Source organism: Cervus elaphus, chromosome 9, assembly GCF_910594005.1.
Source record: "Cervus elaphus chromosome 9, mCerEla1.1, whole genome shotgun sequence".
Classification (NCBI taxonomy): domain Eukaryota; kingdom Metazoa; phylum Chordata; class Mammalia; order Artiodactyla; family Cervidae; genus Cervus; species Cervus elaphus.
The window spans coordinates 4,951,414-5,095,592 of record NC_057823.1 but is presented as its reverse complement, the minus strand read 5'-3'; the positions used below and the strand labels follow the sequence as shown (position 1 = coordinate 5,095,592).

The 144,179-nt window shown below is 45.3% G+C and overlaps 1 protein-coding gene and 1 pseudogene across 5 annotated transcripts; both read right to left on the bottom strand.

The window, feature by feature from the left end:
• Positions 1–34,961: 34,961 nt before the first annotated feature.
• RASGEF1C (RasGEF domain family member 1C) lies at positions 34,962–129,215 on the bottom strand. 5 transcript variants are annotated; one of them, XM_043910676.1, is made up of 15 exons: positions 128,163–128,316; positions 126,632–126,783; positions 71,934–72,116; positions 71,643–71,765; positions 70,369–70,506; positions 63,897–64,097; positions 62,918–62,992; positions 53,507–53,596; positions 51,844–51,946; positions 51,223–51,302; positions 51,046–51,141; positions 47,512–47,607; positions 45,469–45,592; positions 38,851–38,923; positions 34,962–38,352 (listed from the first exon to the last, which is right to left on the bottom strand). In XM_043910676.1, the coding sequence occupies exons 3-15, from the start codon at positions 72,108–72,110 to the stop codon at positions 38,328–38,330; spliced, it is 1,401 nt and encodes a 466-aa protein (XP_043766611.1). In that variant the 5' UTR covers positions 72,111–72,116; positions 126,632–126,783; positions 128,163–128,316; the 3' UTR covers positions 34,962–38,327. The 5 variants fall into 5 exon arrangements, 4 of the variants coding, with proteins under 4 accessions (XP_043766611.1, XP_043766612.1, XP_043766609.1 ...); XM_043910677.1 differs by lacking the exons at positions 126,632–126,783; positions 128,163–128,316 and adding an exon at positions 128,643–129,215; XM_043910674.1 differs by lacking the exons at positions 126,632–126,783; positions 128,163–128,316 and adding an exon at positions 128,450–128,636.
• On the bottom strand, positions 98,608–99,336 carry LOC122699126 (annotated as a pseudogene).
• Positions 129,216–144,179: the final 14,964 nt, after the last annotated feature.

Here is a 144,179-nt window from a genome sequence, read left to right as displayed (position 1 = left end):
ACCGACTCAATGAATATGAATCTGAGCAAACTCCAGGAGATAGTGAAGGACAGGGAAGCCTGGTGTGTTTCAGTCCATGGGCTCCCAAAGAGTCACACACAACTTAGCAACTGAACAACAACAACAAATTAAGCAGCTAGGTCACAATCCTAGGCCCTGTATTTAAGGAGACTCTCTCACAGCTGGACCCCTCTCAGGGCAAGGAGTCCTTGGACTCAAAGTACCCTTGCTCAGGCACTGAGAGCCAGGATTCCCTTTCCAAACAGCCCTGGACCACTTAGGGCCTACATGGTAGGCTCTTCCCTAGTGAGGGTTTTCTTACTCTGCTCTTGTCTCTTAACTTGCCCTGCCCTGCCCCTGCTTGAGAAACTCATGCCCCCTACTCACTTGTCCTTAAAAAGGTCTTTCAAAGTGTAAGGTGCCTATGCCTCCTGGCACGAGAGATCTTTATAGAGACCCAGAAACACCACCCTATTAAATCAGTTGGAGAGAAAGTGCATCTCTTTAAAGCTTTCTTTGGGCCCTTCCTTCTGAATCTGTCAAGAAGAAAATTAGATCTAAAGTGCTTTTAACACTTCTCTGGAACTTGATAATCCCTCTTTCAAACAAAGTGGGATTAGGTCTTTGCACACAACCATAGCAGGCACCAGCACCTAGAACAATATTAAAAATAACCTGCATGTGGGGTGTAATTGTGTTTAATTTAATGGAAACATTTCTGTTAGGGCAAGATGTTTTTCATTTTTAAAAAACTTAATTTATTTTAACTGGAGGCTAATTACAATATTGCAGTGGTTTTTGCCATACATTGACATGAATCAGCTATGGGTGTACATGTGTCCCCCATCCTGAACGCCCCTCCCCCCTCCTTCCCCATCCCATCCCTCAGGGTCATCCAAGTGCACCAGCCCTGAGCACCCTGTCTCATGCATCGAACCTGCACTGGCGATCTATTTCATATACGGTAATGTACATGTTTAAATACTATTCTCTCAAATCATCCCACTCTCGCTTTCTCCCACGGAGTCCAAAAGTCTGTTCTTTGTCTCTGTGTCACTTTTGCTGTCTCTTTTATTGGGTCATTGTGATAATCTTTCTAAATTCCATATATATGCATTAATATACTGTATTGGCATTTTTCTTTCTGACTTACTTCACTCTATATAATACACTCCAGTTTCATCCACCTCATTAGAACTGATTCAAATGCCTTCTTTTTAATAGCTGAGTAATATTCCATTATGTATATGTACCACAGCTTTCTGATTCACTTGTCTGCAGATGGACATCTAGGTTTCTTCCGTGTCCTGGCTATTGTAAAGAGTGCTGTGATGAACATTGGGGTACACATGTCTCTTTCAATTCTGGTTTCCTCAGTGTGTATGCCCAGCAGTGGGACTGCTGGGTCATATGGCAGTTCTATTTCCAGTTTTTTTAAGGAATCTCCACACTGTTCTCCATAGTGGCTGTACTAGTTTGCATTCCCATGAACAGTGTAAGAAGGTTCCCTTTTTGCCACACCCTCTCCAGCAGTTACTGTTTGTAGATGTTTTGATAGCAGCCATTCTGACCAGCATGAGATGGTACCTCATTGTGGTTTTGATTTGCATTTCTCTGATAATGAGTGATGTTGAGCATCTTTTCATGTGTTTGTTAGCCATCTGTATGTCTTCTTTGGAGAAATGTCTGTTCAGTTCTTTGGCCCATTTTTTGATTGGGTTATTTGTTTTTCTGGAATTGAGCTACGTGAGCTGCTTGTATATTTTTGAGATTTAATTCTTTGTAATTTGCTTTATTTGCAATTGTTTTCTCCCATCCTAAAGGCTGTCTTTTCACCTTGATCATAGTTTCCTTCGTAGTGCAAAAACTTTTAAGTTTCATTAGGTCCCATTTATTTATTTTTGCTTTTATTTCCATTACTCTGGGAGGTGGGTCATAGAGGATCCTGCTGTGATTTATGTCAGAGAGTGTTTTGCCTACGTTTTCCTCTAGAAGTTTTATAGTTTCTGGCCTTACATGTAGAACTTTAATCCATTTTGAGTTTATTTTTTGTGTATGGTGTTAGAAAGTGTTCTAGTTTCATTCTTTTACAAGTGATTGACCAGTTTTCCCAGCACCACTTGTTAAAGAGATTGACCAGTTTTCCCAGCACCACTTGTTAAAGAGATTGTCTTTTCTCCATTGTATATTCTTGCCTCCTTTGTCAAAGATAAGGTGTCCATAGGTGCATGGATTTATCTCTGAGCTTTCTATTTTGTTCCATTGATCTGTATTTTTGTCTTTCTGCCAGTACCATACTGTCTTGATGACTGTAGCTTTGTAGTATAGTCTGAAGTCAGTCAGGTTGATTCTTCCAGTTCCAGTCTTCTTTCTCAAGATTGCTTTGGCTATTCAAGGTTTTTTGTAATTCCATACAAATTGTGAAATTATTTGTTTTAGTTCTGTGAAAAATACTGTTGGTAGTTTGATAGGGATTGCATTGAATCTATAGATTGCGTTGGGGTAGTATACTTATTTTCACTACACTGATTCTTCTGATACATGAACATGGTATATTTCTCCATCTATTTGTGTCCTTTTTGATTTCTTTCATCAGTGTTTTATAGTTTCCTATATATAGTTATTTTGTTTCTTTAGGTAGATTTATTCCTAAGTATTTTATTCTTTTTCTTGCAATGGTGAATGGAGTTGTTTCCTTAATTTCTCTTTCTGTTTTCTCATTGTTAGTGTATAGGAATGCAAGGGATTTCTGTGTGTTAATTTTATATCCTGCAACTTTACTATATTCATTGATTAGCTCTAGTAATTTTCTGGTGGTATCTTTAGGGTTTTCTATATAGAGGATCATCTCATCTGGAAACAGTGAGAGGTTTACTTCTTCTTTTCCAATCTGGATTCATTTTATTCCTTTTTCTTCTCTGATTGCTGTGGCTAAAACTTCCAAAACTATGTTGAATAGTAGTGGTGAGAGTGAGCCCCCTTGTCTTGTTCCTGACTTTAGGGAAAATGCTTTCAATTTTTCACCATTGAGGATAATGTTTGCTGTGGGTTTATTATATATGACTTTTATTATGTTGAGATGTGTTCCTTCTATGCCTGCTTTCTGGAGGGCTTTTTTTTTATTATCATAAATCAATGTTGAATTTTATATAATATAATATATAATGAATTAATTAGTAGTTATACAAGAGAATAAATACCTCTTTTGCATGGTACAAGTGACTTTAGCCACTTCTACTACAACAAGGGGTTTACACTCACATTATTGTGCAACCATTTTTACCATCCACCTCCAGTCTCTTATCACCTTGTAAAACTGAGACCCTGTACCCATTAAACAATAACATCCTCCTCCCCCAGGCCCTGGGACCACCGTTCTATTTTCTGTGTCTACCAATTTCACTATTCCACTCATATAAGTGGAACAAATACAGTATTTGTCCTTCTGTGACTAGCTTATATCACTTAGCATAATGTCTTTTAGCATCACAGTAATCCAAGTCTGTGCCCAAACCACTAATGTCAAAAAAGCTGAAGTTGACTGGTTCTATGAACACCTACAAGACCTGGAACTAACACCCCCAAAGTATGTCCTTTTCATCATAGAGGATTGGAATGCAAAAGTAGGAAGTCAAGAGATAGCTGGAGTAACAGGCAAGTTGGTCTTGGAGTACAAAATGAAGAAGGCAAAGGCTAATACAGTTTTGTCAAGAGAACACACTGGTCATAGCAAACAGTCTCTTCCATCAAAACAAGAGACAACTCTACACATGGACATCACCAGATGGTCAATACCAAAATCAAATTGATTCTATTCTTTGCAGCCAAAGATGGAGAAGCTCTATACAGTCAGCAAAAACAAGACCTGAAGGTGACTGTGGCTCATGATCAGCTCCTCATTTCAAAATTCAGGCTTAAATTCAAGAAAGTAGGGAAAACCAGTTGGCCTTTCAGGTATGACCTAAATCAAATCCCTTATGATTATGCAATTAAGGTGATGAATAGATTCAAGGGATGAGGTCAAGATTCAGGCATTCAAGAGAGTGCCTGAAGAACTATGGACAGAGGTTCATAACACTGTACAAGAGGTGCTGACCAAAACCATCCCAAAGAAAAGGAAATGTAGTGCAAAAGCTTTTAAGTTTCATTAGATCCCATTTGTTTAGTTTTGCTTTTATTTCCAATATTCTGGGAGGTGGGTCATAGAGGATCTTGCTGTGATTTATGTCAGAGAGTGTTTTGCCTATGTTCTCCTCTAGGAGTTTTATAGTTTCTGGTCTTACATTTAGATCTTTAATCCATTTTGAGTTTATTTTTGTGTATGGTGTTAGAAAGTGTTCTAGTTTCATTCTTTTGCAAGTGGTTGACCAGTTTTCCCAGCACCACTTGTTAAAGAGGTTGTCTTTTTTCCATTGTATATCCTTGCCTCCTTTGTCAAAGATAAGGTGTCCATAGGTTCGTGGATTTATCTCTGGGCTTTCTATTCTGTTCCATTGGTCTATATTTCTGTCTTTGTGCCAGTACCACACTGTCTTGATGACTGTGGCTTTGTAGTAGAGTCTGAAGTCAGGCAGGTTGATTCCTCCAGTTCCATTCTTCTTTCTCAAGATTACTTTGGCTATTCGAGGTTTTTTGTATTTCCATACAAATTGTGAAATTATTTGTCCAGAATATTGGAAATAAAAGCAAAACTAAACAAATGGGATCTAATGAAACTTAAAAGCTTTTGCACTACAAAGGAAACTATAAGTAAGGTGAAAAGACAGCCGTCAGATTGGGAGAAAATAATAGCAAATGAAGAAACAGACAAAGGATTAATCTCAAAAATATACAAGCAACTCCTGCAGCTCAATTCCAGAAAAATAAATGACCCAATCAAAAAATGGGCCAGAGAACTAAACAGACATTTCTCCAAAGAAGACATACAGATGGCTAACAAACACATGAAAAGGTGCTCAACATCACTCATTATTAGAGAAATGCAAATCAAAACCACAATGAGGTACCATTACACGCCAGTCAGGATGGCTGCTATCCAAAAGTCTACAAGCAAGAAATGCTGGAGAGGGTGTGGAGAAAAGGGAACCCTCTTACACTGTTGGTGGGAATGCAAACTAGTACAGCCACTATGGAAAACAGTGTGGAGATTCCTTAAAAAACTGGAAATAGAACTGCCATATGACCCAGCAATACCACTTCTGGGCATACACACTGAGGAAACCAGATCTGAAAGAGACACATGCACCCCAATGTTCATCGCAGCACTGTTTATAATAGCCAGGACATGGAAGCAACCTAGATGCCCATCAGCAGATGAATGGATAAGGAAGCTGTGGTACATATACACCATGGAATATTACTCAGCTGTCAAAAAGAATTCATTTGAACCAGTCCTAATGAGATGGATGAAACTGGAGCCCCTTATACAGAGTGAAGTAAGCCAGAAAGATAAAGAACATTACAGCATACTAACACATATATATGGAATTTAGAAAGATGGTAACGATAACCCTATATGCAAAACAGAAAAAGAGACACAGAAATACAGAACAGACTTTTGAACTCTGTGGGAGAATGTGAGGGTGGGATATTTCAAAAGAACAGCATGTATACTATCTATGGTGAAACTGATCACCAGCCCAGGTGGGATGCATGAGACAAGTGCTCGGGCCTGGTACACTGGGAAGACCCAGAGGAATCGGGTGGAGAGGGAGGTGGGAGGGGGGATCGGGATGGGGAATAAGTGTAAATCTATGGCTGATTCATATCAATGTATGACAAAACCCACTGAAATGTTGTGAAGTAATTAGCCTCCAACTAATAAAAAAATTAAAAAAAAAAAAGAAAAGGAAATGCAGGAAGGCAAAATGGTTGTCCAAGGAGGCCTTAAAAACTAGCTAAGAAAAGAAGAGAAGTGAAAGGCAAAGGAGAAGGGAAAAGATATACCCAACTGAATGCAAAGTTACAGAGAATAGCAAGGAGACATAAGAAAGCCTTCTAATGTGAACAATGCAAAGAAATAGAGGAAAACAGTAGAATGGGAAAGACTGGAAATCTCTTCAAGAAAGTTGGGGATATCAAGGGAACATTTCATGCAAGGAAGGGCACAATAAAGAACAGAAGTGGTAAGGATCTAACAGAAGCAGAAAAGATTAAGAAGAGGTGGCAAAAATACACAAAAGAACTATACAAAAAAGTCTTAATGACCCAGATAACTACAATGGTGTGGTCACTTACCTAGAGCCAGACATCCTGGAGTATGAAGTCAAGTGGACCTTAGGAAGCATTACTATGAACAAAGCTAGTGAAGGTGATGGAATTTTAGCTGAGCTTTAAAATCCTAAAAGATGATGCAGTTAAAGTGCTGCACCCAATATGTCAGCAAATTTGGAAAATTCAGCAATGGCCACAGGAATGAAAAAGGTCAGTTTTCATTCCAATCCCAAAGAAGGGCAATGCCAAAGAATGTCCCAACTACTGTACAGTTTCATTCATTACACATGCTAGCAAAGTTATGCTCTAAATCCTTCACGCTAGGCTTCAGCACTGTGTGAACTGAGAACTTCCAGGTGTAGAAGCTGGGTTCAGTAAAGGTAGAGGAACCAGAGGTCAAATTGCCAACATTCATTGGGTCATGGAGAAAGCAAGGGAGTTCTAGAAAACATCTGCTTCATTGACTGAGCTAAAGACCTTGACTGTGTGGATCACAGCAAACTGTGGAAAATTCTTAAAGTGATGGGAGTACTGACCACTTTACCTGTCTTTTGAGAAACCAGTATGCAGGTCAAGAAACAACAGATAGAACCAGACATGAAACAACTGATTGGTTCAGAATTGGGAAATGAGTAGGAAAAGGCTGTATTGTCACTCTGCCTATTTAACTTATATACATAATACATCATGCAAAATTCCAGGCTGGATGAATCACAAGCTGGAATCAAGATTGCTGGGAAAAATAGAAGCAACCTCAGATATGCAGATGATACCACTCTGATGGCAGAAAGTGAAAAGAAACTAAAGAGCCTCTTGATGAGGGTGAAAGATGAAAATGAAAAAGCTGGCTTAAAACTCAGCACTCAAAAAACTAAGATCATGACATCTGTCCCAATCATTTCATGGCAAATAGAAGGGGGAAAGTGGAAACAGTGACAGATTTTATTTTCTTAGGCTCCAAAATCACTGCGACAGTGACTGCAGTCATGAAATTAAAAGATGCTTGCTCCTTGAAAGGAAAGCTGTGACAAACCTAGACAGTGTATTAAAAAGAAGAGATATCACTTTGCCGACAAAGGTCTGTATAATCAAAGCTGTGGTTTTTCCAGTAGTCATGTATGGATGTGAGAGTTTGACCATAAAGAAGGCTGAGTGCTGAAGAATTGATGCTTTCGAAGTGTGGTGCTGGAGACTACTCTTGAGAGTTCGTTAGACAGCAAGGAGATCAAGACAGTCAGTTATAAAGGAAAGCAGTCGTCAATATTCATTGGAAGGACTGATGCTGAAGCTGAAGCTCCGATACTTTGGCTGCCTGATGTGAAGAGCCAACTCATTGGTAAAGACCCTGATGCTGTGAAAGATTGAAGGCAAAAGGAGAAGGGGGAAACAGAGGATGAAATGGCTAGATAACATCAGCAACTCAATGGACCTGAGTTTGAGCAAACTCCTGGAGAGCATGAAGGATCAGGAAGCCTGGCATGCTGCATTCCATGGGGTCATGAATAGTGGGACATGACTTAGCATCTGAACAACAAAAATGTCTTTTAGGTTCATCCATGTTGTGTCTTTGAGTCTTTCCTTCTTAAGGATGAATAATATTCCTTTGTATGTATATACCATACTTTGTTTATCAGTCTGTCTATGACCACTTGAATTGATTCCCATCTTTTGGCTGTTGTGAATGATGCTTCAATGAACATGGAGTACAAATACCTCTTTAAGATTCTTATTTTCATTCTTTTGCATGAATATCCAGAATTGGGATTGCTAGGTCATATTGTAGTTCTATGTTTTTGTTTGTTTGTTTGTTTGTTTGTTTTAAGGAACTGCTATATTCTTTTCTATGGCATCCATACCATTTTACATTCTCAGCAAACATGCACAAGTGTTCCTATGTCTCCACACTCACACCAACACTTTGGACAAAACTACCCTTTGAAATATTTATTCAAGTGAAAAAAAGAGTTAGTTGATTAAAAATAGTAAGTTGATTAAAAGCACAAGTGATACTTGGCTATCACAGATCTTGTGAAGGACACATTCTGAGGTCTGACTCAGGCCCATGCTGGCCTGGGAGTGAGCTGCCCATGAGCCTCCCACCTCTATGGGGCCATTTCTCTGGCTCTACCACATATAACTCTCCCCTGCTTTTGCAATAAGTTCCAGGTCACCTGGAAGCCCAAACTGAAATTCTCCTTCTCTGCAGAGCTCCAGTGGGCCCAGTTGCCAGCCTTCCAGCTTTGAGTCCTTCAGAACTGCCTTCCCAGGCCTGTGAACAAAGGTATCCTGTGTATACTACATTTGTGGAGATGCTCCAGGGATCCGAGCCCAAGCTGGGTTCCCTGGGCAATGTTGGAAACCTCAAAGGATTGTGCAAAAATCTCAGTCCTCCTCCTCCTCACCCTTCTTCTCTTCCATTCTTTCTTAAATGGCACATGGTCCTCTCTGGTCCTAAGAAGACCCCAATGTTAGTATTTATGTGTTCCCTTTTATCACTACGCTGCACTCTCATTCTTTACCCTACAGGCAACCACTCCAATGTTTAATATGTATCTTTGGTGTTCTTGCAAAATGGTGGTGTTATTTTAGTGTACATGTACTTCTTAATTATTAAACAGTATTGGTTATAGAGGTCATTCTGTTTTTCACTCTCTTAACTCATCATTATGCTAGAGTTTTTTCCTTTTTCTTACATTTATATGTTAAATTTTATACTGTACTTGTACATACTTGTACTAAAATGCAAACAAATCTTATTGTACAGATCAACAGATGTTTAATAAGTGAAAACACCTTTGTGGCCACCACCAAGATCAGGCTAGAGAACATTACTAGCACCCTCAAAGGTTTCCTGGACTTCTCAGTCAGTAGCATCCCACTGTTGTGATTCTGTTACCAGAGATAAGTTTGCCTATTTTGAACTTTATAGAAATAGAATCATATAATATGTACTCTTTGGTGTCTGGTTTCTTTTTCCTAAAAGTATATCTTCGAGATTCTTTTCTTTTTTTGCATTTAGTGAAGTACTTTGCTTTTTTTCTTTGCAGTATACTATTTCACAGTGGATTTGTTCATTTTTTTGTTGATAGGCGTCTGTATTGATTTCCATTTGGGGCTTTTATGAACACAGCTGTTACGAAGACTCTGTGTGTCATTTGGTGGACATGTGTAGGCCTCTCTGAGGGTATATAATGTGGAGTGGAATGGCTGCACCATAGGGTAAGCGTGTATTTAGCTTTGGTGGATACTAGTGCTATTTTTCTAAGCTTCTCTCCATTTCCCCCATCCCTAGTCTCAGCCTCTCTTTTCTGTTTCTCCCCTGGGGTGCTGTCCCTTGAAGGTCTTGGTCAATGTCAGCTTCCCCTGCTGTTGCTGCTGATTATCCCACGCTCCCCTTGCTAAACTGTGGCCATGGATGAGATGATTGTGGACACTTAGTCTAATCCCCACGGGAGAGATCATCATGGAGAAGCTGTTCATAGTGTGTTCCTCATGGATCCTAAAGTCCCAAGAGATGCAGCAGATAAAGAGCCCTGTGGAGACATTAAGACTGTACAAGACACATTTCTGGATACTGCCTGAGCATTTTTACATTCACAACACATTTGCTACCTCCTCCTTTTGGAAGACCCAGTGACATGCCAGGCCCCTTTCCAGAGGGCAGGCGAGACAAGTTCCATTTTCCCAGAGTGTAGCCTCTGGGTTGCTTGGACCAGCCCACAGAAAGGGGAAGTGCAAAGAACATTTTTGATTTAACAATTAAGTGTTCATTTTAACATTACCTTCTTTTTTATAGCAAGTGATTTCACTTTCGCTGATAGTAATACCACCTGTCTTTAAAAACTGAGGTATCTTAGAGAAGAGTATCTAACAAAAAATAGGAGAATTCCCTGGTTGTCCAATGGTTAGGACTTTGTGCTTCCACTGCAAGGGGCATGGGTTCAGTGTCTGGGCAAGGAACTAGGACTTGGCAAACCTCTCAGCTCGGGGGAAAAAAAATAAGGTAGAACAAGGATGTGATGTAAAAGTGATGTGCAAAAGATCAAAGTGAGGGAAATGCTGACAAGGAAAAGAGAAGGGGCTTCAGAGACTGACAGGCACAGGGACTGGTGCAGGGTTCGCATAGCTGCCTAGGTAAGAACTGCAGCTCTGCCGTCCTACAGCATTAATCAGAACAGATGGTCCTGAGTGGATAGTCCCTCGGCTGGCCAGTGTCCTGCATTCTCAGGCACCCGGAGCCCCCCTGCTAGCAGGGGCACAAGGTAACAGCATTTTATTTAGAAAAATGTAAGCTATATTTATATTGGTAGTCCAAAACACTTAATCTTTCTTAACTAAAGACTTCAAGTTATAAGACAAAGTTGGAAGTTGGCAAGTGAAGCCCTTGTATGTCATCACTTGGGTTCAACCTTTGTTAACATTTGTTTGCTTTATCTATTGCTTTTATTTTAAAATTGTTTTCCTGAACCATTTTATGATCCCTTGGCCTGTTCTCCTATATTACTATGACCAAAACAATAAGTAGTAATTCTGTAAAATAATCCATATCTTACCCTATTCAAATGTTCCCAAGCATCCAAAAATGCCGCCCCACCCCACTGTTTTCTTTGAATGGGATCCAGTGAAGTTTCTGCATTGGGTTCGATTATGTCTTTTACTAAAAATTCAGGCTTTTAGGTTACAGGCCCAGTACCAGCAGATCATAAGAAACAGATGACTGTCCTCCAGACCCGAGCTTGTATCCTAGACATACCACTTGGAGTTCACCAGAAAATGTATTGCATTTTTTGTGGTCGTCTTTGTCAATAGTATGAATACTATTGTGTCATACTTTTATGTGTAGACACTTAAATTATACCACAGTGACTGCAACTTTCCTCATGTTTAACGTACCAGAAACCTCAAAAAACGGAAGTGACCCAGGGTCCTCTCACCTCCGAAAGGGTCACTAGAGGAAGGAAATGGCTGCCCCTTCTCCCTTTCCTGGTTGGGTGGCATTAGGGAAGTAATGGCAGGATGTGGAGAGAGGAGGCCTGCTACAGTGGTGGTCCTCTGAGCCCAGCAGTGTTCATAGGCCACCTCCATAAGGGTGGGCCTGGTGTTGGGTCAAGTGGTATCGTGAAAGTCGCTGTAGACAGAGGACTTTGATGAGAGACAAAATGGCTCAAATTTCGAACCAGTCATGGTCCTGGGCTGGAATTTGATTTTCCTGAGGACTCTCAAATATGAAGGTTGTATGCCCATTCTGCATATGAGGAAGCCAGCTCAGAGAAGTGAGCTTTTTGTCCAGTGACCTTGCCCCAGCTAATGAGGTGGTACCCGTGGGTGGAGCCCAGTCCTGGCTGGCTCCACGACCCTCACTCTGCTCACTCCTGCAGGTTACTGCCAGGTTAAGGAATTCAGACAATGCTCAGACCAGGGAGCCAGAGGCTCTCTCCAGGAATTTGGGTGGGGCCTGGGGCCAATGCTGAGTGGGCACAGGCTGCTGGACTGGGAGCCTTTTAGCAGAATCGAAGGCATCGCCCAATGCTTTGTCAGGATTCATTTAGTCAGAGTGATGAACGACTGCGCCAGCAGGAGCTGAGAGAGGAGATGCCTGCTGGGCTGAGCTTGTTTGGGAAGAGCAGCCCTCATGTCTGCTGACCTGGGGCGGTGGTCCCTGGAACTCCTAGGGTCCCCTGCCAGGGTGCCTTGCTGTGTCTGGAAGGGCTTTCTGTTCACAGGCTGGAGATGTGTACAGAGAGAGTTTTAGAAAGCTGTCTGGTGAAGGCAGGGCAGCAGGACCAGTCTCAGAAAGGACAGCACCCGGCCGACCCTGGGGATCTGGGCAGTGGGAACAGAGGGGTGGCTTCATCAAGGCACAGCTGTTGGATGAAGTTAACATTGCACTCCTCAGGGAAAAAAGCATCTGACTTGTCTAGTTTGAGTCAAGTGATCCTAGATCACTTGATCCTAGAAACGCAAGGCACCTTTATGTCAGTCTGCTGAGGGAACATGAGTGGAGGAGAAATAGCCCCCAGAGTGGCACAGCCCAATGCCAGTGGAGACAAGGCACAGACACACGTGTGGCCCAGGAGGCAAGGGCGGCTCTGTCCGCTGCAGGAAAACCACACGGGCTGCTTATCCCACTTCCTGCCAGGTGGATGCCGCTGATCTCTTCCAGAAGTAGAGGTGGAGTTACAAGTCTGCCTCTTCAGGCATGTCATCCAGCTGGAGGCCATGCCACTTCCAATTTGTGTGTGTGTGTGTGTGTGTGTGTGTGTGTGTGTGTGTGTGTATGTATGTGTGTGAGATTGTCTGCAAGACTAGTATTAGAATCCCATCAGTTTTTCTCTGACCTGGGGATTCAGGTGGAGTAGTGGAAAGCAAACTGTCAGCCCAGAGCTGACACCAGCCCTTCATGCTACTTTTAAAACAACAGGAAACACAAGACAACTAAAACTATGTACACAAGGATGCTTATTGCAGCATTTATTATAGGGGCAGAAAGTTGGGAATAAACTCATTTTTTTATTAAGCAAATTATGGTACAAATTTGAGGATGATTATGTAGTTATTACTATATCAAACAAGTTGTAGTAATGGGACCAACGCTTATGATGTAATGTCGAGTGCAGACACAGAATATGAAATAAATCTCTGGTGGTCACTCTGTAGACTAAGTCCACCTATGGGAACACAGCCAAGAAGGAAAGCTTAGTTCAGTTCAGTTCAGTCCCTCAGTCGTGTCCGACTCTTTCTGACCCCATGGACTGCAGCACGCTATGCCTCCCTGTCTATCACCAACTCCCAGAGTTTACTCAAACTCATGTCCATCAAGTCAGTGATGCCATCCAACCATCTCATCCTCTGTCATCCCCTTCTCCTCCTGCCTTCAATCTTTCCAGCATCAGGGTCTTTCCCAATAAGCCAGTCCTTCCCATCAGGTGGTCAAAGTATTGGAACCTCAGCTTCAGCATCAGTCCTTCCGATGAATATTCAGGGTTGATTTCCTTTAGGATTGACTGGTTTGATCTCCTTGCAGTCCAAGGGACTCTCAAGAGTCTTATCCAACACCACAGTTCAAAAGCATCAATTCTTTGGCGCTCAGCTTTAGCAAAGTGAAAATAGTTTGATTTATTCGGGAAGGTTATGGGTAATTGTTTTTACTTTGCATTTTTTTCTGTTTTCAAAATGTTGTGTTCTTTTTGCAATTATAAAAAAGCTATCTCTGATGACCCATCATGAGACCACTGAGGAACCTATTAGAAGAAGGAGGGTTGTGGAGCCAAGGTTAAGGAGCTTGTACAAAGTTGGGCTGGTTGAATTGTGGGCTAGTGGCTTCCAGTGACCCTCAGTAAAATTCTCCTACACAGGCTTAATATTGTCCAAATATTTAGTGATTCTATACCCAGCTCTTAAAGCAAAAATAGACATAACTTTGGTCTATTGACTTTGCATCCTTACTGAAGATAAATCTCACACGATTGCACCACATGGGATATGAATACAAGCTATATTCCTGTAAGTCCTTATTCAAGAATTGTGCCAGTTTGGTTTTTAATGTTGTTGCTGAAGGCGGAGTGGACCAGCTCATTACCCTGCTGGAGTCACAATTGAATGTCCTTCCTGCCAATCGTTTTTTTGTCCTGGGAGAAGTTACCAATAGGTGGAGAACACATGTGCCAGTGAAGCGTACGCCCCATTGTGGATCATAACCTCCTAGGAAAGTTTGGGGTGGGGCATCCAGATCTGCTCAGATGTATGAAAAAAAAGAAACCTCCCAGGAGATCCTATTGGTAGAGGATGAAGGCCCATGGGGAATGCCAGGAGACTGCACACCAGCTTGAGGAATGAGTTGACAGGTCCTGTGAGGTATTACTCAGTGGTTATTCCAGCCCCTCCTATCTCATCTGATTCTACTGTAAGGGCTATAGGAGGTAAAAACTCAGTTTTCCTGTACATCCATCCATCCATCCATTCATCCATTCACTCATTCATTCAGGTCCCTCATTGAGCAGCAGTTCTAAGAATTTGGAATATGTAAGCAAATAAGGATCCCCTCCCTCAGGACACATGCTAGGCAAGATGCATTTCTGGCTAGTGTCTTGGGAGGAAAGGTCTGCTATTGCCACGTCTTACCCTTTCTTCTGCCCACATGGGATCATGAGGATGGAGACCATATATTAATGGTGGTGGAGAAGCAAGGGTGAAGGAGCCTGGGTCCTTCTGTATTCTTTTGTGCTTATTTGTTTAAACTGCTGTGTAGAAGATTTCCCATTATTTGTATCTGAAAGCAAACCTGACTGATGTAAACAGAGAAAAGTGGGGGCACAGAAAATCTCTATGCCTGGCCTCTGGGTGTGTTAACATCCGAAGATAAATCTCCCCTCTTCTGTTCATTTTAGAAGATGCTCAAATTAGTTCTCCTGACTGAAGGCACTCAACTCTAAGAATGAAGGAGTGGGGATTTTGGGGTATAAACAAAGAGGGAAGCTGGGGAGGGTCCAGAAACAGACTGGTGGCCCTGTAGGTATGGGGTGGTATGTACTAACTAGGGCCATTTTAGTTGCAGTACCAGAAATCCAGCTCAATGTGGAGGAAATTTTTTGTGACCGCTTATGAAAAGTCTGGGTGTGGTGTAAGCTTAGGCATCAGTGAATCAAGAGGTCAAATGATGTCATCAGAGCTGGGCTTCTGGTGACTCTCTCTCTCAGCGTTTCTTTCTTCTTTGTTGCCTTCATTCATTCTCAAGTAAGCTCTCTCCATGTGGGTGTGAGATGAGCTCCAACAGGCCCAGGGGGGTTCATTGTGTTCTTTCAGAATCCTAGGAGAGAATAGCAGGAGAGAAAGTGCTTTTCTTTCTCAATGGACTTTCCATTCTATATTCTGAGTCTGTCTTTATATCATGAGTTCACCACCAAGATGACCATTATGACCAAATGGATAAATGCTCTGACTGGTCAAACCTTACCATATGCTCACTCAGGGAGGCAGACATGGAATCCCCTTGACCCAACCCCATAGACTGAGGATGGATGGTATGGTACAGTAAAAAAATAAGTATTTGGTATTTGTCCCTGGTTCCTGTCACATAGCCACTAAAACCATTGCCATCTACAGAGTGATCGTGTCTTTTGTGTGCAAAGGAGACGAGATGGCTGGGAGTCCTTAGATAGCTTTAGCAATGGAGGCTGATTGCCAGAAAGACCAAGGTACGGTTAGAGGATTGGGATATTTAGCCGCATCCCCCAATCTCCAGTGAGAAGATTGGGTTAATCAACAGTGGCCATCAGTTTCATCAGTCATACATACGTACTGAAACCTCCACAAGACTACTAAACAACAGATTTGGAGAGTCCTTGGGTTGGTGAACACAGCAAAGTGCTGGAAGGATGGCATGCTAAGAGGGCATGGAAGCTCTACCCACCCTCCTTCCCCATACCTTGTCCTATAAGTTTCTTCCATTTGGCTGTTCCCGAGTTATATCCTTTATAATCCCGGGTTGGGAAGACCCCCTGGAGAAAGGAATGGCAACCCTCTCCGGTATTTTTGCCTGGAGAATTCCATGGACAGAGGAGCCTGGCAAGCTACAGTCCATGGGGTGGCAAAGAGTTGGACTTTGACTGAGGGATGAATACTTTCACTTTCTTTATCTTTAAAATAAAATTAATATTGATCTCACATGATAACTGGGAAGATTAAACTTTCTATTTAAGGGTTCTGAAGCTGGCCAAGATAAAGTAAAACCACTAAATTCTATCGATCTCATCAGTTACAATAACTCTAAACATGTTAGCAATGACAGGCAAATTGGAGAGAAGAGCCAAAACTTGAAGAATAACCCATAATGGGGACAAGATTCCCAGATTCTTTTCCTCTCTCATCTTCCAATTTTGAATTGAGGTCAGTCCCAGTATAGAACTGTGCAGAGGAACTATCCCTGTAGCCAGAGGACTAGGAAAGGGGCCTCTGCAGGATGAAGTGTGTGTGGGGAAATCGTTGGATTCAGTTTATTTTTCCCATTTTTTCCCTATCCTGTTCCTGCCCCGAGGACAGCCTTAGTTGCAAAGCTGCACTACTGTGGTAGCAGTGTAAATACTTAAACTTCAAGGGGAAACTCATGTGAGCCAGAGTGTGGGGCAATCCCAGAGAGGAGAGAGCTGAAGGAAGGATCCCTGATTCTGTGGATGAACTGGCTCACCTCCAACCTGCACAGAGCAGACCCAAAGTAGCATAGCAAAGTTTTAAAAATTATTTTATTTTGAAATAATTGTAAATCCATTCTTCCCTGATAGCTCAGTTGGTAAAGAATCTGCCTGCATTGCAGGAGACCCTCATTCTATTCCTGGGTCAGGAATATCCAATGGAGAAGGAAAAGGCTACCCACTCCAGTATGCTGGCCTGGAGAATTCCATGAACTGTATAGTCCATGGGGTCACAAAGAGTCAGACATGACTGAGCGACTTTCACTTGCATAAACCCATAGGTTAAAAATCCTATGTACCCTTCACCCACCTCCCCAATGGAGGCATTTTATATAACTTACACATGCAACATCAAAACCAGGAAGCTGACATTGGTGCGATTGTTTTAACTAGATACAGGACTTATTTAGATTTCATCAGCTTTTACGTGTCCTTGTATATCTGTGTGTGTGCGTGTGTGTGTGTAGTTCTGTACAGGCTTACCCTTTGTGTGGACAGCACGGCCCCAGCCCTACAGACAGACCCCTCCTGTTGCCCTTCTACAGCTGTGCCCGCCCCACCCCGTCCTCTGCAACCACTCGCCCTGGTATACATTCACGTAGTGTTTTCATTTTGAGAATGTTATATAAGTGAAGACACACAGTATGTAACCTGCTAAGACTGGCTTTTTCCACTAACACAATTCCTATGAGATCCATCCAAGTTGTGATGTGTATAAGTAGCCTGTTCCCTTTTTTATCATTGAGCAATATTCCATTGTATGGTTGTGCTAGACTTCATTTGACCATTTACCTGATGAAGGACATTCGAGTTGTTTCCAGTCTGGGGCTATTATGAATAAATCTATTATTGCTATGAACACCCATAGACAGGTATTGTGTGAATGTAAGTTTTCATTTCTCTGGTATAAATGCCCAAGAGGGAAATTCTTGGGTCTTATGGCAAGTGCATGTTTAGTTTATAAGGCACTGCCAAAATATTTTCCAGAGCAGTTGTGCCACTTTACATTCCTGCCAAACAAAGTCTTTGAAAACTAAGGTGACATTGGACCTACTACCCACAGAAGATAAGATAGAATTTTTAGTCTGAACCTAACCAGGACTGATTGATTGCCAAAACTACCACAAGAACAAAAAAATCAATTCTCCAGAGAATTTTAATGGTACTCCAAACCTTACAGCATGGTATTCAAAATGTATAGGATACAATCCAAAATTACTTGATGTACCAATAATAAAGAAAATGTGACTAATTCTTAAGGGAAAAAGACAATCAGCAAAGATTCCAGCTCCCAGATAACCCAAATGTTGAAGCAGCTATTATAACTATGTTTCAAGAAGTAAAAGTAACACTATTTAAAAAAAAAAAGACAAATATTTTCAGCATAGAAATAGAAACAAACAAATGTAAGTTTTAGAACAACAACCCTTCCCAATATTTGAATGAAAAATTCCTTGAATGAGCTATATAACAAAATGGAGATGACAGAGGAAATAATTGACATGATGGTAGAGCACTAGAAATACAATTTGAAAAATACAAACAAAATGTGGGAAAAATGAAGAGCTCAGAGATCATGGGGCAATATCAAAACATGTATGACTCATTGGAGTCTCAGAAAGAGAGGAAAAAGTGACTAGTATAGAAAAAAAAATTAAAGAAATAATGGCTGAAAAATCCCTAAATTTGATGAAAGGCAAACATTTCCAGATTCAAGAAAATCTGTAAAATCTTGAGGATAAATTCAAAGAAAATCACACTCATAGGGAAACACATTATAACCAGGCTAATAAAAACTAAAGATAAGAATAAACTTTGAATGCTGTCTTCATGCATTAGAAGAACTAATATAGTTAAAATGTCCGTACTAGCCAAAGTATGGCTGGTATAGCCATACACAGATTCAAACAATCTCTATCTAAATTCCAATGACATTTTTCACAGCAGAAGTAAAAACAATCTGAAAATTTGTGTGGGACCACGAAAGAGCTCTAACAGACAAAGCAGTTCTGAAAAGAAGAGCAAAGCTGGGGACATCACATTTCTTATTTCAAAATATATTATAAAACCGTAGTAATCAAAGAAATATGATACACATAAAAACAGACACAATGTAACAGAATCAAGAAACCCTGAAACAAAATCTCTCTTATATGGTCAACTAACGTATGACAAGGGAGAATATTCAATGAGGGAAAAGATAGTCTCTTCAGTAAACTGGAAATTCATATGCAAAAGAATGAAATTGGATCTCTGTCCTACACCATTCACAAAAATAAACACAAAATGGATTCAAGACCTAAACATAAGACCTGAAACTGTAAAACTTCTAGAAGAAAACATAGGGGAAAAGTCTTCTTGACATTGGTCTTGGCAACAATTTGTTGGATATGACACCAAAAATGTAAGTAACAAAAGCACAAATAAACAAGTGGGTCTCCATCAAATTAAAAAGCTCTGTGCAGCCAAAGGAACAATCAACAAATGAATAGACAGCCTATGAAATGGGAGAAAATATTTGCAAATTGTGTATCTGATAAAGGGTTAGTATCCAAAATATATAAGGAAGTCATATAACTCAATACCAAAAGTGCAATATTATTCAGCCATAGAGAGAAGGAAATCTTGCCTTATTCAACAACTTGGATGGTCTTGAATGCATTATGTTAAATGGAATAAGTCAAAGAGAAAAATCACATCATCTCACTTAAAGGCTTACCTTGTTTTATTGTGCTTCCCTTTACTGTACTTTGTGGATACTGAGGTTTGTATAAACTAGAGGTTTGTGGCAACCCTGTGTGGGCAAGTTAATCAGTGCTGTCTCTGTGTCCCACTTTGGTAATGCTTGCAATGTTTTGCTTTTTCACTATTATTATATTTTTATAGTATAATAAAATGTTGCTGCTATGACCTGCAGAAGGCTCAGATGATGGTTAGCATTTCTTAGCAATAAAGCATCTTAAATTAAGGTATTCACCTTTTTTTTAGACATAATGCTATTGCACACTTAATAGACTACAGTGTAGTGTAAATATAACTTTTTTATGCACTGAGAAACAAAAAATTGTGTGTAACTTGCTTTATCATAATGTTTGCTTTACTGTGGTGGTCTAGAACTAAACCTGCAATGTCTCTGAGGTTTGGGTGTATATACGGAATCTAAAAAAGCTGAACTCATGGCTGGGTGGGAGGTGGGGTAAATGAAGACATTTTGGTCAAAGGGTACACATTTCCAGTCATAAGACAAATACGTTCTGGGGATCTAATGTATAGACTGGTGACTACAGTTAAGGCCACCAATTCAAAGTTCAAGGAAACATGAAACACACTAAAGTACCGGACGTTTCCTTCGCCACCTGTGTCATCGCTGTGTGCCCTGTAGGCCCTATTTGTGCTTTCATTTAGATCACTGGTTTCAACCCTCAGTGAAAGTTGACTGAAAGAATGAGTAAATGAATTCAGCCCCAGGTCTGTTGTCCAGCCAGTATTTCTAGTAGGGCTTTGGATTTTATTCTTGTTAGAGGATGGAAGGAATGAAAAGTGCCCACTGAACTGAGAAGGAAGGCATCTGGTGACCAAAAAAGGAGGCCAGTATCTCCATATAACCCATGGATCAGTTTGCTATAGGGTAGCTTGTTACTGGGAAGTAATAATCAATCAGAAGTATTTATAGTTGCACACCATATCACCAAGGGACAAGTGGGATAAGGACATACATTCCTAAGTCAAGATTTGTGAATGGGTAAATAGTCTCATGGGCACTAGGAATATGTCAGTGATGCTTTTCATCTTTGTTTGGGGGCATAGAGGCCACCTGGTCCTAATGATTATTAAGCATTATCTATAAATTGCCACATCCATTGGATCATAGAAAAAGCAAGGGAATTCCAGAAAAACATCTGCTTCTGCTTCATTGACTATGCTAAAGTGTTTGACTATGTAGCTCACAACAAACTGTGGAAAATTCTTGAAGAGATGGGAATACCAGACCACCTTACCTGCCTCCTGAGAAACCTGTCTGCAGATCAAGAAGCAACAATTAGAACCAGACATGGAACAATGGACTGGTTCCAAATGGGGAAAGAAGTATGTCATGGCTGTATATTGTCACCCTGCTTATTTAACTTATATGCAGAGAACCTGCATAGTGGCAGAAAGCAGAGAGGAACTCAAGAACCTCTTGATGAGGGTGAAAGAGGGGAATGAAAAAGCTGGCTTCAAACTCAACATTCAGAAAAACTGAGATCATGGCATTTGGTCCCATCACTTCATGGCAGATAGATGGGGAAACAATGGAAACAGTGAGACTTTTTCTTGGGTTCCAAAATCACTGCAGATGATGACTGCAGCCATGAAATTAAAAGACAGTTGCTCCTTGGAAAAAAAGCTATCATCAACCTAGACAGCATATTAAAAAGCAGAGCCATCACTTTTCTAACAAAGGTCTGTCTATTCAAAGCTATGGTTTTTCCAGTAGTCATGTACAGATGTGAGAGTTGGACTGTAAAGAAAGCTGAGCGCTGAACAATTGATGCTTTTGAACTGTGGTGTTGGAGAAGACTCTTGAGAGTCCCTTGGACTGCAAGGAGTTCCAACCAGTCCATCCTAAAGGAAATCAGTCCTGAATATTTGTTGGAAGGACTGATGCTGAAGCTGAAACTCCAATACTTTGGCCACCAGATGTGAAGAACTGACTCCTTATGCTCACCCTGATGCTGGGAAAGATTGAAGGTAGGAGGAAAAGGGGATGACACAAGATGAGATGGTTGGATGGCATCACTGACTTGATGAATATGAGTTTGAGCAAGTTCTGGGAGTTGGTGATGGACAGGGAAGCCTGGCGTGCTGACATGACTAGGCAACTGAACTGAACATACTGTTTTGATTGTTGTAGTTTTGGAGTAGTCTGAAGTCAAGGAGTCTGATACCGTCAGCTTTATTCTTTTTTTTTTTTCTCAAGATTGTTTTGGCTATTTGTTTTTGCTTGTTTGTTTTTTGTGGTTCCACACAAATTTTAGCATTATTTGTTCTAGTTCTGTAAGGTCATGGATATTTTCAGAAGGGTTGCATTAAATCTGTAGATTGCTTTGGGTAGTCTGGACATTTTAACAATTTTACGTCTTTCGATCTGTGAACATGGGGTATCTTTCCACTTATTTGAAACATCTTCAATTTCCTTCATCAATATATTATAGTTTTCAGAGTATAGATCTTTTACCTCCTTGATTGAGTTTATTCCTACTTATTTTATTCTATTTGGTGTGATTATAAATGGGAATGTTTTGTTTCTTTTTCTGATAGTTTGTTTTAATGTGTAGAATAATAATAGATTTCTGTATGTAAATCTTGTAACTTTGTATCTTAAAAGTTGTATCTTGCAACTTTACTGAATTCGTTTACTCTAATAGTTTTTTTTTGTGGAGACTTTAGGGTTTTCTGTATATAGCATCATGTCATTTGTAAATTAATTAGTCAGTCAGTTCAGTTGTTCAGTCATGTCCAACTCTTTGTGACCCCATGAACTGCAGCATTCCAGGCTTCCCTGTCCATCACCAACTCCCAGAGCTTACTCAAACTCATGTCCATTGAGTCGGTGATGCCATTTGCAAATAGTGATAGTGTACTTCTTCCCTTCCAATTTGGATGCATTTTATTTCTTTTACTTATTTGGTTGCTGTGGCTAGGAATTCCAATATTATTTTAAATAGAAATGGTGAAAGTGGGCATCCATTTCTTGTTCCTGAATTTAGAGGAAAAGCTTTCACTTTTCTCTACTTAGTATGATGTTAGCTGTAGGTTTGGCATAAATGGCCTTTATTATGTTGAGATATATTCCCTCTATATCAACTTTTTGAGAATTTTTTTTTTATCATAAATGGATGTTGAATTTTGTCAAAAGCATTTTTTATGCATCTATTGAAATGATCATGTGATTTTATCCTTTGTTTTGTTAATGTGGTGTATAATATTGATTGACTTGCAGATATTGAACCATCCTTGTATTTCTGCAATAAATCCCACTGGGTCATCATGTATGATCCTTTTTTCTATATTGTTGAATTCAGTTTTGCTGGTATTTTGTTGAGGATTTTTGTATATTTTTATTCATCAGAGATATTGGCCTGTAATTTTATTATTTATTGTAGTGTCTTTATCTGGTTTTGGTATCAGGGCAATGATAGCCTTGTAGACCAAATTTGAGAGTGTTTCTTCCTCTTAAGTTTTTTGGAATAGTTTGGGAAGGATTGGTATTAACTCTTCTTCATGTGTTTGCTGGAATTCTCCTGAGAAGCTATCTGGTCCTGGACTTTTGTTTGTTGGGTGTTTTTTGATTGCTGATTTGATTTCAAAACTAGTAATTGGTCTGTTCAGGTTACCTATTTCTTCCAGATTCAGTTTTGGAAGATTATGTGTTTCTAGAAAATTTTCCATTTCTTCTAGGTTGCTAATTTGTTGGCAAGTAACTGTTCATAGCTTCCTCTTATGATTGTGTCTATGTGTTATTTGTTGTGATTTCTCTTTTTATCTTTCTTATTTTGTTGTTTGGGTCCTCTCTCTTTTTTTCTTAATGAGCCAGGCTAAAGGCTTATTAATTTTATGTTTCAAAAAAAAAATTTTTGGTTTCATTGATTTTTATATTTTTTTCTTATCTCATTTTATTTATTTCTGCTCTGATCTTTATTATTTTCTCCATGCTCTGGTCTTCAGCATCCTATTCTCACAGTACCACCTCACAATCAAGCGACCGCATGTTCCCGCCAGTCCACTTCTTTAGCATGGTCTGTTCCACTTCTGCTCCATCCAGTTATTCATCCAGCCATGTTTCTCTCCCTCACTTCTCACCCTCTTTCTCAATTCTTTGCTGGCCTCTCTGTCCTCAGCTGAATCCTTTCCCACCTAGCACATTGATTATATGACCACATTTCTGGAAAACAACGTGGCCCTGCCAGGGACTGTGATCCTTGACCCCCAAGGAGTTATGGAGTAAAAGCATAACTCTCTGTGCATTAGCCACCTGTTTTGCTTGTTTTCTGTCCCCCATTCATGTATCTGTCACTTAATCACAAGACTCTTCTAAGAGCTCAGCCTACCCTTTGAAACACAGCTGTGCTAGATATAAGATACTTGGTTGACGTATTTTTTCTTTCAGCACTTTGAATACATCATCTCCCTGCTTATCATTGTCTCTGATGGCATTCTCTTATACATGATGGGTTGTTTTCTTTTGCTGCTTCAAAGATTTTCAAACATCTTTCTCTTGTCTTTTAGCATTTTTACTATGATTTGTCTGTATGTGGATGTCTGAGTTTATCCTGGTTGAAATTTATTGAACTTCTTGGATGTATAGATTAATATTTTTCATCAAAGTTGACAAATTTTTAGCTATTATTATTTTTCAAACAAATTTTTCCATTCCTTTCTCTCTTTCCTCTCCTTCTAATCTTCCCATTATGCATATGTTTGTGAGATTAATGGAGTCACATTTTTAAAAATTATTTTTTCCCTTTGTTCTTCAAGTTGGATAATCTGTATCAACATATCTTCTAGTTTGCTATTTCTTTCTTATGCCAGTTCAGATATACTCTTGAGCCGTTCTAGTAATTGTCTTTACTTCAGTTACTATGCTTTCAACCTCAGATTTCCTATCTCTTATATTCTCTACTTGATGAGACATTGTCACCATTTCATCCTTTATTTCTTTAAGCATGGTTTCCTTTGGCTCTTAGGACATATTTACAATGGCTGCTTTGAAGTTTTTGTTTATTACATAGGGCATTAGGGTCCTCTCACAGTTGGCTTGTATTGCCTGTCTTTCCCCCCTTATACATGGGCAGAGGTTCTTGTTTTTTTTCACATCTTAAAATTTTTTGTTGGAAACTAGAAATTTTAGAAAATATCTGTTAGTGAATCTGGATACTGGTTTTCATCCCCACCCCTCAGGCTAATTGTTGTTTGCTTGTTTATTTGTTTGGTGACTTAGCTGGACTGTTTTAGAGAAGCATATCTATTTTGATGGCAGTGTGAAGCCTTTGATGTTTTTCACCAGAGTGTGCAGTCCTGGGCATATCCACAGTCACCCTGGGATGACAGTGGCTTTGGCAGGGTCCTTTTTGACTGTCTGTTTCCCTTGTCTCTCTGTTACCTGTCTGTCTTTGTTGGTATCACACCCTCTGCTAAGCTCCACTAATTCCTGGATGATTTTCTTATTGTTTTTGACAATTTCCTGGGACATAAATTGTTCTACAGTCTGACCCAATCAAATGCAACCCCCCTTTCAGGGGTAGGTTTTTTTAAAAATTTATTTATTTTTTAACTGAAGGATAATTGCTTTACAGAATTTTGTTGTTTTCTGTCAAACCTCAACATGAACCAGCCATAGTACATCCCCTCCCTCTTGAACCTCTCTCCCATCTCCCTCCTCATCCCACCCCTCTAGGTTCAGGGGTATTTTTAAAGTCCAGTTTTTGAGTTTTATTTTGACCCTAGTTGGATTCTTCATTACTGCCTTTTTCCATGGTTCTTTCTGGTTCAGTTCAGTTCAGTTCAGTTGCTCAGTCGTGTCCTATTCTTTGCAACCTGATGGACTGCAGCATGCCAGTCTTCCCTGTCCATCATCAACTCCCAGAGCTTGCTCAAACTCATGTTCATTAAGTTGGCGATGCCATCCAACCATCTCATCCTCTGTTGTCCCCTTCTCCTCCTGCCCTCAATCTTTCCCAGCATCAGGGGCTTTTCAGATGAGTCAGCTCTTTGCATCAGGTGGCCAAAGTATTGGAGTTTCAGCTTCAGCATCAGTCCTTCCAATGAATATTCAGGACTGATTTCCTTTAGGATGGACTGGTTGGATCTCCTAGCTGTCCAAGGAACTCTCAAGAGTCTTCTCCAACACCACAGTTCAAAAGCATCAATTGTTCAGCGCCCAGCTTTCTTTGAGTAATGTCTGATTTTTAATATGCTGTCTAGGTTGATGATAGCTTATCTTCCAAGGAGCAAGGGTCTTTTTAATTTCATGGCTGCAGTCACCATCTGCAATGATTTTGAAGTCCAAGAAAATAAAGTCTGCCACTGTTTCCATTGTTTCCCCATCTATTTGTCATGAAGTGATAGGACTGGATGCCATGATCTTAGTTTTCTGAATGTTGAGGTTTAAGTCAACTTTTTCACTCTCCTGTTTCACTTTCATCAAGAGGCTCTTTGGTTCTTCTTCACTTTCTGCCATAAGGGTGACATCATCTGTGCATCTGCGTATCTTTCTGGAACCTAGCTTTTTTATGGTTTAGCTTATAGTTCTTTTGAAGCTACTAGTCTCCTACTAATTGCTTACCACCAAAATCTCTATTGTTTTTGAGAGTGTCCTTAGGCTTGAGCTTTGCTACATTACATTCCAAATAAAATAATTTCCTCTGGGTAAAGTTTGAGAGTTCTCTGTTCTAACGGCTTATCTCTCTCTTCTGGGTAAAGTTCCATCATGGGTGATGGGGACAGTGACCTGCTTTCTTAGAGTGATATCTTTTCTTTATGAGTAGAGCACTGGGTAGAGGCTGTAATCTTTGGTCTTCTTGGCTTGCCTCTCCCAGCATGGAAACTTCACCCTATAAGTGAACTGGAGTGAGGGTAATCAGGGTTCCAATATTCTCTGACTAAAGCACCTGGAGTAGAGTGTCCACTCTATGAATAGGGGCTGGTGGAGGAAGGGAGCCTCTGACCTCTCATCTATACTCACTCAGGATTTAGCCTTTATGAGATGTAACTGGGGCTTCCCAGGTGGTGCGAGTGGTAAAGAACCTGCCCGTCAATGAAGGAGATGCAAGAGACATGGGTTTGATCCCTGGGTCAGGAAGATACCCTGCAGAAGGGCATGGCAACCCTATCCAGTATTCTTGCCTAGAGAACCCCATGGATAGAGGAGCCTGGTGGGCTACAGTCCATGGGGTTGCAAAGAATCTGATGTGACTGAAGAGACTTGGCACACATATGCACAACATGGAACTGGGAGATGGGGGTGAGAAATGCTGGCAGGATGCCCCCCTTGAAGAGATATGGTAACCCTTGCCCAGGATCTGGGGAGAGAGGGAGCCCTATGTGCTCTTGGCTGCAGCTGCCTGGAGTGTAGCTTCTATCATGTTGAGCAGAGAGTTAAGAGTGAGGAAGTGGGTCATGGTTCAGACACCACAAGCTTTCATTGTTCTCACTGAGTTTCAGTAGATTTTTAAAAATATTTTTTTCATTTATTTAATTTATTTATTTCATTTCATTTATTTTAAGTTCTTAAGACAATTTATAGAAACTTAAAAAAACCATTTATGCTTGTTTTGTTGGGAAGTGGGTCCCTGGACCACCATACATGACCATTCTAGAAGTAAATATCTCTTTGATATTTCTGCTTCTGATGCTTGAAAGAGACTTTTTTTTATCATCACTGCCCTGAGAAACTTTTCTGGTCCTTTTATGGAAATTAAAATGGAGAAAGTCTTGTTCAAGCTTCAGAAGCAGGAGAGCAGACCTCTGACCTTGCTTCTGGCTTGCCTGGATGCTGCCTGGATTCCCTGGCTGCCTGCAATCAGAGGGTCAGAACCTCCTGGAGTCTAATGAAATCCTATGACTCACAAGGTGAAATGAACAGTGTTGTAGAAAGGTTAAAGTAAAACCAGAGCCACCTTTTTGCACACAAACTGATGTTGATATCAGTTTGTGACCTAGGATTATAAGCGGGAGCCCCTGAAACTACAACTTGAGGTCTCACTCATGGAGTGGACACACTGCCGAGGACCCTTTCTCAGTTGAGACTCCAGATTGCTAACACGGGACTTCCCAGTGCTGTTTAAGACTGGGTGTGGGTCGGCCCAGTTGTTGGCCCAATTTGGTGACATATGTGCTGCTTTGCTACTCTTCCCTCTTTCTCTTTTCTTTTAATGATTATACATTGAAATTAAGTTAAAAAAAAACCCTCTACTAAATGTTTAAATTGTTTATTTGTGTCTAACAAGTGGTTTCTTTTGTTAACAAGTCCTTTGAACCTGAAACAAAATTAAAACTTTTGGCAAAATAGGCCCTGCAATCCCCTATCCCCATGTATTTCCTCCTCTGGTAGCTCTATGTGTTTGGAATCATGTTACTTTGGAAAGAGATAACCTCTGAGAGACAAACCCATCTTTTGCTGCCCCTGCCCTTGCTCATTTCTTTTCTCATTATGCTAAGTACACAAGTCCTCTCAGGTATTTAGGAGCCCCATTCTACCGTCTACAGTGATTTATTGTAATCTTTTGCTGTATAATGTTTGTATGGAATTTTATAATTTGACTTTAGAAATTATTTTTAGAATTAATTTAAAAAATCAAAGTACTACTTGAAAATAATTTATAGTGTTAAAGGGCATATAATAAAGGTCAGTTATCCTGACTTTTTTTTTCGTTATCCTTTTCTTTTTCCATTCCCCAGGAACACTGTCAGTTAGGATGGTCACACCTGTCAACCTCTCTCAGTGCAGGCTGTTCCTGGAACCCATGCCCTTATTTACTCCAGTCTGGTCTGGGTGTTCTCTTGACACTGTCTGGTTCTCTCCCCTTGTGTTGCAGCCTATGATTACTGATGCTCATCATCTTTCTAATTTGACTCCTTATTTTGTACACATATCTTGCAGCAGGAACATATCCTGGTGATATTAAGTGTTGGCAAGGATTTGGGGGCCTCCTGAATCCTGTTGGTGGGAGTATAGACTGGTAAATATTCTGGAAAGTAATATTGCAATATTCTTTGAAATTAAGAATATATAGATCCTGTCTAGTAATCCAGGAATTGCTTAGTTCAAAAGCAAAAAGTCTTTTTCTATCCACAGCCTACATGTCCCTAAAATTAACTATTATTAGACTTTTGTTTATTTTAAAATGTTTTAAAATTTTAAGAGATTTTATTTAATATAAGCAAATGTAAATATGCATTTTTCTCATCCTTTTTTACACAAATGATAATATATTATACATGCTTTTATATACCTGTATCATATATTGAATAACTTTTCATATCAATACCTAAAGAGCATCCTCATTACAGCTGCATGGTATTCTACAGTAGACCTGTGCAGTGATTGATTTAACCAGTTTCCTACTTATTGACACTTGGGTTGTTTTCAGTCTTTTGCTGTCAAATGGTGCTGCAATGAATAGATGTATGCAGGCGTATTCATTTGGAGGAGTACAAGCATGATGGTAAGATAAATTGCAAGAGATGGAATTACCACGTCACAGATGGAATTACCATGTCACAGCAGATACATATTTGCAAATGTGATGAAGATTGCCAAATTCACTTCCATAGAACTGTGTTAACTACATGCCAAAGAGCAACATGGGCTTCTGTGGTGGCTCAGATGGTAAAGAATCCACCTGCAATGCAGGAGACCTGGGTTCGATCCCTGGGTTGGGAAGATCCCCTGGAGAAGGGCATGGCAACCTACTGAATCCCCATGGACAGAGGAGCCTGGCAGGCTACAGCCCATGGGGTAGCAAAGAGTCAGACACAATAGCAGCTAAGCATGGACACACACGAAGAGCAACATAGGAGTGACTGTTTCCCCAATTTTGCAATTATTATTCTATCAATCTAAGCAGTGAAAACAGCATACCAATGTGGTCCTCTTTGAGTGAGGTTGAATATTTCTGTCACCCATAAGCATCTTTTCATAAGTTTGAGTCATTTGCATTTCTTCTTCTATGAAACTGTTCATATCTTCCCCCCATTTTTCTATTGGAGAGTCAGTTTTTCCATTTTCTTTCGAATTGTCTTCAAACTTTCGTAGGAGACCCAGGTTTGATCCCTGGGTTGGGAAGATACCCTGGAGAAGGAAATGGCAACCCGCTCCAGTATTCTTGCCTGGAAAATTCCATGGACAGAGGAGTCTGGTGGGCTACAGTCCATGGGGTCGCAAAGGGTCGGACATGACTGTTCGACTAACTCTCACTTTTTTCACCTCCAGCATTTCCCTGAAACCCCTCCTTTTGAGGTTGCTGTTTACCTCTGCTACCCCATGTGAAGGTTAGCTCTTAATTCTTTCTTTGATTTTTCAGTAGCACAGGACACAGCTGATCACTCCTTCCTTCTTGAATCTTTCTTTAACAGCTTTCGTCTCTTCTTTGGTTTTCCTCTTAACTTCTAGGCACTCTTTCTCAATGTCCTTTGGTGGGTATGCTTTATTTCCGCTACCTCTAAACATTCAAATGCCCCAAAGGGCTCAGTTGCCCTACTCTCTATATTCTCTATCTGGGCCCCTGGCTGTAAACAGCCTGCACAGGAAGCCCCTAGATTTATATACCCAGGCCAGACCTGCCCTCAGAACGCCAGAATCATGTCAGTCTAATCTGTACTCGACATATTCACGGGGCTGCCTAATGGACATCTCAAACTGAGCATGCATGTGTTCTAAGTCGCTCAGTCATGTCTGACTCTGCAACCCTATGGACCATGGCCCCCCAGGTTCCTCTCTCCATGGGATTCTCCAGGCAATAATACTGGAGTGGGTTGCCCTTCCCTTTTCCAGGGAATATCTTCCTGACCCAGGGTTCAAACCCATATCTCTTATGTCTCCTGTATTGGCAGGCAGGTTCTTTCCCACTAGTGCTACCTAGGAAGCCTATAAAAACTGAGCATGGGTTCTCCTCTAATCAAATTCCTTATTTTCCTCTATAATCCTATTCCTCTCCCAGTCTTCCCATAGCTCAGGAAGTGGCAGTGTCATTCCTCTGTTTGCTAAGGCCCCCAAACCTTGGAGTCAGTTTTGACCTTTATTTTTCTTTCACATTGACTTATACTCCATCAGTAAACCTTTTGAAATTTTTACCTTCAAAATGTATCCCAAACCTGGCCATGTTTTCTATCTCCACTGCCACACTCTGGCTGAGCCTACCTTCTTCTTTCCCCTGTGTCCTGTCAGGCCTCCTAGCAGGTCTCTTTGCAAAATGCCTGAGTGTGTGAGGTCTGGTGATTAACTGCAAAGACAGACCTAGACAGAGATGTTGTATATGTTAGTGTTAAGAGATCTTAATTTAAACCAAACTGTGCTCTATGCTGATGTATTTTATTTATGTTTTAATGCAAAGAGACAAATAACTATGGAAATAAATGGGACCTAACTGTCTACAAAAGCAGTAAGAGGAAGTAAATCGGTTGCAGAGCTTTCTGCATTGCTGTGCTGCCCTGATCTTATCGCTGACTTAGCCCCTCACAGACAGTCCATCCAACGTGCATGCAGAGGCCAGGAGAATGCACCAGTCTCCCACTTCGGCTCCAAGAAGAGGTTCAGGCATTCCTCTTTAGCAAGAGTGGGTTTTCTAGGTTCTGGGCTGGGCTGGGGAGCAAAATCTACCTGCTGTCATAGGAATAGGAACAATGTAACCATTAGTTACTTCTCTATTATGCAAATACTGTGCTAATCAGGTTGTTTTCCTTAAGATAAATTACAAAATTAGAATTATTGTGTCAAAAGGTATCAAAGAAATCTTTCTAAAACTGACCATGTTAGCTCCTGTATTAGTTTGGGTTCTTCAGAGAAACCAAGAGGAGAGATAGAGAGAGAGAGAGATGGCAGATGGATGGGTGATAGAAGATGGATTATAGATAGTTAGATGATAAGGAATTGGCTCAAGTAATTGTGGAGGCTGAGAGTCCCAAGATCTGCTGTGGGTAAGCTGGAGAGTCAGGAGAGCCAGTGGTGTGAATTTCAGGCCAAATACAGGAGAATTGTGTCCCAGGGTCAAAAGTAGACAGCCAGTAATTTCTCCATTTTTTGTTCTATTCAGGCCTCCAAATGATTGGATGTGGCCCCCTCACATTGAGGAGGACAATCTGATTTACCGAGTCCATTGATTCAAAAGGGCTTCCCCGGTGGTGCTAGTGGTAAAGAACCTGCCTGCCAGTGTAGGAGATTGGGTCAAAAAATCCCCTGGAGTAGAAAATGGCACCCCACTCCAGTATTCTTGCCTGGAAAATTCCATGGGCAGACGAGCCTAGTGGGCTACAGTCCATGGGGCTGCAAAGAGGCAGACATGGCTGACTACACACGGACTCAAATTTTAATTTCACCCAGAAGTACCCTCACACACCCAGGATATGTTTGATTAAATATCTGGGGACCTGTGGTCTTGTCAAGCTGACACATAAAATTAACAATTACATCATCTCCTGAAACTCTTCTGGGTCCCTCTTGCCCCAACCTGGAGCTTCAGGGTAAACGCGAAGCTCCTTGGTCTCCCCCACCCCAGCAGAGGAGTGTTGGTCTTTCACAATCTGGCCTCTGAGAGTCTTTCCAGCCATTGCACTCTGCCCCTGACACAATAAATTCCTGTCTCCTCTCTCTCTGCTGAACTGGTCTCCCAGCTTGCTTATTTGGTGCAGGTCTGTTGGTCAGCAGTGAGGGCTCTAGTTTAGGCCTCAGGTCTATTCATCCCCAGTTAATCTTCCCACCTTCTGGTCCTGCCTGGGCCCAAGATTGGATGTTGAAGGCAGTGCCAGACTCTCTGCTCAGCCTGAGGTCAAGGGCCTGGTTCTGCTGAGAAGCATCTTGTGTGTGTGTTTCAAGGTCTCCCTGTTGGATCTGATCCTGGGCCTAGGGATCTAGTGTTCCCATTTGAGTCCTGGAAGTGAAAAATGAAGCCATTTTCACTGAAAACATTGTGTAGTAGGATGTTAACCTTACAGTATGGATGCGGGGACAAAGGGTAGCATGATGGGGATGCAGTGAAGCCTGCTGCTTTCTCCTGCTAGGGATGAGGCCCGACTGCCCAGCAGGGCCCACAGAGAGCTGTGTGCAGCTGGGAGGTTTGTCTTGAGCAGGCATGAGACAGTAGAGGCTCACCTGAAACCCCAGGGGATACTGAGGAACTCAGCAACCCTCCAGAAAGGAAGGGGCAAGAGTGGAGGAAAGATGCGTGTCACTGTGTGCTTGTAGGAAGACCCAGACACCAGTCAGAGCTCCTCCTGGCTTCTCAGCACTGTTACAGCAGAGCCTGGTGGACAATGGACCCTTGGGGCCAGGCTCTGTCCCTGCATGCTTGGGGTCTGTGGGCAAAGGCTTTGCCTTTCTGAGCCCACATTTTGTCACTTGCCAAGGTGGATGGGGATAGCCCCCATGTCATGGGATTTGTTAGGCTGTGTATGAAGCCTGGAAACATTTGAGTTTCGGGGTGAAATGGAGCTTCCAGCTGAGGCACACCCTGACTGTGGCTCTTGACTGAGTTATCTGACTGTGCCCCCTTGACTCGTGGATGGGGAATATCAGTGGTCAGGAGTTAGAGACTGGGAAGGGTACTGCTTGGGGGGCTCTGTGGGTGGGGTGCCCCTTCTTTGGGAAACTCACATGAGCCCTGTAGCACAGGGGATGCAGCGCCCCAAGGTCTGATACCTGCCTGAGGCATCTGAAGGACGAGGGGCCACGCTTGTGGCTGTCTGTCTCTGGTTGTTAGGGAAACAGCCTGTGGTGTCCCCTGGGATAACTGGACACACCTTTGAGAACCACCCTGGGGTTTTCTGGGGTCCTGCCCTGGACAGCTCTCAGGTGTGATAGACGGGCCTCCGCAGGAGCCTGGATGTGGCTGAGCTCCTGGGGTTAGTCACTGGCCACAGTAGCCACAGTGGTGTCTCCTGCCCCAAGAAACTAGGTGGATAGGGAAGCAATGTAGGAGGCAGGGGCTTCCCCATAGGTTACCCATATGAGATGAATTGATTCTGAACCCCAGCCAGGCCCAGGGGTCTCTGAGGCAAACCCCAGTCAGGAATATCTTCCCATCCTAACATCTCTGTTCCTTCTCTGGAGGGTTGAGAGGAAAAGTTCAGTTCAGTTCAGCTCAATTGCTCAGTCATGTCCGACTCTGCAATCCCATGGACTGCAGCACGCCAGGCCTCCATGCCCATCACCAACTCCCGGAGTTTACTCAAACTCATGTCCATCGAGTTGGTGATGCTATCCAACCATCTCATCCTCAGTCGTCCCCTTTTCTTCCCACCTTCAATCTTTCCCAGCATCAGGGTTTTTTCAGATGAGTCAGCTCTTTGCATCAGGTGGCCAAAGTATTGGAGTTTCAACTTCAACATCAGTCCTTCCAACGAACACTCAGGACTGATCTCGTTTAGGACAGACTGGTTGGATATCCTTGCAGTCCAAGGGACTCTCAAGAGTCTTCTCCAACACCACAGTTCAAAAGTATCAATTCTTTGGCACTCAGCTTTCTTTATAGTCCAACTCTCACATCCATACATGACCACTGGAAAAACCATAGCCTTGACTAGATGGACCTTTGTTGGCAAAGTAACGTCTCTGCTTTTTAATATGCTGTCTAGGCTGGTCATAACTTTCCTGCCAAGGAGTAAGCCCACCTGCAGTGACTTTGGAGCCCCCAAATATAAAGTCTGTCACTGTTTCCCCATCTATTTCCCATGAAGTGATGGGACTGGATGCCATGATCTTGGTTTTCTGAATGTTGAGCTTTAAGCCAACTTTTTCACTCTCCTCTTTCACTTTCATCAAAAGGCTCTTTAATTCTTCTTCACTTTCTGCCATAAGGGTGGTGTCATCTGCATATCTGAGGTTATTGATATTTCTCCCAGCAATCTTGATTCCAGCTTGTGCTTCATCCAGTCCAGCATTTCTCATGATGTACTCTGCATATAAGTTAAATAAGCAGGGTGACAATATACAGCCTTGACATACTCCTTTTCCTATTTGGAACCAGTCTGTTGTTCCATGTCCACTTCTAACTCTTGCTTCCTGACCTGGATACAGATTTCTCAGGGCAGGTTAGGTGGTCTGGTGTTCCCATCTCTTGAAGGATTTTCCACAGTTTCTTGTGATCCACACAGTCAAAGGCTTTGGCATAGTCAATAAAGCAGAAATAGAGGTTTTTCTGGAACTCTTGCTTTTTCGATGATCCAGCGGATGTTGGCAATTTGATCTCTGGTTCCTCTGCCTTTTCTAAATCCAGCTTGAACATCTGGAAGTTCACAGTTCACGTACTGTTGAAGCCTGGCTTGGAGAATTTTGAGCATTACTTTACTAGCATATGAAATGAATGCAATTGTGCGGTGTAGTTTGAACATTCTTTGGCGTTGCCTTTCTTTGGGATTGGAATGAAAACTGACCTTTTCCAGTCCTGTGGCCACTGCTGAGTTTTCCAAATTTGCTGGCATATGGAGTGCAACACTTTCACAGCATCATCTTTTAGGATTTGAAATAGCTCAACTGGAATTCCATCACCTCCACTCGCTTTGTTTGTAGTGATGCTTCCTAAGGCCCACTTGACTTCACATTCCAGGATGTCTGGCTCTAGGTGAGTGATCACACCATCGTGATTATCTGGGTTGTGAAGATCCTTTTTGTCCAGTTCTTCTGTGTATTCTTGCCACCTCTTCTTAATATCTTCTACTTCTGTTAGGTCCATACCATTTCTGTCCTTTATTGAGCCCATCTTTGCATGAAATGGTCCCTTGCTATCTCTAATTTTCTTGAAGAGATCTCTAGTCTTTCCCATTCCATTGTTTTTCTCTGTTTCTTTGCACTGATCCCTGAGGAATGCAGAGTTCCAAAGAATAGAGAGGAGAGATAAGAAAGCCTGTCTCAGTGATCGGTGCAAAGAAATAGAGGAAAACAATAGGATGGGAAAGACTAGAGAAAAAGTACAGGGCCGCAGAGAATGAGCACAGCCCCCGATCTTCACTGGCCTCCTGGGCACAGTTGTCCCCGAGCCCTGCGTCCTGGTGCCTGCAGTGTGCTGAGCTGGGTACCGCAGACCTGCTGTGTGGCAGGGAGCTGTGTCACCTGGCACCAGACTGAGCCTCTGGGCATCACACTCGGGCACCACCTGTGTGGCTGACACCTGGTCCATTGGCCTGTACGCCATCTGCTGCCCCCCAGGTAGACCATCTGACCTGGCCACAGGGACTGAGGCTAGGAGAGCAGGTGGACAGCAGGGCCTCTGGAAGGGGGGCCACGAGTCCTGGATGTGGCGAAGGAACCAGCGACAGGCCATGAGCCAGATACCAATCCTCCCTGGGCCCTGAGGCTGCACTTGGAGAAGGGGTACCAGGATCCCCACCTGTGGAGCTACTGAGTCAAGGTCTTCCTCCTGGCCTGGGCACTGGGGGCTTGGTACCAAGCGGCTGCTCACAGAGGTGGGGAGCAGGGTCCCTGGATAAATCCGAGATACAAGTGCACTCAGCTCGAGTCCCCTGGCCCCGTGTTCTCTGTGGGGCTGGATGTCCTCATTGCCGGGACTCTCTCTGAGACGGGGATGAGCCCAGGCCTCACCTCGCCATCCTCACCTGACACTTATTCTGCCCTGGGCCAAAGCGACTGGCAGGCTGGAGGGGGCAGCTGTGGATGTGCGTGCTGCAAGTCAGGGGCCCTCCCCGGAAGGGGGACCGCAGTGTCTGAGGTTGCAGCTCTTACTAGATCACGACCTGAGCTACAGCATGCCGGGCAGTGGGAACACCCACTGCGAGGCCACAGAACTAGGGAACAGGAAACAGCCTCAGGCCTTTATCAGCAGTGACATTCTTGACCTGCCTCACATCTAACCTCCAGAGTTCCAGCTACAGGCCTGTATTACTTCTCCAGCATCCTTTCTTTTTTTTTTTTTTTTCCCATTTATTTTTATTAGTTGGAGGCTAATTACTTTACAATATTGTAGTAGTGGTTTTTGTCATACATTGACATGAATCAGCCATGGATTTACATGTGTTCCCCATCCCAATCCCTCCAGCATCCTTTGTTAATGCTCCCCACAGCCTGGAGGAGGCTGCTGCAGTCCTCTGGTAGGAGATGAGAGGACTCTGAGGGGTATGGCTGAGGGGAGGAATCTGGGGTCTGGCCTTGGAGAGAGAGCTGGAATCCTGGGCCCAGGTGAAGGATAGCATGAGGCAAAGAACACACTGTGGTCAGCTGCCCCCGGCTCCTTGACCTCACCTGCTGCTTCCTGAAGCTCAGTATTCTGGGGTTTCCTCACAGGCTCCTGAACTGAGCTGCTCAAGAATAGGGAGCTGGAGCCAGGTGGCTGGCAAGGCCTGGGCCTGGGGGGTGAACTGGGGGCCCCATCCAGCGTGTCCTGCCTCCCTGTGGCTGCGGAGGAGGGAAGGAGACAACCTGGGGAGGCCTCCCGGAGCTCCCCAGGCCTCAGCCCTGGGCCTGCCATCGCGTCTCCAGGCCACTAACCCACTCTGCGCACCTGTCCCAACCTCTGACAGGCCGTGCTCGGTGTGACTGGGGCACACACATGGCCCCTGCTGACATCTTCAGGAGTCTGGTCTAGTGCTGCCCCAGGGGATGCCAGACACCAAGGGAGTGTGCTGGGCAGACCTGAGGGGGTCAGGAAGTGCTTCTAGTTAGCTCCCGGGACTCTCAGAACCCCATCCCCACCCCTGTGGAGAGCTTAGATGTGGTGTGAGGCAGGCAGGGAGCCTGGGCTTGACTGAAAACCGGATCATCTTTGCTACCCACTGTACTCCTCAGCCTCTCTGGGGTCTCAGATGGAAAGGGGTAGGCTGTTCTGGAGTACAGCAGATTCCATTCAAGCAGAACAGGCACACTCCCACGCCTCTGTCAGGCTGCAGGATCCTTGCTGAGGTCCTGGGTTCATCAGGCAGAATGCCTCGAGTTGGGGAGGCATCTGGGGTGTTGGTTGTTCTGTCTCTGCCTGTCCCCCAGGTGGGACCAAAGGCCACACTGCCAGGACAGCTGACGCTGGTCCCAGCTGAGCTGGGTCTGGACTCTGAGAGGCCTGATGTGGTCAGGGGCTGGCCAGGATGCATCACTGCATCTTCAACACAATCCTCTGCACTCAGGACAACTGGGAATGGGGGTGCACATCACACTCCCTGACTTCTTGACTGGATGACCTAGTCCCATGCCAGGTGGGGGCTCAGCAGCCCCATGACCCATTTGCTCCAGGCCCAGAAATGTGGCTCAGTGTGTGAAGGGCACAGTGAGAGCCCACTGGGAGGGCCTCCTGCGGGTTGTGCGTCCTCCCGACTCCATCGCTATTCACCTAGACAAGCGAGGCATCTGGCCCCACACGTGGCTGTCAGGATCTGCTCACTGGAGCTCACCAAATACCTACTGTGCACCAGCAAATTTCAGCAGGATATGGAGTCTATGGTGTGGAACTGGCCCCCAAGGCCCCCTCCTGACCTGTGGTCACTGCGTTCCTGGGCCTGAACTGGGACATTGCCCTGCATCCTGGCAGAAGGTCACCAGTGACAGATGTGAAGTGGATGTGAATACACAGGGTATACCAATGTATTTATACCAACTCTAAAATTTACAATGTACTGTACACGTGGTCAAGTGTGTGACTCAAATTTGTCCTGCTGACCGGCATCATAGCTCTCACCAGGAAGCTGTCCTGATCCCAGCAGGATGCCGAAAGGGTATACACAGGGCTACAGAAACCAGCCCATCTCACTGGGCAGGGTTGGGTCCATTCGTAAAATGGCAGGGGCCACAAGTGGGCTGTGGCCCCTCTCATGCCACCATGACGTCTGCTGGAGATATGAAGGCTCCCAGGTCACCTGGAGACAGGTAGGTGTCTACCTCCATGGCGAGGGTGAGATCATAGCCACCCAACCTCTTGGATCATTGCAGAGGACAGACAGACTGACCAGCAATGTGACCACCACTGTTCTGAAGGCAGGGCCCCTGAGGCATGTGCCCCTCATATGTTTGGAGGCTGTGGGCCCTTCCAGGGCTGAGGTTTCACAAAAGGTGGAGAAAGTTCGCCTGGGCCGTGTGGTCATTGCGGCAGGTGGCAGGCCACAGGATCACAGTTTGCAAAGCAGTGACGCATCAATGCCTCTGCCTCCCACTGGGCTGGCTGGGGCAGGCAGGGCTGCAGAAGGCTGGCTTCCTCTCTTCCTCTCCCTCCTCCTCCTTCTCCAGCTCAGTGCCTCTCATGTCTTCCCCAGAATAGAAGACCTGCAGATTTAAACATGCTGAGGGTGGTGAGAACCTGCTGGCCTGGCCTGTGGTTATACACCCCGGAGACCCCTCCCCCAGAGGGGCGTGTGCCTTCTTCGCAGCTCAGTCCTCAGAGCCCACCACTGCCCCTCCTTTCTGACCTTGCTCAGCTGTATTAACAGGCTGAACAAGAAGAGATGGTGCATGTCTAACTTTCTAGCACGAGTATGGACTGGGGTTCCAGGCCCTGGGTCACACATCTCAGCTGCCCACGAGGCAGCCTCCAGCTCTGGGGGGTCATGGTCCTCGCCTCTTCTCCATACCCCAATGCTTGAGTTCCTGCCTAACCACTAAGACCCTGGTCTGACCTGCCCCCACCCCCACGGAGGGCCTCCCAGGAGGCTGACAACCAGGTATGGATGAAGTCCCTCAGCTCTGACTTGGCCCCAAGCACCCTATCCCTCCCTCTACCCTGCCCTCCCCACCCCCCAACCTTGTCTTGGCACATAGACTCACCTTAGAGATTTCCACCTCTCTTTTTCTGTTTGGTTCTCTGGGCTTTCACTTTCATAAGAAGCCAAATAAAGACCTAAGCAGAAAATGAAGTGATATTATGCATTTCTGACCAATGATAATAACCTATTCTACACTCAACAGTCTCACCTGCTTTTTGTTTTTGAATTAAATTGTTATTGGGATGTAACTGCAGATTCACATGCAATTGTAAGAAATAACACAGGGAGGTCCATGCACCTTTTACCCAGTCTCTCCCAACAGTAACCAATTGCCAAACTATAGGACGAGATTATCACCAGGATATTGGTGTCAACATAGTCAAGGTACAGAACATCCTCTCACCACAGGGATCCCTCATGCTGCCGTTTACAGCCACACCCAGCTCCCTTCCAGTCCCACTCCTTCCTTAATCCCTGATCACCACTAATCTGTTCCCTGTATCTTTATTTTGTCTTTTCAAGAATGTTATATAAATGGAATCACACAGTATGTAACCTTTTGGGATTGGCTCTTTTCACTCTGTAATTCTCTGGAGATTCATCCATGCTGTAGTGTGTATCAGTGTGGTTCATTCCTTTTTGTAGCTGAATAGTATTCCATACCATACTTTGTTTAACCATTCACCCACTAAAGGCCATCTGGGTTGTTTCCAGTGTTTGGCTGTAACAAATTAAGCTTCTGTAAACATTGGTGTATGAGTTTTTGTGAAAACATGTAAACATTCATTTCTCTGGAATAAATACATGCCCAAGAGAATAACTGCTGAGTCATATAGTAGTTGCATATTTAGTATTATAAGAAACTCTTTGTCTGATTCTACATTCTGAAGATTTTCTCTTGCTTCTCTTTTTTTTTTTTCTAAAAGTTTTATAGTTTTACATTCAAGCCTGTGATCCATTTTGAGTTAATTTCTATATAAAATGTGAGGCTTAGGTTGAAGTTCATTTTTTGCCCTATGGCTGTCCAGATACACTTGAATCATTTGTTGCGAAGACTATCTTTCCTTCACTGAATTGCTTTTGCACTTCTGTTAAAAATCACTTGGAATATTCGTGTGGGTCTCTTTCTGGGTTCTCTGTTATCTATTTAAATATTGAATAGCCTTGAATCTCTGGAATAAGTCATGATATATAATTATTTTTATATATTGCTGAATTATATTTGCTAGTATTTTCTGAAGGATTTTTTGCACCTGTATTCATGAGGGACATCAGTCTGTATTATCTGTACTGTCTTTGTCTGATTTTGATATCATAATATTAGCTTCATAAGGCAAACTGGAAACTTCCCTCCTCTTCATCCTTTTTCTGAAGGAGATGGTACAGAGTCGGTGTTATTTCTTTAAATATTTGTTAGAATTCTCTAGTATAACCATATGGGCTCAGATATTTCATTTTGGAGTGCTTTTAAATGAAAAATTCAGTTTTCTTAATAGCTATGGCGGTGGTAGCGGTGGTTTAGTCGCTAAGTTGTGTCCGACTCTTGAGATTCCGTGGACTGTAGCCTGTCAGGCTCCTCTGTCCACGGGATTCTCCAGGCAATAATACTGGAGTGGGTTGTCATTTCCTTCTCTATAGGGCTATTCAAATTACCTATTTATGCTGAGTTGTGGAAGTTTGTGTTTCTTGAGAAATTGGTCCATTTCATCTAAATTGTCAAATTTACATGCATATAGTTGTTCATAGTATTTCCTTATGAGTCTTTTGATGTTGGCAGAGTCTGTAGTGATACTCTGTTTCATTCCCAATATTAGTAATTTCTGTCTTTCTCTCATTTTTCTTTGTCAAGATGTTGTTTGCTAGAGGATGGAAATTTTATTATGCTTTTCAAAGAACAAGCTCTTTAACTTTTTTAAATGGTTCTGTTTTCCATTTCATTGATTTCTGCTCTCTTGTGCTCTTATTTCTTTCCTTCTGCTGACTTTTGGTTTATTTTGCTCCTCTTTTTCTAGGTTCTTGGAGTGGGAACTGAGATGATTGATTCAAGGTGTTTCATTTTTTCTAATGTATGCATTCCATGCTGTAAAATTCTCTCAGCCCTTCTTTAGCTATGTCCCATAAATTTTGATAGCATTTCCATTTAGTTCAATTATTTTTTATTTCCCTGAGACTTCTTAACTCATGGATTATTTAGAAGTATGCTGTTTAGACTCTAAGAATTTGGAGATTTTCCTGTTGTCTTCTGTTATTGCTTTCTAGTTTGATTCTATTGTGATCAGATAATATATACCATATGATTTCAGTTATTTAAATTTGTTGCACTTTGTCTTATGTAGCTCAGGATATGTTTTATCTTGGTATAAGTTCTACGGGCAATTGAAAAAAATGTGTATTCTCCTGTAGTTATATGGAATAGCTTATAAATGTCTGTTGGATCCTCTTTGATGGTATTGGTGAGTCCTGCTTTGTCTTTGCTGATTTCCTCCCTAGCTGTTATATCAGTTGTTAAGAGAGGGTGTTGAAGTCACCAATTACATTAATAATTGTGGATCTATTTATTTCTCCTTTCAGTTCTATTGAGTTTTGCTTCATAAACATTGCAATTCTGTTGCTTGGTGGATACACATTTAGGGTTGCCACATCTTCTTGGGGGACTGACCATTTTATTATTACATAATGTTCCAAATAGGAAAAGGAGTATGTAGAGGCTGTATATTGTCACTCTGCTTATTTAACTTATATGCAAAGTACATCATGAGAAATGCTGGGCTGGATGAAGCACAAGCTGGAATCAAGATTGCTGGGAGAAATATCAATAACCTCAGATATGCAGATGACACCAGGCTTATGGCAGAAAATGAAGAAGAACTAAAGAGTCTCTTGATGAAAGTGAAAGAGGAGGGTGAAAAAGTTGGCTTAAAGCTCAACATTCAGAAAACTAAGATCATGGCATCCGGTCCCATCACTTCATGGCAAATAGATGGGGAAACAGTGGAAACAGTGGCTGACTTTATTTTTTGGGCTCCAAAATCACTGCAGATGGTGATTGCAGACATGAAATTAAAAGACGCTTACTCCTTGGAAGGAAAGTTATGACCAACCTAGACAGAATATTAAAAAGCAGAGACATTACTTTGCCAACAAAGGTCCATCTAGTCAAGGCTATGGTTTTTCCAGTGGTCATGTATAGATGTGAGAGTTGGACTGTGTAGAAAGCTGAGTGCTGAAGAATTGATACTTTTGAACTGTGGTGTTGGAGAAGACTCTTGAGAGTTCCTTGGACTGCAAGGAGATCCAACCAGTCCATCCTAAAGGAGATCAGTCCTGGGTTTTCATTGGAAGGACTGATGCTGAAGCTGAAACTCCAATACTTTGGCCACCTGATGTGAAGATCTGACTCATTTGAAAAGCCCCTGATGCTGGGAAAGATTGAGGGCAGGAGGAGAAGAGGATGACAGAGGATGAGATGGTTGGATGCCATCACTGATTCGATGGACATGGGTTTGGGTGGACTCCGGGAGTTGGTGATGGACAGGGAGGCTTGGCATGCTGTGGTTCATGGGGTTGCAAAGAATCAGACACAACTGAATGACTGAACTGAACTGAATGTTCCTCTCTGTCTCTGGAAATTTTCTTTGCTCTGAAGTAATTTATCTTACAGTAATACTGCCATTTCTGCTTTCTTTTGATTAATGTTTCCCCATCATTTTACTTTTTAACCTGTCTATATCATTATATTTGGAAATGAGTTTCATGTAGACAGCGTATAGTTGGGTCACATTTTTAATTTAGTCTGCCAGTCTCTGTATTTGGATCACTTATGTTAATACAAGTATTGATATGTTAGAGCTTAAGTCTGCCTGTTTATTTATTTACTCATGTATTGTTTTCTTTCTGTTCTGTGTTTTTTCTTCTTTTCTTATGGGTTCCTTGAACAGTTTCTAGAATTCCATTTTGACATCTACAGTAAGTTCCTAAAGGATATTTTCACTGGATATAAAATTATGGGTTGATAGTTGTTTTCTCTCAGCACTTGAAAAATGTTACCTGATGATGAACCTGATGTCATTTGAATTGTTTTTCTCATATAGGTATTGTCATTTCCCTCTCAGTACTTTCAAGATTGTTTCTTTTTCTTTAGCTTCCAGATGTTTGATTACGACATGTCTTGGTATGGGTTCTCTTGGTTCATCCTGTTTGGGGTACACTCAGCTTCTTGAATCTATAGGTCTACATCTTTTCCACACAGGGGCGTTTCTTGCCTTTCCGTCTTTGAGTGCTTCCCAGCCACGCCCAGTCTGTTCTTTCCTTCCCAGACTCTGACGCCACGAGTGCTGGGTCTCCTGTCACAGCCCCACTGGCCCCGGGCTTGGTGCGGTCTGTTTTCTCTGTTGCTGAGACTATAGTTTCTGTTGCTCTGTCTCTCAGCTCACTGACTCCTTCCTCTGTCCTCTCCATTATGCTATTGAACCCATCCGTTCAGTTTTCTTACTTCAGTTGTTGCATTTTTCAGTTCTAAAAATTTCCATTTGACTCTTCTGTATATCTTCTATGTCTCTGCTGAGATTTTCTCTATTTTCTCTTGTTTCAGGGAGCCTGGGGCTGACTGGATTGCCAGCATGCCCTGTCAGGAGAGGTCTGATGGGACTGAGGGCAGGGCCAGGCTTTTGTCAGAGGCTTTGACCATCCTAACTGGGGGCTAATACATCTTATGTTCCTTTTCTTGATTTTCTCAGCCTTATTGTGTGTGTGTGTGTGTGTGTGTGTGTGTGTGTGTGTGTGTGTGTCGGGGGTGGGGGTGGGGAGGGTGGAGGGAAGGATAGGAAGAAAGGAGGGTCAAAATGGAAGGTGCTTCCCTCTAAGGGCATTCCAGAAGGGCCAGGATTTTACTTGTATGTTCATGGCAGTCTGTCTGACTGGCAGTTAGCAGACTCTAGAAATATTGTTGACTACTGGAGTGAATGAAATGCACCCCCCAAACCTCTCCTCTTCCTGCCCCTAGACTCTCCCCACCTCTCTCCTAATGTGCCTCTGACACATTTTATTGCCCACATTCCACTGACTAATGACAATAATCATCATAATAATTAGTGTAGTAGGTTGAATAATGGCCCCAGAGATACAGGTCTTAATCCCCTGAAAATGGTCAAAAGGGACTTCACAAATATGATTTAGTTAAGGATCTAGAGATGAGGAGATTATCTATCCTGGATTATCTGGGTGGGTCCTAATTGCAATCACAAATGTCCTTACAAGAGGGAAAGAGGGAGGCTTGACTTCAGAAGGCAATATGATGGTGGAAGCAGAGGCTGGTATAAGAAGAATATGGAAGAAGGGGCCACAAACTGAGGAATTCAGGCAGGCAGCCACTAGAAGTTGCAAAACGCCAGGAAATGGATTTCCCCCCAGCGCCTCCAGAAATAACCAGTTCTGCCAACACCTCGATTTCAGCACAGTAGAACTGATTTCACACTTGCTAACTTCTGTAGTCATAAGAGGATAAATCTGTGTTGTTCTGAGCCACCAAATTTGTGGTGATCTGTCACAACATCAATAAGAAATGAATACAACTAGTATTGATTGAAAGTAGTTCTTGTGGCCTTTGCTGGTGCCACGTCAGTTAATTCTCACCATGGCCCTAGGAAGTAGTTTCTCTCATTACCCAACTTTATAGATGCAATAGGTGCCAATAGGTAACACCACTTCTAGGGTGGGAGCACCCAGGCTGATGAGCTTATCATTATGTGCGGTAAGGGAGACTCCGGATATGGGTGAGAGCCCCCCGCAAATTTACTAATTTCAAAATACAAAAAGTAAAATGGCCAAATTGAAAATATTAATTCAGAAGCAAGTCACTAAAAAATTCTTTCCCTTAATTTTTTATTTTTGGCAGATGATGTTTTCCTGAGCATGGGTGTGGGTCCATATGTAGAATGCCTGCCATGATGAGAATCAGGCCTCCTGTGTGCTAAGCAGGGTCCTCCCAGGGTGGTCTCATGACATCCTGCATCTAGAAAGCAGCTAACCATGGGGCCACACTGGTTATCAACTCAGCCCCAGATGACTATTTGCTTCTCCATTACTTTCTCTTTCCGGAGGAGGCAGCTCTGGGAGTATACTCAGTAAATTCATAAGCAAATCTGTTGTATCTGACAAATGATCAGATGGAAATGCTAACCTATTTAAGGGGACAGACATCAACAGTGCCTCATTTAATGACGGTGTGTATTACACATGCACACACATGTACACAGGTGCTCATATTGTGCACATACATACACACACAAACACCAGCTGTGAAAAGACCCACAGTCAGCCTCGTGCTTTACCATCCCCACATGAGCCCTGAGAGGACTGTTTTTATCATCATGCCCACTTTCCTGATGAGGGAATTGGGGTCAAACATCGCTCAGATTTACAACATCCAACAGCGTCTAAACGGTGCCCAGGGAGCAGCCTGTCCTTGGGGCACAACCTGCGTCTCCGCAGGCCTTGCCCTCTGCTCTGGGGGCAGCAATTATCCAGTTGGGGGATGCAGTCTTCTCTGCTTCCCCCCAGAACCAGCACACTTGGGTGTGGCGCATCCCTGCTCACAGCAAGGGCCCTGGACAGTGATGTGACTAAGAGACCACCCGTGAGTTTCATGGCTGAGGGTGAGGGAGGCCAGGGGCTGCCTTACCGTCCTCGCTGAAGATGGGGGCAGTGTGCAGGTAGTGGGTGATGCTGAGGTCTTGCTCGAAGGGACACTCCACTTGTTTCCAGGTGATGAACTCTCCTACTTGCTTGGCCAGCTCCAGGAATTTCTGCCAAGGACATGGAGACATAAAATGCAGGTACCCTTACTGCCTGGAGGTCACCCACAGCGGGGGCCGGCCGTGGCTCATCCTCTCTCATCACTCCCAGTGAGGCCTGCTTCCAGGGCAGGCAGAGTGGGTCAAGGGGCAGAAAACGACAGTCACTCATCAGGAAAGCTGGACGCTGGTCATATCTCTTTACGCTCTGTGAAGAACTTGCCACACCCTATACCTAAGGCTCATCCCCCTCTCTTGTCTTGGGCTATGGCCGTCAGCAGGCAGTGCATTGAGTTAGAGGTGACCACTACTTTAGTTTCATTCTGCTTTTATTTGTGGTTATCTCAGCTTATGGCAAGTGATATATCCCTACTTACAGCAAGTCTGAGATGTAAATGGATTTAAATAAATGTATTTAAATAAAATTTAACTCATTTAAGTAGAATTTTGAGTAAAATTTAGATACGTTTATCTAAAAATTTAAAAACTGCTAACTTAAAGAAGGCTTTTTAAACACAGAGTTGTGACTGGGTGAGAACCCCAGTCTGTGGCTTCCTCTGATCAGCCTTGGTGCCTGCCTCCAGCCCCCACTGCTGACGCCCAGGGATCTGCGGCCACGTAAGTACCTTGCCTTCTTGTCCAACCAGACACCCTTCCTCCTAGGCCATGGTTATAAGGACCAATTCAAGAAAGGCAAAAGACAGGGTGTGCACTGTGAACTCCCTGGCCCCCTTAGCCCCAGTGGTCTCTCCCAAGCCCAGCCTCTTCCTTGTTGCCTGCAGCCTGGACTGTGACCCTGGGATGTGGCACCCAGGCCACCTGCTGAACTGGGCTTCGTCCAGCTATGCCCAGCCCTCAGGGGTCATCAGGCCTGTGGGTAGCACGTGCAGACCTGCTGGGGTGTCCAGGTGAGGCCCACAGCAGAGGCAGCTCCAGGTGAGAAAGTCCAGGCATTCACTGTGGGCCCTGTCAGTAGGAGGTAGTGGCAGAACCCTTGGCCAGCCTTGCTGCAAGTCCACTCCTCTCAGGCCCTCTGTGTGGTCGTGGTGGAAGCCGAGATTGAGACCTGGACAGAGTGAGGGGCCCGCCCAGAACTGCTGCCACTGGGAGAATGAGTGGGGCTGTGCTAGGGCAGGGCTGGCCCTCTTGCAGGAGAAAAGCCCCTGCTTCCCTGTGGATGGGAATGACTGCTCATGCAATGCTTGGTCTGACTCAGTGACCGCCTGCTATCACGAGCCTGTGCCCTTGGGGCTCCCCTTCCATGCCCAGCCCACAGGCCATTTTGAGACACATGTGCTGGGTGAGTCTGTGTGTCGGGTCAAGACACAGAGTGGATCAGCCTGGCCTTGCTTCTAAAGAGCCTGGGACTGATGGACTAACAGCCCACTATGTAAACGGCCTTCCTCTGCCTGTGAGGTCAGTGGGGGCTTCCTGGAGGAGGGAAGAACACGTGAGCTGCCGGGGGTGAGTTATCTGCAGAGGGAGAGGGAGTCTTCATTTCCGTCTTTCCACGGTGCCCGATCACTTCCTCCTGCTGCCGAGGGCCCCTGCTTTGGAGGCCTCTCCTGACCTTGAACTGTGTTCCCTCTGCAGCTCCTGTCACAGCACCTCGTCAGGGGTCACCGTGGGTCTGCACGGCTCTCTCTCTCACCAGCCTGGTGCTTCTCAAGGGCTGAAAATTATGCTATTTCACCTGTGCTGGGCACAAGGTCCCTACAGAGAGGGGATCCACGTGTTCATGAGCCTCAATCTCTTCCTGTGGAAGATGCGGAGAGTCCCCAACAGTCCCGCCCTGATGCTGGCTGCAAACTGCTGCACTCCGCCTCAGACTCCTACCTTAATCCAACCACTCGGGGCCAGAACTTCTGCTCTGGGAGCTCTTATCAGTCTGCCTAACTTGGTGGCAGGCCCTCCGAGGCCCTGGACCCTACCTCAAAGTTGACATGTCCGTTGGGGAGGCGGTTGGCACAGCCCTCATTTAGGAAGTAGATATCCTTGATGAGCAGGCTGAAGAAGGGGATGACGATCTGGAAGGGAGAGGGTGCAGGTCAGCCCTCAGCTGGCCTCCCCACAGCGGCTGCACAGGAGAGAGGCAGCTGTGTCGGCAGCCCCTTGCCCCAGGGCCCTCAGATACCCCCATGCAGAGGGCAGGAGAGACTTCCCGGGCAAGGCGGCCCAGTCTCAGAGCTCCATGGGTTACAGACTACTTAGTCTATATGGGGGGGGGGCGGGCAATGTGGAAACCACAAAGAAGGGAGGCAGAAACTGGAGCCAGACTATTTTCTCCCAGTCCCCATCGGACCCCAGTGCTGATTGAGCTCCTACTGTATACAATGCCATTCCCCACTCATGTTGGGGCCGAGGGAAAGATGCAGAGTTTCAGTGGCCTTTGAACGTTTCTCCCATCGTCTGTTGGGAGAAGCTAGTGGGAGCTTCCCCCCACAGATCACGGGTCCACAGACAGGCCTCCCCACTCAGGTGCCCCAGGAGGAATGGTGTGTGCTGAGCACACTGCTAAATATAAAATAAATATGAAAACAAGAATCAATAGATGGAAATAGAACAATTTTTTTTAAAGTTTTTGGTTTTATGAATTAAAAAAATGGAATGTGAATCGTCTGTTGTGAAATTCTGTGGCCTCCGTTACAAATAGAGTTAACCATGTGCTACTCCATGTCTTTCTTGAAGCTAAAGATCTGATCCTGCCATATCAGGGCAAGGCCAGGAAACATCCCTACTCTGGCTCCTGAAGGGATGGGCTTCTGCACTCAGCCTGAGAAGGGCCAGGTGTCTGTTTCATTGTCAGATGTCTTGATTCTCCCTCCTTATTCTGCACCTGGTGACCCCAGGTGGTGCTAGTGGTAAAGAATCTGCCTGCTAAAGCAGGAGACATAAGAGATGCAGGTTCAGTCCCTGGGTTGGGAAGATCCCCTGGAGAGGGCATGGCAACCCACTCCAGTATTCTTGCCTGGAGAATCCCACGGACAGAGCAGCCTGGTGGGCTACAGTCCACAGGGTCACATGGAGTCAGACACGACTGAAGCGACTCAGTTCTTAGCACGAAGAAAGGAGACCAACTGCTGACCACTCAGACTACCGTTGGGGGGTCAGTTGGGTCTACCTTATGTGTGGATTGAATCATGCCCCTCAAAAAAGGCATGTTCACGTCCTAAACCCCAGTGCTTACAAATGGGAATTTATTTGGAGATACAGTCTTGCTATGGATGGGATCAAGTGGAGATGAGGTCACACTGGATTAGGTGGGCAGGTATTTTTATAAAGAGAGGTAAATTTGGACATGTACTATCTGTTTCACATAGTCATGTGAAAACAGACAGGTAGGAGTGATGCAGTCACAAGCCCAGGAATGCCTGTGGCCATCGGACACCAGGAGAGGCAAAGAAGAACCTTTCCATAGAGCCTCCGGAGAGAGCGTGGCCCTGCCAATGCTTGACTTTGGCCGCTGGCCTCTGGCATTGTGAGATAGCACATTTCTGTTGTTATAAGCTACCTAGTTTACGTGCTGTGTTTTGCCAGCCCAGGAAATATCACATCTGCTCTGCCCTCAGGCTCCAGAGCTGGGCACATGTGGCCAGTCCTGCAGCCCATCCCTCAAGTCCTGACACTTCTGGCCCAGGGAATGCCTAGATCATTCCCCATCCGAGCTGACAAGGGCTTTGAGGTGGGAGCCTGAGCACTGACCACTCGGCACACCACAGAAGCATGGGTGGCTCAGCTGGGCAGGGCAGAGGGGGAAACCGAGGCCCATAGAGTGTCAGGGCCTGGCACAAGGTCATCTAGCTAGTGACCACTAAGCCAGGAGCAGAGCCAGGCTCGTTAGGGTTTGTCAACAACAGGAGTTTCCCAGAAGGCAGAACTTGTGGTGCTAAACCTGGGGCAGCCCCAGGCAAAACGGGATGAACTGGTTACCCTGGATTTATGTCAATTCAGCAACCATTTGCCCATGTCTTCTCTCTGTCAGGGCTTGGAGACAGTGAGAGCACGTCACAAATATTCATTCCTGATACCAGTATGGTGGGAGACAACCTACACAATGAGGGATGTCTTTACCATTCCCCAAGCCATGTTTAGACCCTTGCTGTCTCCACTTCCACCCTGGTCACTGGGGCGTCAGGGGTGGGCCTGAGCACTTTGTGTTGTAAGCTGTGTACAGATGGGATCACATTTCATCCTCATCACTGTCCTGTGAAGGAGGGCTTTTATTACCCCAGCTCACAGATGAGGAAGCTGAGACTCAGGGTAAGTAACTCATGGTGGTGGTTTAGTTGCTCAGTCGTGTCTGACTCTTGCGACCCCATGGACTAGGCTGTAGCCTCCTAGGCTCCTCTGTCCATGGGATTCTCCAGGCAAGAATACTGGAGTGGGTAGCCCATCCCTTCTCCAGGGGATCTTCCTGACCCAGGAATTGAACCTGGGCCTCCTGCATTGCAGGTGGATTCTTTACTAACTGAGGTACAGAAGCTCATAGGAGCTCATAGAGCAGTAAGCAGTGGACACAGGACAGGACCAGCGGGCTCTGCTCCAGATCGCTGTCCTACCCTCTTCCTCAGTGGGCCTGGAGAGGGGTGGTCTCCACCCGTCTCCAGCCCCTCTCTGTGGTGCAGAGTGCCTAGTCCAGTTCCGGGGTGTGATGGCTAAATGGAGTTGGAATGGGGAGCCCTGCTGAGATGGATAGAGGGTGGGGATTAAGGGCAGTGAGGCTCTGGGGACAGAGGTGGCCCCTTGGGTGCCTGGTGCAGGCTTCATGGAGGCAGGGGCGTTGGAGCAGTCCTCAGGGTTGGCAGCATTTCCCAGGCGGGAGAATTTTTCACCACTTCTGTGTGTCCTCACGACTGCAAACCTGTGCCCTTGTTTTCTGGACCTGAGCAGTTCCATCAGAACCCAGCTCAACACGGAGGTCACCCAGAGAGACCTGTGTGGAGGGGCTTCATGACAGAGATGGGGGGTGGGCGGGAGGGGCAGAAGGAGCCAGCCACAGGCAGGAAGAAAGCAGAGTGAACTTCTGGCCTCAAAGTTCCAGCCTGGGGAACTGAGGGCTGTGGGGAACTTCCTCCCTTCCTCTCCGCCTGCATTTCCTCCCTCTTTCCTTCCTTCCAACCTCTGGCCTTCCATTCTTCCTTCCATCTCTCCTCCTTCCCCTCCTCGCACCCTTCCACCCATCTATTTATCCTTCTTCCATCCATTCTTCCATTGACCCATCCATCCATCTAGCTACCAGCTGGAGCTGCTGGGGAGTGTGTTGATCTGTTTGGGGAAAAGGTGAGTTCCCTCTACTGGAGACATTCAAGCAAGGTGGCATGACTCTCTATTACAGGGGTGGTAGAAGGGCAGGGATTGGACCAAGTGGTCTTCCAGCCTTACCTAGGATCTCTGACACAGCCCTCCTGAGCCCAGGGGGCCTGGAACAGGAGCAGATCTGAGGGCGAGGCAAGCCTCCGACCTACCTTCTCCTGGCTGCTGTGGGCAGTCAGGGAGCGGTGGGCTGCCCCTCGCAGGGCTGCTCTGTAGTTGCAGAAGTTGCCCGTTGGGTCCATCTGGTGCTGGAAGGAGACAGGGAGGCATTTGGGCAACTGTGTCCTGGGGATGCTGGCGGCACCCAGCAGTCGAGCAGCCTTGCTTACCTCGAGGATGAAAAACTTGGCTGTCTTCACTTTGGCCCAAGTCTTCTTCAGCCTGGAGACTGGGCTCATGTTCATGCCCGCTGGAAGAGGGATGGCTGAGCTGGGGCAGGGCCGGGATGGCAGGGCTCTTCTGGGCTGCATAGTTTTATTGCTACACAGCTCCTCTGGGAAGCCCCCAGCTGGCTGATCCCCTAATCCTCTCAGGCTGTACCCTGATCAGGGCTGACATTTGGGGGAGCCTCAGCCTGCCAGATGGGGGGTGGGTGGGCGCTAACGGACTGTGTCCAGGTCGGCCTGGCTTCTGTATGTGCAAGCCCCTGTCCCCGTGCCCACAGTACAGGCCTTATACTGTGATCAGGAGCCTGCTCTGGGTCCCCACTCACCCTGAATCTGGGTACACACCGCCAAGCTCTCACCAAGCACATTGAAAGGGCTGGGCTCGCCTCTAAAGGGGCACCTCCCCAGGGCCTGTGGGGCGGGGTGGGGGAATTGGGGCCCAGCCTGCACCCGCCTCCTGCTCAGAGACACATCCTGGCTTGCGCCCCACCGCCTGGCTGCGCCCGCTCCGCCCTCTCTGGGAGCACTTGCCCTGGGGGCCCCGGGCCTGGCCGGCCCACTCACAGATGATGGCCATCAGGGAGTTGAAGTTGCCGATGTTGAAGCATTCCCGGGCCACGTCGATGAAGAACTCGATCACCTGGGCCCGCTGTTTCTTCTTGGCTGGCTGGGGACAGGGCACCGGAGCCTCAGTGACGAGGGCCCCCACCCCACGCTGACCTGCTTACGCATCTTGCCCCTCATTAACCTTTCCAGCTGAGACGCTTGGGACCAGGGCGATCTGCAGCCTGAGGACTCAGGGTCTCACCACGCCCCAGGGGGAGGCAGCACAGAGTCCACTGCACAGAAGGTCAAGTGGGGGGTGGTGGGCCTCCTGTGGGGACACACGAGCCGCCTGCAACATGGGGGGCATGCGGGCCCCTCATGTCCCCCTCCTTCAGGCTCAGTTCCAGCATCTCTTCCCTGCGATGCAGGAAGCAGAGCCACCTCACCTCTCTTCCCAGCACCAAACAGCCTTCACTCTGCATGGGGTGTGGGGGCCACACAGTGACCCGAGGCCCTGTGCCCTAGCAGCCCCACCACTGCTTTCTGTCAACGGACTGTGTGACTTCACCCCCAATTCCAGCTGAGTGAGTGAGACTCTGGCCTCTGACCGCTCAGAAGCAGACCCGTGTTCTTCTCCGGGCCGAGTGCTGCCGGCTCTGGTGACTTAGTCCAGGTTTTGCTCAGGTAAAGCCCCATCTCTCTTCGCTCCCAGGCCAGTGATGCAATGAAGAAGAGGCAGGGCTCACGAACCCCACACTGTTCTCTCCAAGGAGATCGCCTGCCTCCCAGACGTGCGGCTGTGGTCTTTACTGCCGCTGAGACGAGTGTTGTGTTACTGGTGGAGCTGGGACACCTGACCCTTCAGAGAGCTGCCCGCCTGAGGTCCTGCTGTGCTTTGGAGGGCGGCCCCCACAGCGATGGCGATGATGACCAAGCAAGGTGGACGAGCAGGCTCGACCACTGGGGTGGGCGCTGCGGGCGTCGTGACGGAAGCCGCTGGAGCCCCTCCCACTTTCTCGATTGCCTGCGTTGGCCTCATAAACAAACCCCTTACCCGCCAAGCTCTGTCTGCTTCCAGAGAGCGCACCCCAGCACATGTGCTACCTCCAAACTGTCCCTGAGACAGGGGCCCTGGGCTTCGCCTCACAGTGAAGGGATGGATTCGGGAGATGGTCCCGCCGCCGTAAGGAGGGGGAGGCTCGGCAGCATCTGGCTCTGCGGGGCTGAGATCCAGGGGTGAGCACGTCCGGCTCGGTGCTGCCGAGTCTCCCCGCTTTCTGGGAGATGCCAGGGACCTGGACTTCAAAGAGATCGCTCCCACTTCTTAAAGCTGGATTATTTCTACCTCTAAGTCCCGAGTGAGCCAAAGAGAATTCAGCTGCAGGCCAGGCCACCCCAGGCACAGGTGGGAGAAGCGGATAGCCTACTCCCCTCTCCCTCAGCAAGAATCTCTCTGACTCCCTCTGTGACTGGCAGGTGGCTTCATGTCAGGCTCTACCCAGGGGGAAAATGTCTCTACAGGCAAGCCAGGTAACACCTGGTGTCCCAGAGGGTGCCCATCCTGGCTCTGGGCTAGGAGACAGATGGGCTCATCATGGCCTTCTGGTTCCCCCCCGGTGGGCTCCTCTCAAGCCCTGGCCAGCGTTGGCCATGCCAGCTCAGGGGCTGGCTTCCTACGCACCATGCAGATCTCAGTAGCCACGAGGTAACACAGTCTGTTGAACCATTTCACGTAAGCTTCCAGGTTGTTAGTCTTGTCACTGAAACAAGGCTAGGAAAGACACAAGAGCCATGCTCAGATTTTTTGTCAATAACTTTTTGAACACGAATAACTTTTAAAAAGTCAGCCGTCATCATTATAGATGATCTCAGAAATGTCGAAACCTCAAAACCATCCACAAATATCAATGATTTGACATATCCTTCTAGTTATATTTTCTATACACCTAAAGATGTAACTTAATGTATGTATATCTCATATACCCCTACACACAATTAACTCTCATTATGCATACATTTCGTGTTTGCTTCCTAAACTTTCACTTCATTTGTAACCTCCAAACTCATCCTCATGTCACTTCTTGGTCCCTTGTGGACATGCGCGGAGCGGAAGGCCTCCGTCACCCAGTGCACCTGAGCGCTCCCGGCTGAGGCTGGGCTGATGCCCTGACTTCTGGTTTCAGCTTCTGTACTGTAAACAAGAGTCCTTTTTCTAGTCTATTTAGTGTCAGTTTTTGCATTTTTGTGATATCTGTTGGCGATTTCACTGGTCAAAGTGGCCCCAAGCACAGAGGTGGAACCCTCAAGCAGAGCGCTGCCGTGCTCTCGGTCTTGTGTCCCTGAGCACACGAAGGCTGACATGTGCGCTAAGGAAAAAAAATGTGTTTGACAAGCTTCATTTAGACGTGCGTTGTAGTACTGTTGGCCATGAATTCAGTGTTACTGAGTCAACAACATAACGTCTCATTAAACAGAGACACAAATCAAGGTTATACATTGACTGGTTGATGAAAAGGCTGTGATGAGAGGCTTGCAAGGAAACTAATCTTATATTTTCCTTAGGAGTAAGGACTCAGTACTTGCCACTTCAGTGATCATGATGACTATAGGATATAAGGATGGCAAATAATGAGGATTAATCTTTTGTATGTATGTATGTATGTATGTTTCTATCTATAAGTATATATATTTCCATGTTTTCCCACATGAACCTTCTCATGTGCTATCAAAGAGCTTTTAGAAACATAATTTAAAAAATGGAAACATAATTTTATAAATCCACTGTATAAGTGTATCACAATTTCAGAGAATCCAAAAGAAGCAAAGAAAGAAAAAAGAATAGGTAAAGAAGGCAAGGCACAACAGAAGACAGTAAAAACAAATCCATACATATCAGAAATTACTCTATATGGATTTGTTTAGTCACTAATTAAAAAAAAATCCAACCACCTGCTATTTTTAAGAGCTACATCCCAAACACAGGGATATAAATAAAAATAGAAAAATATGCATGATAAATATCACATATCTATCTTAATATTAGACAAAATAGACTTTAAGTCAAAAAAAGACTCTAAGGCAAGAAGCATTAGAAGAGTTTCAAGGGTAACTGCATAAAGATAAAATTTTTGACTTATTGAGAATATAGCATGAGTTTAAATTTGTCTGCACTTAAGTAAAGTAATGCTCAAAATTCTCCAAGCCAGGCTTCAGCGATACATGAACCATGAACTTCCAGATGTTCAAACTGGTTTTAGAAAAGGCAGAGGAACCAGAGACAAATTGCCAACATCCACTGGATCATCGAAAAAGCAAGAGAATTCCAGAAAAACATCTATTTCTGCTTTATTGACTATGCCAAAGCCTTTGACTGTGTGGATCACAATAAACTGTGGAAAATCCTTCAAGAGATGGGAATACCAGGCCACCTGATCTGCCTCTTGTGAAATCTATATGCAGGTCAGGAAGCAACAGTTAAGAACTGGATATGGAACAACAGACTGGTTCCAAATAGGAAAAGGAGTACGTCAAGGCTGTATATTATCACCCTGCTTATTTAACTTATATGCAGAGGACATCATGAGAAACGCTGGGCTGGATGAAGCACAAGCTGGAATCAAGATTGCCGGGAGAAATATCAATAACCTCAGATATGCAGATGACACCACCCTTATGGCAGAAAGTGAAGAGGAACTAAAAAGCCTCTTGATGAAATTGAAAGAGGAGAGTGAAAAAGTTGGCTGAAAGCTCAACATTCAGAAAACTAAGATCATGGCATCTGGTCCCATCACTTCATGGCAAATAGATGGGGAAACAGTGGAAACAGTGTCAGATTTTATTTTTTGGGGCTCCAAAATCACTGCAGATGGTGACTGCAGCCATGTAATTAAAAGACGCTTACTCCTTGGAAGGAAAGTTATGACCAACCTAGACAGAATATTAAAAAGCAGAGACATTACTTTGCCAACAAAGGTCCGTCTAGTCAAGGCTATGGTTTTTCCAGTGGTCATGTATGGATGTGAGAGTTGGACTGTGAAGAAAGCTGAGCACTGAAAAATTGATGCTTTTGGACTGTGGTGTTGGAGAAGACTTTTGAGAGTCCCTTGGACTGCAAGGAGATCCAACCAGTCCATCCTAAAGCAGATCAGTCCTGGGTGTTCATTGGAAGGACTGATGCTGAAGCTGAAACTCCAATACTTTGGCCACCTCATGTGAAGAGTTGACTCATTGGAAAAGACCCTGATGCTGGGAGGGATTGGGGGCAGGAGGAGAAGGGGACGACAGAGGATGAGATGGCTGTATGGCATCACTGACTCGATGGACATGAGTTTGAGTAAACTCCGGGAGTTGGTGATGGACAGGGAGGCCTGGAGTGCTGCAACTCATGGGGTCGCAAAGAGTCAGACATGACTGAGCGACTGAACTGAACTTAACTAAATAGCATAGCTTCAAAATATGAAGGCAGAAATAATCCAAAAATGTAAATTCCTTATAAGGAGGAAATTAAGAACACCTATTCATTAAAAGACACAATAATGAGAATGAAAGGCAAAGCAATCAACCAGGGGAAGAAAATTTGCAGTACATCTAACTGACAAGGGATAATTAACTAGTACATATTTTAAATACTCACACAAAACTCTTAAAAATCCTTAAGAAAAAAGACAAATCAGTAATAGAAAACTGAAGGGAAATTAGGGCATTTTATAGAAGAGAAAACAAGAAGGTCCAAAACGCATGAAAAGATGCTCCATTTAACAGTTTGACAAAAATTAAAGTTTGACAACTTCAAGTGTTAATGAGGCTGTGGAGCAAGAATAACTCCCTGGTGGCAGTGTAAATGGACACAGCCTCACTTGGCATCACCTGGTAAGGCTGACCATCTGTCTACCCTGTGATTGACACAGGGTAGGCAGTGATTCCTTTCGTAGTGATTCCTTTCACAGGTATATCCTAGAGCAACACCCCAAAGTGTTGTCCCTGGACTCCTGGGGGTCTCCAGGGCCCTTTCAGGAGGTCCACAAGGGCAAACCTATCTTCATATTCATAAAATATTACTGCCTTTTCGCTGTTGTAACATTTGCACTGATACATAATAGAATGATGGGTAAAGTTACTGCTTCCTTAGCCTGCACTGAGACAGAATCCCCAAACGATACCGTTGTGTTCTTCACCACTACACACTCACAGTAAAAGAAAAAAGTGAGTGTGACTTAAGAATGTTCTTGGGGACATAAACTTCAGTTTATGTTTTATTAAATCTCAACCCTTGAGTGCATGTCTTTTTCATATTCTGTGTGACAGGATGGGAGTGCCATCATCTGTGGGTATCCTTAGGTGAATGGTTCCACCACCCCTCTTGGATACCAAAATCTGAGGATGCTCAAGTTCCTTATGTAAAATGGCATAGTATTTGCATAAACTCATGCACATTCTCCTGTATACTTTAAATCACCTCTAGCTTATTTATAATACCCAATACAATGTAAAAACTGTGTAAATAGTGGCCTGGTACACAGCAAATTCAAGTTTTGCTTTTTTAGACCGTTCTTGAATTTTAATTTTTTCTAATATTTTTAATCTGAGAGGTGGAATCTGTGGTTGCAGAAGCTGCAGGTATGCAGCGAGGACTGTATACACAGGTCTCACGGTAGTCTTATGGAAGCGCGCTGGTGCACCCGGCGTGAGCTGACCTTTACCCACGGAGCACCATTCTTACCTGAAAAAAGACTGACCCACTATGGTTATTCACATTTCACTATTTGGCTGATACTGCCTTTAAAATCAGTTAAAATCATCCTGTAACTTCAAGGAAAACAATTGATAGTATTTGTTGCCAAGGATAAAATTCAAGTTTTCAAGAGAAAATTGGGGACCTAAAAAACACATATCTGCCTCTGGAGCTTGACAGCTTCCCAATACTTCAGAACTTATTTGGATGATATTAGTAGTGAATATATACATGAATATTATTTTAAAATATTATCTAATGAAATATGTCAACATTCAGAAGAAGATCTGCTTGATTAGCTGAACCCATATTTTCCAAATGGTCAATATATGTCAAAATCATGCATGGGCAAAAAGATCCATTCAAGATGCGTGGTTTAGTTGCTCAGTCATGTCCAACTCTTTGTGACCCCATGGACAGCAGCCTGCCAGGCTCCTCTGCCCATGGGATTTTCCAGGCAAGAATACTGAAGTGAGTTGTCATTTCAAGATGGACCAATGACTTTAATGTGATGGAGTTCAGATTCCAAACTACAATTAATTGTAAAAAATTATCGCTTGTTGAGTTTTAGTGTAGTATCAAAGAAGAATATTCACAATTACTTGAAAAGGCCGTAATATATTCCTTCCTTTTCCAACAACATATCTGTGTGAGGAAGTTGTATTTTCAATCAATATAATGTTAGGTCAAGAGATTGAATGAAAATTAAGAGAATTCAGCAGTCTTCTACTGTCAGTCATTAGAGAGATTTTTTTTTCAAATAGCTATGAAAGAAGAGAAGCGAAAGGCAAAGCAGATAAGGAAAGATGTACCCATTTGAATGCAGAGTTCCAAAGAATAGCAAGGAGAGATAAGAAAGCCTTCCTCAGTGATCAATGCAAAGAAATAGAGGAAAACAATAGAATGGGAAACACTAGAGATCTAGTTCAAGAAAATTAGAGATACCACGGGAACATTTCATGTAAAAATGGGCACAACAAAGGAGAGAAATGGTATGGACCTAACAGAAGTAGAAGATATTAAGAAGAGGTGGCAAGAATACACAGAAGAACTATACAGAAAAGATCTTCATGACACAGATAATCACGATGGCATGATCACTCACCTAGAGCCAGACATCCTGGAATGTGAAGTCAAGCGGGGCTTAGGAGGCACCACTACGAGCAAAGTTAATGCAGGTGATGGAATTCCAGTTGAGCTATTTCAAAACGTAAAAGATGATGCTGTGAAAGTGCTGCACTCCATATGCCAGCAAATTTGGAAAATCAGCAGTGGCCACAGGACTGGAAAAGGTCAGTTTTTATTACAGTCCCAAAGAAAGGCAATGCCGAAGAATGCTCAAACTACCACACAATTGCACTCATCTCACTAGTAAAGTAGCTAGTAAAGTAATGCTCAAAATTCTCCAAGCCAGGCTTCAACAGTACGTGAACTGTGAACTTCCAGATGTTCAAGCTGGATTTAGAAAAGGCAGAGGAACCAGAGATCAAATTGCCAACATCCGCTGGATCATCGAAAAAGCAAGAGAGTTCCAGAAAAACATCTATTTCTGCTTTATTGACTACACAAAAGCCTTTGACTGTGTGGATCACAAGAAACTGTGGAAAATCCTTCAAGAGATGGGAATACCAGACCACCTGACCTGCCTCTTGAGAAACCTGTATGCAGGTCAGGAAGCAAGGGTTAGAAGTGGACATGGAACAACAGACTGGTTCCAAATAGGAAAAGGAGTATGTCAAGGCTGTATATTGTCACCCTGCTTATTTAACTTATATGCAGAGTACATCATGAGAAACACTGGGCTGGATGAAGCACAAGCTGGAATCAAGATTGCCGGGAGAAATATCAATAACCTCAGATATGCAGATGACACCACCCTTATGGCAGAAAGTGAAGAAGAACTAAAGAGCCTTTTGATGAAAGTAAAAGAGGAGAGTGAAAAAGTTGGCTTAAAGCTCAACATTCAGAAAACTAAGATCATGGCATCCGGTCCCATTACTTCATGGGAAATAGATGGGGAAACAATGGAAACAGTGACAGACTTTACTTTTTGGGGCTCCAAAATCATGGCAGGTGGTGACTGCAGCCATGAAATTAAAAGACGCTTACTCCTTGGCAGGAAAGTTATGACCAGCCTAGACAGCATATTAAAAAGCAGAGACGTTACTTTGCCAACAAAGGTCTGTCTATTCAAAGCTATGGTTTTTCCAGTAGTCATGGATGGATGTGAGAGTTGGACTATAAAGAAAAGCTGAACACCAAAGAATTGATGCTTTTGGACTGTGGTGTTGGAGAAGACTCTTGAGAGTTCCTTGGACAGCTAGGAGATCCAACCAGTCCATCCTAAAGGAAATCAGTCCTGAATATTCATTGGAAGGACTGATGCTGAAGCTGCAATTCCAATACTTTCACCACCTGATGTGAAGGGCTGATTCATTTGAAAAGACCCTGATGCCGGGAAAGATTTAAGGCAGGAGGAGAAGGGGATGACAGAGGGTGATATGGTTGGATGGCATCACCGACTCAATGGACATGCATTTGAGTGAACTTGGGGAGCTGGTGATGGACAGGGAGGCCTGGTGTGCTGCAGTCCATGGGTCACAAAGAGTTGGATATGACTGAACGAATGAACTGAACTGAGAGAAATTTTTAAAAATACTGTAAAGCAGTATCACTCTTCTCATTAATTTTTTTTGGAAAATAGAGTTATTTTTCATAAAATATGTAACTTATTAACATATAATGGATTATTATGACTTTGAATAAACATTTTTTAAAGTTATTGGCCTCATAGGCTAATATAATAAATGTTGTTTAGTTGCTAAGTGTTGTCCAACTCTTTGCAATCCCATGGGCTGTAACCCACCAGGCCCCTCTCTCCATGGGATTTCCCAGGCAAGAATACTGGAGTGGGTTGCCATTTCCTTTTCCAAGGGATCTTCTTGACCCAGGGATCAAACCCATGTCTCCTATATTGACAGGCAGATTTTTTACCTCTGAGCCACAGGGAAGCCCAATATAATAAATACAGGTAGCTGTTATGACAATAAGCTGCCTACATATGAACCTGCAAGTTGTGAACTTTCAAAGATGTGAATGTGCGTTCCATCAACATCAGACATGAGCGAAGTGGCAGCCTGCCCTCCATCTCCTATTGCTGTTTATCCTTCAGTTCCAGCATCTCCCACCTCCTATCCCTTCTCCAGTCAGCCCCTGTATGCCAGCTGTTGTCCTGTACTGTAAGATTTAAAATGTTTTCTCTATTTTTCTGTTTGTTTTTTATGTATTATTTGTGTGAAAAGTATTACAAACCTATTACAGCAGAGTACTATATAGCCAATTGTGTTAGTTGGCTATGTAGGCTAACTTTGCTGGACTTATGAACCAATTGGACTTATGAACGTGCTCTCAAAATGGAAGTCATTCATATGTAGGGAACTTTCTGTAGTTAATCTACATAACCAGAAGTTCTTTGGGGTCCTCCATAATTTTTAAGACTGAAAGCTGTCCTGGGACTAAACTACTTGACAGCAGATGCTCTAGAAAAAAATGTACCCACATACATAGGAAATGTATAAGAATGTTCATAGCAGCAATATCTATAATAGCTGAGAGGCTAGAACACAGAAATGTTCATTTACAGTAGAGTGGGTAAACAATCATGATGTTTTTCACAATAAAAAATAATACTTGGAAATGGCCCAAACCCCAAACAAAACAAAACAGAAAGACAAACAACCCGCTAAGAGCAGCAAGGTCTCCCCACTCCTGCTCCCAGGTCCATGACGAGCTCCTCAGAGTTCCGTTGTTCCTAGAGATTGTCCACACATACATACAAGCAGGTGTGTATTATGTGTCCTCCTTTGTTACACTGATGGTCACATGCTCTTCGTCACTGCTCTTTACTTTTTCATCTCTCAACAATGGATCTTTTGCAAATATTCCATTCTTGCTGTGTCCTTTGCTTAGTCAGTCAGTCGTGTCTGACTCTTTGTGGCCTCATGGACTGTAGCCTGCCAGGCTCCTCTGCCCATGGGGATTCTCTAGGCCAGGATACTGGAGTGGGTTGCCATTCCCTCCTCCAGGGGATCTTCCCAACCCAGGGATCGAGCCCAGGTCTCCCTCATTGCAGGCAGATTCTTTACCAGCTGGGCCACCAGGGAGGCCCCAGAAAGTGTTAGCCATGTCCAACTCTTTGCACCCCAAAGGACTATAGCCTGCCAGGCTCCTCTGTCCATGTAATTGTCTAGGCAAGAATACTGGAGTGGGTTGCTATTCCCACCTTCAGGGGATCTTCCCAACACAGGGACTGAACCCAGATCTCCTGCACTGCTAGAAGATTCTTTACCGTCTGAGCCACCAAAGAGACCATGTCCTTCATTCCATTCTTACAGACGCTCTTATTCTAACCGTTGCACAGCCTTCCATGTATGGATGTATTACGATATTTAGTCGAGTCCCTGTGGATGGTAAAGTAGTTTGCTTCCAGCCTTTGGTCATAAAACACAGTAAAATATCCCAGATATCTCTGTGTGTACACCTTTGTGTATACACATGTGTGTATATACCTGTAGGATAAATTGTTAGGTGTGAAAAGCCGGGGTCCAGAGTGTACATTTCAAGTGTTGGTTCTATTGCCAAGTTGCTCTCCAAAGTGGCTGTGCCAATTTCACCCCCTACCAGCCGTTTGTGAGACTACTCCTTTCCCTACACACACGCACAGCCCCACAATGTTTAATCTCTGCTTACCCTGGAGGTGAAATTCAATTGTACATTTAGTTTGTACTTCTTTTATTAGGTGCCAGGGAAGAAGACATAATATTTCCAGTTCTGCTTCAGATTTAACTCCTTAATAAACACCAGGTAGACTGATGAATGGGCTCTCAGAGAGAGGGGCAGGCTCTGAAATTCGGTGTGTAATCCGCCTTCGGAGGGAAGAGCGTGTGCCCTGAACTTCTTGGACAGCATGCATCGGCCTGCGTTCCCCAAATGGCCACTAGAGGGCATCAGCGCCCACCACGACACACCGGGAGGGCACACCGGGGGTCTTGTAGCAGCCTTGGTGTGAACCTCCACCCTCTAACCCACCCAGGGCTTTGGATAGTGGACTGCCCCTGACCCTCGCTGGGTGGCTGACCCTGTCAGACTCATCCCGTCCTCCCAGGCTTCCCTGGGACTCAGGGCTGCTGGGATGTGCCAGCCTTAGGCTAGGGGCATGGGTGGAATGGGCACGTCCCCGCCAAGCCCATCTGCTCTGTTCCGGGCCCCTCTGGAGCTGGCTGAGCTGGTGCTCTGGGAATCCCACAGAGGGACTCGTGGGTAGGGGTCGCTGCCTGGACAGTCCGTCCACGGGCCTTCTACCTTTGTGCTGGCCAGAGGGTCCTTGTTCACAAAAGCCTGGACAAACTCCTCAGGTCCAATGTGCCGCAGCTGTTCCTGCAGCGGAGAGAGAAGAGGGGTCAGGAAAAGGAGAAGGGGATGTCCGCTGGCCGCCTGGCATGGGCCCATTGCCCTTCTCACAGGGGGTCCATAGCCCTGCCCCGGGTTGTCAGAGCTCAGCACCATCCCGAAGGTGTCAGCCCCTCCCTTCCTATGCCCAGGAGCTGCTGCATTTCATAGGGGCAGGGGCAGCGTCTCCAAGGGGAGTGCTTGTGGGGTGAGATACCTAGGAGACCAGGCTCAAAACTGGGTCATCGCAACAATCCGCTCCCTCTAGGGTAGGCCTGGGGGCTCAGAGCATGGGGTCTGGGTCAGAAACGAATCCTGGCTCTGTTCCTTCTGCTGTGTGACTTGTGGCAAATCACTTAAACTAAAGCTCTGGGCTTCAGCTTCCTCATTCGTGAAAGGAGAATAATAATAATACCTACCTGGCCGGGTGGTGGGAAGATGAAATGAGACAGTGAATATAAGTCTTGACCATAAAGGCTGTTAGGGCTTCTCTGGAAAGCTGGGGTGTGTGCAGTGGCTGTGTGAGTCCTAGATGGGGAAAACTGAGACCTGGGCGGGGAAAGTGCTAGCTGTGGGGCTGATTACACATCTGGTGGTGTCAGAGCCAGGATATGAACCTCATTCCTCTGTCTGAGGCCTGGACTCAGACAGGCCAGAGGTCAAAGTCAGGCAAGGTTGGTACCTGCAGCCCTTCTATTCCTCACCCCAGGCATGGGGAGAGACTGCTCCAGAGTCAGGGCCCTCTGCAGATGCCGGGGTGGCCCTGAAGGGATGGGTTCAGACCCCGGGTTAGGCTGAGATGAGATGCGGGACCAGATGGGGGAGGGGTGGCTGGCTACGCTCAGCATTCCAGGCTCTGGGTCTGGGTGGAGGGTGGCGTGGGCCTGCTCACCAGCTCCACATGGGTCAGCTGCTGAGCCAGCATGTAGGGGTCGCTGCAGATGCCAAGGAGCTCCCTGTGGATGGAGGCTGGAGGCTTGGTCCTGTAGGAGACGGGCTTGTCGGTGCCCAGCAGGTGTTCCGGTCCCTGGCCCAGAGCTGCCAGCTTCTGGTGCAGAGCCTGCAGAAGCTGGTGCATCCTCTTTCTGTATGCCTGGAGTGGGGTAGAGATGGTGCTCAGCTGGGAAACTCGCCTTCGCATAGCAATGTCTGAGACAGGAAGGCTTCCCCGCTGACATGGATGGGCTACTCCTAGGTGCACCTGTACCTGCTCCCACCCTGTAGCAGGACCCAGCTCAGGACAGGCTGGGGCTGGGGCTCACAGTCAAGGTTGGCTGGGGCAAAGGCCGCAGGATCGCCGGTGGGAGCTGAGTAGAGCACACCTCAGGGAGGATGACTGGGGTGCAAAGCAGCCCGAGTTGTCTAGGTGGGCTGGGCACTGCCAGGGAATGGAGGAAGGGAGGCGTGGGACAGGCCCTTCCCTGGATGCTAGCCTTTTGCTTGGCTTTAATAGGTGTCCCTTCCTGTCTCCCAGGCCTAGCTTAGAGAGGCCTTCCTTGCCCAGCCTTCTGTCCATCCTCTGCCCTGTGCACTCTTCTCCAGCTCACCCTACGTGACTTCCTTGTGGGACCACTGTAGGAGATGAGTGCGATTGTTTACTCCCCTGCAGTGATAGCTCGGCAACAGCAGGGAATCGGAGTTGACCTGTGATAGAGCTCTGGGCATGCAGCGGACACCTGATAACCATTTACTGTAGCAACAGGGCCCCTCACCATGCAGTTCAAATGCCCTGGGCTTGGTGCAGGGACCACCCTCCCACCCCACAGTGAAACCGATTATTGCCCCTCAGAGACCCCTATTTCCAAGGAAGTCACCTCAGACTAGCTGGGTTTACAGAGCAAGATGTCCTCACCTTCCCAAAGGCTGTCAATAATCCACAGAACAGGCCCCCCAATTTGTCAGCAAATGGATCCCCCAGAGGTAGATTCAACCTCCTCAAGCCGGGAACTGGCCTGGGAGCATCAGTGGGCATCTGGGGTCTGGACTCCTGGCAGCAAAAAGGTGTCAGGCAGGCAGATGGGGTTTCCAGTGGGGCCGGGTCCCAGATGCCTCAGGAGAAGGTCGTGAATAGTCAGCACTGCTAGGTAATTTCCAATAGAAAAAAATGCATGTTCTTCATACGCACAATCCCAGAGGCATTTTGCAGGTGGGCAGCAGGGTGTAGGGCTTGCCTGGGGACCTCGGCAGTCCCTTAAGTCTCTGACGGAGCTCGGAGGAGCACTGAGGCCCACCCTTGTTGGAAATGGTGTCCCCACAATTTATGAAAGGGCTTCTCTGTGGAGTGGCCAGGAAGCTTCAGTTGAGCCCTCAGGACACACGGAGCCTGATCCTGAACCCAAACGCTAATGCTGACCCTGACTCTGAGTGGTGAGGGACAGACCAAGAAGGCACCCAGTGTGTGGGTGAGCTGAGGTCTGACTTCCCTTTGTTGCCAGTGGAAGGAACACCCCCCTCTCAACTTGAAAGTGAAAGTTGCTCAGTTGTGTCCGACTCTTTGTGACCCCATGGACTATACAGACCATGGGATACTGCAGGCCAGAATACTGGAGTGGGTAGCTGTTCCCTCCTCCAGGGAATCTTTGCAACCGAGGGATCGAAGCCAGGTCTCCTGCATTGCAGGAGGATTCTTTACCAGCTGAGCCACGAGGGAAGCCCAAGAATACTGGAGTGGGTAGCCTATCCCTTCTCCAGTGGATCTTCCCGATCCAGGAATCAAACCGGGGTCTCCTGCATTGCAGGCGGATTCTTTCCCAACGGAGCTGTCAGGGCTGTATCCCAACCGCACATGCTGCCTCCCAGATTTTCATCTGAGTGTCAGGAAGACAGTGAGTCAGGTCCAGCCAAAGTCAGCCCCAGAACACACATTGGTCACCAGCGAGCCCCTACACCTCCACCCGCCCCTCATCTCTCCGCTACTCAGTCTGGAGGGGGCTACACTGGCTCTCGAGTTCCTGCATCTCCCACTCAGCCCTCCACCAGCCCACCTGACTGCACTCATCGCCAGGCTGACCCTCGCTGTCACCGAGGACCTGCTGTCATGAGAGCCAGGGAGCTGCTTCTCAGGCAGCGTCTGCCTGGGCTCCCCAAGCTCTCCTGCCTTGGGCCGTCCGCGGGCTTGTTGGTCTGCCCTGTGGCTGCATGCTGCGCTCCTCCTGCCTCATCTCCTCTCTTGATCATCCTCTGTACTTCACTCCTGGGTTTTCTGGTTCACCTCCAGAGTGTCGTTTAGCATGGACACTGTATGGACAGTGTGTGGACAGAGTTCTCCTCTGATCTCCAGAGCCACATGGGTAAGGGGCTACCTGGGCCAGACACATGCCATCAGAAGTCATGCTATCCTCCGCAGGGCTGCCCCCCGTCTCAGGCGCCCGGCCGGGAGCCATCCTCAACCACCTCCCTCAGGCCGCTCCAGACCATCAGCAGCCCTCTTGATTTTGCTTGCTTCTCTCTCCGTGTCTTCCACCACAGTTGTTTCCCTGGTGGCTGCAGCCGCCTCCTCGGTGGGCCCCGCGCATTCCCCCCAGCCTCTGTCCACTCCACCCTGCCGCAAGAGCGTTCTGTTCCAAACACACATCTAACCACTGCACCCTCCTCCCCTAAACTTTTGCAAAGACAAAAGCCCGACGTGGCTCGGGATCCTGAGGTCGGCTCCGGCCACGCTGAGTGGCCTCCGTGTGGCCTTGCTCCTCTTGTCTGTGCTCCAGACACGGGCCACCCCACCCCTCCGACCCACCGTCTCTCCTGCCCCACAGCCAAGGCAGGACCTGTACAGCCTTCTTCCTCCGAGCTGCGTTCCCTTCCTTCACAGCCCTTGCCCAAGCCTCTCACTGGAGAACCAGCTCCACAAAGGCCATGCTGGGTCTCTCTCTGCTGGTGCCCAGAATGAACAGGAGGGACCCACACATATTACCGGATTGGACAAACCTGGCCTCCACCTGCTTCTCGTCAGTCAGCCTCTCCAAGGCAGACTGCAGAGCCTACTGAAGTCAAGAATGAAGCACATCTGTGGCTATAGTTTGATAGAGCCGCGCACTGCCCCTATTTTTAAAAATATGCAAACAATTTAGCAGGACTTGTTTCTATAGAACCCATATCCACTCCAAATTGCCACTTACTGTGTGCTAATTCATTTAAAAATTTTCTAGTGGTGTTAACCTCAAGCTTATCTGTTGGGTTTTTTTTTTTTTTCTTTTTTGTGAATCTTCCAAATGTGGGGAGGGCATTTGACCCTGTCTCATTTGCTCAGTGATCTCTACCCCTTGTGGACGCAGGCTGTGTGATCTTGGTGAATGCAGGCAGGCCCGGGGACCTACCCCTGAGAAAGCCCACGTGTTCCTTGTCGCTGTTGGTGCCCACATCCGGAGCGCCGGGCCGCCCGGCCGCCTCAGCTCCCCCAGTGGCGGAGGGCAGGGGCCGGATTGTTTTCTCTGTCGTTCTCACTGTGCCGCCCGCTGCGTGCAGAGCCGGCATCAGCGTGGAGGTCGCCGTGGCAGGGTGGCCTGGGTGAGGGGCAGCGCTCTCCAGGTGCTTTCAAGTTCTCCTGGACGCAGCGTTCTGTGGTTAGGGTCGGTTTCCATCCAGACTAGTAAAGACCCTTGTTTTCTAAAGTTCCTGAAATTCCCTCCTGAGCGAGCCCGTGGCCGATGTCCAACAGCACAGGCAGGGGCTCTGCACCCATCGCCAGCTTGTTGTCTAAGTCGGCGGCCGCCACCCGCGCCCCTGGGGAGCCAGCAGCCAGCCGTGTGAGTCGGGGAGCAAGGCTGGTGGCCGAGAGGGCCCGGCCAGTCTCCTCCGAGGGGCCCAGCGCGTGTGGCCAGGGGACTGCTGTCCTCCCGCCCTGTCCCTCTCACCAGGTCTCCGACCCGCTGGGCCTCCCTGGGGGGTCCCCAGTCTCTTTCAGCTTTGGCACCGCCAAAAGGTGAAATGGCTGAGCCCAGCCTCTAGAGGGGGCGCGCGAGCCACCGTCTAAGGCCGGGTCTCCTGCCCGGCAGAGCGGGGCCCGAAGCCGGAGCAGCTCAGACTCCACAGGCGCGAAGAGGGCCCCTCAGAGCCCCTCCAGCCGCGTGTCCCCGGCTACCGAGAGGTGGCGGGGAGCACAGGGAGACCGTGAGGCTTCCAGGAGATGGCAGGGGTCAGGCAGAAAGAGAGCGGCGTCACCTTTCACAGCCGCTTTGACGGGGAAGCCGCGCTCCCCTCTGGCCTGTCCCACCTCCTCCAGATCCCCGAGCAGCGTTTTCCTCACCGTCCTGCGAGGGAGGGATCGTCATCGTCCCTCTCACAGGCCCAGAGAGGTTAGGGAACTTGCCCCAAGACACACACGCTCTGAAAACACCTGTGTGCTTCCCACTGTTTTGTGCGCCACACTTCACGTCGTTTGATCCTGTCATCTCTGTACCAGAAATCTTTTACAAGATGATTCCGAAATGTTTTTGGAGCAAAATATATAATGTCTATGATTCAAAACAAAAACATTTGGACGGAGGAGGAAGTGTGTGAAAGGAGAGAAGAAACAAGTTTGGCCAAATGTTGATAACTGATGAATCCAGGCAGTGAGCACACAGGAGTTCATGGTTACTACTATCTAGATTTGTATATGTGTGAAAAGTTCCATAACAAAGCTTCATAAAAGTTAAGAATAATCCCCATGTGCCTGGATTTCGGAAAGAATTTGTTCCTCATCACAGCTTACGTTTACCAAGTGCTGAAATGCAAGCACAGTTGAGTGCGGGGACTCTGCCTCAGGCTTGTGTGGTGGGAACAGTTATAATCTCCATTTGACTGATGAGGAAACCGACATTTGGAGAGGGGAAGCACCTCACCCAAAGTCACAGCGCTGTGGTGTCAGACGGTCTGACCCTGACCTCACGTTCTGAGTCCCGTGGGTCCTGACTTACCAGTTTGGTTCAGAGCTCACCAGCTCCTTTCTCAGCTGAGACTGAGCCTGTGCTGGGAAGGGAGCAGCCTGCAGGCTGCCTGAAGCACCGGGAAAGGGAAGTAACGTCTACTGCACATCCCCTTGGAGTAAGTGCTTTCCGGAGAAGGGCAATGTGGGACTCACAAAGACAGATGGGGCATCCCTGGCCTCTGCCTGGCTGGGTAGCACGGGGACTAGGGAATCTCAGTTCCGGGTTACATCACTTAGCAAAACTAACTGGATTCCACGGGAAGGGATGAGAACTTCCCTAAACGAGTTATTCAGCTCTGAAAATCCACACCTGGTGGATGACTGCTTTCGACAGCCATCCATCCACCCACCCACCCACCTTCCCATCCATATTCTCACCCACCCATCCACACCCGTCCACCTATCTATTCACCCACCCGCCCATCCATCTGTTCATCCATCTACCCACTCACTAGTTATCATTCTGCCTTTCTCCTTCACTTCTTTCCATCAGTCTTCCACAGCCACTTATCCTATTAATCTCCCTGCCTACCCCACTGCCCAAACATCTCTCTTCCCCCCTCCAGTTACCCATCAAAGTAGCCAACTATGTAGCAAATCAGTCAGTCAGCATTTCCCCTTCCTGCTTCCTTCTCCTAATCCATCCAGTCAACTAATCATCCAGAGCCTTCCCTGAACCTGTTGCCTGCTGCACCTAAGCCAAGTGTAGTAATCAATCCCCAGATGGATCAAGGGATGCAGAGGAGGAGATGACCTTCATCTCATCAAGCTCTCAGAACAACTAACTTGCCTGCTCTGTCTCTGAAACGACCCCAGGGCAGGGCCTCCCTTTCTGAGCCTCATTGGGCCTTGGCCTTTGCAGCTTCCTGTTGCTCAGCCTGCCTTAGCAGTTTTCCCTTGGCTCTTGCTGGCTCTGGGTGCAGACCCACTCTGGGGCTATCAACTTGCCACATTCGGTTTCTTCCCAAGGCAAGTGACATGCAGTCCCCGCTCAGTCTTCTCACCCCAATCCTGGGAGGTAGGGAGTTTTGTTCCTCTTTCACCTTTAAGTGCCTTCCCCAGAGTAATGAGCTGGGAGAACAGGGCAAGGTGTGGGGTGCAGAGGCACCTGATGCCCTGTACACAGGCTGCCTCCCAAGCCACTGGGGAAGAGGGTTCTGCCAAGCCAGCCTGTTGGGCCACTGACCTGACCAGGCAGCTGTTAAGAGCCCTTCGCTTGCCGTCTGATGAGACCAGGATAGGAGAGAGCTCAAGAGACCAGGTCTGGACCTAGAGGCCTGATTTCCCTGCCAGCTCTGCCAGTGCCTGGTTCTCTGATGGGACAGGAAGGGGCTGATTTCATAGGGGCCCCAGGGTGCGGGTGGGGAGATGAGGGCACAGAGGCCAGCCTGGGAAGAGGCTTGGGAACCAGGTGTGAGGGTGGAGACAGGTTGAAAGGACTCTGGCCTGGCTTGCCCACCTCGTCACAGGGGGCGATGCGGCCCACCACGTCCTTCAGGTGACCGATGGTTGACTCCTCCTGGAAGTCCCGCGGAAATGTCTCTGTCCACTCGGCCAACAGCTGGAGCAGTTTGGGGCCAAACTTCCGGACCTGGGCCTGCAAGGCAAGCCAAGGGTCGTCTGCATGTGGTGAGGGATGCATGGGAGGTGGGTGGTCGCAGCGGCCACTGCCTCAGCCACAAACTGTGCATGTGGCTGCCCGGGGGTCAGCAGCGATGGCCGGGGGAGGTGGGCCTCTCCTTCCTCTGTCCCAGGAGACAGACGGGGCATGGGGGCTGACCACGGAGAGCAGAGGGGGACAGACACATGTTTGGAATGGGGGTCATCTCTTACTCATAATTGCCAGTCATCCTATCTCCCTTTCTGTGGTGGCCACATCTCAGTTCGCCTGTGGGGGCCCCCTCTCCCCCATTTCCAGCTGGCCCTACCCCAGGGCTTCAGGAACATCCCAGACAAGTGCTGGCCAGTCAGGGCATGGCATTGGCCCACAGAGGGGCATGCTGCCTAAGCTAAGCCAACGAGATCAGGATCTTTATTGGAGTCCTCCTCCCATAGGATTGGGAAGGGCAGACCAGGACCCTGGATCCGCAGAGGCCGCCTCTCACCAGGCAGAGAACTTGCCTTAGCAAGAGAGAGTCTGGCCCAGAGGAGAACAAAGCAACGGGTCTTAGGGGAAAAAGACCACTTGATGTTTGAGCCCCTGGAGCCAGCAGTAGCTTGAGACTGCAGTTATGTAAGCCAGTGCAGCCCCTTGGCCTTAGGTCAGCTGAAATCAGGTTTCTGTCACGGGACAGTGGGACCCTCCTGACTCGTGTGTAGGTACAGTCGCAGCCCGTGGGATACAGCGAGGGACAGAGGAAAGGATGGGGGGCACTGAGGGAAGGCTGAGCCATCAGCGGACCGGCAGAAGGAAGGATGGAACAGAAGATGCGGGGGGCAGGCCGCGCAGCAGGCGCTGCAGGACCACCCCCGGCCACAGACGGGGCTCGCCTCATGATCCTCTGGGGGCCCAGGTCTGGGCTGTGTGAGCCCAGGGGCTCCCCTGAGACCCTGGAAGACAGCACTGGGGTTAAAGACTCTGACTCTGCCCTTCTGGCTCTGGGCTTCAGACAAGTCAGAACCCCCTGGCAGGTGAATAGGGGCAATCTCTGCCTATCCAAGATACGGATTCACAGGGGCATGTCAGGGGAGAGCCGCACACTCAGAGGCCCGCTACTCGGCCCTGCCGCTCACCTTGTCCAGCACTGGCTTGTCCAGCTGCTGCTGCTCGATGCACAAGTGGCAGACCCGGGCCAGGAGCTCCTGGGGCTCGATGAAGAGGCGAGAGCTCAGCAGGAAGGTGAAGATGTAGGCTTTCTGGGGGGACACAGCAGAAAGGCAGCACATGTTCACAAGGCCCGGGAGGATGTGCCAGCCAGCCCCGGCACCCCCAGGCCCAGCCAGCCCCAGCTCTGCCGTCTCCCCCGGCACGGTGGGACAGAGCCCACTTTGCTACCCCTCCTCCCCACTGGGTGGATCACCCACCTCAGGGTAGTAGTCGGCGGTGGGCACCAGGTGCTCGATCAGGGTGTCCAGGGAGGCTGAGGACAGAGCTCCATCCAGGAGGGGCTGCCCAGCCTGCTCGCCGTCCGTGGGCTCGCTGGGGGGTGGGCCGAGGCTGCCCGGGGTGACCATGTCGGACGCGCTGAGTGTCCGGGGCATGCCCACCTGCAATGGCAAGGTGGCGGTTGGATCCGCTGGTCCGCCAGGATCCCTGGCTGGGCAGGCCCTGCCTCCCACGGGCACTTCTGCGCCCACTCGAGCCCAGTGATCACTTCTTGGGAGGTCTGCCAGGGACGGCAGCCCCCCAAGCCGCTGCATCCCCCAGGAGCCATCTCTGCTTCATTATCAGTCCTAGCCGTTTAGGGATTGACTGCTTCCAGTGTCGAGTCTTACAGTGAAGGTTGTTTTTGACCAGGCTTAGACCATCAGCATATTTGCCGTGCTGTTGGCCACAAGAATGAATCAGAGGCGGACCTGATCCTAACTAGAGGGTTCAGATGCAATCCTAGAACTTGTGTACACGCTTGAAAGCTCTTTCCCCTAGGTCCCTGAGCTGATGCAATGGCACTGTTGGACCATCTTGTCCCTCAAGGAGCCAGGAAAGCACGTTCTTGAGTTCAGTGGCCACGGCCTGGATCCTGCTGTGCCCGAAGCTGCTCTGTGGACTGCTCCGTAACCTGAGTGTGTTTGAGCTTCTCAGGTGCAGCCTCCACAGCTTGGCCTTCCGGGCTCTTTGCGATGAGAGCCCAGTGACCTGTGCAGCTGTCCCCCCCTGCAGGAAGGCTTTCCCATCATCTTCAATCCTCCGTTCCCTCTGGACATGGCTGAAAGCTTCCCTGCAGCGACCCCGTCAAGGCTGGGCCTGACTTCTGGTGGACATCAGAAGCCTCTCCTTGTCAGCACTGCGGAGTGCTTGGGGTGCAGCCAGCACTGGTGCAAAGTCTCCAGCCAGACCTCCTTCAGGTGGGGGCAGAACAGGCACTGGAAAGGTGAAATCAAGCTGATTTCAGGCACTTCTGATCCAGTACTAAGTCAAGGGCCTGGCCTGCAGCAGGGGCCCATCCATGAGAGTGCAGTGGACAGGGCTTCCTCTCTCGGGCTCTACATATATCCCTGTTGAGCAGTCTTCCTGAATGAAGCCTTTGGGGGCAGATGTGGGAACAAGTCCTGGCCAAGCCTGTGACTGATTAACCGTCCCCCATGTGACATTCAAGTTGCCCCCACAGTCTTAACTGTGGAGTCCTGCAGGCTCACTCCAGGGGCCTTCCAGGGATTCATCTCCCCATCACCCTGCTCGCCTTAGCCTGGATACCCCCACGGCAGACCTGGCCCCAGCCTGTTTCTGACTTCTGTCCTCTGGGTGACCTGGCCCTGAAAGCAGAGTCAGAAGGACTTGGAGAGTCCAAGCTGAGGTTGGGTGCCCGAAGGAGCCCCACAGAGGGCTGTCCTGAGGGCATACAAATAGGGGTACAGGGGCTGGGGGTGTGGGAACCAGTGGAGACAGCAGCCTGGGCAGTCCCAGCTTGATTTCACCTTTCCAGCAAAGCGGTGGGTGTTCAGTTTTCAGCTGATGAGACTAAACATTTCACAAAATTGTCTCCTGTCCCTCAGTGGGCAAGCAGCTGCACATGTGGATACATGGGGACTGCCAGTGCTCAGTGGGGTATGCTGGTCAGCTCTGGGGTGGGTGCCGCCTCTGCCCCTCATGCAAAGCCCGAAACTGGAGCCCAGTTCCACTACATATTAATAGAACCCTTTTGAGGCAAGCAAGATTTGCTTTCTCCTGCCAGACACCTGGGAGCTTCTCCCTGTAACCTGTTGCAAATTCTGATTAGAAACGACATCTCTGGCTCCTGGGTGGCCAGTCTACAAGACCCATTCTGCTGGTCCCACCCCCAGCACTGGTCATTGGCATAAAAAGGCCTCCATAAATGGAACTCTGAAGAACCCACGGAAGAAATGTGTGCAGCTGGTTAGTGCAGCGAGTCCAGGGGACAGGAGAAGAGATGCTCTCTCAAGCATCCTTTCCTGAGTGGGCACTGGGTCTGGCCTGACCAAGGGGACAGAGGGAGAGGACACCCCTAGAAAGTGACCCTGAAAAGTGCCTTTGTGCCCTGAGAACAGGAAGAGAATCTCTCCTCTTCCATTTATGGAGAGGAACCTACACAAAGCACTCAGCACAGTACCTGGCATGGAGAAGAAAGGACCAGCAAGGTCAGTCCTCCCCGTGGGCACTCACCACCTGCAGGGGCCTAGAACACAATGTGAGTAATCATTCCAAATGCTAGTGGAGATCTGTGCCGGAAAGCCTTGTCAACAGTACTCCTGAGCTTCACCAGGCTGTCCAAGCTGGCTGTGGCCTACCGCCCTCTACCCTGCTCATCCAGCTTTGTGGCTGGTTGCTCCTGAAACCAGCTATCAATAGCTGCTGGGGATTATCCTTGTGGCAGGTCACAACTTCAAATCAGAGTCACATCTGCCTTGCTTTCCTGTGTAGTAGACATTTACACGTTTACATATTTGACTTCCAATCTTTCTTCCCTCTCTTCCATTATATCTTTTTCAAAAATTGTTAAGCATATAGTTATTTTTTTTGCTTAATGTAAAATTTACCATTTTAACTATTTTTTTTTTGCTTTTTAAAACAATTTTCCTAAAATATAATTCACATACCATAGAGTTCACTCACTCAGTGAACAATTCAGTGTTTTTAATATATTCACACAGTTGTCCAACCATCACCACAAGCTAATTTTAGAATACTTTTGTCACTCTCAGAAAAGAAACCCTCATCCCCTTAGCAGTTACTAGGCAATCAGCCACAAGCAGGTGGTCATCAAACAGCCACTAATCTACTTCCTTTTTCTCTACAATGTAGTAATCAAAAAACGCTCCAGGAAAAGTCTGGGTCCAGTAGAGTCACTGGAGTGCATGGGTGCTAAGTCGCTTCAGTCACGTCTGACTCTTTGCAACCCCAACTGCAGCCCGCCAGACTCCTCTGTCCATGGGATTCTCCAGGCAAGAACACTGGAGTGGGTTGCCATTACCTTCTCCAATGCATGAGAATGAAAAGGGAAAGTGAAGTCGCTCAGGTCGTGTCCGACTCCTAGCGACCCCATGGACTGCAGCCCACCAGGCTTCTCCGTCCATGGGATTTTCTAGGCAAGAGAACTGGAGTGGGTTGCCATTGCCTTCTCCTCCAATTTCTCTACATCCATGCTAATATCAATTTTTTAAATTTTTGATGTGCACATTTTCTTTATATGTGATGTGATCCACCATTAGGATATGAAATGCCATCTTATCATGGTTTTGATGTTTATTTCCCTAATGATCAAAGATGTTGAACTCCTTTTCATGTGCCTATTGGCCATTCATATACATCTTCCTCGGAGAAATGTCCAAATTCTTGGCTAATTTTTGTGTTTAGCTTTTTGTTGTTGTTGTTCACTTTGAAGAGTTCTTTATATATTTCAGATATTAATACCTCATTAGTTTTGTGTTTTACAAATATTTTCCTCTATTATGTGGGTTGCCTTTTTACCCTGACGACAGTGTTCTTTGATGCACCACAGTTTTTCATTTGGGTGAAGTCCAATTCATCTATTTTTCTCTTTTGTTGCCTGTGCCTTTGATGTCATGTATAAGAAATGATTGCCAAATGCAAGGTCATGAAGTTTTTCCCGAGTGTTTTCTTCTAAGAGTTCTATAGTTTCAGCTCTTATGTTTAGGTCTTTTATTCATTTTGCATTAATTTTTGTACATGGTGTTGGAAAAGGGTCCAACTTTATTATTTGACATGTGGATATCCAATTTTCCCAGCATCATTTGGGAAAGGATTGTTCTTTGCCCATTGAATGGTCTTGACATTCTTGTCAAAAACAATTTGACTATACACTCTCATTTATTTCTGGGCTATCTATTCTATTCCATTGGTTTATGTGTTTGTCTTTACAGCAAAACCATACTGTTTTGATTACTCTAGTAAATTTTGAAATCAGAAGGTACAACTCCTACAGCTTTGTTTTTCTATTTCAAGATTGTTTTGGCTATTCAGGGTTCTTTAAGATGCCAAATAAATTTTAGATAGTTTTCTATTTCTGCAAAAAACACAATTGTAATTTTGATACAGGTTGCATTAAATCTGCAGATTGCTTTGGATAGTGTTAACATCTTAACACAGAGAAGGCATTGCAACCCACTCCAGTACTCTTGCCTGGAAAATCCCACGGATGGAGGAGCCTGGTAGGCTGCAGTCCATGGGGTCACTAAGAGTCAGACACGACCAAGCGTCTTCACTTTCACTTTTCACTTTCATGCACTGGAGAAGGAAATGGCAACCCACTCCAGTATTCTTGCCTGGAGAATCCCAGGGACGGGGGAGCCTCGTGGGCTGCTGTCTATGGGGTCGCAAAGAGTCGGACACAACTGAAGCGACTTAACAGCAGCAGCAGCGGCAACATCTTAATAACATTAAGTCTTCCAATCCATGACACAGGTTGTCTCCATTTGTTGGTATCATTTCTTTTAATAAAGTTCTGTGGTTTCAGGGTATAAGTGTTTTGCCTCCTGGGCTAAACTGATTTGATTTCTAAATGTAAGTTTCTGAGCTTATTCTTTTTGATGCTATTGTAAATGGAGCTTTTCTCCTATTTTCCTTTTTGGATTGTTCATTGTTAGTGTATAGATACACAACTAATTCTCTGGGGTTGATTTTGTATCCTATTACTTTGCTGAATTTGTTAATTAGTTCTAACAGGTTTTTTTTTTTGTTTGTTTGTTTTTCTTTTGGTGTGCTATCTTTAGGGTTTTCCACATATAAGGCCATTCATTTGCAAACAGCTAATTTTACTTCTTTCTTTCTAATTTAGCTGCATGTTATTTCTTTTTCTTGCTCTGGCTAGAAATTCTTGCACTATGTTGAATAGAGTTAAAGCTATGCTGAATACAATTAAAGCTATGGTTTTTCCAGTAGTCATGTATGGATGTGAGAGTTGGACCATAAAGAAGGTTGAGCACCAAAGAAGTCTTGCTTTCGAACTGTGGTGCTGGAGAAGGCTCTTGAGAGTTCCTTGGACTGCAAGGAGATCAAACCAGTCAATCCTAAAGGAAATCAACCCTGAATATTCACTGGAAGGACTGATGCTGAAGCTGAAGCTCCAATACTTTGGCCACCTGATGTAAAGAACTGGCTCACTGGAAAAAACCCTGATCCTGGGAAAGATTGAGGACAGGAGGAGAAGGGAAAAACAGAGGATGAGATGGTTGGATGACTTCATCATCTCAATGGCCATGAGGTTCAGCACACTCCTGGAGGTAGTGAAGGACAGAGAAGCCTGGTGTTCTTCAGTCCATGGGGTCCTGAAGAGCTGGACATGATTTTGCCACTGAACACCAACAACATGTTGAAAAGAATTGGCAAAAATTGGTATCCTTGTCTTGTTCCTGATCAGTGAGTATAATGTTACTGTGGGTTTTTCATGAATGGCTTTTATTATGTAGAGGTACTTTCCTTCTATTCCTAGTTTGTTGAGTGTTTTTATCATTAAAAGATACTGGATTTTGTAAAATTATTTTTCTGCATCAATCAAAATGATTTTTTTCCTTCTTCCTCTTAATGCATTACATTAATTGATTTTAACATGTTGAGTCATCTTTAATTCTAAGAATAAATCCCACTGGGTCCATCTAATATGCTGCTGAATTCAATTTGCTAGTATGTTGTAGAGGATTTTTGCATCAATGTTCATGAGAAGTATTGGTCTAAAGTTTTCTTTTTTTGCAGTGTCTTTGTCTTGCTTTCACATCAGAAAAATGCTGCTCTCATAGAATGAGAAAGTGTACTCTCTTCTTTTTAAGAAAAGTTTGAGGAGGATTGGTGTTAATTCTTCTTTAAATGTTTGGTAGAAGTAATCAGTGAAGCCATCAGCTCCAGGGCTTTTCTTTGTCAGAAGGATTTTGATTACTGATTCAATCTCCTTATTAATTATAGGTTTATTTAGATTTTCTTTGTGATTCAATCTTGGTAGGTTTTTTGTTTCTAGGAATTTGTACATTTCATTGAGGTTATCCATTTTGTTTTCATACAATTGTTTACAGTACTTCCTAACACACCTTTTTTATTTCTGTAGAATTGAAAGTAATGTCCCCACTTTCACTTCTAACTAATAATTGAGTAATTTCCTTTTTTATTGTCAATCTAGTTAAATGCTTGCCATTTCTGTTAATCTTTTTGAAGAGACAACCTTCGGTTTCATTGATTTTTCTGTAATTGTTTTCTATTCCATATTTTATTTATTTAGTCTCTGATCTTCATAAACTCCTTCATTCTGCTAGATTTGGGTTTCGATTGCTCTTCTTTTTCTAGTTTCTGATGGATAGTTGTGCTATATATTGAATTCTTGGTTGGCAATGTGTTTACTGTCAGAACTTGGACTCTATCAACCCACTGCTTTCTGGCCTTCAAGGTTTCTGATGAGAAATCTGCAAATAATCTTATTGAGGGTCTCTTGTAGGTGGCAATTTGCTTCTCTTAATGCTTGCAATATTCCGTTTGTCTTATTTTTCACTATTTGGTTACAATGTATCTCATCGTGTGTCTCTTTGAGTGCATTTTACTTGGAGTTTATTGAACTCCTTGAACACTTATATTCATGTTTTTCATCAAATTTGGGGAGTTTCCAACCATCATTTCTTCATGTAATCTCTATGCTCCTTTATCTCTCTTTCTGGGAGTCTAACATTGTGTATGTTTGCTTACTCGTGTCCCCCAGGCTCCTTCAGCTCTGTTCACTCTTCTTCAGTATTTTTCCTTTATTTCCTTTAGCTCTTAAGACTCAGTAATCTCAGTCATCCTCACTTCAAGTACACTGATTTTTCTATCTGTTCAAATCTGCTTTGGAATGTATCTAGTGAATTTTTTATTTCAGGTACTGTACTTTTCTGCTCCAAAACTTCTTTTGGTTCTTTTTTATGTTTTCCATCTCTTTATTGATATTTCTATTTTGTTTCTGCATAGTTTTCTTAACTGGTCACCTCATCTTTGTCTAATAAGTCTATCATCTGGTCTTTCTCAGGGATGGTTTGTGTTGATTTGTTTGTCCTTTCAATGGTCCATTTCTTTGTATGCCTTATGATTTTTTATTTCTTGTTGAAAACTGGATGTTTGAGTCTTACAATGTAGTAACTGAAATCTGGAAATCAGATTTCCCCAGGGTTTCCTGTTTGTTTTGTTTTTTAATTTCTTCACAGTACCTTTGTGCTGGGATCAGCCTAATGTGTAAAATTAAGATCTAAAATTTTGGATCTTTTTGAACCTGCACTTTTCTACAGGCATGTACAGTAACTTTAAAAATTCTCCCCTACATGTGGCTGCTTTTATTAAGCAACAAATAAAAAGTCCTAATCCTTGAATGTCTGGCTCCCTAAAGGGGTATATTAGAAAAAAGAAGGGAGGGGTAACCAGGCTCTGGCTCTTTATATTCCCTGAAGCCTATTCAGCTAGTGGGGATTGTTTATGTTGGCTTGCTTCTGCATCTGTGCCTCCATGATCAGAAGCAATAAGCATAAAAGTTCAGGTCCCCAATATTTGGAGACCAAGGGCTTTATTGCCCACTCTGGCTCCCATAAACCACGGGCAAACTGCTCGCCACCGGCACAGCTGTCTGCCATGAGGCTGAAGGGTGGAGGACACTGTTAGCATATTCAGACCTGAAACTGACCAAAATTAATTAAGACTCACGGTTTAAGTCTTCCTCTTGGAGTTGCAAGCCTTTAAATAGACTCCAGAGTGTGAAAATAATTACATTAGACAGATTATGTCAGCTTTACTGTCATATAGCTGGGGATGGGATCCTGGTACTTCCTATGCCACTATCTTCCCCTATGTCCCCCCATTATATCTTTAGTTGAGTAATGCTAGTGGGTTTTGTATATGGATTTTTATACCTCATTAATTCTAATAGTCTTGGATTTTCCAGAAACCAACCATGGAAAAAACCCCAACAAAAACAATACTAGTGGGAATAGACATCTATTTCTGCCTTATTGACTATGTCAAAGCCTTTGACTGTGTGGATCACAATAAACTGTGGAAAATTCTGAAAGAGATGGGCATACCGGACCACCTGACCTGCCTCTTGGGAAACCTGTATGCAGGTCAGGAAGCAACAGTTAGAACTGGACATGGAACAACAGACTGGTTCCAAATAGGAAAAGGACTACGTCAGGGCTGTATATTGTCACCCTGCTTATTTAACTTATATGCAGAGTACATCATGAGAAACGCCGGGCTAGAAGTAGCACAAGCTGGAATCCAGATTGCCAAGAGAAATATCAATAACCTCAAATATGCAGATGACACCACCCTTATGGCAGAAAGTGAAGAGGAACTAAAAAGCCTCTTGAAAGCGAAAGAGGAGAGTGAAAAAGTTGGCTTAAAGCTAAACATTCAGAAAACTAAGATCATGGCATCTGCTCCCATCACTTCATGGGAAATAGATGGGGAAACAGTGGAAACAGTGTCAGACTTTATTTTTCTGGGCTCCAAAATCATTGCAGATGGTGACTGCAGCCATGAAATTAAAATATGCTTACTCCTTGGAGGGAAAGTTATGACCAACCTAGACAGCATATTAAAAAGCAGAGACATTACTTTGCCAACAAAGGTCTGTCTAGTCAAGGCTATGGTTTTTCCAGTGGTCATGTATGGATGTGACAGTTGGACTGTGAAGAAAGCTGAGCGCCGAAGAATTGATGCTTTTGAACTGTGGTGTTGGAGAAGACTCTTGAGAGTTCCTTGGACTGCAAGGAGATCCAACCAGTCCATCCTAAAGGAGATCAGTCCTGGGTATTCATTGGAAGGACTGATGTTGAAGCTGAAACTCCAAATCTTTGGCCACCTCATGCGAAGAGTTGACTCATTGGAAAAGACCCTGATGCTGGGAAGGATTGGGGGCAGGAGGAGAAGGGGATGACAGAGGATGGGATGGCTGGATGGCATCACCGACTCGATGGACATGAGTTTGAGTAAACTCCGGGAGTTGGTGATGGACAGGGAGGTCTGACGTGCTGCGATTGATGGGGTCGCAAAGAGTTGGATACAACTGAGTGACTGAACTGAACTGATAGCTGATTCACACTGATGTACAGCAGAAAGCAACACAACATTTTAAAGCAATTCTCCAATTAAAAATAATTTAAAAAGAAAGAAAGAGCTAACCATCTAGATGGCCTCTTCAGGCCCATATTTCAGTTTTACTTCCCTCTGTGCATGGCTATCTGAAGCTCTAAGAAGATGCCTCAATTCCAGGCTTTTCTCACAGGGTCCAGGCAAGAACCACTCCCCAGGTTGGGCATCTGGAGCCTCTGCTGGCCCACGGTGTGACTGAGTGAGTCAAGGGGGCTTCTTTGGGATTGGGACTGACTGGGAAGGAACAGGGAAAGTCTGTGCCCTAGGGGAAGGGAAGCTAAACTTGGGGCTGTTTCAAGGGTCCTGGATCAAGTACTTGCTCAACCTGATCCAGACAGGTTCTGACTCTCAGGGGTTTCATTTCAAGAAGAACCAGATTCTACATCAGGCTTTATGTGTCTTTTGTTCTCACATGTCATTTAGTCCTTAAAATGACCATACGGGACTCATCGTCCACTTCCATAGATGAGCAAATCTGGGCCCTACAAGGTAAAGTAGAGTGGACAAGGTTACCAGCTAGTAACTATTACCCAGATTCCAAACTCCAGGCCCAGCTTCTACTCCTGGCCCTGGGAAGGTGATTGGAAAATGCTGAGTGGAAGACAGACACAGCTCAGAGATTTACAGGGGAGCTGTGCTCAGAGGCTGAGAGCTTAAGGATGGCAACCTGATTACTGGAATCTCAGCATGGCCTAGCCTCCAGCAGGCAGGAAACCCCAAGCGGCCCCTAAAGGACTCAGCTCAAGAAGAAGTTGCAACATATGGCCAAGCCCTTCCCCCCAGACTCACTGGAACCTCAGAGGAGGTAAGGGTCCAACTGAGGTAAGGGCCTGGACTATGCCATCTCATGCTTGGCTGCTCTGAGCTGCGGCAGCATCTGTCCAAGGCCCAACAAACTCTGTGGTCCTCCTTCCCTCCTTCCCTAAGCAAAGCCTGGAGCTGGGATACTCATCTCTCTTCAGTTTGGGTCTCATGAAGGGCTCCTCCCTGTTCCCTGCTGTTTGAAGGGAACACCGTGAGGGTGCTAGAGTCTCCCCCAGACCTGAGCCCAGAGGTTGCACTTACCCAGCATGGGAATGCACCTGGCCTTACCTTTGGGAGGCCAGCCAACAGAGTTGACTGTGAGGAGAGGACTGGGGTGGGTTGCTTTTGTGTTCCATATGGCCCTCAGCTCTTGCTGACAGAGCCTGCTGCTTCCGTATCTTGGGAAGCTAGGGTTTCTGAAATCCCAGGGCTCAGCTTGCAGGCAATCTGTGGAGTGCAGCTTGACAGCAGCAATACTTACCAGAGGTCAGTAAGTAAAAACAGAGCCTTTCGAAAAGGGGAAGCTGGTCTCTCTCTTGCTCCATAATCCTTCCGGTCAGTTCCTTACTCTTGGTCTATAACCTTGACACTGTTTCCTGAGGACATACTTCTAGAAGGGACCTCACTGGGCTGAAAGACACCAGTCTTTATTAGGGAATCAAACTACACTGGCCAGTTGCTCCCCCAAACTACAATGAAGTGGTTTTGTTTTACCCTTCTAACCGCCATGTTTTCTTACTTTCAGGAACTATTTATCCCCACTGGCTAGAACCTGGTTAGGGAGGGGTGGGACTAGTAGGGGTAAACTGGGTGCTGGTGAATGAAAGCGAACAGAATTGACAGAGCAGCCCACTCTCACTGCTCAAACTTCTGCTGCATGTCCAGTGCCTGACTGACACCTCAGTCTTGCCAGGCACCCAACTGTGGAGAGCCCTGTCTCCCAAGGCTTGGTCATGGCCTTACTCGCAAGTTCCCCAGAAAGGGTCTTGTCACCTCAGGAAGTCAGACCATGACCCAAGACTCCTCCACTCACCTCCTCCGGTAGGCCCTTCATCCCATCCCTGAGCAAGGGACCCACCCAGGTTATCCAACCAGAGTAAATATGGGACCATGCTTGGAGACAACCACAGAGATGTTCTCTTGATACTCTTTCCTCTTAAACACAAAAGATTCTTTAAATGCATCTACAATTTAAATAAGAATTACTTTTATGATTATTGTAACAATAAGAATGAACATCTGTGGACTGCTAGCCAGGCTAAGAAAAAGACAATTACCAGTACCATTAAATCCCTATGCACTTTCCCTAATAAATCAGGTGACTTCCTAACCTTTAGGCAAAAACCATCCTGGTTTTTGTGTTAATTGTTCCCTTGCTTTTCTTTATAGCATCTTGTGCATCTACCCCAAGCAACATACTTCTTAGTCTTAAAATCGGAGGGATAGCACACACCTGCCATGCAAGGAAACAGCAGCACTGCCCTCACTGGGCAGAGGCTACCAGAGGAGGTGAGTGGAGGAGTCTTGGGTCATGGTCTGACTTGGGTCATGGTCCAAATTCCACTATCCTGGAACAGTTTTCACCATCCTCCAAAGGATTCCCTTATCATTTCTCTTGTGTTGGGTCTCCTGCTTTCTGTAGCTCATGTCTTCTTTTCTGGTTTACTTCCTCATTTTGATGGAGCTCATCCTCCAGTAGCTTCTTGAGAAAGAGTGCTTAGGAAACAAATCTGAATTGTAGGACACCCAACTGGTGTCAGAAATGTTGTGAGTGTGAGAGTAAAGGAGAAATGCATACTGGATCTCAGATCACAGCATACAGACCTCCTTTGGAGGCCTTAGACATTTCATCACCAGGGTTATTTTCTCACAGTCTTTGATACCTACCAAAATTCTCATGTCTGTTTGTTTACTTACTTCTTCTCTGTTTCCCTACAAGATCAAGAACCCTGGAACAATCTTTCATGTCCACTGCAGCATCCCCAGTGCCTGAACTGTGCTTAGGCACATGGTTGTTGCTGTTCAGTCACGAAGTCATGTCTGACTCTTTGCGACCCCATGGATGGCAGCATGCCAGGCTTCCCTATCCTTCACTATCTCCAGGAGTTTGCTCAAACTCACATCCATTGAGTCAGTGATGCCATCCAACCATCTCATCCTCTGTCTCCTCCTTCTCCTCCTGTCTTCAATCTTTCCCAGCATCAGGGTCCTTTTCAATGACTCAACTCTTCACATCAGGTGGCCAAAGTATTGGAGCTTCAGCTTCAACATCAGTCCTTCCAATGAATATTCAGGGTTGATTTCCTTTAGGATTGATTGCTTTGATCTCCTTGCAGTCCAAGCGACTTGCAAGAGTCTTCTCCAGCACCACAGTTTGAAAATATGACTTCTTTGGCACTCAACCTTCTTTATGGTCCAACTCTGACATCCATACATGACTAATGGAAAAACCATAGCTGTGACTATACCCCCAAACACATCTAAAATGAAGCAATGAGTAAGTGGATGGATGACTATTAGATCCTGGTCCTATTTTGGCCACTGATCTATGGTATAGCCTGGGACAGAATGCTTCCCTTCTCTGGGCCTCATTTTCTCACTGAATTGGTGGGACTGGAGTGGGAAGGTACCTGACCTGTCTAGCTGTGGTCTGCCTAGGGGCACGAGGACTGCCCAATGTCAACAGCAACCTGGCTTCCTGCCCACAGCTCCTGCCTTCTTTCTGAAAATCAGGATGTTTGTGCGCCTCTAGATTCCTCCATCTTTCTGGGCCACAGAGGTCCCATGTAGAGGCTGGGAATTTACCTCTGAGTCTCAAAGTGCCAGGTGAGAATACAGGTGGACCAGGAGGTGGAGAAGTTGAGGCCCAGAGAGGGAACACTTGCACTACAGGTCCAAGCTCTGGTTCCCTACTTGGAGGATTCCCAGTCCTCAGTAGTGGAAGGGGGGAGCACAGACCACAAGCCACCATGCCTGGCAGACTGAGGTGGGAGTCTCAGATTCTTCTCAGAGCCAAAAACAGAACTATCTTCCTGACTTAGATCTCCTCTGTGTCACCATGAGCAACTCAAAGCCAAACAGCATTTCATTAGTAACATTTGGTAATCAGCAGAGGTTCTTTACATGCATGCATTATGATAGATTGTTGTTTTTTTTACTACTCATATTTTGGTGTTTTAAACTATTCAAGTTCCTTTGCCTTTTCATATACATTTCAGAATGACCTTGTCTATACCTACAAAAAATCCTGTTGGGATTTTAATTGGAACTGTAGCAAATCTGTAGATTCATTTGGGGAGAACTGATAGCTTTACTCTGTTGAATGTTCCCTGTGGGCACAGTATATGTTTAATGTCATTGCTTTCTACATTTCTATTATTTCCTTCCCTCTGTCTGATTTGGTTCTATCTTGTTCTTCTTTGTCTAGTTTCTTAAGGTGAAAGTTTTAATTATTGACGTAAGGCTTTCTTCCCTTCTAATGTGAGAATTTAATGCTATCAATTTCTTTTTTTTTAGGCATATCCCCCAAATTTTGATATTTTCATTCTCATTCAGTGAAAAGTATTTCCTAATTTCTCTTGAGATTTCCCCTCTTGCCTACAAATTACTTAGAAATGTGTTGTTTAATTTCTAAGTGTTTGGAGACTTTTCTGTTACTGTTCTATATTTGATTTCCAATATAATTCGTTTATGGTCAGAAGACATAATTTGTAGTGCAGTGTGTTTATGTCTGTTAAGATGTGTTTTATGATCCAACATGATATATCTTGGTGAATATTCCATGTGCATCTGAAAAGAATGTGTATTCTGTTGCTGGGTGAAATGTTGTGTAAACATCAATGAGATCCAGCTGCTTGATGGTATTGTTCAGTTCTGTATTCTTGATCATTTCTGTTGACTAGTTCTAATGTTTAGTGAGAGAGAAGCCTTGAGGTCCGTAAGTAAAATGTATTTGCGGATTTGTCTATTTTGCCTTTCAGTTCTTTCAGTTTTGCTTCATGTATTTTAATGTTCTGCTGTTAGAAGCATACACATTTAGGATTGTTATGCACTCTTTTAAACTGACCCTCTTATCATCATGTAATATCCTTCTTTATCTTTGGTAAGTTTCTGAAGTTTACTGTTATTAACATTGCTATTCTAGATTTCTTTTGATTAATATTTTCATGGTATACCATTTACTATTCTTTTTTCTTAAACTTAACTAAGTCAATATACAGTTGACCCTTTAACAATGCAGGGTTTTGGTGGTGTTGACCCTCCATGCAGTCAAAAATCCACGTTTAACTTTATAGTCAGCACTGCATATCTGTAGTTCTGAATATGCAGTTCTGCACTTATGGATTCAAACCACCATTGATTGTATAGCACTGCAGTATGTATGTACTGAAAAATCATCCACAAATAAGTGGCCCCGCACAGCTCAAATCTGTGTTGTTCAAGGATCAACTGTATTTGAAATAAGTTACTTAGGGAGCAAATTTGGAAAGCTCAGCAGTGGTCATGGGACTGGAAAAGGTCAGTTTCATTCCAATCCCAAAGAAAGGCAATGCCAAAGAATGTTCAAATTACTACACAATTGCACTTATCTCACATGCTAGCAAACTAATGCTCAAAGTTCTCCAAGCCAGGCTTCAATAGTACATAAACCGTGAACTTCCAGATGTTCAAGCTGGATTTAGAAAAGGCAGAGGAACCAGAGATCAAATTGCCAATATTCGTCGGATCATTGAAAAGGTGAGAGAGCTCCATAAAAACATCTACTTCTGCTTTATTGACTGTGCCAAAGCCTTTGACCATGTGGATCACAACAAACTGGAAAATTATTCAAGAGATGGGAATACCAGACTACCTGACCTGCCTCCTGAGAAATCTGTATGCAGGGTAAGAAGCAACAGTTAGAACTGGACGTGGAATAACAGACTGGTTCCAAATCGGGAAAGGAGTACATTAAGGCTGTATATTGTCACCCTGCTTATTTAATTTATATACAGAGTACATCATGAGAAACGCTGGGCTGGATGAAGCACAAGCTGGATCAAGATTGCTGGGAGAAATATCAATAACCTCAGATGCGCAGATGATACCACCCTTATGGGAGACAGCGAAGAAGAACTAAAGAGCCTCTTGATGAAAGTGAAAGAGGAGAGTGAAGTTGGCTTAAAGCTCAACATTCAGAAAACTAAGATCATGGCATCCAGTCCCATCACTTCATGGCAAACAGATGGGGAAACAGTGGAAACAGTGACAGACTTTATTTTCTTGGGCTCCAAAATCATTGCAGATGGTGACTGCAGCCATGAAATTAAAAGATGCTTGCTCCTTGGAAGAAAAGTTATGACCAATCTAGACAGCATATTAAAAAGAAGAGACATTACTTTGTGTCAAAGCTAGTTAAAGCTATGGTTTTTCCAGTAGTCATGTATCAATGTGAGAGTTGGACTATAAAGAAAGCTGAGTGCTGAAGAATTGATGCTTTTGAGCTGTGGTGTTAGAGAAGACTCTTGAGAGTCCCTTGGACAGCAAGGAGATCCAACCAGTCCATCCTAAAGGAGATCAGTCCTGAATATTCATTGGAAGGACTGATGTTGAAGCTGAAACTCCAATTCTTTGGCCACCTGATGCGAAGAACTGACTTATTTGAAAAGATCCTGATGCTGGGAAAGATTGAAGGTGGGAGAAGAAGGGGACAACAGAGGATGAGATGGTTGGATGGCATCACTGACTCAATGGACATGAGTTTGAGTAAACTCTGGGAGTTGGTGATGGACAGGGAAGCCTGGTGTGCTGTAGTCCATGGGGTCGCAAAGAGTTGGACACAACTGAGTGACTGAACTGAACTTAGGGTGCATAAAATTGGATCATTAAAAAAATCCATTCTGACAATTTCTATCTGTTAATTGGTATGCTTAGACTGTTTACAATTAATGTATTAATTGATGTGTTTGGATAAGGGCTAACATTTTATATTTTTTAAAACATGCTTTATTTTCAGAGTAGTTTTAGGTTTACAGAAACCATTTTTTTCTATGTGTTGCCTCCATTTTAACTCTATTTCCCCTTTTCTGCCTTTTTGGAATTATTTGAACATTTTAAAATATTCTATTTTAATTTATCTGTTTGGCTTTTTACTGTATCTCTTTGTATAGTTTTTCAAAGGTTGTGCTAGGGATCACAATACACAAGCATACCTTGGAGATATTGTGGGTTTGGTTACAGACCACCAAAATAAAGCAAATATTGCAGTAAACTGAGTCACATGAAATTTTTTGATTCCCTAGTACATATACAATGGAGAAGGCAATGGCACCCCACTCCAGTACTCTTGCCGGGAAAATCCCATGGACGGAGGAGCCTGGTAGGCTACAGTCCATCGGGTCGCTGAGAGTCGGACACGATTGAGCGACTTCACTTTCACTTTTCACTTTCATGCATTGGAGAAGGAAATGGCAACCCACTCCAGTGTTCTTGCCTGGAGAATCCCAGGGAGAGCAGAGCCTGGTGGGCAGCCGTCTATGGGGTTGCACAGAGTCGGACACGACTGAAGCGACTTAGCAGCAGCAGCAGCAGTACATACAGAAGCTATGTATACACTAGAGTCCCTTAAGTGTCCAATAGCATTATGTCAAAAAATGTACATACCTAATTTTAAAAAGACTTCATTATTAAAATATGCTAGCCATTATCTAAGCCTTCAGTGAGTCATAATTTTTTTTGCTGGTTGAAGGTCTTATCTCAGTGTTGATGGCTGCTAAATTATTAGGGTGATGATTGCTCTAGGTTGAGGTGGCTGCAGCAGTTCTTAAAATAAGATAACAATGAAGTTTGCCACATTGACTGACTCTTCTTTTCATGAATAATTTCTCTGTAGCATGCAATTCTGTTCAATGGTATTTTACCCACAGTAGAATTTCTTTCAAAATTGGAGTTGATTTATCAAATAAATTTATGATAACATTACAAATTATTCATCGTCATTTCAACAATTGTCACAACATCTTCACCAGAAGTAGATTACATCTCAAGAAATCACCTTCCTTGCTCATCCATAAGAAGCAACTCCTCCTTCATTAAAATTTTATCATGAGATTGTAGCAATTCAGTCACATCTTCAGGCTTCACTTCTAATTCTAGTTCTCTTGCTGTTTCCACCACATCTGCAGTTACTTCCTCCACTGAAGTCCTGAATTCCTCAAAGTTATCCATGAGGATTGGAAACAACTTTTCCCAAACTCCTGTCAATGTTAATATTTTGACCTCTTTCCATGAATCACAGAAGTTCTTAATGATATTTAGAATGGTGAATCCTTTCCAGAAGGTTTTCAATTTACTTTGTCCAGATCTATCAGAGGAAACACTACTGATGGTGGTGATAGCCTTACAAAAGGGGCTTCCCAGGTGGTATAGTGGTAAAGAATCCACCCGCCAATACAGGAGATACACGAGACAAGGGTTTGATCCCTGGGTCAGGAAGATCCATGGAGGAAAAAATGGCTACCCACTCCAGTATTCTTGCCTGGAAATTTTCATGAACAGAGGAGCCTGGCAGGCTATAGTCCATGGGTCACAAAGAGTCAGACACAACTGAGTGACTGAGCATACACACATAGTCTTACAAAATGTGTTTCTTAAAGTGTAAGACTTGAAAGTTGAAATTACTCCTTGGTTCATGGTTGCAGAATAAATATTGTGTTAGGAGGCATGAAAACAACATCAATCTTATTGTACATCTCCATCAGAGCTTCTGGGTGGCCAAGGGCATTGTCAGTGAGCAGTAATATTTTCAAAGGAATCTTTTTTCCTAAGCAGTAGGTCTCAACAATGGGCTTAAAATATTCAGTAATCCATGATGTAAACAGATGTGCTGTCATCCAGGTTTTGTCGTTTCAGAGATACAACACACACAGAGTAGATTTAGCATAGTTCTTAAGGGCCCTAGGATTTGGGGGAGGGGTAAATGAGCATTTGGCAGAATAGAAGGATGTGTGCTCATCTTCTCCTGTGAAAATACCAAAATCACAACTAGCTGTTGAAAAATCATCAACAGGAGAATGCTGGAACCCACCAAAAAAAATATACCCTATGTCCAAAGGTAAAGGAGAAGTTGCAACAAGATGGTAGCAGGGGTGCAACTGCATTTAAAATCAAACCTCATACCTGCCAGAGACACTCAGAGGGCGCAAACCAAACCTTGTGTCACCAGGACCCAGGGAAAGGAAGCAGTGACCCCCACAAGAGACTGAGCCTTTGAGTGTCTCCTGCAGAGGCACCGGTCAGCCGTGGCCTGGCTGCAGCAGACCTGGGAGGCGTAGTGTATGGCGTAAATCCTCTTGGAGGAGGTCGCCATTAGCCCCAGTGTAAAGCCACTGAGCAGACGACCCACAGACCGGAGAACAATTATCCCAAAGAAGTTCTTGCACTGTTGCGAAAGTTCTGATTTCCCAACCTGGGGCTCCGGCAAAGGGACTGAGAGCCCACAGCGAATCTGACTCTGAGGGCCAGTGGGGTTCGCACACACAGCTTCCGCAGGGCTGGGGAAACAGAGACTCGAAACGAAACCTGTGCGCCAGGACCCAGGAGAAAGGAGCAGTGACCCCCACAAGAGACTGAGCCAGACTTGCCCGTGAGTGTCCAGGAGTCACCGGTGGAGGTGGAGGTTGACAGTGGTCTGCCACAGGGTCAGTGACACTAACTGCCACAGTCCTTTTGGAAGAGGTTGCCATGACCCTACCGTAGTTTGGCCTCAGGACAAACTACAGGGAGGGAACATAACTTCATCCATCAGCAGAAAATTGGGTTAAAGTTTTACTGAGAATGGCCTGTCCACCAAAGCAAGACCCAGTCTTCCCCACAGCCAGTCCCTCCCATCAGGAAGCTTCCACAAGCCTCTTGTCCTCATCCATCAGATGGCAGACAGAATGAAAACCATAACCACAGAAAACTAACCAAATTGATCACATGGATCACAGCCTTGTCTACTTCAGTGAAACTATGATCCATGCAGTGTAGGGCCACCCAGGCTGGACAGGTCATGGTGGAGAGTTCTGACAAAATGAGATCCACTGGAGAAGGGAATGACAAAACACTTCAGCATTCTTGCCTTGAGAATATATGAACAGTATGAGAAGGCAAAAAGATATAACACTGAAAGATGAACTCCCCAGGTTGGTTGGTGCCCAATATGCTATTGGAAAAGAGCAGAGAAATAGCTCCAAAAGGAATGAAGAGGCTGAGCCCAAGTGGTAACAGTGCCCAGTTGTGGATGTGTCTGGTGGTGAAAGTAAAGTCCGATGCTGTAAAGAACAATATTGCATAGGAACATGGAATGTTAGGTCCATGAATCAAGGTAAATTGGAAGTGCTCAAACAGGAGATGGCAAGACTGAACATCGACATTTTAGGAAACAGTGAACTGAAATGAACTGGAATGGGTGAATTTAATTCAGATGACCATTGTATCTACTACTATGGGCAAGAATCCCTTAGAAGAAATGGAATACCCCTCGAAGTCAACAAGAGTCTGAAATGCAGTACTTGCGTGCAATCTCAAAAATGACAGAATGATCTCGGTTCATTTCCAAGGCAAACCATTCGATGTCACAGTAATCCAAATCTATGCCCTGACAACTAATGCCAAAGAAGTTGAAATCAAATGGTTCTATGAAGACATACAAGACCTTCTAGAACTAATACCAAAAAAGATGTTTTTCTCATCACGGGACTAGAATGCAAAAGTCAAGAAACACCTGGAATAACAAGGAAGTTTGGTCTTGGAGTACAAAATGAAGCAGGGCAAAGGCTAACAGAGTTTTGCCAAGAGAACCCACTGGTCATAGCAAACACCCTCTTCCAACAACACAAGAGAAGACTCTACACATGGACATCACCAGATGGTCAACACTGAAATCAGATTGATTATATTCTTTGCAGCCAAAGATGGAGAAGCTCTATACAATCAGCAAAAACAAGACCGGGAGCTGATTGTGGCTCAGAGCATGAACTCCATATTGCAAAATTTAGACTTTAATTGAAGAAAGTAGGGAAAACCACTAGACCATTCAGGTATGACCTAAATCAAATCCCTTACAATTATACAGTGGAAATGAGAAATAGATTCAAGAGATTAGTCTGACAGACAGAGCTCCTTAAGAACTATGGACAGAGGTTCATAACACTGTACAGGAGGCAGTGATCAAAACCATCCCGAGAAAAAGAAATGCAACAAGGCAAAATGGTTGTCTGAGGATAACTGAGAAAAGAAGAGAAGCCAAAGACAAAGGAGAAAAGGAAAGATATACACATCTGAATGCAGAGTTCCAAACAATAGTAAGGAGAGATAAGGAAACCTCCCTCAGTGATCATTGCAAAGAAATAGAGGAAAATAGAACGGGAAAGACTAGAGTTGTCTTCAAGAAAATTAGAGATACCAAGGGAACATTTCATGCAAGGGTGGGCACAATAAAGGACAGAAATGGTGTGGACCTAACAGAAGCAGATGATAATAAGAGGTGGCAAGAATACACAGAGGAACTATACAAAAAGGATCCTAATGACCTGGATAACCACGATGGTGTGATCACTCACCTAGAGCCAGACATCCTGGAATGTGAAGTCAAGTGGGCCTTAGGAAGCATCACTATGAACAAAGCTAGTGGAGGTGATGGATTCCAGCTGAGCTATTTCAAATCCTAAAAGATGATGCTGTGAAAGTGCTGCACTCAATATGTCAGCAAATTTGGAAAACTCAGCAGGGGCCACAGGACTGGAAAAGGTCAGTTTTCATTCCAATCCCCAAAAAGAGCAATCCCAAAGAATGTTTAAACCACCACACAATTGCACTCATTTCACATGCTAGCAAAGTAATGTTAAAAATCCTTCAAGCTAGGCTTCAGCAGTACATGAACCAAGAATTTCCAGACGTTCAAGCTGGATTTAGAAAAGGTAGAGGAACCAGAGATCAAATTGCCAACATCTGCTGGATCAAAGAAAAAGTAAGAGAATTCCAGAAAAACATCTACTTCTGCTTCACTGATTACATAAAAGCCTTTGACCTTGTGGATCACAACAAACTGTGGAAAGTTCTTAAAGAGACTGGAATACCAGGTCAACTTACCTGCCTCCTGAGAAGCCTGTGTGCAGGTCAAAAAGCAACAATTGTAACCAGACATGGAACAATGATCTGGTTCAAAATTGGGAAAGGAGTATGTCAAGGCTATATATTGTCACCCTGCTTATTTAACTTATATGCAGAGTACATCATATGAAATGACAGGCTGAATGAAGCACAAGCTGGAATCAAGATTGCGGGAGAAGTATCAATAACCTCAGATACGCAGATGACACCACCCTTATGGCAGAAAGTAAAGAGGGACTAAAGGGCCTCTTGATGAAAGTGAAATAGGAGAATGAAACAGTTGGCTTAAAACTCAACATTCAGAAAACTAAGATCATGGCATCTGGTCCCATCACTTCACGGCGAATAGATTGGAAACAATGGAAACAGTGACAGCCTTTACTTTCTTGGGCTTCAAAATCACATCTCTCAGCCTTCACGGAACTGAAGTGAGTTATGGTCTTGCTCTGGATTAGGCTTTGGCTTATGGAAATGTTGTGACTGGTTTGATCTTCTATCTAGAACACTAAAATTTCTCCATATTAGCCATAAGGTTATTTCACTTTTGCATCATTTGTGTGTTCACTGGAGTAGCACTTTTCATTTCCTTCAAGAACTTTCCCTTTGCATTAACTACATGGCTAACTTTGGCACAAGAGACCTACCGATCAGCCTATCTTGGATTTTGACATGCCTTCCTCACTAAGTGTAATCATTTCTAGCTTTTGATTTAAAGTGAGAGATGTGTGATTCTTGCTTTTACTTGAAAATTTAGAGGACCTTGTAAGGTTATAATTGATCTACTTTCGATATTGTTGTGTTTCAGGGAATAGGGAGGCTGGAGGAGAGGGGGAGAGTTGGGGAACAGGCTGTTGGTGGAGCAGTCAGGATATATACATTAGGTTTGTTACCTTATGGGTGCTGTCTGTGGTACCTCAAGACAATAGTATCATCAAAGATCATTAATCAGAGACCACCATAACAATTATAGTAATAGTCAAATAGTTTGGAATATTGTTAACAAAATGTAACACAGAGACACAAAGTGAGCAAAGGCTGTTGGATAAACTGCTTGACACAGGTGAGAAATGGAGCATTTCCTGCCATTATCAATAAACAAGAACGTCACAGTCATCAGCGATTCCAGCTCTCCAGGGCAAACAGGAAGAACACCTGTGGAACAATACCTGTGATCTGCACTGAAAAATTGGCCCCAGATAGTTGAGATGCGCATGAAATGACTGATTGCAGTGAGCCTGGACTCTTGCATCTTCCCATACACAGAAAAGTGCTAAATTTATTGAGCTATCTGGTTTCCCTTAATTAACAACAATCTTTTAATGTTCAGATTACCTGCCCCTTGTTGCAAACTTCTATATAGCCTGGCTCCTCCCCCCTCACCTACTGCCTCCTTGGAGCAGTTCTCTCAGGGTGACTTGAGACCTGACATGCTGTCTCCCAGGCTTGAAGTCCTAAAAATTCCCACCAAATAAAACATAACTCTTAACTTTTAGGTTGTGACTATTTTTTTTAAGTCGACACTGAGTTGCCACAAACCTTCAATTAGTAAAAAATGAAACATCTGCAAAGTGCAATAAAATGAAGTATGTTTGTATGTACCTTTCATAGTCTATTTAGAATCAATATTTTTCACCACTTCAAGTGAAATAAACTTAGCCACCATTAGGGTGCTTTACCTGCTCTCCTCTATATTGTAAGAATCTCATGTTACAGGAGAAGGCAATGGCAACCCACTCCAGTACTTTTGCCGGGAAAATCCCAGGGATGGGGGAGCCTGGTGGTGGCCATCTATGGGGTCGCACAGAGTCGGACACTACTGAAGCGACTTAGCAGCAGCAGCATGTGTTACATCTACATACACTGAAAACCTCATCTGACAATGCTATCATCTTTGTTTTCAACCATCGAACACATGTTAAAAATTCAAAGGGAGAATAGTCTGTTGTATTTGTATAGACAGTTATCATTTCTATTACCCTTCCTTCATTCCAGATGTTTTAAGTGTCCTTCTGGCATCATTTCCTTTCTGCCAGGGCAACTTCCTTTAACGATGCAAAAGAGCAGGTCTGTGGGCAACACATTCTTAGTTTTCTTTCACCTGAGTGTTTCTTATAACATCTTCATTCCTGAATGATCTTTTCAATGGCTCTAGAACTGTGGGTTAACAGTTCTTTTCTTTCAGCATGTCAAAAAATGTTGTTTCAACTATTTCTGACCTCTTTGGTTTCTAGTGAGAAAACCACAATCACGTGATGCATTCTTCACTTGTAAGTAAAGCATCATTTCTCCTGGTTGCTCTTAAGATTTTTTCTTTGTGTTTATTTTTCAGTGGTTTGGTTATGATGTATCTGGGCACGAGTTCCTTTATGTTTTACTCTGTTTGGAATACACCTTGTTTTGGGGTTTGTGAATATGTGGATCTAGATCTTTGATTAAACTGAGATGCTTTCAGCCATTGCTTCTTCAAACACTTTTTCAGAATTACACTTTTTCTCCTATCCTATTGGGACTCTCGTGACATAAGTGTTAGACTTCTGCTGTTATTCTAGAGGTGCAAGTTCTGTTAATTTTTCTTTCAATTTCTCTCCATTGTTCAGACTGGATAATTTCTAGTTAATTTCTGGATAATTTCTTCAATATCACTGATCATTTTCTCTCTCATTTCCAATTCTGTTAGATTTGGGTTATTGTTGTTTTTTCAGTTCTAAGATTTCCATTTGGTTCTTTATATCTCTTATTTCTTTGCTGATATACTCTATCATTCTATTTATTTCAGAAGTGTTTGCCCTTACTTGTTGGAGCATTTTTAGAATAGCTGGTTTAAAGTCTTTGGCAGATTAATATGAATTTGCTTGGTTTTATCCTAGCTGCTGCTGCTGCTGCTAAGTCGCTTCACTCATGTCCGACTCTGTGCGACCCCATAGACAGCAGCCCACCAGGCTCCCCCGTCCCTGGGATTCTCCAGGCAAGAACACTGGAGTGGGTTGCCATTTCCTTCTCTAATGCATGAAAGTGAGAAGTGAAAGTGAAGTCGCTCAGTTGTGTCCGACTCTTAGCGACCCCATGGACTGCAGCCTACCAGGCTCCTCCATCCGTGGGATTTTCCAGGCAAGAGTACTGGAGTGGCGTGCCATTGCCTTCTCCGTTTATCCTAGCATTGACATCTATTCACTATCTTTTCCCATGTGAGTTGAGATTTCCTAGTTCTTCACATGTAAAGTAACTTTGGATGGTGTTATAGACATTTTGAATACTATGTTTACAAATTCTTATTCTTTTAAAAATCCTGTGGAGAATATGTATGCTATTGTTTTGGCAGGCAATTGATTCAGAGGGGCTTGTTCCTAAAGCTCTGATGGGGTTGTGGTTTTAATGTTAGTTTTATTTTCAAAGCCATTAAGTTGATGTTCAAATTTATGTGCCATGCAGCAGCTAATCTGAGACATGGACAGCAGTCTATTTTGTGCTTTGGTTTGCTGTTGTTCAGTTTCTAAGTCATGTCCAACTCTTTGTAACCCCATGGACTGCAGCACGCCAGGCTTCCCTATCCTTCACTATCTCCAGGAGTTTGCGCAAACTCATGTCCATCGAGTTGGTGATGCCATCTAACCATTTCATCCTCTGTCTCCCCTTTCTCCTCTTGCCCTCAATCTTTCCCAGCATCAGGATCTTTCCCAGTGAGTCAGTTCTTCGCATCAGGTGGCCAAAGTATTGGAGCTTCAGCTTTAGTGTCAGTTCTTCCAATCAATATGCAGGGCTGATTTCCTTTAGGATTGACTGGTGTGATCTCCTTGCAGTCCAAGGGACTCTCAAGTCTTCTCCAACACCACACTTTGAAAACATCGATTCTTTGGCACTCAGCCTTCTTTAATGTCCAACTCTCATATCTGTATGTGACTACTGGAAATGCCTATACATTTATATATATATATAGTCAAATGCTCTGACTATACAGACCTTTGTTGGCAAAGTGATGTCTCTGCTTTTTAATATGCTATCTAGGTTTGTCATCTGGTACCATTACTTCATGGCAAGTAGATGGGGAGACAGTGGAAACAGTGACAGACTTTATTTTTTTGGGCTCCAAAATCACTGCAGATGGTGATTGCAGCCATGAAATTAAAAGATGCTTGCTCCTTGGGATAAAAGTTATGACCAACCTAGACAGCTTATTAAAAAGCAGAGACATCTCTTTGCCAACAAAGATCTGTCTAGTCAAAGCTATGGCATTTCCAGTAGTCATGTATGGATGTGAGAGTTGGACTATAAAGAAAGCTGAGTGCCAAAGAATCGATGCCTTTGAACTGTGGTGTTAGAGAAGACTCTTGAGAGTCCCTTGGACAGCAAGGAGATCCAACCAGTCCATTCTAAAGGAAATCAGTCCTGAATATTCATTGGAAGGACTGATGTTGAAGCTGAAACTCCAATACTTTGGCCACCTGATGCGAAAGTCTGACTCATTTGAAAAAACCCTGATGCTGGGAAAAATTGAAGGCAGGAGGAGAAGGGGATGACAGAGGATGAGATGGTTGGATGGCATCACCAACTCGATGGACATGAGTTTGAGTAAAGTCCTGGAGTTGGTGATGTACAGGGAGGCCTGGCGTGCTGCAGTCCATGGGGTTGCAAAGAGTCAGACATGACTGAGCAACTGAACTGAACTGAACTAGGTTTGTCATAGCTTTTCTTCCAAGGAGCAAGCATCTTTTAATTTCATGGCTGCAGTCAATCTGCAGTGATTTTGGGGCCCCCCAAAATAAAATCTGCCACTGTTTCCATTTTTTCCCCATCTATTTGCCATGAAGTGATGTGACGAGATGCCATGATTTTAGTTTTTTGAATGTTGAGTTTCAGGTTTTTCACTCCTCTTGCACCTTCATCAAGATGGTCTTTAATTCCTCTTTGCTTTCTGCCATTAGAGTGGTATCATCGGCCTATCTGAGGTTATTGATATTTCTCATGGCAATCTTGATTCCAGCTTGTGCTTCACCCAGCCCAGCATTTTGTATGATATACTCTGCATATAAGTTAAATAAGCAGGGTGACAATATACAGCCTTGATGTACTCTTTTCTGACTTTTGAACCAGTCCATTGTTCCATGTCCTGTTCTTTTAATTGAAAATGAGTTTTTATTTAATATTTTAAAAATAATACATTTGTGGCAAGTGTAAATAAAGTTCTAACATAATAATAAATTGATACTTTGAACCAAGAAAATAATAGGGCCACAAATGTATTTCCAAGTGTAAAGTGGTTATCCTATGTTTAGGGATAGTTTATATGAATATATATTTTTGTTTTTAAGAAAAGGATGATTACAAAAAAAGATGTTACAATCAGGCATATAGCCACTTAGTTACACCTAAGTTCTGTTGGTCAAAAATATATTCTTGTAGAAAATCCATTTTAAACCTCTTATACTTTTTCCAGTGAATTTCTCCAAACAATGGCAGAATGCTCCTTGATGGACTGAACTCAGGAACTGGTTTGGCCATACCTGAATTATACTGATATATACAATACAGGCCTCCAAGGGACAGTCCAGCTTAAGTTGTGAAGTAGGCCCAGTTCAGAAAGTTGAACAAACAACAGTACTAATCATCAAAAATTAACAACTTTAGGTATCTTTGTTTTGGGTTTCTGTGGTTTAGGCACATCCAAAATTTCTTCATAGTCTGCACTCATTCCTTTTGCCCCAGTGACCAACTGTGATCATTTGATCTCAGTTTGACTTTCAGGACAATCTTTCTTCAAATGTTCCACAGAGCCACACAGTCAGCAGCCACCACCATGAACACAGAGTCCTTTGGGATTAACAGGACAAGATATGGACAGATGTCCCATTTCCCCACAAACAAAACATTTTGCAAAAGGAAGTTCACCAGGAGCTGGGTCTACTTTAACCTTGCACTTGTGGATCCACACTGGTAACATATTCCAGTGCCCATTTCTTGATTCTCAAGGGCAGCAGGACAATCTGCAATCCCATGGCCAGCTGTCTACAATGGCATTGCATTTTTCTTTGCTGCGGGTCTTTTTAATCATCATCCTTCCCAGCAGCTGTCTTTCTTTAAGGCAACTACAATTTCCCCCCATACTTCATGACGCATGGAGAGGTTGTGAGTGACCGTGCCCAGCGCAGCACTGGACCTTGATCAGAACCGTCACTGGTCACACCCCACGGAACGGCTGGGCCCTCCTCTGAAGTCCTTCTCATGCCCCGTGAAGTCCCACCAACGGGGCTCCAAGCCCACTCTCCAACCTCGTCCCGAATCCTTTCCTTGCGTCCACTACGCTTATTCCCACCTCAGGGCTTCCCCCACCGGGAACACCCTTCCCCCAGGCCTTCACCGGCTGCTTCCCTCTCATCCCCGACGGAAGCCTTCTCTGACCGCAGGTTCACATGGCGTTCACTGCCCCGTCATCCTCCACGCTGGTGCTGTGCTTAGCCATTCAGTCGTGTCCGACTCTTTGAGACCCCACGGACTGTAGCCCACCAGGCTCCTCCGTCCTTGGTACTTTTCAGGGAAGAATACTGGAGTTGGCTGCCATTTCCTCCCCATTTCATATTCCTGTGGCATGAAGTCATTGTGTATCTTATTTACTTGTTTGTCCCCTGTTCTCCCCATGTGACCTTGAGTTCTTGAGGGTGTGGCTTTGCCAGCCCTACTCAAGGCTGCACCACCAACTTTTGGAACAGGGCTCACCTAGCACTTGCTGAAGGGCTAAATAAAGGAATGAATGAATGAACAAACAACAGCCCCGAGGAGGTGACTGCCCTCCCGACCAAGGAGGGCAGAGAAAGTGCCCAGGGGCGCCTGGCCAGTGGCCAAGGCTACCAGTGGTGACCGTACTGCTCCACGGGGCCGGCCAGCCAGGCGACAGCTGCCAGGGAGGAGAGTGGCTTGTTCTGTGAGGGGGAAACAAGCGTCTTATTTACCAGAGAGTGAATTTCAAGACTGTGTGAAAAACACATTTGTCACTGGGATGCGTGAATCAAGGACGCAGAAATGAAAGCGCTAGCTGTTCTTCAGCTGAGTCTTTTCCCAACCCCCACCCACCAGCTGAGAGGCACAGCCCTGCCTGTCCTGCCCAGGCCCCCGCCTGGGCCCTGAGGGAGCACCCATCCCAGTGAGGCTCCCCACCCTCCTGTGACCAATCAGAGTCAGCCGTCCCCAGGTTTCTCTCCCGCTGAGCCTCCTGATGGCTCTCAGGGCCCCAGGCCTCGGCCGAGCCACTCTGTGCTTCAGCCGAGGGGCTGCACTGGCCGCCGGGTCATGTTCCTCCCTTGCTCTCCTCCTCATCAGGTCTGATGGCAGATGACCCTTCATGGGCCCTGCCCAGTTAGAGCCTGGAGGACAGGGGCTCCTGTAGGCACTATAGAGCCGTCCCAAATTGGGGCCCTCGAGTCCCAGAGAATTGGTGCTTAGTTGCTCAGTTGTGTCCGGCTCTCTGTGACCCCAAGGACTGTAGCCCACCAGGCTCCTCTGTCCATGGGGATGCTCCAGGCAAGAACACTGGGGTGAGTTGCCAGGCCCTCCTCAAGGGCATCTTCCCAACCCAGGGATGGAACCCAGGTCTCCCACATGGCAGGCAGATTTTTTACCATCTGAGCCACCAGGGAAGCCCCAGAGAGCTGGAGACAGACCAAGTCGGAAGCCACGGCCCCAGTTCCAGGTTCAGGGGCCACATGGTGAGACCCGGGCCATGGCTCCCCATTCCAGGCATCCTGGGGCCCTCTTCCAGCCCAGAAGTGGGATCCCCACTGCTAGAGCCTCCTGAGGGAGGGAGGACCCCATTGGCACCAGAGGAGGAACCCATTCTCAGTTTAGGTTTTGTGGCTTCCTTGTCATCAGGCCTGAGTCTTGAATGTGATGACAGAGCCTGGGACGTTCAGCTTCCACGGCTGAGCCCTGAAGGCAGGCCTCAGGTGAACCTGGAAGGTGTGAATCAGGACCCCATTTATGGGGTCCCAGGCCTGGGGGCCTGCTCGCCTAGAGGTGGAGGGCAGGAGGAGCCTCACGTTCAGGCACTGCAGACTGGAAGGAAGGGGACATCAACAAGGACCACGGTCCCCACCTCCTGTGGCCTTGGAAGCCAACATAAGCCTGGAGATAACAACACCCCAGCAAACCCAGAGCCAGCCTTCTGGGGGACAGATTTGCTTTCATCAATGCTGGCAACGTTGGGACTGCCTAGGCCACTGTGCATGGCGACCACTGCCCTGCCTCCCTGCTGAGGGTCAGCCCCACTGCCTGCGTACCCACAGGGATGCTGCCCATCTGTCTTTGGAGTCTGAGGCAAAAATAGCTAATCGCATCTCCAAGTTCTGCATGAGTCACCCACACCTCTTGACAAAAACCTCTCAGGCATTTTCAAAGACAGGAAACAGTTGGTAAAAATAAAGGCTTTATTTTTTATTCCTGTGGTTTCTGGGATTTGTTTCAGTATCTGGGGAGGCAAGCCTGGGAGGCTTGGGGATGTGCTCCGTGGGCTACACAGAGCAGGCAGGGGGTCCTCCTCACTGCCTGGTAGTGGAACAGCCTCCTCACCTGTATGAGCCTCAGTTTCCACATCTATAAAGTGGGCTCATAATAGCCCGCCTTGGTGGATCTACTGGGGTCAGAAGTAGAGTCACATGGTGCTGCCCCACTCTGTGATGAGAGGCACTCAGGCTCCTGGCCAGGAGGTCACACTGGCTTGCTCCTCTGCCTCCTTCAGGCAGGAACTGCCCCGGCTGCCTAGCCTCCCACTGCCACTTGGGTTATCCGGCCTTTCTCTGAGCTCAGGCCTCTCTGAGCTGGCCAAGTGCACCTTAAGCTGCCTTGGTCAGGGCCCAGGAATCACGAGGTGGTTGAGGAAGTGGGGGCATGGAGGTGTAGGGATCCCCAGCAGTTAGGACAGTCTGGGGTGTGCAAAACTCACAGGTGCTGCTGCCCACTGACTCCCCTCAGACCCTCCTGTCAAGCCCAGTCAGGGGCTTCCTGCCCTAGCCTGAAAAGAACTGGGTCCACATTCTCCCTTCTCCAGAATTCCTGCCAGGCTCCCCCTGGGAGCTGGAGCCCGCCTGGATCTCTTCCCCACGTGTGTGGCCTCCATCTGCCCACCAACATTCCATTCCCGCCTCTCTGGACCCTCCCTGCCTCGAGGCCTTTGGACGGCTGTACTCTCTTCTTGGATGGCAGAGCCTTCCTCCAGGGAGCCTGACTCAAGCCTCTCAGTCCTGCTAATGGCCACAGCTCCCGTTCTGGGCTCCCATGCCATTCACAGACTGCCTCTGGGCAATCTGTCCCTGGGCAAGGCCTGTGGTCCCTGTCTGGCTCTCTCACCTACTTATTCACGGCCAGGGAGAGTGAAGTTCACCACTTCTGTCCCTCATGTTGATCCAGGCGGACAGGTGACAAGTGCATCCACAATGGTCACTCTAGGTAAATCAAGAGGTTGACAAGCAGGGGTCCAGGTGTCCTGCCCCTGTAAATGGTGGATCTGCTAACCTTATTTACACAAGGGTTTTCATGAGAATCAGCATTTCTGCCTTTACTCAAGAGCTCAGAAGAGCCAGCCACATCAAGCATCCACTCCTTCCTGGCACTTGTCCTTCTACCCAGGGAGGCCAGCACCTCGCTGTCCCCATCATCTGTCTGCCATCACTCTGGCTGGCCTGATTAAACCCTCTGTGGCCACCTAGGGTGTGGGTACCTCAGGGGACCTGGTGTTCTGGGAGACTAGAGACCAGACCATCACACTGACTGCACCTCTCTGGAGGTCACACAGACATCACTCCTTAGGACTGTTTGCTTCTAGCTAGAGATGTCTGTCAAGGGTCTGGAAAGATATATATATATGTATACACACACATATATATATAGCAGTTTATTAGCTTGAACAGCAAGCTATCTTACATCTTTGAGGAAGAAAAAGCACTAAATTTCAAAACACATCACCCACTGAATTTGGACACAATTAAAATGTGCCTTAAGCATTTCCTTGGGGAAGGGACACAACACCTCTACTCAAGTAAGAGAAACATTTGTACAGTCTAGGTCTTTATTTTTACACCCATCATGCCATGGATTCATAGGAATCAGCTCCAGGAGTTCAGGCTCCTTTCCATGGTCCTCACAAGTGTGCTCCTCTGGGTGGAGCAGGCCGGCGCTTCAGCGGAACCCAAGTCCCTTTTTCTTTGACTTCCTTCTTTTTCTGATCATTTTTCTTCACACATTTCAGGAAGCTATCTTGGCTCTTAGAGTCCTTAATATGCTCAATATGCACATTAATTCTCTTGGCAAGAGTCTTGCTTTTAACTTGTTTGCTTACAATGATGCCAACGTCATGCTGGGTAACACTGCAGACGCCTCCACTTCTGCCACGGCAACGTTTGTGGGGCATTCCTTCCTGAACAGGACCCATTCCCTTGATATCCACAATATCACCCTTCTTGTAGATTCGCATGTATGTGGCCAAAGGAACAGCTCCAGGTTTTCTAGAAGGCCTAGAGATCATGCAGCGGTGTCCCTCCTCTTCCCCCTTGTGTTGCTTATTTTGGCAAATTACTGGAAGATGGCGGTTCCAGCCGAAAGGCAGGAAAGATCTTAATAGACAGAGAAATAATTTCATTTCTCCCTGAATTTGGAAATCTGAAGGAAGTAATTAAAACCCATGGGATGGTCCCAGAGAACTGGGCAGCTGAATGACCAGGAGAGAGCGCCGCAGCCTCCTCCCCCATAGACGGACACCAGGCAGGGCCACTCATCTGAAAATAACTCCGAGAAGCAAGAAGCTGCTTTTAAATAAATACCTCTCATTCTTGCTATAAGAGGAAGTTCTCACAGCTGAACTTTAACAAATTCGTTGTTGTCTTTTCTGGGAAGATGAAGTCATCCATGTTATAATAAAACAAAGAAACATACTGTTTTTCTCCGGCTTCTCTCAGGAACCTTGAGTAGACAGAGAAAAGGCTCTTGTCAGAGAGGCTGGGAGGATGTATGAGTGTATCCAAGGCCCAGACCGGTGGCTCCACTGGGCATTCTGGGTTAGTCCCTGGCCTGTGCTGCAGCCTCTGGACGTGTGGGGCCCTCATCCACGGCCAACACCATGTAGCATGTGAACAAATGTGACTGTGAATCTGGTTCCCTCTAGGCCTGCTGAGAAGCAGTTCCACCTACAGGGGACATAGAAGGGGCGTTATGGTTGTCACAGAAGGGGAAACTGAGGCTCAGAGAGAGGGCCTGACCTGTGCTAGGTCACCTAGCTGGACTGGGTGGGGGACAAGATAGCCCCCACCCCTTCCATGGATTCAAACTAATACTGGGCTTTTATTGACTTCTGAAATGGTCTGGGGTAGCCCACAGCCAGGACGAATTCTGACTTGAGAGGTTCTCTATGCAGAGACCCAGGCAGCTTGTGTGGGGAAAGGCCCAGGCTGGATGGGGGGCTCCTCAGATCACAGGCAGTAGAGGCTGTGCACATGGCTGACACTGGGGGTCCAGGCAGAGCAGGGCCTCCCCAGCCACTGTCCTAAAAGGTAGTCAGGGAGGCAATGATGTTAGAACTTGAGTCCTGTGTAAAGACGCCACTTGGGCATGGCCACCTTTGCAAAAGCCAGTGAGCCTCTGCCTCAAAAGCTGAAACCTCTCACGCTGGGGGTTCAGTTCAGTTCAGTTGCTCAGTTGTGTCCGACTCTTTGAGACCCTGTGGACTGCAGCACATCAGGCTTCCCTGTCCATCACCAACTCCCAGAGCTTGCTCAAACTCATGTCCATTGAGTCAGTGATGCCATCCAACCATCTCATCCTCTCTTGTCCCCTTCTCCTCCTGCCTTCAATCTTCCCCAGCATCAGTGTCTTTTCCAGTGAGTCAGTTATTCGAATCACGTGGTGAAAGTATTGGAGCTTCAGCTTCAGCATCAGTCCTTCCAATGAATATTCAGACTGCTTTCCTTTAGGATGGACTGCTTTGATCTCCTTGCTGTCCAAGGAACTCTCAAGACTCTCAAGAGTCTTCTCCAACACCACATCCTGGGGATAGGGTCATCCTGATAAGATGTGAGCATTGGACATCTGTCTCTGCCCTCAGTATCTGGGGAAGGCTGGTCATCAATTGGAGCTGCATTCCTGGAAACTGCAGATGCCTAGGTCTCACGCCAGCTTGTGGACAGCCCAGGTGGTTCTGATGCCCAACCAGCCAAATCCTCCACCTAGAGGAGTCCCAGAGGTGGGGACCCTCTGACTGCCACCCATCTGAGAGCCCTTGGACAAGGCCCAGCCCCCTCAGAGCTTCCTAATAAAGTGGATACAGCACACCACCTCACTTGTGGACAGGAAGACCTGGTGTGAGTCAGCTGCCTCACAGCCCAGATACGGTTACCTCCTCCCTCAAACCTCTGTGTCTAGCCATGCCACTGCTCTCATCCTCCCCGTTTCATATGAGGCAACCCTGGTTGAGTGACTTGTGCACTGCAGTGTGGGGAGCTGGGGGAGCCAGGCCAGCACACAGTGTGTGATGCAGAATCCAGCTCATCCCACCTCCTCCATGCTGGGCCCTGGGCCACATGTCTCAGTGCAAGGAGTCGCCAAGGAGGAGTGTGAAGAAGTGAGGACAGCCACCAGGAGGAGAAGTCTTCGCAGGGCTGGGGACACCTATATGCCAGCTATCAGAAGGGTGACAGGGGTGAGGCTCCCCTGTGCACACCTGTCTTTTGCACACTTGTTCTGTGCAGCCCCCTGCAGCCCTCCAAGAACCAGGCTCAGGGCCTTTAGGACGTGAAACCCTTCACTCCAGTGTTTTCTGAATGACACATTCCAGGACCATTTTCATATTTCCAGGCCTGACGACTCTCTGCACAGCTATTCACTTGGTCATGTTCTTCGTATCAATTCACATTTTAAAATTAGTATCATTCTTACTGATAATATCTATGAACTCACAGGTCTAATGTGCTGGCCATGTGCTTTTTAAAATGTGTTCAAATAAACATGTGGACACATGTCAGTGACTGAAGAGTGAATAATGTTATGGCGGTCAGTCCTCAGCATTGCTGGAGTTACTGAAGACTGAATTAAAGTATTGCAGTTAGTCCTCAGCACTGCTGGCCCCTGAAGACAACGGCTGGCGCTGAGGTGGATTAAAGGTCCTCCAGTCTGAGAGTCTCTCAGGTGAAGCAAGCTGCTTCCTTCACATGCCCGAGACCCACAGGAACCCATGTCTTTGAGCCTCAGCTGGCCACAACCTCCAGCAGCAGGTGGCCCCTGAGGCAGAGGCCACACAGGCCATGCCCTCCCCTAGGTACACGTTCCACGTGGGCTCCAGCCCACAGAGGGGCTGGCAGGGCACTGAATGGTCCAGCCACGTTGAGTGCTACTTTCATCTTGGCCCAAGCAGCCGTGTTGTTGGGACAACAAAGTCCAGGCTCTGTACGGGCTGCCAGGCCAGCCCAGGCACCACATGTCACAACTCCAAGACTCACCAGGATAAGGCTTGGAGGAATCACCGCTTGTGCAGATGGGCCCTGCTGCTCAGAGGACAGCCACTTCTGGGGCTAACACCTCAGAAAGACTCTGCCACAAAGACACTGTGAAAACATCACTGCACTGGCAATGTTAGCTGTCCAGGCCAGGCCCATCTGCGCACCCTCCTGGCCCCCTCTGGTCCTGGAGGTGGGGGCTTCCAGGCATGACAACTTTGACAGCATGTGGGTGACTGAGATGTGGGGGTGAGACTCTCAGCGAGAGAAAGGAGTGGCTGGCAGAGGGGCAGGGAGGGGGATGCTAGCCTAAAGGCCATAGAACAACAGGAGCTACTTAACAACGGCCATAGGACAACAGGGGTTTCCTTAGAGAAACAGTTTCTCTAAGGAAGCAGCCTCTTAGCTGGCTCCATTTCTAGCCTCCTCTCAGTCCCAGCAGCCTCAGCAAAGGCCGTCGGGTGAGGGTCTGCAAAGTCCCTCTGGCCAGGCTGCAGTGGTTCCAGGACTAAGTGAGGCTAGGGCATGGAAGTGAGAGGAAGCACCTAGATTACGTCTTGTCCACACCAAGACTTGGCTCTGCTGCTGCTGTCCAAGGTCACGGGCCTCTGTGGCTTCTGCCTACTCAGCATCTATTCCTCCTTACGGCAACAGAGACCATTCTGTCCTCTCGTGCTTGCCTGTGGTATTAAGGGCATATGGCCCCAGTGGCTACTTGGGGTAGGAACTAGCTTTCCTTGCAGTGCTTTGGGATGGGCGTGTGGTTCAGAGCAAGCCACTCACTGCGTGCCACCCGCAGACTCAGGAATAGATCCATGAGGAGGCACTTCACTGGGGTGGGCCAGCAGACAATTCTTGGGACATGAATTTGAATTGTTGGAGCAGAGACTCTGCCTTCTGCTTGGGGAAAGGAAGGACAGGAGGTAAATGTAAGGCTGCCAAGGGCCTTCTCGTAAAAGAAGCCCAAGTGGAGAAAGTAGAGCCAGAGGCCACGTCCCAGATCTGTCCATGTCTGATGTCCACCCCGAGACTTTTCTGTTTAGTTTTTAAAATATTTATTTATTTTTAATTGAAGGATAATTGTTTTACAATATTGTGTTGGTTTCTGCCAAATATCATGTGAATTAGCCATAGGTACATCCCTAGACTTTTTATTTATAGATGCAAAGACATTCCCCTTTTGTGCTTCAGCTCCGTCTGCTTGAGCTGAGTTTCCGCACATGCAATGCAAAGAATCCAAAGACCTGAGGCTCTGGAGACAGACTTGGTTTTGGAGTTCACCGTCACCAGCAGGGGGTGGGCTACACCCCATCAGCTATGGGCTGTGGGAACACACGGGCTAAGCAGGGCAGTCATACATTTGGTCCTTAGCTGTGAGTCTCTGGGGAGGTCACTTTCCCTCTTACATTCTCTTCTAATGGAAGAGGATCTAAGGAGCCCAGCTCACAGGCTGACGTGCCTAGGCGACATCTGCTCTGAAACTCAATGGAAGGAAGGATCAGAATGGGAGGGGCATCCTGGGAGTTGGGGAAGGGCTGTTCAGGGAGGCAGCAGGTGCCACGGCCCAGAGAAGGGAGCAAGCCGAGAAGAGCAAGGCCGCTGTGGCGAGCCAGGTGAGGGGCACCCTCACCTCGGGGCACGGGATGAGCAAGGTTTGGTCAAGTGTTGGGGGATGGCCCCGGTAGGTCTCTGCTGGGTGAAGCATGGACAGAGGGAGAGTCATGACTGTAGGATGAGCTGGAATCAGGGGCTGGAAGAAGTGGGCTGCATCCCGGGCAGACCGGGCAGGGGATGCCCACAGGCCACGCTGATGTGTGGACGGCAAGGATGCGGCTACTCAGGCTGGCACTTGGCCATCTGGGGGACTTGACTGACATGAGGGAAACCGCAGGAAGAAGATGTGGGAGTGGGGGGAAGCCCAGAGTAGAGCGGTGGAGGAAGACAAGGCTGATTATTGGGCCAGCCACATGGACGGAGGAGGAGAGCATGAGGGCACGGTGACCCTTTGTGTGATGCACCAACGTTTGGAGGACGGGCTCCAGAGCGAAGGCAGAAGCTGGCACGGATGTACACCTTTGACCACAGTAACTACTCTGAGGCCCTATCCAGGCAGAGTGCAACCATCGATGGCGCCTGCCAAGAACAAGGACATCCACCACACTGCACCTGGCCACAGGCACTGGCTAAGCAAAGGGTCATCCCTCTCTTCAACAGAACACCATGCAGTAGTCAGAGGAGCACAGGGGATGATGGGTGCATCTGCAGCTGAGGACTGAGAAAAGCCAGTTATAATTCAGGCTATGCTTAGAATGAGTGAAGTTTTGCACAAGAAAAATATACCTCCACATACCCAGAGGGAAAAAAAGAAAGTGAAAGTCGCTCAGTCATGTCCGACTCTTTGTGACCCCATGGACTACACAGTCCATGGAATTCTCCAGGCCAGAATACTGGAGTGGGTAGCAGTTCCCTTCTCCAGGGGATCTTCCCAACCCAGGGATCAAACTCGGATCTCCTGCATTGCAGGCACTCTTTATCAGCTGAGCCATCCGGGAAGCCCAGAGAGAAAGCCCACCACATTCAGTGATTCTTGTCCTTAACAGGCTAAGGGGTGGCTTGGGTTTCTCCTTTACCGCTTTCTACATTTCTGACACTTTCTGCTTCAATGGCTTGTATTACTTTTACAAAGAGGCATCAAAGGGTTTCTTCATTTTGGGAAAAAAGGAAGGAGCTTTCTACATTTCTGACACTTTCTGCTTCAATGGCTTGTATTACTTTTACAAAGAGGCATCAAAGGGTTTCTTCATTTTGGGAAAAAAGGAAGGAAAGACAAATGGAGCGCAGACAGGTGATGGAGGAGGAGCATGACACCAGGCACCAGGAGGAGGAACTTACGGGAGCCGTCAGCTTTGGGGAAGGCGGCCAGTTCCTCTCTCTCCAGGCACTCATTGGCCTGAGGCCATCATAACACACAGAAGAATGCCGTGCACATGTGGGCTGAACGAAAAGCAGGGGCGACTGATTCCAGGTCATTTGTCAAAGCAGAAACCGATGCACGGGCCGGCCCAGCCACTGTCTTCAGGCGCCCGACAGCTGCAACGCCACCTCTTTTCTGAAACCAGTGTTGCCTCCACTGCTCTCTGAGAAGAGTTCCAAGACTCAAAATGGTTGTAACACAAACTGCCCTTTAGGGGTTCAGCCTGGCATGTGTACAACATCTTACAGCTTCTGGAGTCCTTTCATCACCTCTGTGTCCCAGGTCCCGGTCTATCCCCTGAGGGAGCTGAGCCCCTGCCACGTGTTGGCCACTGACAAGCAGCCCAGGACCCAGCTCCTGCCCAGGGGACCAGCAAGTCCACTCCTGCAAGCAGGGCCCCTGGGACCCTCAACTTCTCTTCCAGTCTTAGTTATTGTTACTAGTTTGTGTTTTAAGTTTTTAGTGCAGTATAGCATATATCCTAAAATGCACACACATTTGAAGTGTGCAGCTAGGTGAAGTGTCTTCACTCCCAAAGTGAAGACGCCTGTGCAACCGGCACTCAGGTGGAGAAAGAGCCTGTTTCCAGCTCCCCAAAGTCTGGCTTGGGCTCCCTTCCACTCATTAACCCTTAAATTCAACTGGTTAGAAAAATGAAGAGGGGTCATGAGGTAGAAAACCATCACTGTTAAGACAAAGCCTGATATGAGCTGTACCCAGAGGGATACTACTAAGTGCAGAGAGAGGAGATGAGGAGGGGCCCCACATGCCCTGCCTGTGTGGCCATGGTGGGCTGCATACCCAGCTTGGGGCTACTCTGCCCCTCATTACTGGTGGTCAAGAGGCTGCTGTCTAGGGATGTGCCAAGCCTGTTCAACCTCAATCCCACCCCAGACCTACATAAAAGAAGCAAGAACATGAACTACATGGATAAATATAGACATTTTTTCCTTTTGTTTAAGTATCTCTAAAATGTAATTGGCTGTGCAAAGCAAAAATAATGTATGTGGGGTTTGTAAATATGTGGAAATACAACATATGACAATAGTTTTGTAATGTGTCCCCCAAAAGACATGTTGAATTTCTAGCCCCTAGTATCACTGAATGTAACATTATTTGAAAATAGGGTCACTGTAGATTTAATTAGTTAAGATGACGTCATTCTAGAGTAAGGCGAGCCACTAACCTAATATGACTCATGTCCTTAAAAGCAGATGGTCATCTGAAGACACAGACACACTTGAGAGGAAATCACGCAACAATGTAGCTGCAAGCCAAGGAACTGTCAAAGACGTCTGGCAAACCACCAGAAGCTACAAAGAGGCAAGGAAGGATTTTCCTGTTGGTTGCAGAGAAAGCATGGTCCTGTTAATACCTTGATTTTGGACTTCTACCCTATGAGAGAATAAATTTCTGCTGTTTTAAGCCAACCCAGCTTCCAGTACTTTGTTACACAACTCTAAGAAACAAATACAAGCACAAAGGTTGAGAGACAAGGGAAGTACCCTGGCATCGGGCGCTCATACTGTATGTGAACTAGCACAGGACTACTTGAAGGCAGACAGTGCTGAGCTAAAGTTGTAGCAGGAAGAATTCTAGAATGGCCCTCCAGACTCCCAGCCTCTGGTGTACATGCCTTGTGAATCCCCTTTTCTTGAGTGTGGCTGAGACCCATGAATATCATCGATGGTACTCCTATGACTAGGTTAAGTTATATGGCAAAGGTGAAGGGAATTTTGCAAATTTAATCAAGCGCCTTAATCAGCTGGGTTCAGTTCAGTTGCCCAGTCATGTCCAACTCTTTGTGACCCCATGGACTGCAGCACGCCAGGTCACAATGTCCCATCACCAGCTCCTGAAGTTTACTCAGACTCATGTCCATCAAGTCGGTAACGCCATCCAACCATTTCATCCTCTGTCATCCCCTTCTCCTCCCACCTTCAATCTTTCCCAGCATCAGAGTCATTTCCAATGAGTCAGTTCTTCACATCAGGTGGCCAAAGTACTGGAGTTTCAGCTTCAGCATCAGTCCTTCCAATGAATATTCAGGACTGAGTTCCTTTAGGATGGACTGCTTTGATCTCCTTGCAGTCCAAGGGACTCTGAAGAGTCTTCTCCAACACCACAGTTTAAAACCATCAATTCTTCAGCACTCAGCTTTCTTAGTCCAACTCTCACATTCATACATGACTACTGGAAAAACCATATTTGACTAGATGGACAATTGTCGGCAAAGTAATGTCTCTGCTTTTTAACATGCTGTCTAGGTTGGTCATACCTTTTCTTCCAAGGAGCAAGCATCTTTTAATTTCATGGCTGCAGTCACCATCTTTCAATGATTTTGGAGTCCAAGAAAATTAAGTCTGTCATTGTTTCTCCATCTATTTTCCATGAAGTGATGGGACCAGATGCCATGATCTTTGTTTTCTGAATGTTGAGCTTTAAGCCAACTTTTTCACTCTCCTCTTTCACTTTCATCAAAAGGCTCTTTATTTAGTTCTTCTTCACTTTCTGCCATAGTGTGGTGTCATCTGCATATCTGAGGTTATTGATATTTCTCCCAGCAATCTTGATTCCAGCTTGTGCTTCATCCAATCTGGCATTTCTCATGATGTACTCTGCATATAAGTTAAATAAGCAGGGTGACAATATACAGCCTTGACCTACTCCTTTCCTGATTTGGAACCAGTCTGTTGTTCCATGTCTGGTTCTAACTGTTGCTTCTTGACCTGCATACAGATTTCTTGGGAGGTAGATAAGGTGGTCTTGCATTCTCATCTCTTGAAGAATTTTCCAGTTTGCTGTGATCCACAGAGTCAAAAGATTTTGCATAGTCAATAAAGCAGAATTAGATGCTTTTTTCAAACTCTCTTGCTTTTTCAGTGATTCAATGGATATTGGCAATTTGATCCCTGGTTCCTCTGCCTTTTCCAAATGCACCATGAACATCTGGAAGTTCATGGTTCACATATTGTTGAAGCCCGGCTTGGAGAATTTTGAGCTCCAAAATTCTGAGCTCACACTCTGCTAGCGTGTGAGATGAGTGCAACTGTGTGGTAGTTTGAACACTCTTTGGCTTTGCCTTTCTTTGGGATTGGAATGAAAACTGACCTTTTTCAGTTCCGTGGCCACTGCTGAGTTTTCCAAATTTGCTGGCATATTGAGTGCAACACTTTCACAGCACCATCTTTTAGGATTTGAAATAGCTCAACTGGAATTCCATCACCTCCACTAGCTTTGTTCATAGTGACGCTTCCTAAGGCCCACTTGACTTTGCATTCCAGGACATCTGGCTCTAGGTGAGTGATCACACCCTTTTGGTTATCTGGGTCATGAATATATTTTTTGTATAGTTCTGTGTATTCTTGCCACCTCTTCTTAATATCTTTTGCTTCTGTTAGGTCCATACCATTTCTGTCCTTTATTGTGCCCATCTTTTCATGAAATGTTCCCTTGGTATCTCTAATTTTCTTGAAGAGAACTCTAGTCTTTCCCATTCTATTTTCCTCTATTTCTTTGCATTGATCACCGAGAAAGGCCTTCTTATCTCTCCTTGCTATTCCTTGGAACTCTGCATTAAAATGGGTATATCTTTCCTTTTCTCCTTTGCCTTTAGCTTCTCTTCTTTTCTCAGCTATTTGTAAGGCCTCCTCAGACAACCATTTTGCCTTGTTGCATTTCTTTTTCTTGGGGATGGTCTTGATCACTGTCTCCTATACAATGTCATGAACCTCTGTCCATAGTTCTTCATGCGTTCTATCAGATCTAATCCCTTGAATCTATTTTTTACTTCCACTCCATAATCATAAGGGACTTGATGTAGGTCATACCTGAATGGTTCAGTGGTTTTTCCCTACTTTCTTCAATTTCAGTCAATTTTCCTACTTTCTTCAATTCATTCTTCAAATTCAGTATGAATTTAGTAATAAGGAGTTCATGATCTGAGCCACAGTCAGCTCCCAGTCTTGTTTTTGCTGGCTGTACAAGCTTCTCCATCTTTGGCTGCAAAGAATATAATCAACCTGATTTTGGTATTGACCATCTGGTGATGTCTATGTGTAGTCTTCTTTTGTGTTGGTGGAAAAGGGCATTTGCTATGACCAGTGGGTTCTCTTAACAACACTCTGTTAGCCTTTGACCTGCTTTGTTTTGTACTCCAGGGTCAAATTTGCCTGTTTTTCCAAATTTCTCTTGACTTCCTACTTTTGCATTCCAGTCCCCTGTAATGTAAAAGACATCTTTTTGGGTGTTAGTTCTAGAAGGTCTTGTAGGTCTTTGTAGACCTGTTCAACTTCAGCTTCTTCAGCATTACTGATTGGGGCATAGGCTTGAATTACTGTGATATTGAATGGTTTGCCTTGGAAACAAACAGAGATCATTCTGTCATTTTTGAGATTGCATCCAAGTACTGCATTTAAGACTCTTTTGGTGACTATGATGGCTACTCCATTTCTTCTAAGGGATTCTTGTCCACAGTAGTAGATATAATGGTCATCTGAGTTAAATTCACCCATTTCAGTCCATTTTAGTTCTCTGATTTCCTAAATTGTCAATGTTCACTCTTGCCGTCTCCTGCTTGACCACTTCCAATTTGCCTTGATTGATGAAACTAACACTCCATGTTCCTACACAATATTGCTCTTTACACCACTGGACTTTACTTCCATCACCAGTCACATCCACAGCTGGTGTTGTTTTTGCTTTCGCTCCATCTCTTCATTCTTTCTGGAGTTATTTCTCCACTGACCTCCTATAGCATATTGGGCACCTACCAACCCGGGGAGTTCATGTTTCAGTGTCCTATCTTTGTGCCTTTTCATCCTGGGTGAGCCTGACCTAATCAGACAACCTCTTTAAAAAGAAGGTCTAGAGGTCTGAGAGTTCCATCACAGCCTCTTCTTGATGTCCTTGAGAAAGTAAGTCACTATGAGCACTACTGCTGCCAGGAAATGAAGTCTGACACCATTTACATGAGCTTGGAAGGGGATCCTAAGCCTCAGATGAAATTCCAACTCCAGGCCTATGAGACTCTGAGGAGAGGACCCAGTTAAGCTCTCCCTGGAACATGACTCATGGAAACCCTAAAATAACAAATGTATATTGTTTAATGTTTCCAAAATTGTTTTAATGCTTTAGGCAACAATAAAAAAATTAATACAATGTATATGATTATACCTAAATGAAGGTCTAAACACAGGGATATATTAATAGCTAATATGTCAACAAAGCAGATAAGGTGTAATCACTAAAAAATACCCAATTAGCCCAAAATATGTCTGAAAAAGAAGATAAAATGATGAGAAACATATGAAATAAATAAAAATTAAATAGCAAGGTGGTCAATTTCAATCTAATAATATCAATAATCACATTAAATATAAATGGTCCAAAGAACCCAATGAAAAGGCAGACACTTTCAGATTGGATAAGAAAGCTAGAACCAACAAAGAACTCTCTATTTAAGCATACAAACACAAATAGTGGTAAGGCAAAAAGATGAAAAAAAGAAAGTTGGCATGTCTACATTGTTCTCAGAACTGATAAACAGGGGCATTTCCAATGACAAAGGGGTCAGTTTATTAAGAGGACATAATCATCCTAAACATGTGCTATCTAAATATCAGAGTTTCAAAATATATGAAGCAAGAAAGATAGAAGTATGAGAACAGGCAAATCTACAATTGAAGCTGAGATTTTAACATCCCTACTCAATAATAGACAGAATAAATAGATAGTGTCAGGAAGAATATTGAATACTTGAACAAAACTATAGGCCAATATCACTGATGAACATAGATGCAAAATTCTTAACAAAATTCTAGCAAACAGAATCCAACAACATATTAAAAAAATCATACACCATGACCAAGTGGGCTTTATCCCAGGAATGCAAGGATTCTTTAATATCCACAAATCAATCAATGTAATACACCACCTTAACAAATTGAAAGATAAAAACCATATGATTATCTCAATAGATGCAGAGAAAGCCTTTGACAAAATTCAACACTCATTTATGATTAAAACTCTCCAGAAAGCAGGAATAGAAGGAACATACCTCAACATAATAAAAGCTATATATGACAAACCCACAGCAAGCATCACCCTCAATGGTGAAAAATTGAAAGCATTTCCCCTGAAATCAGGAACAAGACAAGGGTGCTCACTCTCATCACTATTATTCAACATAGTTTTGGAAGTTTTGGCCACAGCAATCAGAGCAGAAAAAGAAGTAAAAGGAATCCAGAATGGAAAAGAAGAAATGAAACTCTCGCTGTTTGCAGATGACATGATCCTCTACATAGAAAACCCTAAAGACTCTTCCAGAAAATTACAAGAGCTAATCAATGAATATAGTAAAGTTGCAGGATATAAAATTAACACACAGAAATCCCTTGCATTCCTATATACTAACAATGAAAAAACAGAAAGAGAAATTAAGGAAACAATACCATTCACCATTGCAACAAAAAGAATAAAATACTTAGGAGTATATCTACCTAAAGAAATAAAAGACCTATACATAGAAAACTATAAAACACTGATGAAAGAAATCAAAGAGGACACAAACAGATGGAGAAACATACTGTGTTCATGGATTGGAAGAATCAATATTGTCAAAATGGCTATTCTACCCAAAGCAATCTATAGATTCAATGCAATCCCTATCAAGCTACCAACGGTATTTTTCACAGAACTAGAACAAATAATTTCACAATTTGTATGGAAATACAAAAAACCTCGAATAGCCAAAGTAATCTTGAGAAAGAAGAATGGAACTGGAGGAATCAACCTGCCTGACTTCAGACTCTACTACAAAGCCACAGTCATCAAGACAGTATGGTACTGGCACAAAGACAGAAATATAGATCAATGGAACAGAATAGAAAGCCCAGAGATAAATCCACGAACCTATGGACACCTTATCTTTGACAAAGGAGGCAAGGATATACAATGGAAAAAAGACAACCTCTTTAACAAGTGGTGCTGGGAAAACTGGTCAACCACTTGTAAAAGAATGAAACTAGAACACTTTCTAACACCATACACAAAAATAAACTCAAAATGGATTAAAGATCTAAATGTAAGACCAGAAACTATAAAACTCCTAGAGGAGAACATAGGCAAAACACTCTCTGACATAAATCACAGCAAGATCCTCTATGACCAACCTCCCAGAATATTGGAAATAAAAGCAAAACTACACAAATGGGACCTAATGAAACTTAAAAGCTTTTGCACAACAAAGGAAACTATAAGTAAGGTGAAAAGACAGCCCTCAGATTGGGAGAAAATAATAGCAAATGAAGCAACAGACAAAGGATTAATCTCAAAAATATACAAGCAACTCCTGAAGCTCAATTCCAGAAAAATAAATGACCCAATCACAAAATGGGCCAAAGAACTAAACAGATATTTCTCCAAAGAAGACATACAGATGGCTAACAAACACATGAAAAGATGCTCAACATCACTCATTATTAGAGAAATGCAAATCAAAACCACAATGAGGTACCATTACACGCCAGTCAGGATGGCTGCTATCCAAAAGTCTACAAGCAATAAATGCTGGAGAGGGTGTGGAGAAAAGGGAACCCTCTTACACTGTTGGTGGGAATGCAAACTAGTACAGCCACTATGGAAAACAGTGTGGCGATTTCATTAAAAACTGGAAATAGAACTGCCATATGACCCAGCAATCCCACTTCTGGGCATACACACTGAGGAAACCAGATCTGAAAGAGACACATGCACCCCAATGTTCATCGCAGCACTGTTTATTATAGCCAGGACATGGAAGCAACCTAGATGCCCATCAGCAGATGAATGGATAAGGAAGCTGTGGTACATATACACCATGGAATTTTACTCAGCCATTAAAAAGAATTCATTTGAACCAGTTCTAATGAGGTGGATGAAACTGGAGCCCATTATACAGAGTGAAGTAAGCCAGAAAGATAAAGAACATTACAGCATACTAACACATATGTATGGAATTTAGAAAGATGGTAACGATAACCCTATATGCAAAACAGAAAAAGAGACACAGAAGTACAGAACAGACTTTTGAACTCTGCAGGAGAAGGTGAGGGTGGGATGTTTCGAAAGAACAGCATGTATATTATCTATGGTGAAACAGATAACCAGCCCAGGTGGGATGCATGAGACAAGTGCTCGGACCTGGTGCACTGGGAAGACCCAGAGGAATCGGGTGGAGAGGGAGGTGGGATGGGGAATACGTGTAACTCTATGGCTGATTCATATCAATGTATGACAAAACCCACTGAAATGTTGTGAAGTAATTAGCCTCCAACTAATTAAAAAAAAAAAAAAAACATTACCAAGCAACAAACTGACTGATGTTTGTAGAAAACGTCATACAAGAATAGCAGAATACACATTCACTTCAAATGTACATTCAACAAGACAGACTATATTCTAGGCCACAAAACAATTCTTAGTAAATTTAAAGGGACTTAAGTTACAGAAAATGTGTTCTTTGACCACATAGGAATTAGATATAATTAACAAAAGTATCTGGAAAATCCCCAAATATTTGAAAGCTAAATAATACACTGCTAAATAACTTATGGATGAAAGAAAAAAATAATAAAGGAATTAAAACATATTCTGATCTGAATATAATGAAAACACAACATATCAGTACATGTGGGATGCAGTTGAAGAGGTATTTAGAAGAAATCTTATAGTAGTAAATGCGAATATTAGAAAAAAGTAGATTTTAAATCATATACTCATATTGATGACCTCAGCTTTTATCTTAAGAAACAAGAAGAGCAAATGAAACCCAAAGTAAGTGGAAAAAAGGAAATTATAATACTCAGAGCAAAAACCAATGAGGCATATAACAGAAAAACAATAGAGCAAAACTATGAACCAAAAAGCTGGTTCTCTGAGAAGATAAAAAAAATGAATAAACTTCTATTTAGATTAATCAGGAAAAAAGAGATTACACATATTACCAATATCATAAATGAAGTGACATTAATACAAGTTCTAAAGATATGAAAAGGTTAAAAAGGAAATATTATGGAAAACTTTCTGTCAATCAATTGACAATTTAGATAAAACAGAAAATTTTTTCAATGTATACAAACTACCAACTCTCATGAAAGAAGAAATAGATCAAACAAATAGCCCAATATCAATCAAAGAAATTGAAACTGTTTTTAAAAGCCTTCTCATCTGGAATAAGGCAAGGATGTCTACTTTCAACACTGCGATTCAGTATTCTACTGGAAGTTCTAGACAGAGCAATGAGGCACCAAAAAGAAATAAAAGGCATTAATTAAAAGGAAATCTCTATTCAGAGATGACATGACCCCATATATATATATACAAAATCCCAAAGAATGTACAAAAAACTACTAGAGCTAATAAATTTAGCAAAGATGCAAAAATACTGGCTCAAGACACAATATACTATTAACACTCTGAAAAATAACTTAAGAAAACAACATGGTTTATTTTTTACTTTTATTCTTTTATTTTTAAAATTAAAATTTATTTGAACATAGTTGATTCACCATGTTTTGTTAGATTCAGATGTAGAGCAAAGTGACTCATTATACATATATATATATATATATATTCATTCCTTTATAGGTTATTTTTTCATATAGATTATCAGAGATTATTGAGTTGAGTTCCCTGTGCTATACAATAGGTAAATAGTAGGTCCTTGTTGGTTATCTATCTTATATATAGTAGTATGTGTATGTTCATCCCAAGCTCCTGATTTATCCCCCCCAACAACATTTCCCCTTAAATATCCATAATTTGATTTCAGTATCTGTAAGTCCATCTCTTTATAATGCGTTCATTTGTATCATTTCTTAAAATTAAATTTCAGCTTCTGGTTCAAGATGACAGAGTAGAAGGACATGCATTCATCTCCTCCTGTGAGAGCACCAAAATTGCAACTAGCTGTTGAACCACCACCAACAGAAGGCTGCTGGAACCCATCAAAAAGAGATACCTCATGTCCAAAGACAAAGAAGCCCCAATGAGATGGTAGGAGCACAAACATGATAAAATAAAATCCCATATCTGTCAGTTGGTGACCCACAAACTGGAGAACAATAACATCAAAGACGCTCTCCCACTGTTGGGAAGGTTCTAAGCCCATGTCAGGCTTCTCAGCCTGGGGATCTGACAAAGGGACTGGGAATCCCCAGGGAATCTGACTTGAAGACCAGCAGGATTTGATTGCAGGACTCCCACGGGACTGGGGAAACACAGACTCCACTGTAGCAGGACACAAACAAAATCGCATGCACTCCAAGATCCAGGGGAAAGGAGCAGTGAGCCCACAGGGGACTAAACCAGACCGGCCTGCTGCTGTTGCAGGGCTTCCTGTGGAGGTGAGGGTCAGCAGTGGCTCTTTGTGGGGACAAGGACACTGGCGGCAGCAGTCCTGGAAGACGCCCTTAGTGTCAGGCCTCTTAGAGGTCACCATCAACCCTACCTACAGCCCACAGACTTCAGGGATGGGTCCCCTCAGGCCAAACAACTCACAGGGAGGGAGCACAACCCCACCCATCAGTGGATAATTGCATTCAAGTTTTACTGGGCATGGCCCTGCCCACCACAGCAAGACCCAGTTTTTCCCACCACCAGTCCCTCCCATCAGGAAGGGTACACAAGCCTCTTAGCCTCCTCCACCAGAGAGCAGACAGAAGAAGCAGGAAGACCCACAATCCCTCAGGGGCGAGAACAAAACCACATTACAGAAAGTTAACCAGGATGAAAAAGCAGAGGGTTTTGTCCCAGACGAAGGGGCAAGATAAAACCTTACAAAAACAACTAAATGAAGTGGGATAGGCAACCTTCCAGAAAAAGAATTCAGAAAAATAACAGTGAAGATGATTCAGGATCTCAGAAAAAGAATGGAGGCAAACGTTGAGAAGATGCAAAAAATGTTTACCAAACACCAGAAGAACTAAAGAACAAGCAGAAATGAAAAATACACTAGAAGGAATCAATAGCAGAATAACTGAGGCAAAAGAACAGATAAGTGACCTGGAGGACAGAATGGTGGAAATCATTGCTGCAGAACAGAATACAGAAAGAAGAATGGAATAAAATGCAAATAGCCTAAAAGACCTCTGGGACATTAAGGGCACCAACATTTGCATTATAGGCACCCCAGAAGAAGAAGAGAGAGAAAGGAACCAAGAAAATATTTGAAGAGAGAAGAGCTGAGAACTTCCTTAACATGGGAAAGGAAATAGTCAACCAAGTCCAGGAAGTGCAGAGTCCCAGAAAGGATAAACCCAAGGAGGAACACAGAGAGACACAGAGTAATCAAACTGATGAAAATTAAAGATAAAATATCAAAAGCAACAAGGGAAAAATGACAAATAACATACAAGGGAACTCCTATCAGGTTATCAGCTGATTTCTCAACAGAAACTTTACAAGCCAGAAGGGAATGGCACCATATATTTAAGGTGATGAAAAAGAACCTACAACCAGGAATACTCTACCCAGCAAGACTCGTTCAGATTTGATGGAGAGAGCAAAAGCTTTCCAGAGAAGCAAAAATTTAAGAGAATTCAGCACCACCAAACCAGCTTTACAATAGATGCTAAAGGAACTTCTCTAGGCAGGAAACAAGAGAAGGAAAAGACCTACATAAAATAAACCTCAAACAATTAAGAAAATGTTAATAGGATTATACATATTATAACCACCTTAACTGTAAATGGATCAAATGCACCAACCAAACGTAAGACTGGCATTTTCACTTACCACATCACTCTATTAAATCCCTCAAATTTTATCTAATTATTTCATATTATTAGGTTAATCACGCTTCCATTATGGCTTGCAATTCTAATTATCTGTTATTTTTTGTCTGGGTATTGATTGTGAAAACTGATAAACATCTTTTACTATTGTGATTATGTAATCAAGATTGCTGGGAGAAATATCAATAACCTCAGATATGCAGATGACAACACCCTTATGGCAGAAAGTGAAGAGGAACTAAAGAGCCTCTTGATGAAAGTGAAAAAGGAGAGTGAAAAAGCTGGCTTAAAACTTAACATTCAAAAAACTAAGATCATGGCATTTGGTCCCATCATTTCATAGCAAATAGATGGGGAAACAATGGAAACAGTGACAGACTTTATTTTTTTGAGCTCCAAAATCACTGCAGATGGTGACTGCAGCCATAAAATTAAGACACTTGCCTTGGTCTTAGGCTAGCTAAGACCAGCCTAGATAGCTTATTAAAAAGCAGAGACATCACTTTGCTGACAAAGGTCTGTATAGTCAAAGCTATGGTTTTTCCAGTAGTCATGTATGAATGTGAGAGTTTGACCATAAAGAAAGCTGAAGGCCGAAGAATTGATGCTTTTGAACTGTGGTGTTAGAGAAGACTCTTGAGAGTCCCTTGGACTGCAAGGAGATCAAACCAGTCAATCATAAAGGAAATCAGCCTGAATATTCATCGGAAGGACTGGTGCTGAAGCTGAAGCTCCAATACTTTGGCCACCTGATGGGAAGAACTGACTCATTGGAAAAGACCCTGATGCTGGGAAAGATTGAAGGCAGGAGAAGGGGATAACAGAGGATGAGATGGTTGGATGGCATCACCGACTCAATGGACATGAGTTTGAGCAAGCTCCAGGAGTTGGTGATGGACAGGGAAGCCTCGTGTGCTGCAGCTCATGGGGTTGCAAAGAGTCGGACACGACTGAGCAACTGAACTGAACTGACTGGAGCTTATATACAATTGTATCCTGATTAATCAACAGAAAATAACAGAATTCTGTATCATCAAAACTACCATTTAATAGAAAAACCTGTAATCATTTTTTAAAATCCAGATGCACAACAGAGTTATCTTAGAATTTTTTGAAAAAATACCAATGCCCAGGTACCTCCAGATATGTTTCTAATGAGCAGCCATGTTCAAAAATAACAGATTATATGAGGATCTTTTACTTTTATCTAGTTTGTTTCTCCTTTTCTATTTCCTATTCAGTGCTCCCATTTCATTTAGTTTATGTTTTCCAATTTCTCCACATCTTCTTTTTTGTTGTTGTTCTTTCTTAAGCCTTTACCTAGTGGAAAAGGTTTTCTCTCTCTCTCATACAAACACACACACACACACCACACATATATTTTATACATACATACAGTATATATAATATATATATTTTAGAAAATTTATGAATTTTTGCCTAGCTAAAAAATTTATGACATTTTGATTCCATTTGTTTGACTTAGTATATGTAGAATGCTAGATTTCTAATTTATATTCACTCAAAACTTTGATATAGTTCCATGCTTTTTAGCATCTAGTATTAGTGCTAAAAGTCTAGACAATTTATCTTAGTGATTAAAAATATTTGCGAATGAGGCTTGAAACTTCTAAACCAATTCAGAGAATATAAAGAAATACTAAGTTGTAAAAAAAACAGAAAACAACAGGAATTAGCAAGAGATACCTAAAATTCAGCTTTTGTTCAAATTTCACAAAGTTTTATGCCACTGTCCATTATTCATTTTCATATCTTATTCAAGACTCCACTTTGTATTTAAATGCACTGAGTAGCTTCAGCTGTGTGAAATAAATTATGGTAAACTCTCTTCTCATTTTCATTCTATTACAAATACTGTCTAATTTTTCTTGTTATGGCTTCTTAGAAACACCCATAATTTAATTTCCAAATACACGGGATTTTGTTTAAAGTATCTTTAATATTAATTTCTTATTTCAATGCTTTATTCTCTGCAAACACCCTCTGTTTTTTTTCAGTCTAACTTATTGAGGCTTTTGACGCCTAACTTGAAGATCTCGGTAAACGTCATACTGCACTTAAAAATGTGTGGGTTATTTTCAAATATCTTCAATATTGATTTCTAGCATAATTCCATAGTGTTAAGAGTACAGACTCTGCATGATTTCAATATCTTTAGATCATGTAATTTTTGCACCTTGTTTTATGTCCCTGAATATGTTCTAGTGTTTCCCAATTTAGCATCTATGGGAATTTGAGTAGAATTTGCATCATACTGTTGTGTGAGAATTGTATAAATCTTAATTATGTTGAAAAAAAGAAATAAACAAAAAGATATAAGCCATGAAAAAAAGACATCACGGGGAAAAAAGTTTTCCCTATCATAATAGGAACAAACGAGGTAAAATATTCATGAATAAACTTGACAAGGACCATGAAGAAAGCTTCAAAATGCTCCTGAAAGTGGTCTTGAACAAATAAAAAACTAAGGAATCTTCAATATAAAGGAAGACATTCCTTGTTTTTGGACAGGATGACTCAACTTCATAAAAACATCAGTTATCCTGAAGTTATACATAAAATTAATGTGATCCTAACAAAAGATATCAGCAACATGTTACAATAGTTAGGAAAATCCTGAAATAAAAGCAGTGGAAGGAAGATTAGCCCTACCAGATATCACAACATAATAAAGGGAATTGAGTTCAATCTCTTTCCTCTATTGCAACAGTTGTAGATACAGTCTTCCCTGCTGTTCACACAGACACACACAGACACATACAGTGTAACTCCTATACGTGGGACCAGCACAGGAAGGGATAAAGCTCTGTGACAGGCTAGAAACAGGTCCAACTGCACTTGGATATTTAGTATATGACACAAATGCATTTCAGATCACAAGACAAAAGATGGCCTTTAAAAAAAATGTTGGGATAAACATTTGGAAAAAGATTAAATTGGATCTGTAAACTAAGCACAAAACCAAAAGACTATAGGAAACAGAGGTGAATTCCATTACAGTTGGGTTGAGAAAAGCCTTTCTAACTAGGATTCAAAATCTAGATGCAATAAATGAAAAGAATGACTAAATTAATAGTCTCAGAACAGAAGCTTTTAATGATAAAACTCACTATGAACAAGTAAAAAGAACCTTGGGAGAAACAGTCACAATTTAACAAAGATAAAGCACTAATATCTCTAATACGTATTTTAGACAAAATTTTAAATCCAAAGAAAAGAACACCCTCAAATCCAAAAGGAAATGGACAAAATATATGCACAGGCAATTTACAGAAAAAAGATGATCAAATGACCCATGAACAAATGAAAAGCTGTCTAATTTCACTCATAATAATAGAAATGTAAATTAAAATGTATTGAAGCACTATTTACTGGCTCTCAGATCCATGAGAGTGTGGGGGAAATAGACACTGTCACAACTTGCTGGTAGGAGTGCGAAATTTGGGGAGAGGGAAATCAAGAATAGTTAACAAAATAAATATTTACTTACTCTTATTCTTGGAATCAATAATATGCCTCCACAAATACAAGCAACCTATGTGCAAGGTTATCTATTATTCCATTATTTTTAATAGCAAAGGCTTGTAAAAAAAAAAAAAAAACCCAAATGTCAATGAGTAAGATAGTTGAATAAGTACGGAACAGACTCAGAACGGAGTATGATGTGGGTCTACAAAGGAATGAGGAGAGTCTCTATGAACTAGTAAAAAGATATTTCTAACTGAAAAAAGCAAGGCACAAAAAAGATGTATATATACTAACTTTTGTAATAATTTATAAGTGGTTTAACAAAGAGACCCAGGAAGAATAAACCTGAAATTATCTCAAATACCATAGTATGGGGACAAGAAGAAAGAGACAGGAATGGGACTGAGACTGCAAATACAGCTTTTTTTTTTTTTTTTTTTTTTTTTAGTTTTGACCTTTGTACCATGTAAAACAAATGTTCAAAAATTAAATTATATCATAAAGGGGGAAAAAACAAATTGTGTGCAAACAAATGAAACTAATGGTATATCAAACTGATAACATATGTACATAGTGCTGACTTGACAGCCAAAGAAATCCTGAACTTGACCCGGTAGGTTTTGGTTGGTTTGGATGTAGTGATTTTGAAACTATTTTGACTATATTCTAGGGTTAAGCAAATTATTACTGAGAAATGGACTATTCCTGCCGTATCAGTAAACAAAGGATGTCACAGCCATTAGCAATTGCAGCCAGCACGGAAGGTGAGCTGGTGAGCCCTGGGGGACCTCAGGAAAGAACAATACCTGCCATCAGCAGCCATCAGACTGCAGTCACTCCCCTTGATGAGCCCGGAGGAAACTTGGGATTTGAAAACACAGGATACTAGCTGAGGAGCATATCAAAGGAATGATTTCAGTAAGCCCAGACTCTCGCATCTTCCCATACATAGAAAAGCGCTAGTTCCTTAACTTGAGATATCTGGTTTTCTTTAATTTACAGTAAACTTTTGACTTTAGACTATTTGCCCTCTGTTGCAAAACTTCTATATAACCTGGCTCCCCCTCTTGCCTCCTTGGAGCAGTTCTCTCAGAGTTACTTGAGATGCTGCCTCCTGGGCTTAAGTCCTGAATTTCTATCGAATAAAATATAACTCAACTTTTATATTGATATTTTTGGGGAACCAGGTTCTTACTGTAGGAGAAAGGAGATGAAACTATTAACTTTCAGTTTTAAAAAAGGAGTTCTTGGTTCAGTCCCCTGAGGTGGTCTAGGGTCCATGACGCCACGGTAGCAATGAGCATTTCTAATGCTCAGAAACTGGTTTCTAACCCCCACCACAACCCCACTAAAAGACACCAAGACTTCTTGAGAAATGGCTGACTCTAGGCCTGGGTCAAAGTACAAGTCAGAGCTGGATTAGCTCAAAGACCTATGGGAACATATGAAAGGATGCAGAGATTGACCTGAACACCTAGCATCTCATCTCTACACATTCGGGGCAGGCACTCCTTCCCCTGCCAGGCACAGGGAGGTCTGAGATGGGCACCCAGAAGGACGCAGGAAGATGGGTAGGGCTTCAGACCAAACTGGTTCTCCTGTCCACCACAGCTAGCAGCCCCACCACCTGCAGAGAACCATGCCCTTCTTGAGCCCCTGGCTCTGCCAAGCTGGCAGACTCCACATCTGGCAGCCAACTGTCTATCCTTGAGAATCTCTGGCAGACTCCAACAGCCTCCTCCCTGCTCCCTCTCCTGCTCCTGATAGTCCTCTCCACTCACCTTAGGGACATCCTTTCAAAAGTCCTCTCCACTCACCTTAGGGACATCCTTTCAAAAGTCCTCTCCACTCACCTTAGGGACATCCTTTCAAAACTCGAAACCCTCCAGGGTCTGTCCATCGCACCGGGAGGAAAGGTCAAACTCCACAGCTCACAAAACTGGCTCTGTTTCAGCTCCTCTCTCCTCCCACCTGTGCCTGCTTCAGGGGCCTTGCCCCCTTGGACCTTTTTTGTGGGAGTCACATCACAGTCGTGGTCAGTGGTCACAGCTCAGACACATCCTCTTTGACCAGGGTAAGCCTCTCCTCACCCCCTCCCCAGTCTCCACCCTAGTTACTCTGTTTTATTTTTTTTCCTACCACTTAGCTCCTGCCATTACCTTGGCTTTTCTTTAGACGACTTATTCAGCTTCCCTTTCCCACATCTGCTTGTAAGCACTCCTCAGGGTCAGCAGCAGACAGCACACAGGAGTTTAAGGAATGCAATGCTGCAGGCAAGTGAGGCAACAAACCCAGGGCTCTCCGGGTTACCTGGCACGGTGACTGGACTATGGCTTTTGGAACCAGTCCTACCATGGTTGAAACTCCAACTTTACCACTTGATGGTCCTGAGACCTTGAAGAAGTCCTGTGACTGCTCTAAGCCTCAGTAACTTCACCTAAGACGGAGACACAACGCCTGCCCTGCAAGCTAATCTTCCCAGGACACTTCTCTGACTCCTGAGACGCCGCAGAACACCTGCCTCAGAGAACCAGGAGACAGGGGCAAGGGACAAGGGGTGACCCCTCCATACCCCAAGCTGGCTTGTCTGTCTTTTTAACATTGCTCCCCTGGAGCAAGGAGCCCGGGGCAGGAGCAGGAGCCTCCCCTGGCCTCTTCCCCTTCAGGCCTCCCAATCCCCACGGGGACACAGAGTGGAGCGGACTCCAGGTTCCCTGGCCCTGCCCACCATCACTAGTGAGGAACACACCCAGAACCCGAGGCTGACCCCACTGCCCCTGCAGGCTCTCTCGCATCGATCCTTCCCTCAATCCTATCCCAGCTTTAGAGGTGACAACACCCTCTTCTCCCACAAGACCCTTTGTCATCTTCACAAGCAGTCAGTCGGCAGGTCAGCCTTCCTGTTCCCATTTCACAGTCCGGGAAAACTGAGGTCTCGTGTTGGGTAGGCTTTGGGCCCAGGCTGGCTTTTCCTGCCTATCGAGCAGCTGAGGAATCTTGCTCCTCGCGCCAAGGCGAGCGGCGGTGCACGCGCAGCAGAGTGAGTCACGAGCCCCGGCGGCCGCGGGTGCGCCCTCCGCCGGTCTCCTCCTGGCGCCCACCCCGCGCACGCACCCGCGCCCCGCAGCCCCTTCCTCCACCGTCCCTGCCGGGAAGGGCGCACAATTCGGCGAGCCGGGGCTCCCCGGCCCCGCCAGCCGGCCGGCCACGCGCTGTCACCCACGCGCGCCTGTGCCCTGGGTCCGCCCGCGAGTCCCCGCGCGGAGGCCCGGACACCTGCCGGCCCGCGGGCTCGCAGCCGCGCCTCTCCGCGTCGAGTCCCGCCGCCGCCGCCGCCGCCCCCGCCCGCAGCGCCGCGCCCCGCCCGGCCGCGCCCCGACTCACCGGCTCCCGGCGCGCCCCGTGTCGGAGCTCGGCCCATGGGCAGAGCCCGCCGCTCCCGCTGAGCCGCGGCGCCGCGGACCCTGCCGGCCGCCCGCCGCGCGCGGCCGGGGGCGCAGCCCGCCTCACTCCGGCGGCCGGCCCTAAGCGGCGCGGCGCGGCGCCCCCTCGCGGCCGCACGGGGAAGGCTGGGCGCGCAGAGCTCCGGGTGGGGCTGCGAGGGACCCTGCCTCGGGGCTCCCTTCCCGCTCCCTTCTGAGGCCACCCATCCCGGAGGCGTCCCCGCTCACCCGGCCTCTGCTCTGCTGCGGGCCTCGGGGTCCAGGCCGTAAGTCCAGCCCTGCATTCAGGACCCTCCGCCGTGACTCGCCTCCCACCCCCTGGAGGTGGGAGCCGCTACGAGCATCAGATGCCACCCTCCACGTCATGGCCCTGCTGGACTCTGCAGCTGAACTGGCCCCTCCCCGCTACCGACTCTCTCACCTGGAAAACCCCTGAGAGCCTAAAATCCGGGGCACCTGCTTTTCTGGCCGCTGCTCTGGACTCTCCTCCTGTGATGGCCGCTGATTTGTGGTGTGTCTGTGCCCCCTGTCTGGTGGGCACGGGGTGGGCGTCAAAGGATGGGGAAGACTGCTCATCACCCTCCAAGCGTCTTCTGTCGCGGAGGTGGTCCTAGGAACTGGCCCACGGGGCGGGTGGCTCACCACTCTGAAGACACTGAGCTGCTGGGAGGATAACCGGTTGCTATTTCACTTTTAGAATGGGGGGAGGGAGCCTGAACGAGATCGGGTGACCTTCCTCAGCTGGCTCCAGCTGGACATTAAAAGTGTCCTGGTTTGTCCCAGCGTAAAAGTCGGGATATCTTGTCCTTTGCTTCAGTCAGGACCTACCTAAGGAGATGGGGCAGGTTACCCAACCCAACTAGCTCTAGCAAAAATAATTTATTGGCTTACAAAGCATTAAAAGTCAAGATATCCTGCTTTCAGGAACAGTTAGGTCCAGACACTTAGACATTATGAATAGGAATCCAGCTTTCCCTTCTCCTAGGCCTGCTCTGTCTGGGTTGACACTGTCAGAAAGAGCACACCTGCCTGATACTCCCTGGAAACCGCAGAACTGCCACACAGGCTCCGAAGAGATCGGCTCTGGCCATTTCCAAAGTCCTGAAGAATGAGGATTACAGGCCTAGGTGTTGCCTCCCTGGAACCAAAGGTGAAGTAGCCGTTGTGCTCAGCCTGAAGATGGAGTAGGGAACTACTCCAGCATGCGCCAATGGCTATTTGTAGAAGACTAAACAAATAAAAACAGCAATGCTTGTATCTTGTACAGGTGGCAAAACTGAGGCCTGGAGACAGAAGGCATCTGTCTGGGGCACATAGGTGTACTAGGGCAGGTGAGTTGGATGGGCTGGGCAGGGAGGCAGCAGAGCTTTATGACAAGGCTAGGGCCAGAGGCTGGTCCCAGTGAGGGTCATGCCTGAGACCAGCGTCAGCTGGTGAAGACAAAGGAGAAACAGGAAGGTTGGGGGAGAGTCCCAGCATATAGATTCGCCTTGGGGCTTAGGTACTGAGACCAGTCCTGAGGCCAGTGAATCTTCTTGGATTCTCACCCCATGTCCGGAGCCCTCAGGTCAGGCCCTGCATGCCTGCTGGAGGCATGCTGGGGTTCTCGGGAGAGAGGGCTGCATGAGAAAACTCGGAAGGGCGAGCCCGCTCACCTGTGACTCGCTAGGGCCTGAGTAGCAACTTCAGGGCCCCCCTCACAGAGTGCAGCTCAAAGGAGAAGGGCAGGTCTCTCTCCAGCCCACCCTGTCTGTGAGCAAAGACTTGGGGACCACTGAGGAGCTGTTGTCATGCTGGGTGGAGTGGCGGGGCTGCTTGAAGTCAGGGCAGTGCTTGGTGGAGGAACTGAAACCCCAGGGTGGACTTGCCGGTGGCCACCCCACATGTCTCAAGCTATTGTGAGACATGTGAGTGAGCAGGACTCTTCCTGTGACAGGGAGGAAGACTGTGCCTCCTGATGCCTCCTGCAGCCTCTCTTGCTGTCCCTGAGGTCAAGGCTGTGTTGAGGGTACAGCTCACAGGCCTTGAACAACCTTGAGGCCAGCAGGGAGTTCCAGTCCGAGTTGTCCCCAGCTTGCGGACACTGGCTGCGGGAGCCGTGCCTGGACCCTGGGAGAGGACTGGGCCACCCCAGGCCCCATGTTTCCCCAGCGCCTCCCTAGCCCGCCTCATCCATCAAGTCCCTGTGACCTGCCCTTCTCCAGCCTATCTTCTCACTCCAGTCCTTGCCCAGGGACTAGTGCCGGGACAGAGGGTGAGTGCCCCGGGGAGCTCTCGGCTCAGTCTCCTCGGCCTGAGCCCTGCCCCGAGACACGCCTCTGTGGATATTTCCTGAGGGCCTGTGTGCGCCGGGCGCCGTGGCTGGATGCTGGGATCCCGCGGGGAGCAGGACACGTGGTTCTTGCTGCCTCAGAGCCCACTGTTTAGAGAGAGAAGACTGAAGACTAATCCTACACACAAAAGGATAATAAAAACAAGCATTTCAGAGAATGCTAAGTGCCATGAAGCCACCAATACAAGGTGAGGTGGTAGAGTGTCTTCGGGCCTACTTTAGATGGGAGGGCTCGGGAAAGGCCTCTCTGCACACAGGGGGTCTGGGCTGAGACCTGAAGGAGGAGCCAGCCCTGCAGGGTCTGTGGGAAGATGGTCCTTGCTAGAGAGGGTGGCAGGAGCAGTGACCCTGTGGGCAGCATGCATTCCTCTTTTGTGACAAAGAGAGAAGGCAGGTGCGCCTGGAGCAGAGGGTGGGGGGAGGGTATGGAGGCCCTGGTGTAAGCAGTCGGGGCCAGGCTGGGCCTCCCGGTGGGCAAGGAGCTGGGACTCTGTTCTCTGGGTGTGGCCCAGGGCAGGCTCCACCCCAACCCCATGAGTAGCCCCCTTGAGCAGGAGGCTTGCTGGCTGTGACACCCAGAAGGCCTTTCCCAGCACCCCCGGTGCCTGCTTTGGCCATCCACGGTCCAGATGGCATCTCCCAGATACACCTGACTCTGGGACCACCTGAGTGTGTCCTATCTGCCCAGCCCTGGGATGGCAGGGAGGAGATGGCAGGCAGGCGGCATCTGAGGAGCACACGCCCTGGTCTGGGGCAGAGGCTGGGGGCGTGGGTGATGGTAAGATGCAGAGAAGGTGGGAGAAGTCAGAGGCAGCTGGGTGTGGCCAGGGTGAATGGGGGACTTGCTGAGATTGTGGGGCCAGAGAGGTACGGGGGGGCCATCTGGAGGCCGCGGGACTTGCGGTTGCAAAGTCTGGTGTGGGCCTTCATGAGGTGGAGGAAGGCGGGCCTGTGGTCCCCCCTGCCACAGACACGCAGCGCTGCAGCCTGCGAGGGCCTCGCAGTGTGCCTGCCCCAGTGCTGGCCCACGTGCAGCGGGGGACTCAGGAACCAGATTACACCAAGCGGGCTGCCAAGTGCCGTCACCGTAAAGTCAGGGAACAGCAAGGACAACTTCAGCCTCTGGCCCGTGCCTTTTATTAGTGAAACTCCTAGCTCGCCCATTCTTGGATCTGCTGAAAACTCATCATTTCTCACTGCCCCGGAGGTCAGCGCTGTCCCCTGTATTGTGTATCCTGTGTCGGTGCTGGAGCCTGTGTTGAGAATACAGTACAGCGGGTGCTGCGGTCACCGCCTCCGGCAGCTTCTTGAGCTGAGTGGGTCTGGTGAACATGCTCCACAGTTAGGATGAGAGCCCCAGGTGAGGCTGATGCAGGCAGAAGATGGGTCACACTTCGAGAAATGCTAATTACAAGGGGGTACAGGGTGGACCCTCCCATCGGTGATGGGCAAAATAATGGCCCCCAGAGATGCCCAAGGCCTAAACCCCAGAACCAGTGAATATGTGACCTTCCATGGTAAAAGGAACTTTGCAGGTGTGACTTTGAGCTGGGGATTACCTCGACCCAGGATCACCCTGGATCATCAGGGTGAGCCCCATGTAATCAGTGGGTGCTTAAAAGCAGAAGAGGGGGAAGAAGAGTCAGGGAGAGAGAAGTGAGTGTGGAAGCAGGGTCAGAGAGATGCTGGCTACTCTGTTAGTTCTGAGTGTGCGGCAAGGGGCCACGAACCAGAGATGTGGGAGGCCTCTGCTGGTTGTAAAAGGCAAGAAACAAATTCTCCCCTAGAGCCTGTAGGAGGACCCAACCTTGCTGACACCTGTTTTAAGCCCAGTGAGACCCATGGGAGACTTCTGACCTACAGAACTGTACATGAATACACCTGCATGTAGCTCAGCTGGTAAAGAATCTGCCTGCAATGCCGGAGATGTGGGTTCGATCCCTGGTTTGGGAAGATCCCCTTGAGAAGGGAAAGGCTGCCCACTCCAGTATTCTGGCCTGGAGAATTCCATGGGCTGTACAGCCCATGGGGTCACAAAGAGTTGGACAAGACTGAGCAACTTTCACTTGTTTTGAACCAGTAAGTTTGTGGTAATTTGTGATAGTGGTAATGGGAAACTCAGACACTGTTCCACAAAAGAGGCTCAGAGCAGGCAGGCAACTTATGGAGGTGGCAGCGCAAACTGGGGGCCCAAACCCCGCAGGCTTCCCATTAACTGCCCTAGGGCACAGTAGGAGGCAGGGAGGTCAGGATCAAGCTGCTGCCCTTGGAAGGGCCCACACCGGGGCAGAGTGGACACATATTGGGCCTTCCTTGGGAGCTCATTGACAGCACAGATGACCAAGACTTTGGACTCAGAGGGTCTGTGTGGGGACCCAGGAATCTGCATCACAGCATCAAAATGGTTTTGTCATTATTCAGTTGCTCAGTCGTGTCCAACTCTGTGACCCAATGGACTGCAGCACATCAGGCTTCCCTGTCCTTCACTATCTCCTGGAGTTTGCTCAAACTCATGTCCATTGAATCAGTGATGCCATCCAACCATCTCATCCTCTGTCGTCCCCTTCTCCTCCTGCCTTCAATCTTTTCCAGCGTTAGGGTCTTTTTTAATAAGTCAGCTCTTCACATCAGGTGGCCTAAGTATTGGAGCTTCAGCTTCAGCACCAGTCCTTCCAATGAATATTCAGGGTTGATTTCCTTTAGGATGGACTGGTTGGATCTCCTTGCAGTCCAAGGGACTCCCAAGAGTCTTCTCCAGCACCATGGCTTGAAAGCGTCAGTTCTTCGGTGCTCAGCATTCTTTTTTTTTTTTTTTTCAATTATTTTTATTAGTTGGAGGCTAATTACTTCGCAACATTTCTTTATGGTCCACCTCTCACATTCATACATGACTGCTGGAAAAACCATAGCTTTGACTATACAGATCTTTGTCTGCAAAGCGATGTCTCTGCTTTTTAATATGCTGTCTAGGTTGGTCATAACTTTTCTTCCAAGGAGCAAGCATCTTTTCATTTCATGTTTGCAGTCACTGTTCACAGTGATTTTGGAGCTCAAGGAAATAAAAATCTGTCACTGTTTCCATTTTTTCTCCATCTATTTACCATGAGGTGATGGGACTGGATGCCATGATCTTAGTCTTTTTTTTTTTTTCATTTTTATAAAAATGTGTTTTATTTTAAAACAAGTCTATAAAAGTAGAAATCACATACAAAAATACAGATTACTCTGACGTGTTAGCAAAATAGCTTATGGCTGGACTTGAGTTTGGAAGTACTGTATATGTGAGGGCATCCGGAAATCAGAGGCCGACCGGATCCTCCCTCCAGCCCGTGTCACTAATCTGTAAACAATAATTTCAAGTAGTATGTAGCACTTTTAAACTACTACAAAACTGAAACCTAATCATTTTCCGTGTAACACTACTTTATAAAAATGTTCTTCCTTAGGTTTGAGCAGATAAGGGCACTTCATACCATTGTTTCTAACGTTTGAAAGATCTGATTTTTTAAAAAAGCAATGTTAATAGAAATGATGAGTTTGGGGTTTTTGCTCCATTTTGAATATATGGGAAGGTCATCGATTTAAATGAGAAATTAGTGTTTTGTGTTTGTGTGTGTGTGTTTTAAGTAGAATTTAGTCATTTTTCTTCTATGTATCATTAAAAAAAAAAATTCACTGATGCTATCAAAAGGTTCAGCACCCAAGTCTTAACTTTTACACATGTGCCGGCTGTGCTTATTGCTCTGAAACTGCACGGAACATACACCTTCTTCTAGTGGATATTCCTAATTGAAAGGAACATGCAGTTCTTAGGGAACTCCAGGTCCAGAACTTTATAAAACGGTTGCTAGAGACAATCATTGTGGGAGGCCATTAAAATAAAATAAAGACAATTTAAAATACTTGATTCCAGAGTAAAAATAGCTTTGAGAACCTTAGCGAAAAGGAAAATGGCAGGCATCTGCGGTTCAGGATTCCATCCAACATTTCAAGAATCAAAGAATGACTGGTTCCTACCTCTCTAAAACAAAGTAAGTCATTTTAAAAGCTAAAGAACCCCTGTTAACATAATTTGATCATAACGTCTGAAGTCCACAATTCAATTTCCTCAGCTAATTCAGAACACTGCAAACACAGTACATAAAGAAAATAAAAGTGTTAGTCGCTCAGTCGTGTCTGACTTTTTGCGACCCCATGGACTGTAACCCGCCAGGCTCCTCTGTCCATGGGATTCTCTAGGCAAAAATACTGGAGTGGGTTGCCATTTCCTCCTCCAGATCTTAGTCTTTTGAATGAACTTTAAGCCAGCTTTTTTCACTCTCCTCTTTCACCTTCATTAAGAAGCTCTTTAGTTCCTCTTTGCTTTCTGCCATAAGGGTGGTGTCATCTGCATATCTGAGGCTATTGATATTTCTCCTGGCAATCTTGATTCCATCTTGAGCTTCATCCAGCCTGGCATTTCTTATGATGTACTCTGCATATAAGTTAAATAAGCAGGGTGACAGTATACCACCCTGAAGTACTCCTTTCCCAATTTGGAACCAGTCCATTGTTCCATGTCTGCTTCTAACTGTTGCTTCTTGACCTGCATACAGGTTTCTCAGGAGAAAGGTAAACTGGTCTGGTATTCCCATCTCTTTAAGGACTTTCCACAGTTTGTTGTAATCCACACAAAGGTGTTAGCAGTCAATGAAGCAGAAGTAGATGTTTTTTTTCCCGGAATTCTCTTGCTTCTTCTATGGTCAAATGGATGTGGTCAAAATGGTTTACTGACGTTCAATTGTTTAGACTCTACCAGCAGGATAAAAACACAGAAAGTGGTTTTAGGGCAGCCAAATATCCTAAATGTGATGCTGGCAACCTTGATCATGTAAAAGTGTGTGTGAGCAATGTGGCAGTGGGAGCCCAGGTTTGGCACTCGTCTGGTCAAGTGGGACCCCTGGGGGCTGCCACAGAGGCAGGGACATGTGGCCGAGGCTTCCGTGTAGCAGGCTCAGTCTAGGGAGAGGTACAGGCTTGGCGGTGGCTGGACCAGAGTGGAAGCCAGGAGCATCACGGCCACTGCTGAGCCGTCTGCTGGAGATGAAGCCAGCAGGACTGGAGACTCCTCTGCCCAGGCAGCCTCTTGTCCTCAGTCGTCAGCTCAGCTGGATTAACCATTTGTGTCCTATTAATGGGACACAGGAGCCTCTCAGCAGGCGTTTGTTGAAAAATGATGGCATTGCAGGGGAAGCGGCGACAGAGACGGTCCTGGAAGTGGGGGCTCCAGGGAAGCATCTTGGCCCTGAAGAGGACTCCCAACATAGTTCTGCAGAAGGATGCGTTTTGATTTTGTTGCAGAGGTGTCAGTGCGTCCTTGGGGAGTGGGGCTTTTTGCCTCCAGCTAGCTGCTGGGCTGTTTCTAGACCAGGGGACCGGGAAGAGACTTGGCCAGGTTGCCTGCCTGAGCTCAGCCACAAGCCCCACCTCCTCCCATTGTCCCCATCATGACCACGCTAGTTTCTCCTGGTCTGATGGTCCAAGGTGGTCTCTCATGGCTATTGTACCCTCTGTTAGCTCAGCCATGCACATTTGACCATTTGATGTCTCCTGCTCTTCTTAAAATAAGCCTTGTCACTCCCCAAAGGAAGTTCTTTTCTATTCAGTTTTCTGGGAGTTTAAAAACTACACAAAAATACGTTATTTATTGAAACAATTGTGTTGAGTCACCCTTGAATTTGGAAATAAACAACACAATCTTGGAATCAGCTAGCATCCATTAAAAGAGCATAATCTTGATCTGTGTTTATCCAATTTTGGAATCAAGATTAATCCAGCCTAAACTTGAGTTGGGTAGCTTTGAAAAGCTAGATAAGATAGTGTGTTTCTTGAAAATTTAGTGAAAACTGGTCTGTGAGATTGATTTTTCCTGGAGAGTCTTTGGGGGTGGGAGGGGAACTCTTTGACGACCACTTCACTTCCTCTGATGGCCACTGATCCAGTCAGGTTTTTGGGAGGTCATGCAGCACACCGTGGCTAAGAGCATGGTGCTTGTACCAGCTACTCTGGCCTCAGACTCCATTTCTACATACTCTGGCTGTGGGAATTTATGATTTCTTCCTGCCTCCATTTCCCAGATTTTAAGATGGAGCTGATACCAACCTCATAGACCTGTTGAGAAGATTAAATAAGTTCATATGTATGATGTGCTTAGTATCAGCATTCTTGAGACAATTTTAGTGCTTAATTTCTAAAGAAATTTTATCTATTTCTTGATGATTATCACATTTGTTAGAATACTATAGATTTTTAAAAAATGTCTATCATTAACTTGCCTTTTCCTCTTTGTCTGTTACTTACATATTCTTTATTTCTTGATCATATTGCCAGAAGCTTGTCTGGCTTATTAATCTTTCAGTTTCACTGATTTTTTTCCTCTCATTTTTATTTTCTAGTTTCTTGTCCCTGCCTTTATTATTCCTCCTCTTCTCTGCCTTTGAGCTTGCTCTGTTGGTCTTCTGTCAATCTCTTGAACACTGAACTCATTAAAAAAAAAAAAACTGTCCTTTTTTGATAAGAGTATTTAAGCCTTAGCTGGATCAAATTGGGTATGCAGTGCAATTCTGAGGTCATGCACTTTTAGGAATTTCATAATTTTCCTTATGATTTCCTCTTTCAACTAGATTGCTCTGTGTATTGTTTAGTTTCCAGATGTCGGAGATCTTTTCAAATTTATCGCATTATCATAGAAAAACAGTTGTGTATTTTTAACTTCGGAATTTATTGAGCATCCTCTGTGACCTGGTATATAGTCAGTTTCCTTTAAATTCTATGTGTGATCAAAAGGAATTTACCTATTGGGTATAATATTCTTTATTATGAGTCCAAGTTAAATAACTGGCATTTCAGTCTTCTAGATCTTTGCCTGACCTGTCAGTTTACTGAGAAGAAAGTATTCAGATTTCCACTACCTTTTAAATTTGTTTATACCCTTGGTACTGTCAATCGTTACACACACACACACACACACACAAACACACACATTCTTTAGTTAAAGTTCTCTTAAGTCATGTGGACACATTTACCTACATGAATGATGCCTACTATAAATACTACTAACATATCCACACAGTATTTATTTACATGTTTATGTATACTTGTAACAGTATACATTACAAGTATACCATAATGTACACCTGTCTTTGTCTGTAAAGTACATGCATAAACCTCATTATTCATGAGTTTACAAACACTAAAAAATCAGGCTGAATGTAAAAACAATCAGTGGAGGGAAATTAGTGACTATGTATCAGCATAAATGTGTGTATATAGGAACATATGCGTCTATATAAGTGGATGTGCATGCATGCATGTATACTAACTAACTGTATGTATGAAGACAAAGAAGGCTCAAGCACATGTAAAATGTTAACCTTTGGGGAGCTGGGATAGGGAACAATATACAAGAACCTTTTGGACTATTTTTGCAACTTTTCTGTCAGTTCAAAATTATTTCAAAATAAAAAGTTAAGAACTTAATGCAGTCGGTCAAAAAGACTGGAAGGAATCAGCTTCTCTGGCCCCAGTTATAACAATTGAAGTCTCAAAAAGAATGACTGGGAACACTCAAAGATAGAAATATGAACCCTCTTGTGATACCATTTGAAGTGGCGGTTGAACCCACACCCTACTCCGGGCACAGGTTGCTGAAGGGAAGGAACAAGGTGTGGACCCTGCCTTCCCGCCGGAGCTGATGCCAGGGAGCTCTCCCTGACGACAGAGTGGTGGTGAAAGATATCAACGGGATGAACGAATTGTGAAATTCCTGCTCACGGCAAGGATTATCACCTGAGGTTAATAACTGCATGAGGTATATGGTGGATGGGCCCCTTGCCAAAGCAAGCCCATGTGGACGACTTTCTAGTTATGAGACAAAACATGACTGCGTGACAGAGGACTGGACCGGCACTATCTGAACCCAGAGGTCAATTTAGCATCATTGACAGTGGGTCAAAAAAATGTTAAACGTCTTCTGCTGGGAGTTCATATAAAGTAGCGAGCGGTCCCCAATGTTTCTGGCAACTGGGACAGGTTTTGTGGAAGACAATTTTTACATGGACCAGGGAGGGGGATGGTTTCGGAATGATTCAAGCACATTATATTTATTGTGCACTTTATCTCTATTATTATCACACTGTCATAATGCAGTAAAGAAAGCGATGGGAGGCGGCTGTAAACAGATGACGCTTCACTCACTCGCCTGCCACTCACCTCTGGTTCCCCAGTCAATGGTCCAGTTGGGGACCCCTGACCCTTTATATATATAATGTATATATATATATATATGTATGTATATTTATATATATATATATATATAAAGGACACAATGTCACTTAAATTTCATTTAAATAACCAAAAATGCCAGTGAATCTATCAAACCTTTGGATATGCTTTCTAGATCCAAAAAAGATCAGAGACAGAGGGCATGGTCAATGCAACCCCGTGGAAGCAGCCACACAGAGCTAGAAGGTGCATGTACTGCCGGCTGACCCGCCTGACAAGGTAGGTTGGTGTCATGGAGGGTTAGGAGAATCTTAAGAACATGACAACCAGAAACCAGACACCAGGAATGCAAGGGCTTCAGCTGGATCCTGGCAGGACACAGTAGTAAAGGACTCTGAGACACTAGGGAAATCCCAAGGCCCTGGCTATTAAACCTGATGAAGGCTTACTGATATGGGCAGCTGGAGACCATTAACTGAAAAATGAAGGCTATAAAAGGCTCGTACAGAATGACTGGGCTTCGAGACGGCAGTAGTGGTTAAGAACCTGCCTGTCAGCATTAATGCAGAAGACATAAGAGACTCAGGCTCGATCCCTTGGTGGGGAAGTCCCCCTGGAGAAGGAAATGGCAACCTACTCTAGTGTTCTTGCTTGGAAATTCCCATGGACAGAGAAGCCTGGTAGGCTACAATCCATGGGTTCGCAAAGTGTCAGACTTGACTGAAATTACTTAGCATGCACACACAGTATGGCCTCATTTGGGCAAGAAGCAAAACAAAAAATCATCTAGATATGTATGTGTCCATAGAAAACGATCTGCAAGTACAGTTAAGTATCAAGAGTGGTCATCTCCAGATGGGGTAATATGTTTAGTTTCCCATTCTTGATTATGTTTTCATATGTGTGTGTACACACACACATATTATTAAAAAAGGGAGTAGATGAGAGAGGAGATAAGAGAAGGCAGAGAAAACGAAACTGCTTTTCAATTTCTCTTGTGAAGGGGAGCAACTCAAGGGTGATGCTGGGTTAAGCAGCTTTTTCTTTTTCATGCAGGTAACACAAAGATGACAAAAGATGGAGCAGAGGAGGGGGCAGTGACGACACGGGATAGAGGTGATTGTAGGAGTGAACTTCCCGACAGGGGCGGGGTCAGCTTTCATGGGAGCAGGGACAGTCAAGGTAAGGAGGGTGGGTGAGGGGAGAAGAGCCAGACCTTCACTTGTTGCATTCTATTCCTGTCAGGTACGGTGAGGGAGCTATCTTTGAGAATACCTGAGAGCAAACACATACAACCAAGTGTTCTGGTCAAATAGTTATTTTTTAATAGCATCTTTAGAATGATAATTTGCTGCCTAAAACACCCCAGAAATCAACAGAGAGTTGGACAAACTTAACTATTAGTGAAATTCTATATTGCAACTCTAGCCTAGATTAAAATCAAATAAAAACAAAGTAGCATGACTGCTATTAGGTGAAAAATGGCAAGGTGTGCTCAAGGGGATACACTTCTAAAGTCAGGCCCAGCTTGAGCCAGGCTGTGCTGGATGGACACAATTCTCTAATTAACAGCCACTGGATGGCAGCTTGACCTCTTGTGGAATCACGATTGTGTACTCTTCAAAACACGCTGCTTTATTCTCATGGAAACAAAATAAGGCCAACACATGTTTCTGCCTTGCTCCCCTGCCCATGCACCGACCTGTGAATACTGAGACAGCAATTGGTCACACTTCTTAGTGGCCACAAGATCTCAAAGGTGTAGAAATGAAGAGGAAGCTGGCACTTACTACCTGATCCTCCCAAGAGAAAATAGAAGCATAACCTCTGAAAACCAGTGCAATTGCCAAATTAATTTGTTTTCTTGAAGCAAGCAGATCAGAGGCAGCTGCTGAAGTGTTTTCATTATTTCTGCACAGTGTCCATCAAGATGCTTCCTCCTCTCCTTGTGGCAAGATAACACTCCACAAGAGCTGAATGACAAGCCACTGGGCTAAGAACTCTAGTGAGGAGGCTGGCAAAGTGCTGGCCACGTGGCTCTGGTCACTGTGACTGCTAGGCCTGCCTCAAGACTCGGTCCTGCCACTCAAGGCAGTCAGTCACCTCGTGGATACATTTTCAGAAGGCCTGTTCATGCTCATAAAACTGATGGATGTCACAAGCTGGCGGACAGAATGCTTATGAGGAATGACAGCATCAGGATTAACCGCAGCATCACAAAGCCCAGTCATTTTGCTAGACTACAGGCCCCTAGTGGAACGTGGCTTTTAAAGTTCAGGCCACCTGAGACTGTGTTCATGAGTGTGGCCTCGCTTGGAGGGTGTGTGCTCAGGCTGTGCAGAAATATTACACTCACATCTGCGTCCATAATTTTAGGGTGCCCTGAGGTGATGAGGCTCTGGGTGCTTTTTCATATGAAAGAGGGTTGTGAGAACTTTGAGTTTAAGCTAGAGAAGGAAGGACTTGGAGCGTATCTTTTCAACTAATGTGTTAAAGCCTGTCTCATAAAAATGGGTCGGACTCACTCTATTTCACCCAAAGGAAAGACCTTGGACCAGTGGGTGGAAGTTGTGGGAACCAAGTTTTCCGTTCAGTTAGAGAACTTATTATTTTTTTTACCTTATTATTTATTTTTCCTTTTGGCCCCACAGGGTCTTCCTTGCTATACACAGGCTTCTAGTAGGGGCCCAGGGCTACTCCCTAGCTGCAGTGCACGGGCTTCCTCTCACTGCAGGGGCTTCTTGTCGTGGAGCGCGGGCTCTGGGGGCACAGGCTTATTTATGGGCTCGAGTGTTCGCCTGGTCGCTGTGGTGCACAGGCTCAGCTTCCCGCAGCACGTGGGATCTTCCTGGATCAGGGGTCGAAACCATGTCCTGTTTACTGGCAGAATTCCTAACCAGTGGACCACCAGGGAAGTCCCAGGAAAGAACTTTCTAACAGTCAAAACTATAAAAAAAATATGCAGTGGGAGGAACATTCTCTTCATTAAAACCATCTGAGCAGAGGGTGGATAACTTCTTCAGAGCCATGAATGGCAATGTGAACTGGAGAACCTCTTTGTCCATTCCTGTTCTCAATGAAATCGAAGTGCATACACAAAATAGAGCCAAGACCGTACTTCAAAACTCAGCACAGAACTACTTCTTTACAATGAAGAGCTGCATTTAATCATATCTATGTTTCTATGAATTCTGCATTATAAACCTACAGTTCCTATGTTGCAGCTAAGTTCCATGTGGAAGGAATGCTGGTAACAACCCATTTCACTGAACTGAGTCTCTATATGCTCTTTTGAACACAGAACAAGAATGTCAACTTATGCTGGGGCTGAGAGTAAAAATGTCCGTATCTATACCCAAGATCTGTCTGCAAAAGTGTCAGAACCATGTAGAGCAGAGATTAGGAGAACCCTCCTGCAGGCTCTGCTTCCCTCTAAGATCACAAAGCATCTAGAAACTGCTTCTAGAAAGGGGCTCTTAACATGGTAACCACCAGGGTTCAGGATTCCTCAGAAAGTTTGGCAAAATCTTGTGCTCATGGCCTTTTTCTAAGGGTGGGGGGGGGGGGGCGCGGTCACTGTTTTCATTAGACTCTCAAGTGTGTTCATGACTGTGAGAAGAGTGAGGCCCACGTGAGTGGGACGGCATTCTGTAGACTCTCAAGGGTGTCCATGACTGTGAGAAGAGTGAGGCCCACGTGAGTGGGACAGCGTTCTGTAGACTCTCAAGGGTGTCCATGACTGTGAGAAGAGTGAGGCCCGCGTGAGTGGGAAGGCGTCCTGAGGGTGGCCCTGTGGTGCCCTTCCCGACGTGGCTACAGCCTCAACTGTTGTGCAGAGGGTTGGAAAATTGATTCTGAATTTCCCTTCCAATGCTAAAGTCCCACAGCACAGAAATGGCAGAGCAAATACCCTTGTTCACAAGGACTCCCTGGGCCCCGGGGAAAGAGTGAGTGACAGGTGCCCAGTGGCTGCTGTGACAGGCATATCCTCTTAAGTCATGATCACATTTGGCTTCAAAGAGATGTTACTGGCCACTTTGTTACTGTTATTATTGATTTGGTTACCAACTTTCCTGATGAAAGACCAAAAATATCAAATAACTGCCTTACTGCCAAAGGTAAGCTTACACTTAAATACAAAATACAATCTTCAGGAAAGTATACAGTAAGTTATTTTGAAATACTGATTCTGGGAAAGATCGAAGGCAGGAGGAAAAGGGGACAGCAGAGGATGCGATGGTTGGATGGCATCACTGACTTGATGGACGTGAGTTCAAGCAAACTGCGGGAGATGGTGAAGGACAGGGAAGCCTGGAATGCTGCAGTCCATGGGGTAGCAAAGAGTTGGACGCAACTTAGCGACTGAACACCACCACACCTCTTCCCATTAAAAAAATCCCACAAAAATCTGTATGTACCATTTAAGTCAATAAATTTAAAGTATTTCAGTACTATCTACATTGAAAGTAGGAAGGGGGAGGGTAAGAGAAATGGAGCCCAGGTCATTATCAAGAGAAATGTTTTCCTAATTCATGTGCCTATATAGTCAAAGAGTAGGACACGACGGAAGGACTTCCACTTTCCTTTCCTAGAGATCTCTAAAAATAAGACCGATACTCACCCATCTGGAATGACTCTAGTCCTAGCAAGGAGAAAGTGAGCCATTGTGCACCCTTCTGTTCCTGTGGTTTTAAGTAGTAAAAATCCTAAAGTACCTCAAAACCAGAAGCAAAATGAAAGAGGCTAATCCATGCAGAAAACCACAAGCACACAGGCATCGTTAAGGATTTTAAATGATACAAGGCAAGACTGATCGGTGATTCTTCTGGCCACTCTTGTGAGAAAACAATTATTCCAAATATTCAATCTTGCACTGCATGTTTCTGAAAATTTAGATTCAGGAAGTTGCAGAATATTTTCAGTAAGGGATCTAGCAGAAATATTTTGCTTTTCAATTTAAAAACATCTATTAATATTGAGTGGGATGACAACACTCCAATATCTGCTTGTGTTCATGTTAAATCTGTAATCAGAGATGGTGATGTAGAAATACACAGTAACACCAGCTGAGCCAAGATTACTGGCTCAGCTCAGAATACCAGGGAAGTCCAAGAATACTGGAGTGGGTAGCCTATCCCTTCTCCAGGGGATCTTCCCGACACAGGAATTGAACCAAGGTCTCCTGCATTGCAGGCAGATTCTTTACCAGCTGAGCTACCAGGAAAGCCCAAGTAAAAATTAAGCATTAATAAAAACTTAGCTCCAGGGAAAGGATATTATTATATTACCAACAGCTGACTTTTTCCCATTCTTGGACCTGGAAATGCTTATTGGCACTGGCAGTACATATGAGGGTAGCAAAGA

Excerpts from the sequence above, each read along its gene's own strand:
- RASGEF1C (XM_043910674.1), bottom strand. The coding sequence starts at position 128,587 with ATGACGTGGAGGGTGGCATCTGATGCTCGTAGCGGCTCCCACCTCCAG. Across the intron at positions 70,507-71,642 it reads ACAAGCCAGTGCTGGACAAG|GCCCAGGTCCGGAAGTTTGG; the intron begins GTGAGCGGCAGG and ends CTTGCCTTGCAG. Across the intron at positions 64,098-70,368 it reads GCATCGCCCCCTGTGACGAG|GCATACAGAAAGAGGATGCA; the intron begins GTGGGCAAGCCA and ends ACCCCACTCCAG.